The sequence below is a fragment of the Eschrichtius robustus genome, chromosome 2, assembly GCF_028021215.1.
Source record: "Eschrichtius robustus isolate mEscRob2 chromosome 2, mEscRob2.pri, whole genome shotgun sequence".
NCBI lineage: Eukaryota > Metazoa > Chordata > Mammalia > Artiodactyla > Eschrichtiidae > Eschrichtius > Eschrichtius robustus.
In genome coordinates this window covers 37,052,337-37,174,982 of record NC_090825.1, presented here as the reverse complement: position 1 = coordinate 37,174,982, position 122,646 = coordinate 37,052,337, and the positions used below count along the sequence as shown (strand labels likewise).

Below are 122,646 nucleotides of genomic sequence, written 5' to 3'. Positions count from 1 at the left end.
GAAAAATATAAGCAGAATTCTGACCTCTGAAAATATACTCAGCAAAAGTATATGATCTTGCTATAATTTTCAAATTATAAACAGTTTTCAACACAGTCAATTTGATTTTGTTTTTTTCAAGGGATGTGAACAAAAGGGCATCTCAAAGCTTTACAGTTATAATGAAAAAAGCAAAGTTAAATATGCATGCATTATTTGTGTTAGAAAAAAATCCAAAATGGAGTCAAGATCATTTTAGGCTGATCCTTTCGCAAATTTTTATTAACGTTTTTATTTTTTAAAGATTTATCACCTCCTAACATAAAGGGGGAAACAGCTATATATTCAATTACAAGTGCAGAAACCTATAATACCATTCAATCTTGAAAATGTAACAGCCATGAAAGCATCCAAGATTAGTGCTTTCTGAATGGCTTCTGAGAATTTCTTCATTTAACACATACAATTGTCCATGATCTCTTCTGACTTGGACCCAGAATTTTAACCAGTGTCAGTTTTAAATAAACAGATAATCCATTCAGATTCTGTTTCAGAATGTTGATAGATGACCTCAGTCAAGTTGTTTTGTACTAATCATGAACAATTCTGCACATTGGCCAAATCTTAGAGGACAGAGTGGAGCTGTCAATATTTTTATTTGGTAGACTCAGATACATATAAAATTTATAAATGGATGCATTTGTCCTGGTTTAGTATTTAGGATGCATTCTTTTTTCAATTTATCACAACTGATGTGAGTTAAAATGCCTACTTTGCACAGTATTCAATTCTTAAAAGCTGAAGACATAAGAAACAATTCTTAGATGGGTCAAAATACCTTCAATTTGAAGGCTGTTGCTTTAATACAAAATGCTGCTGCCAATAGATTCCTGTGCATCCAATAAATCTATATTATGAAAGTATATTTATGAATGTAGAAAGACCTTAATGAAATATTTATAAGTGAAAAATTCCTCAAAACATACATTTATTGAATGCTGTTGATATATTGGGTCTATATTTTTATAAAGAGAAATATAGAGATATACACACAAACATGGAACCAAATATCTGTTAAGATACACATCAAAATTGTAATAGTGGTTTATTATTAGGTTGTAGAATTATGGTTAACTGGCTTCGTTTCTCCATATGCTTTTTGAAATTTCAGGTATTAAGCATGATCTACTTTCTAACTGGAAAATGTTTTATATGTGTGTGTGTGTGTGTGTAACTTTTTTCTTCAAAGAAATTTTTCTCTGAAATCCACCTCCCTATAGAGATTTTGCAGCAAGCAAACATTTAGCCATAAATAATAACATTAACAACCTCATTTTGTATTGTATTGATAATGCAAACCTTTCTTCTAAAGGATGGACACCATTCTTTGATTCTAGTTAACAAAAATGCTTGAATTGAAGCTTACCAAAGACATCAAAGTTCAGAGAGAAAGGACCTTATTCTACGATTAAGGTTTTCTAGCACAATAAAATTGCCATGGATGAACCAATTTGCCTTTTAAATGCTTAAAGATGATTTAACGTCAGCCATAACCCATGCAAAGCATTGCTGAGAGAGGAGCTTTCTTCCGTAATGGGTGAGATGAAAGAGTTTTCCTGTTTGCTTATTTCTTCAAGGGAAACAAAATACCATTGAGAGAATGTATAAGGCAATTTAACAATTGACAGTTGGAAAATTAGGCAATTTAACAGTATGAATCACTAACTACCCCTTCTGGAGAACAATTTATCCTGCCCTATTTCGTGAAATACTGCGAGCTAGTTTAGGTTACAAAGTTGGTGATAATCATGACAAACTCTAGTAGTCAATTCAATTCAGCAAATACTCATGAACAACTACTTTGTTTTGCTAGGCCGTGAGTCTAGCCTCTGGAGCCAGCTCTGGAGACAGAATTCTAAAGTAAAATCTGGATCTAGCATTTCCTAACTCTGAGACATTGGACAAAGTTATACAACCTCTCTCTGCCTCTGTTTCCTCAGGTGTAAAAGGAGATTATAACTATCTCATAGGGTTAAATAGGCTAGATGCATGAGGGTCCAATCACATCTCACCAAGCAAAATCAGAAAACATCACCTTCTCAGATGCAAACAGTGTGTCTTCGGCATCACCCATATGAGAAGGTGATTAATAGATAAGCTTATGGAGTCTCTCAAGTTAGTCCCAAATTATTTTTTTGTAAAAAGCTCCCATATTTAATCAAGGAAGCTAGAGTGTTTATCAATTGTATTATAATATGCCTGAATCTTTGATAAAGATAATTAAAGAAGAAAAATTGTATCTGTAAACTGAAATGGACCAGTATTAAACTGAAAGGGTATAGACAAGAAATAATTTTATTTTTCTTCCATTATTACCTTTAAACATTTGCAGTTAAATCTTTCTTCACTGTCCTTTAAAGATTTATTGAGTAAATTCTATAATTCTCTGCCAGTTTTAGATTTTAAATTCCAATCCACTCTAATCCAATTTAAAACGTCAAGCTCGTATGCAATTTATGGCTCAGATTTGGAAGAGGCATGGTCAGCTCTCCCATATCCCCCTTCCTTCCCTTTTCTGGGTCCATTTCCTCCAGAATTTTAAAGACCACGATTAGTGTTTAGAGCAAAGGGGCAAAGACTTTTTACTTAACTGGGCTAATGTAGTTCTTGTCTGCCTTTTGTGGCTTCTCTGGCTGACATCAACTGACTGTGCCATTGAGGGGCAGTAATGCCAGCGACCCCCTCGTGGAGCACTCCTATGCGGGGTGGGGGCAGTCAGGTGGTACAACTTTCCAATTTTTGCAGTGCCAACTTGACCTTCAGCCTTAATACCCTGCAGATGTCCCAGTGTTTGACTACAGCTTATCTCTCTACTCCCTTATCTCCCTCTAATTCTAGTCTTGCCCCAGCTAGATCTTCCCAGATGGCAAAATGTCAATCTGCTGCATACAAAGAAGTCCATCCAGGAAATGAGTTGCCAATCTTACCTTCTCCTCTTGATTCTATTGATTCTTTTGGAGCTATTCCCCAGTTGGCTTGACAGGAGGAAAAGGAAAGGATGTCAAAACATCCTTCCTTGTACCATATGATATCACTTATATGTGGAATCTAAAATATGACATAAATGAACTTATCCACAAAACAGAAACAGACTCACAGGCATAGAAAACAGACTTGTGGTTGACAAGGGGGAAGGGGCGTGGGGGAGGGATGGATTGGGAGTTTGGGGTTAGCAGATGCAAACTATCATATTTAGAGTAGATAAACAACAAGGTCCTACTGTAACCATAATGGAAACCATAATGGAAAAGAATATGAAAAAGAATGTATATATATGTATAACTGAATCACTTTGCTGTACAGTAGAAATCAACACAACATTGTAAATCAGCTATACGTCAATAAAATAAATTTTAAAAAAATCCTTCCTCAGGTAGAAGACTCAGGATTTTCTGAATGCAATGAATTTTCTAAGGGTTGGGAAGGGAGAGAAGGATTCAGGAAGTGGTTGAGAGTAGCCAAGCTGATATAGATACTTTAAATAAACCCTGGACAAAGTTCTGGAGTCTACTGTTTTCAGTTCTATTTTGAATAGTCCAGTGGTAGATAGAATAATGGCCTCCCAAAGATGTCCATGTCCTACTCTCTTGGACCTATGAAAATGTTGTATCCCATGACAAAGAGAAATGAAGGAAGCAGATGAATTTAAGCTTACTAATCAGCTGGACTAAAGATAAAGACATTATCCCGATGGATTATCCAGGTGGACCCAATGCAATCACAAGGGTCATTAAATGTGGACAAGGGAAGCAGAAGAGTAAGTGTCAGAGTGATGCGATGTGAGGGAGTTGACCGGCCACTGCTGGCTTTGAAAATGGAAAGGGATCATGAGGCATGGAATATAGGCAGCCTCTAGAAACTGGAAAAGGCAAGGAAACAGATTCTCCCTTAGAGACTCCAGAAGGAATGTAGCCCTGCAGACACCATGATTTTAGTCCAATGATACCCATTTCAGATTTCTGACCTCTAGAACTGTAAAATAACAAATTTGTGTTGTTTAAGGACACCAAGTTTGTAGTAGTAATTTGTTTTAGCGGCAATAAGAAATTAATACAAGGTCCTAGTAATCAATTTTATTACAAAAATACAAATCCCTCTCTCTTTCCTGTTTTGTGACCAAAAGAGACCCACATCATAATTTGCTAATGTAAATGTTCTGCTTTACTTTGAAAATACAGCCTGCTTTTGTTATATGGTAAACAGAGCTGTTCACTCAGATTCAACACACTGCTCCACGTTTATAAAGCAGTGATTCCATTTAATTTTTTTTCCCGTAAGAGACATTAATATGTGTGAGAGAATACATTAATTCATGGTCAGAGAACTGTTCATCTCTTTTGCATTGAAATGGTAGGCTTCAACACACTAAGAAAGGTTTCACATACCAGGCCAGGAAGTTTGAAATAAATTCAGTAGCCAACCAGAAGTCATTGAATACTTTGGGGCAGAAAAGAGACACTCTGAGAATGAACGTATGAAAAATTCCTCTGGCAGTAATGTGTATAATTGTTAGGAGAAGGAGGATAGACAATAGAGAAACATATAGATATTTATTTCTTTAGTACAAGCAGGTGATAATAATGATCTGAAACTAGAACATGGTAATGACAACAAAAAGGGAGAGATTAATTGAAAATAATTGTCAATAAATTTTAGTGATTAACTTGATATGAAAGGACAGACATGAATGAGTCAAAGATAAATTCTAATTTTTGTATATGAATGACGAGGAGACTGAGGGTATAAAACTGCTGTGAAAGAAAAAATGTAGAAAGAAAGGTGATTATGGATAATGTTGAAATAAATTTGTAGACTCAAGATGGAACTGCTCCTCCTGGGGTGCCACTCAGCAAACCGAAATTTATACAGCGTTTGTGTCTCTGTAAATGCTCTGCTTGACCAGAAATGTAGTCTATCCAACCAGCCAATCCCCAAAAGCCAAGCCAACTCTGGGCCCTGTACTTATTTCCTTGTTCTTTATTTATTTTCTATTTCTCTCTTCCTTGTTCTTTATTCCTTATCTTATAAGAGCTCTCTGCCTTTCACTCCATTTTGCAGTTCTCTGCACCCTTGGGAATAGAAACTGCCCACTTTATGAAGGGTTAAAGTGTATTTGTATTGTCTTCTTTAATCATTTAAAATAATAATAAAACCACAAATACTTTGCTAGGCATTTTACAGCTAAAAAGCGCCAGAAATTTGTACTGGGAAAAATAAACTTCAGAGACTAATAATATATTTCCAGAGTAATAGTCATTCTTCTCATTTACCATTAATTAATTTCATTGAAACTTAAGCCTGATTCTCTTGAAAGAGAGTCTAAGAGAAATACAGATTAACTGCTTCTCTTAATTCATTCAGGCTACTAATAACAAAAATAGACTGGGCATCTCAATAAACATTTATTTCTGACTGTTCTGGAGCCTGGGAAGTCCATGATCAAGGTGCCAGCAGATTCTGTGTCTGGTCAAGGCCCACTGCCTGATCCATAGGTTGATATCATCTCTTTGTGTCCTCATGTAGAGGAAGGGACAAAGGAGCTCTCCTGGGTCTATTTTATAAGGGCACTAACCCTATTCATGAGTGTTCCACCCTAATGACCTAATCACCTCCCAGAGGCCACACTTCCAAATACTGTCACATTGGGGATTGTTTCACCATATGAATTTTGAGGGGACGAAAACCACTATGGTTGTTTTGCTGGGGAACAGATACACAGAGCTCTTTATGCTGTCATTTAGAAGGTGGATCTACTGAGTTGCATTTTTAAAAACTAGTCTTAAAACCACCTATTTGTCTCTCACTGAAGATAGCTCAGGCAGAAGTAAAAACACAGGGTAACTTTCTTACTTTCATTTTCTTAAACTTCAAAAACATCTGACTTAAGGAGCAGCATATCAGAGCTGCTTCTAGCAAATATTGCTGGTGGGTGAGGTGTCCAATTACAACTGCCATCGTGTCAGTAAGAACAGTGTATTGAGAAGCCTGTTCACTACCTCTTTAAAAAGTCAGTTATTAAATCATTCCTCGATTTTCTCCACGTTTATTGGTGCTTACTTTTATAATGTTTCTGCAGAACTATGTATCAATTTGGATTCTATTCAGTAAATAGAAACCCTCCAGGTATTTTGAGCAGAAAGAGTTTTAATATGGAAAAATGGCACCTGCAGAATGTTTAAAGGGCTGGAGCAAAGGGATCTCATTGAGACCTGTACCACAGAAGGCCAAAGAACAGACCACCAGAGTAGCTACTACCTCAACCGCACTCCAGAAGGGTTAGGAACCTGAAGGATGCCAAAGGAAGTTTTAGGTTCAAGAACCACACTTCTCGGTAGCACATTGACGATCAAGAAACCAGGATTGAGAAGCTGCTGCACCACCACTGTTAACTCCTTCTCAATACCAAAGCTGGTGACTAGACATGGAATTCTGCTGCAGAAAACAAAAACAAAACAATTATCTCTCCATCCCATTGGTTACAGCAGGAAACAGACAGCAGTAGAAGGAAGATGATGTTTGTCTCATTTCTATCTTCTAAATCTCACACAGTGCATTCAATAGGCAGAAAATGATTTATATCTAGAAAGCTAATGACAAGGAAATGGAGTATTTAGCTTTCCAGGCCACACAAAACAAGAAGGTCCCCAAGAAATGGGTAAAAAAATAAATATTGGGTGCTAATTAATCATATCCAACACAAAGTTTCATTTTAAAACCTTTATCTTATTTACTTCCCAAGTTGCTCTATTTCTCTTCAATTGCTGAATGTAAATGAGATATGATATCTTATTAAGGCATAGTCTTCGCTAATTAATTAATTATATAAAAATCACTTAATCTAACACTCAAAGTTCTCAAACTTTCTATTAACCAGAACCTTGGAGTTTCACCACAAAAATAATAACTCTTCCTCATTTTGATGACCTTAAAGCCCAGTACTCCTTTTAAACTACAGAACTGTCTGTATACCAATATGAAGAGTATACTTCTTAATGTTTCCCAAGGTTTTTCATTTCAGAGAAAGTATTTTATTTCAAATGTATTATCTTATAATACAAAAAAAGAAATTATGACACATTCTGTGTACGTAGACTATTCACTTATCTAGTCAGTGCAAGATGTTTTTTCACCTGATTTAGCTTTTCTAAAATCTTACATTTGAACTTCCAAATTATTTAAAAGTTAATACAGTGAAAAGGCATCTTAGGTCCATGGAGAAAAAAATGGCATCCTGGACTGGCAAGGCTTTTTGGACATCAACAAGCTGATTCTAAAATTTATATGGAAAGGTGCAGGCCCTATAATAGGTAAAACAACCTTAACACAGAAGAATAAATTGGGAGCAATCACTTAATCAATATTAAGGCTTACTATTAGTTACAGTAATCAAGGTAGTATGGTATTGGTTGAGGGACAGAGCCATAGATCAGTGAAACAGTACAGAGAAGTCAGACAGGCCCACACAAATATGCTCAACTGACTGTTGACCAAGGCATAAAAGCAATTTAATGGAGGAAGACTAGCATTTTCAATAAATGGTGCCAGAGCAACTGACCCTACATCAGCAAAATTATGAACCTCGAACTAAACCTCACACCTTATACAAAATAAATCAGAGACTTACATTATAAAATTATAAAACTTCTAGGAAATAAAACATTGGAAAAAATCTTTAACATATAGAATAAGACAGAATTTTTAGACTTGACACCAAAAGCATGATCCATAAAAGAAAAAGTTGACCTCATTAAATTAAAAATTTTATCTGCAAAAGATGCTGTTAAATGGATAAAAATACACACTACAGAGTGTATATATATATCTATATATACATATCTTAAAACTCAATAGTTTAAAAAAATCCAGTTATAAAATTGGCAAATTTTCACCAAAACATTTCACCAAAGAGGATATATACATGGCAAATAAGCACTTGAAAAGATGTTCTACATTATTACTCATCAGAGTAATGCAAATTAAAACTACTATGAGTTATCAGCAGATACTTATCTCGAAATTCAAAAAGAAAATAGCGTGAACACCAAATGCTGGCATGGATATGGAAAAACTAGGTAAATCGTACCTTGCTAGTAGGTATGTAAAACTGTACATTTACTCTTGAAAAAAAATTGGCATTTTCTTAAAAATCTAGGTATAAAGCTATCAAATTTCCCAACAATTACACTCCTGAGTATTTATCCCAGAGAAATGAAAACTTACATTCACACAAAATCCTATACATAGCTGTAATAGCCAAAAACTAGAACTAACTCAGATATTATTCAGTGGGTGAATGGATAAACTATGATACATCCATACCATGGATACTACCCTGTAATAAAAAAGAACAAACTATTGCTACACACAACAACCTGTGCATCACCAGAGAATTATGCTGAATGAAAAAAGCCAGTCCTAAAGGGCAAAATACTACATGGCTCCATTTATATAATATTTTTGAAATGACAAATTTTTAAAAATGAAAGGAGATGAGTGGGTTGCCAGGGCTGGGGATGGGAGAAGGTGAAGGTAGTGAGTATGGTTATAAAAGGGCAACATGAAGGAGCCTAATTAAGAGAATTATTACATGTTTTGACTGTGATTATGGATATGCAAACCTATACATGTGATAAAATGTGATAGAACTAAATACACACACACACATACATGCACACAAATGAATATAAGCAAAACTGAGAAAATCTGTGAAAATATGTGACTGCATTCAATGTCAAACCCAGGTTGTGATACTATATTATAATTTTGGCAGATATTACCACTGTGGTAAAGGGTATAGGGTATCTATCTGTGTTATTTCTTACAACTGCATATGAAGCTCCAATTATCTTGATACAAATTTCAATTAAAAAACTCAAAAAAACGTGAACAAATTGCTTTAAATTATACTCTATTATACCACTTGTGCATATCACTCAAAAGCTATAATTTCAAATCTATTTACTAAAATATTTCACTGGAATATACTAATCATGTTTACACACATTTGCTTAAAACAATGAAAAGCTAATAATACAATGAAGGGACCTGAGAAATTTAGTGGCAATTTACTAATTTCCTTTACTTAATATAATTTAATTTAGTTTTTAATATATGAATTATCTCATGTTGAACAAATTTGTATGACAAAATAGTCCCTAGTCTAAAGTGTGAAAAAAATGTTCAAGAGAAATTCCATGAGGAAAAAATAGAAAACTGTAAACATGAAATGTAGCCTCGATTCTTATGAAAACTAGATTTTTCTTTATAAAAATGCATCTTAGGGGAAAGACAGAGATCTAAGCCCCAAGTCTTATCCCCTCTGCACTTTGGACCAGATGCTGAGCTAAGACACATACCTGAATTCAACGTTTTTGTTTTTTGGTGTTCTTGGAAAACAGAGTCTATGCGATTATGCTTTTCATTCATCCAAAAGCTTTAAAAACCTTTTTTAACCACTTCCTTCGATACTTCCAATTGTGAGGTCAAAATCTGCGGAGTAAAATTATATTTCCTTGACTTCTGTGTTATAAATCTTCAGGTGAACTTTTTAAGCATCTCAAAGAAACATTGATTGAGTTTATTTCAGACTAAGGTAGCTTCCTCTAACAGTACTTCAAACTCAAAATAATTGTGAGGGAGTGCCCTTTGTAAGGACTCAAGTAATAAGATGTGAATCCCTTATGCTAAAGAATAATTTTGAAGGTAAAAAAAAAAATGCCAGAAAAATCTTGCTTTCTATTTTGGCACATTCCACACTTATTCTCATCATAGCTTCCACCTTGATTATACCAAAAAAAAAAAAAAAAAAGCCTAAAGTACGACCTTTAAAGTAAAAACAAAAGAAGTATATCATAACTTAAGGGAAAATTTTGTTCAAGAAACTTACACTAAATTTGTTGCAAATAAGTGCATAATTTGATTTTGAAGTTCCTTGCTATTAAAACCAAATATTAAGTATAGTGAATCACTTAAACATTTTATTTTAAAAAAGCATAATAATAGGTAAGCTTTTTTTCTATCATTAAGTTATAAAGGACTGTGTTGCACATGGCTTTATGAAAGATAACAAATAACAGAATGGTGGTATCTTGAGAGCAGTTTAGATAAAAGAGCAAATTATTTTTAAGAGGTGAATATTGATGTGTATTAACCATATATATATAAGTGAGATTCTGTGGATGGAATATAGATAAAGTTTAGTAAAAATAGATTATAGATAACATTGAAAAATGGATAGAAGCTAATCCTTTCCTCATTCTCATCTCCAACACTCACCTAATCTTCCAGTCTTTCTGATTTCATCTTATAAATTCCCCTCAAATCCATATAATTCAATCAGGAACCTGCCACCGCCCCCAAAACCTGGTTGCCATTTCAACCACTCACATGAGTAAGGTGGATGTCCAGTACCCAGCCAATTTTCCCAGGTGGCTCACTTATCAAATCAAGTTTTATAAGTGATTGGCTGAACATAAGTGACATGTCTGCACCTTAACTTAAGGGATATTAGAAATTGTAGCTTTTGAGTTATACCTTAAAAAAATAAAACTCAAAATGCACTAAAACACGAAGATGTGAGTGCTGAAGAACTTTTAAGTGTCCACTTCAAACGCTTTTCATGATAGAGATCCTTTCCTTATCTCCAGTCTCATTTCAAGCCATCAGTACTCTTGTTTATCTGATGAAGCCATTATAAATTTCTTTCATTTCCTTAAATGTACCAAACTCTATCCTGACTCATGCGTCTATTCACTCAGTTCTTTATTCTTAGAGTTCTCTTTCCCCAGCTCTTGGATAATTTCTACTCATTCTTGGAGTTTGAGACTAAAGATGATGTGACGGTTAGTTCTGTCAGCCTACCACAGCTATGGTGCTCAGTCGTTGGGGCAAACACCAGCGGAGATGTTGCTCTGAAGGTATTTATTTTTTAGATGTGACTAACATTTAAATAAGTAAACTTTAAATAAGCAGATTACCCTCTATAATGTGAGTGGGACTCATCCAATCAGCTGAAGGCCTTAAAAGACTGAGCTTCCCTGAAAAAGAAATAATTCTGCCTCAAAACAGCCTTCAAATTTGAGACTGTGATATCAGCTCTTGTGGGAACTCCCAGCCTGCCCTGCAGATTTCAAACTTGCAAACTCCCACAGGTGAGCAAGCAATTCCTTGCAAGCAAATCTCTCTCTCTCTGCACACACACACACACACACACACACACACACACACACACACTATTGCTTCTGTATCTCTGGAGAACCCAGACTAATACTGATGACTTATTCAAAGAAGCCTGCTCTCACATCTTAAAACAGGTTAAATCCATTTATTGCAATCTCTAAATACTTTATCCCCTTTGAGAATATGCACATGTATAATCACCTTAGCGTTCACCCCTTAAGACTATGATTCCAATGAAAAAGAGAAACATATTGCCTTGCGTGTTGCTAAGACTCTTGGTGTAGTAAGACACTGATTAAAATGTAGTAGGGACTCAAGAATTATATTTTGAATTTGATAAGGAACATAAACTCTAGGGTCAGGGTAGCTGCCTTCAAATACTGACCCCACTCTCAACAGCTGCATGTCCTGGGGAAAGTTACTTTATCTCTCTAAATCTTAGTTTCCTCCTTTATAGAGAGGATGTAATAATACTGTCCTCACAGGCTGATTTTGAAAGTAAAATGAGATGGTAAATGTAAATCATTTAGCACCACACTTGGCACACAGTAAGCCCTCAACAAATGCCAGCCGCTTGTATCATTATTTTCTTATTTTTATTTAACTATTCCTCTAAAATATCCATGACCTTAGTTGTAACTTTACAGCGATTACCAGTTATCAGGGATGACAGGAGATCTTCCATAGGTACCCTACAGTCACTCTTTTTCTAGTCTTATTCATTAGCAGAGTCTGCTTCCCATGACAGAGGGTGAAAGTGACAGACACTCCATCTCCTGCCCCCTTTGCAGTCAGTGTGGCCATGTGACCAAGTTCTGGCCAATGAAATGAAAGAAGTCCATAGGGGGATTCTGGGAAAATTATCTTGCTGACAAAAGTCAAAAAGAAGATCCGCTCCTTCCTCTCCGTTTTTGGACAATGCCCTATAAGATTGTAGTGCCTGGTGCAGCTAGAGAAGGCATCACCAACTTGCTGAGAATGGCAGAACAGAAGATGGAAACAGCCAGAGCCCATTCTGAAATCTTTACTTTGCTGGCCCAATCCTGGAACTTTCTACCTCTTACTTTCTGTTTAGTAACATGAATATTTTTATTTTTAAAATCACTCATGTATTTTAACAGCTGTAGCCAAATGTTCTCATATCTCAGTTTAAAATTGATCTATACACCACCAAATGTAAAATAGATAGCTAGTGGGAAGCAGCCGCATAGCACAGGGAGATCAGCTCAGTGCTTTGTGACCACCTAGAGGGGTGGGATGGGGAGGGTGGGAGGGAGATGCAAGAGGGAGGAGATATGGAGATATATGTATATGTATAGCTGATTCACTTTGTTATAAAACAGAAGCTAACACACCATTGTAAAGCAATTATACTCCAATAAAGAGGTTAAAAATAAATAAATAAAATTGATGTTTCCCAAAGCACAGGTTTGCATAAGGCAGACAGTGTATAATGAAATCCACTGGGTAGGGATCGCTTTTTATTATCCCATCCATTACAGGCTGTGACTGTTCTAGACTAGGGAATACACAAGCCACACACACAGCTGCTCCACTGGAGCCCTGTTGTGCTCTGTTATAAAGCTGTATGATAATGATGATAAAATGTGTGAAGCACTAGCGACTAATTTATGTGAGCAGAGAAATAAGGCCAATGTTCGTGGGCAAAAGCTAGTTGTAAACAGCCAACTCCTTAGGCTCAGAGACGGTTAGATTTATAAGCCTACAATTATGGCTACGAATGACAACTTAATTATTAAAATTACTGTAAGAAATGTAAATTTGTTTTTTTCAAGTTTGAAACTCTCTAAGCCATAACCTCCTTATTTCTCACTGAAATGATAGTACTCTGGAATAGCATATTTTTTGATCATAAAAGATGACTTAGAAATATAAGTATCAGCTCTTTTGTTAATTTTTAGAAAGGTAGAGCTTTTGAAACAGTGGTGATTTTGAGTCTTGTTGTAATTTCCTTTTCAGTGAATCAGAAATTGAATTTCCAAGTTGCAGACTCACTTTAGGAAATGAGACACTGCCCTGGAGTGTGACAGAGTCTACAGGAGGCCACATGGGGAAGAGGAAGCCAGCATTTGCTAAGTGCCTGCTCTGTGCCAGGAGCTGTTCACGCCCATATTTTTAATTCCCACCAAACTTCCCCAAGTTAGGTAGAATTTTCATTTGTTGCATGACAAGCAAATTGAGACACAGAATTTTAACAGTTAAACTAAATTTTTTTTTCTAATATTAGTCTCTCAGTTTACAAATTCTTGGTAAGAGAAATTATTTGTCACCCAATAAGCAAGAATACCTTGATGTTTATTTCTGTCTGGTTATAATTAGAAAAGTTATTGAACCTGAAATATTAATAGTGTCACCACTATCAAGTTTTAATATCTCCAAGTATAAAAGGTTCTTGTTCATCCAAACCAGGTTAAGACACTAGACCACGAAGTATGAAGACTGGTGAGAATAGAAACTCAAACACAGGGTTGCTGTGTTTGGTTTGACACAGACCTAAGCAATGCAAAGAAATCAACCAGATAATGATAAAAGTGAGTGGAAGCAGCTCCCCAATGCTTCACTGTTGCTAGTTACCTAGATGTTAGTTCCTCATAAAGTTCATTCAAATTTCAGAGGTCAGTGCAACCTGTGTAGGAGAATCATCCTGCTAGGTCAGAATTACTCACATCTCTGGGTTCCCTGTGTTTTATCTATTAGTTGGGCTGGAAGGACCACAGCAACATTCAAGAATTTGCCTACTAATACAAGTCACATTAAGTCCTTGCTCTATTCCTTACTGTATCATTGGGCCGTACCAGGCCTAGCCATGACAAAACTCGGAGCTACTTACTTCTCCTTCAGTACACAAAGGTGTGGCTATTTTAAATCATTCCTTCCTCCAAGTTCTTTGACATTCCTTCCAACAAGAGGTAGAGTCTATGTCCCCTCCCCTTATATCTCAGCAGGCATGGAACTGCTTCCTCAACTACAGACCAGCATAAGTGGGGATAGTTAGTAAAGGATGACGCAGCTTCTATCACGTTGATTGAAAACACATGTATTTGGAGCCCTGTGCCACTCTGTAAGATATATGAATAAGTACCTTGAGGCCACTATGCCATGAGGAAGACAAAACACAGGGAGAAGCCACGTATAAGTTATGCCAATTGGCAATGCTAGTCTTCTAGTCCTTATAGGACAACAGCAGACATACTTGTAAGGAGTGAACTTCGGATAATTCTAGCCCTTGACTCTTGAGTCACCCCAGCTTTCAGCTGATCTCATTTGAGGCCCAGACACCATAACATAGAGACTAGCAACTTTTCTATATCCTGTCCCAATTCTTGACTCCAGAATTCTTGCACATAATAAAATGGTGGTTTTCAGCCACTAAGTTTTGGGTGTTCTGTACTATAGCGATAGTAACCAGAACAGATGGTCAGACACCAATCACTTTTTTCAGTCCCACTGTGTGGATTGTATGGAACCCAAAGCTTAGTCAAAGGGAGTAGATCCCTGTCTTTAAATGTTATTATTTGTAGCCGTATGCCATACCAACTTCTCTGGCTCATACAGAATTTTTTTCTGTGTTATAAACATAATTCAAGTATTTCTGAGAAACTTGCATAAAAAGATAACCCTAACAAAAGTGCTATCAAAAATAATAAACCATAAGAATACATGAATAATATGTCAATTCTGCTTGTACTCCCAAATATATTTTGGGATAGTGTTAGTTAGGATTAGCTTTTGCTACTTGTGATAGAAAACTGAAATTAACAGTGACTAAAATGCATAAAATTTTTATCCTGGAATTTGACAGTCTAAGGCTCTGGGGTCAGACGACATACCTTAATTAGAACAATATTTCATTAGAGACACACACATTTTTCCTAGCTTCTAATGATCCATTCCTAGGGTGTGACCCTCTTCTGCATGACTCAAAATGGCTGCTGTTGCTCCAGTTATTACTTTTACATTCCAGTCAGCAAAAATTAGGAAAGGGAAGGAGTGGGCCAGGCTACCTATTTAGCACACTTTCAGGAAGTTGAACATTCTATTTTCACTTTCATATCTGTCAGAACTCAAATGGCCACACTTAGCTGCAAAGATATCTGGGAAATGAAGCATATCCGGGAAAGCAATGTGACCAGTGAACATTCAGAGGTTCTGTTCTAAGGACAAAGTGGAGAATGGATATGTGGTACTACTAGAACTCTCCTCTTACATAGGGTGTGCACAGAAAAACATTTCAACTGAATACTTGTTTCAAAGAGAAGAGGGAACACTAGCACATATGAAAGAAGCACCTACTATGTGTCAGAGACTACACTGTTAGCCCAACCTGTGAGGTAGCAATTATTGACCTTATTTTATAGAACAGAAATTGATTCACCAAACTTAAAAAAAAGCCCAAGTTTCCATTGCTAATAAGTAGCAGAAACATAGTTCAAATTAAGGAAGGCTTTCTGACCCCAACACCCATTCCTTACTCCCTGAAGAGAAGTATGGTCAACGACCTTTGAAGCAGGAATCTTGATAACAAGCAATCTATGTCTTGCTTGTTATCAGCTACCGACCACTTACAACAAGGACTGAAGATGACGATGAGGATGCTGACCTTTATTGAGCACTATATCCAGGCATCCCTCTAAGTGCCAAACAGGTTATAAATTCATTAATGTAGACTCTACGGATTTCTTTTTCCTAATAGTGCGTTTCACTTTCACTTAGAAAGAAGTAACAACCCTTAAAAGTTTTTTTCTTTAGTTATTTCTGAAGAATAGGGCCATAATTTTGTTCAAATGTTCAGTGATTGTTGAGTTCCCTTTTCAGTCATACAGTGATTTCTGTGGCCCTGCACACCAGTCCACTCTAAGTTAACTTGTCTTGATTTAACTGAAGAAAAAGTTTTTGTATTTTTAGTTGTTTTAGTTTATCTGAAGAACATAGAGTACCCTTTATTCAGCTTGCTAAACTGAAAAATAATTCAAATGTTAACTTTGTAAGAAGTCCTGTGACCTTTTAACCTTCTCTGATGTACTTTGGGAATCGCTATTTCCAATATTTTACAGTTAGCTGTACATCAGTTTGTTCTTCAGTAAAAATAAACCACTGTGCATGCCTGGGAAATTGTTGAAAACTGGTGTTATCCAACAACTTTGGAACTTATAAAATTATTGTCCTGTTAAAGCATTATAGTCCTTGAAATCCATGAAGACTACAATAATAGTTCTAAGAAAATCTGGAATCACCAGAATAACACCATTGTGAAGTAACAGCATAAACAGAATAAGGTCAATTAAGTACACCACTCCAAAAGTGGGAACCTGCTGTATATAGCACAGGGAGCTCAGCTTGCTGCTCTGTGATGACCTAGATGGGGGGGTAAGGGAGGGAGGGAGGCCCAAGAAGGAGGGGATATAAGTATACCTATAGCTGGTTCACTCCATTGTACAGCAGAAACTAACACAACATTGTAAAGCAATTTTACTCCAATAAAAAGAAAAAAAAAAAGTGGCCTGGGATGCAGGAAGAGGGAGGATCATAATGAGGATTCCATGAAATTTGGAAACTGTTTGCCTGAAGGAAGCATATTATTTGCTTTTGAAATGTAAAATATTCTCTAGATTTAATCATTTCTGTTGGTTTCTTTAATTTCCAACCTACTTTCTCAATTCTTCAAGTAAATACAAATTTAAGTAGCAGCATTATTTCATGGCAAGAAACAACTGATTTTTTACTGGTGTTGACACAAGTCTCAAGAGCAATAAAGCTAAGACTGTTACCTTTGTAAGATCTTTCTACAGAAAATCCCAGGCCATGGGTCTCTGGGTTTTGCAAGTAAAGACGTAAATTAAAAATTGAAAATAAAAAATCAATCAGGATGCTATTCAGTGATTATTAATAATCAATTTTTATTGTCCATAGAACTATGTAACCAAATATGATCCTATATTCCCAGCTGTTAAGTCTTTAAACACTAAAACTTTCTCAGTAGGTGGTGAAGAATTGTGTGTTGCTAAAATGCATACTGTAGGCTTTGAACTCAATTTTAGTGAGCCATAAAATCCTGAGTCTGAACTGTCATAAAAAATTGTAGTGAAGTAGCTATCTTCTAGCAATGTATCCGTATCTGCTATTTTCCTATTCTCGAAGTTGTGGTTATTTTTCAAATCAAAGAAGTCATAAGTCAATGAAGCAAAGAGAAATTTCCAATCTTGTAAATTAGAATGTATTTTAAATACCTAGCTGCTAGTGCCATACACATGGTTTTATTTATTTATTTTTAATTAATTAATTAATTAACTAATTAATTTATGGCTGTGTTGGGTCTTCGTTTCTGTGCGAGCGCTTTCTCTAGTTGCGGCAAGCGGAGGCGCCTCTTCATTGCGGTGCGCGGGCCTCTCACTATCGTGGCCTCTCTCGTTGCGGAGCACAGGCTCCAGACGCGCAGGCTCAGTAGTTGTGGCTCACGGGCCTAGTTGCTCCGCGGCATGTGGGATCTTCCCAGACCAGGGCTCGAACCCGTGTCCCCTGCATTGGCAGGCAGATTCCCAACAACTGCGCCACCAGGGAAGCCCCATGGTTTTATTTTTAACCTATGTTGGATAGTTCCGGAACTGAAAGAAGATTTTAGGCATTTCCACACCATATGTAAAGGTCTGACTTGAATTCCATAAACAATCAATCGCATTCTTTGTTCTAAAAATGTTAAACATCACCCTATATACCACTGTTTGTTGGATTGAGACTAACATATAACAAGTTGATGTGTTCTAAATTTTTTGACTACTTAATATTTATTTAAAGGAGAAGCTAATTCCCTGAGGTCCTAATATCACCCACATAAATTGCTTCAGGCTATGAAAAATAATTTAAAAATTAAATCATTTAAAATTATAATTTAATAGTCATGGAATGCGGCCCAATGACAAGGAATGTGCTTAAGGCTGGCATGCTGTATGCTAGGTCTCCACCCCTTTCATTTCATTATGCGGTCTTGAAGATTAGCTGGATGGCTGCCAATACTTCAAGGCTAAACACAATTTTCAGCCAGCTATTCAGAGTGAAAGACTGGAAATGGAATATGTATAAAGAATGTGAGGGTGATGGATTTAGCAAGAGAATTGCTGATGTCATTGTGTTTGAAATCTGGATGGTTGAATGTGTGACGCAGGCAATTTCCAAGCATGATAATTTCACTTCCATTTTAATTTGCCTGGACAGGATATTCAGTATATAAGCAATTAGTCCTCTAAAACACATTACAACCTAAAAATAAAAGAGATTATTTTACCTTTCTTTGAGTTTTTTTCACTTTAGACAGATTTATTTTTAGCAGACCTGGACATTTGTGACATTTCCTATTATTAACAATATTGATTTCTTTGATGAGGAAACTTTCTAAAAAAAAGAGAAGCTTATTTTTAAGCTTCATTTATTATTTATTTATTATTCTTTGGAAGAAGAGCTAATCGTAAATCATTTGGAAACTAATTATGGCATTGTTCAATAGTACTTTAAGTCAAGTAGATATTCTAAGATTTTTTTCATTGAAATATGGCTATTTTCTGATTTTTAAAAATCATGATATATTTATAGTTTATATACTATACCATACATTAGTTTATATACTATACCATATACCATAGATAGTTTATATACCATACCATACATGCCTCATCAGATGTTCATTCATGTTACGAAGCGAAAGCCCACAGATCTGCCACAGTTTGGTAAACTAGATATAAAACTAATGCCCATTAGAAGGCTGAAGAAGAAATAACATGTCTTGATGTAGTGATCATTTGCCTATCTTAGGAACTAGGTACCTTTAGGTTTGACGGAAAAGAGAAAGAGCAATTCTGTTTAAAAAAAAAAAGTGAATAGACATTTAAAGGGAATAGCAGTTTCAAATCTATATTTAAAATGTACATATAACCAAGATTAAAAATTGGCATCTAATCAATAATGATACACTTTACCAAAGAGCTTTGGTGGCATTTTAGAATTCACTGCAAGATTTTGAATCAGTCATCAACTTTTGTTTGTTCTGTGTGTTTTGCTCTATGTTGAAACTACTCTGGCCAGTTAAGGCACAGGTGGTAATAACATGCTTGGATTACATCACCAATAACTGCCTGTCAAGATGCAAAGGATTGATCCCCTACTGGAGCGCAGCTTGGAAACCTTCCATTGTTTGCCTTGCCCATGTACATACACATGTGAGTGTTACTTTTCTACTAAAAGAGAGTAGAAAAGTACCATTCAGATAGTCCTTCCCTTCTTGCTCTTATCATGCACATCTACTTTAAGTGGTTTGTTCAGTGACCTATATCTTGCATACATGTATACAGGAAATATAAGTAGATGAACAAACCAACTAATATGCAACAGGGAATGATGAAGACTGTGGGCCACTCAAGTGCATGTGTCCAGATCAAGGAGTCAATCACTTCTCAGCTCCAGCTAACATTATTATGAGCCCAGTATAGCAAAACCATCCTTTTTTCTCTCCTTCTTCTTCTTTCTCCCCTTCTCCTTTTCCTTCTTCTTTTTATCCAGAAGTTCAATTTTTATGTGTAGTCTCTCTATTTTGAAAATAACCTAAGCAAAATGTATAATAAATAAAACACATATAAAGATGGATATTGCCAACAGGCCACCAGTCCAATTTAACCTCATTTTACGAATGAGAAAAATGATTCCTCATAAGATTAAATACAAATACCAAAATGGTGAAACCAAGAGTAGAATCGTGGATTCCCTGGGTCCAGGCTGTTCCGTTCTCCATTGCTGCCTCTCTACTCCACGGTTTTAGTTGCCATGGGATTAAGTCTATCACATTTCTCAGTCGTCGAAAGTAACTTAAAACTATTCTAGTACATTGTTCTCCTTTTATAATCAATTTGTGTTTTTCATGAACTGTATCTTGTTACGGAAATATAATTAAAAGCCAAATCTCCTCTCAACCCAGAAAATCTGTCCACAAAGGTAGAAGAAAAAGAAAACTTCTTTTTCGTTATTGAATAAATATTAGGCATGCAAGCTGCTCAGAGATTGCAAGACAGAAAGAAATCTCACCCTCGTGTATAACCAAGCAGATACAACTCGTTACACACGTGTTCTCAAGATAAACAGTAAATAGTCCTCGAGTAAGAGGACTTGACAGAACCATTTGTCACACGTTCATCCTAAACTCATCTGGTTAATTGGAGTGACTGCCTGTGTTAGCTAATTGGCTTTAGCCAAAGGAAAAATAAACTCATCTTTTTGACAGGTGATAAGGAACCCACCGAAGTAAGGCTCCCACCCTTCCACGGACACTAGGAGATGGGGCCACCATCTTCCTGGATTGCATTTTAAAGAAATGACTCCTAGGCCCTTGAGAAAGACATTCCTGAGTCATAAAGTGCAAGAGGCTTATTTAGTTTTTAAAGAGTTTATGTATATTTCAAAGAGACAGAGATAGAACTTTGAAGTTTTCTAAAGGAAATGCTCTAAGAAAAGAGAGGAGGGTCTCTTTCCTTATTTTCAACAGGGAGTATTAAGCCTCTTATTTTTAATTTGTATCTGCCCTTACAGACCACATACAACGGTGTTATAATTCCAGGTTGAATTAGTTTGGCATCCCTAGTGATTTAGCTCTTTAAAAATATTTATGTTTGCAGATAATTTGCAGTTTTATGATTTTTATAACTGGAAAAAAATTTAATTCCCTCACCAAGAGGTGGATATATATTATTTTTATTTCTGCATCAGGGCTAGAAAAACAAGTACTGAGAAATCTAATTTTTATGTAAATTAAATATAGGACAGCCAATTTGTTTTTAAAATAACATTCCTATTTCCAATATGTAGATATTTTCCTCATAGTCTAAACACTCAGATTCATTTTGTAAGGTATCATCAAATTGCTCTCAACCATGAGTTTTAGCTCTTATAATTTGCTTGTCTCCTTGGCACCCTTTAACATTTTGCACTGGCTGTCTTTCTCTTAAATTATTGCTTCACTGAGCGGTCTAGACTTAACTTATTTTTCTTCAATCTAATGTGTCAAACTCTCAATACTTCTTGTTGTTAATATGGGTGTGTGTGTGTGTGTGTGTGTGTGTGTGTGTGTGTGTTAGTTTGTTGATCTCATTCCATTTTAGGATAGATACAAGGAAGTAGCTTGAAAAATATAATATTCACTACTTTATCCACATTCTAAACTCTGCTATAAGTTTTCAGAAATAAACATTTTCTTAGGTTTTCATGCTAGATCATCTGCTAAATGGCTGCCAACAATTCCTTTCGTCTCTGTACACTCCTGTCACTTGTTCCATTAAGAGCTGGAGTCAATCTCCTTCCTGTCAAATCTTGACTGGTCTGTGAGTAGATTTGACCAACAGAGGACAGTGGAATTGATTCAGGGCCAGCTCTGTGCCTCAGCATCAAGAGGGCCATCAGCTTCTCCTTTCCACTGTCTGAGAAGCCAGCTGCCTGGTAAAGTTGGATAACCTGATGGGAGAGATAAGCCTTGGTGGATGAAACTTCATGTAGACAGAGAGGTCACACAAGGAAAAATGACAATACATGTAACTGAGTCTGGAGACTCCATGAAAAGAGAGAGGTTCAGCCATCTCAGATAACGCCACCCAGGATGAGGCTCTGGACAAACAATAGAGGCCATCATAAACCATTAACTCCAGTGGAGTTGCCCTAGCTAATACCATGTGAAGCAGAGGAGCCATCCCCACTGAACCCTGCCTGAATTTCTGATCCACAGAATAAGAAGTAATAAAATAGTTAGGGGCTTTCCTGGTGGTGCAGTGGCTAAGAATCTGCCTGCCAATGCAGGGGACACAGGTTCGAGCCCTGGTCCCAGAAGATCCCACATGCCGCGGAGCAACTAAGCCAGTGCGCCACGACTAATGAGACTGCGCTCTAGAGCCCGCGAGCCACAACTACTGAGCCCATGTGCCACAACTACTGAAGCCCACGCACCTAGAGCCTGTGCTCTGCAACAAGAGAAGCCCCTGCAATGAGAAGCCCGCGCATCATGACGAAGAGTAGCCCCCGCTCACCACAACTAGAAAAAACCCACGCACAGCAACAAAGACCTAATGTGGCCAAAAATAAATAAAATAAAATAAATTTTAAAAAACAGTTATTTTTATCCACTGAGTTTTGAGGTAATTTATTATGCAGGAAGAATTCATTGAAACAGACATGCCCACAAAATATGAAATAGAGATGAGTTGGCAATCATCTAATGCACTGTGTCTGAATAAACTACCACTGGCAATTACATTTGTTGATATGGTAGAGAATTTCCTGTTTATAAGATGGTTTAATAAATATTTTCCATGTCTTATTCCAGAATTCCTTATAAACCCAAAGAAGAAATACTATTATTTTAGCCATTACATAGCTGAGAAAATTGAGGCATAAAGAGGTAAAATTATCTGCACAAAGACACATTAAGTCAGAGAACAGGATTTGAACACAGCAGTATTATCCCAAGCTTGAGAGCTTAATCACTATGTTCCTTCAAACAAAATTATTTCATTTTAAAAATCCAGGCACTGAATTATTTCTATTATGTAACCATACTGTCCATATTCACCAAATAAAGTATTTTTTTGCTCATTCAACAAATATTTGTGGACCAAGTTTATACCAGGCACCATTCTAAGTGCTAGAGATAGAAAACAAACGAGATCAAATCCCTGCCTCATGAAATTTTCATTTTAGTGAAGGTAAACAGACAATAAACAAACAAGTATGTACTAAGCCAGACAGTGTAAAGTGCTATGGAACTAGATAAAGCAAGATGATGGAGGCAGGAATATAGGGGATATAAATGGAAATGCTATTTTATATAAGATGGTCATGAAGGAAGGCCTCTCTACTACAGTTACCTTTACGACGAGACAGAAAGAAGTAGAAGGAAGGTATGTCCAAGGGGCTGGAGCAGAGTGAGTGATGGGAACATTTGGAGATCCGGTACGCAGAATTCTAAGATGGCTCCCCAAATCTCAGCACCCTGGTATTACACCAGTAAAGTTCCCTCCCTTCGAAGCCAAATCCAGCCTCTGTACCCTGACACTGAATTAAATCTCGGAGACAGAGTTTTGGGTGAAGTAGAAAAGGATAGCTTTATTGCTTTGCCAGGTAAAGGGGGCCACAGCAGGTTAATGCCCTCGAAACTGTGTGTCCCAGCTTGGAGAGGGTAGTGAGAAGTTTTATAGTAATAGTTCAAAGAAGGCGTGACCAGCTCATGGACACTCTTCTGATTGGTTGTGAGGTAAGTAGGAGTCAGCATCATCCACCTTCAGATTTCAACCCATCTGGGGTCTATGTGCTTCTGGGCAGCGTACCGTCATTACCATTAACTTCTCCCGCCTGATGGGGGTTTCAAAGATGTTGTGTGTATCCCTTGATGGGGAACTAGGACCTTGCCCCAAGGCTCCACTATTGTTTCCCATGACTGTTTCTCCCTTGTCTCATATCCCTTCCCTTCCCTAATTAACAACTGCTTGAATCTGCCATTGGAACTCAGGGAAAGTCATGGAGGCCGAATGAAGCCTATTTCCTGTAATCAAAGAAAAGGGGGACACAGAAGGGCTTTTGTGTCCAGGAACCCCACAGGGCCCTACTTGGTATCACATTTAATAAAAGAATATAGCAAAGGAGAAGGCACATCATTGCCTTGATTAGTTCACACTATGTGGCAAAGATGTTGAGCTGCCTCTCACATGATTAAGTGGCATTGTATGAGCTTCATCACAGTAGACTGGAGTGAGAGACTCCCCTCACTGGCTTTGAAAATGTAAGGTATCATGCTGTGAGAGGACCACATGGAAAGGAACCATGGCTGCTTCTTGGAGTTGGAGTGGCTCTCAGCTAACAGCCAGTAAGAAAGCAGGGAACTCAGTCCTATAAGCACAAGGAGGTGAATTCTGCCACTGACCCAAGGGAAGTTGGAAGTGGATTCTTCCCCAGACAAGCCTCCAGATGAGAATGCAACATGGCTGACACCCTGATTGCAGCCCTGTGGGACCCTGAGCAAAGGGCCCAGCTAAGTTGTACTCAGACGCCTTACCCACAAAAACTAAGATATTTCATGTGTGGTTTTAAGCTACTAATTGTGTGACAATTTGTTATGCAACAATAGAAAACTGATACAGGAGGAAAACAGATTGCTGTGGTCATGTGGTGGTGTGAGAGTAGGGGCCAGCCAGTTCACTTAGGACTTGTAAGTCACAGTAAGATCTTACTGTTGTTGTGTCTCGTTGTAGCACTGTACTATAATTATGCAATACGTCACCATTGGGGGAAAACAGGCGATGTATATAAAAACCTCTTGTAATATTTCTTACACCTGTGTGTGAACCTACAATTATCTCAAAACAAAAAATGTTTTTAAATGATGTGTTGTCAGGAGAGAAAAGGGGAGAATAAAGGAGATTTGATGGAGGAAACAGTCAGAGGGACTACTACCCTAAGTACAATGAGAAACCATAAAGTTTTTTAAGCAGGAGATTGACCTAGTCGATTATTTGTTTTATGAAATATCTTGGGTTTAATTAGTCTCCTCTCCATTATTAGTTTCTTCTATAATGATCCTGAAAAGTATTTTCCTTGACAAAAATTCTAATAGCTACCTAACAGTCAACAATTTCAACTTTTCTTAAATCATTCCATATTTTCCTTATTCTTCCAATTGCAATACGAATTTTAAATTCCCCTTTTTGTTGTATTTCTCACACCATAGTATCTTCCATTAATCTTTGGTGTTTCTGGGGTCCCTCAGGAATCTGATCAGGGCTGGCTTTGACGTTTTGCATGCCAGGAGAGTACACTGGAAAGTTTGAGATTTCCAGACCATCTTCAAAAGAGTCAAGCCAAAGAAAGCTCATCCCTCATTTCTGCCCCCAGTTTTCTCTCTCATTGACTATTTTAATAATAATCCTGGGGCTTCCCTGGTGGTGCAGTGGTTAAGAATCGCCTGCCAATGCAGGGAACACAGGTTCGAGCCCTGGCCCGGGAAGATCCCACATGCCGCGGAGCAACTAAGCCCGTGCACCACAACTACTGAGCCTGAGCTCTAGAGCCTGTGAGCTGCAACTACTGAAGCCCGCACACCTAGAGCCCGTGCTCCTCAACAAGAGAGGCCACTGCAATGAGAAACCCGCACACCTTAACAAAGAGTAGCCCCTGCTCGCCGCAACTAGAGAAAGCCCACGCACAGCAACGAAGACCCAATGCAGCCAAAAATAAATAAATTAATTAAATAAATTTAAAAAAATAATAATAATCCTATCACAATTTGCTAGAGAAATATCTCGAGAAGGCAGGAAAATACCCTCTTGTGAGTACTACCTTTGCCCTTCATTTAAGATGTGTATCCTGAGGTCTCCTTATATCTTCTACCTATGAGCTTGTGGCCTCAATACATTCAGCTTAACATCTTTGCCTTGGGCCCTTCCATTTCCTACATTGGTAGATTAGAAAATTAGTTTTTAAACTGTGAATCCTACATATTGGACTGAGAAAGGCTTAGGGAAAATACTGGAAAGTAAAGGAAATTTGTTTTAATATTAGATAATGTCTTTGTTTATTAATAGAGAAAGAAATAGCAAAGTGCAAGAGAGCAAGGGGGGAAATATATCAACCAGAACAGTCTTGACTTTTCACCCAAAATAGCCCTACTCATTTCCATTTGAGGCCAAACTCAATGGTCAGTAGCAAATTTTGCAAACCTCAGCTCATTATGGATGTTGACCTTCCTGCACTATTCTTGCCAATCCACGCTACATTCCTATATTTAAAATTATTTTTCTTCCTTTTGGTTATCCATCTTCCTTTTCCTCTTCTGTACCTGTCTTTTTATGATCTGTAGACATAATATATATAAGTTCTCTGCATAATTATGTCATTTTCTTCCACTATCAGCCTTATTTTCTTTCTCATTTAAATAATCTGAGATTTGCATTGTCAGAGTTATATCATTAGCACCTTTTGCTACCTTTCTGAGCTTTCTTCTAAGTTTTTCATATCTGAAATTTTTGAAGCCTTTCTTCTTAAAGTCTAGAGTACCCATCTAATGAATGTCCCTCCTAAGGTACTCCAAATTCTTAAAAATGACATGGCCAGTTTTTCCAGTCTTTTGTCACTGGCGTTTTATGAACTAAATTCTCCTTGCTGATCAAAATTGGGCCAGAAATGATAGCTCGTATAATCACTTCCTTTACCCTCCAGGGTATGAAAATGTCAATAAGACCAGGCAAGACTTCGTCAGTTGTTCTGCTCATGTGGAATAGACTTCCAGAAGATGAACAGATTGCTGAAGTTTCTGTGTCACTTCTGTAGATTCCATTATAACAGTTTTGTGATTGTGTAACATACACATCACCAACTGATTTCCTCTAACTGGACAGATAGCGGTAAGTTTTTGCCATACCGGAATTACCTTTCTTATTCTTTCCCTTAATCTCATTTAAATACACTAACTTCCATCTATATTAAGGTTTATAAATGTCTCTGCACAGTATACAGTTTTATACTATAAAGTGATGTTTACCTTCACTTCTGATTCCATGATTATGAAGTTTGAGGTAGTAAAATACATATAACTTAGAATAGTACCTGGCACATAGTAGGTACTCATCAAATATTTATTAAAGGAATATCACATTATGAAGATGATTATTTTCAGCATTCGAAATTCTCTTGCATCTCTGCAGCTTGTGACTGTGTTTCATGTCATCAATCAGCATTGATGTGCCTCTCTAACCATTCTTGAAAATTGGATTAATGTAGATGGGATGACTGAACATTGAAAGTCCCTGTAAAGAATGTTGCTGCTGTCCAGCCTCGAATTCATTATTTGCACAAAGCTTTTATAGTGGTTAGAGCAGAAAGGACTCACTCAATAGATGATACAAAAAAGCAGCAGTAGGATATGGCAATGGTTTGAACAAGGGATTATAAGAATGAGAGTCCTTAACCTCTCTGTGTGTTTAACTGGAAAGCAGACAGGATGATAATACTGCCAGATTTATGAGAAGGTTAGTGAAATGAACTGATGTAGAATGAAAAGACTAGAAATTTATTTATTTATTTATTTATTTACTTTATTTTATTATTTTTGGCTGTGTTGGGTCCTCGTTGCTGCGTGCGGGCTTTCTCTAGTTGCGGTGAGCGGGGGCTACTCTTCGTTGCGGTGCGTGGGCTTCTCATTGCGGTGGCTTCTCTTGTTGCACAGCACAGGCTCTAGGTGCGCAGGCTTCAGTAGTTGCAGCGTGTGGGCTCAGTAGTTGTGGCTCGCAGGCTCTAGAGCGCAGGCTCAGTAGTTGTGGCGCACGGGCTTAGCTGCTCCGCAGCATGCAGGATCTTCCCAGCCCAGGGATCAAACCCGTGTCCCCTGCACTGGCAGGTGGATTCTCAACCACTGTGCCACCAAGGAAGTCCCTAGAAATTTATTTTTTAAAATCATATTGCATTTTGGGTATCAGAAAGATATCTGACCAAAATAATAAAATCTGAAAATTATGATACACACAAATTCCACCATTAGTGAGTATGTTACCATGAACGGCAATAACAAAGAGTACCCGTGGGTTAAAAATAAAGAAATCTTCTGTAACAAGTTTTGGCACTTCTAAAACATTTGACAATGTTAGACTTTGGTTTTGTAGAAATGGAGAGACATGTTTCAAAGTAGCCCTCAAAATACTCTCTTTTGGCCATAGAAATAAAAAATAGAAGGGAAGATTTCCTTGTTACAGGAAAAAAAAAACCTGTACAATGATCAAAGACAGTTGTAATCAGAACTGCCTAGAACAAATTTCTATACATTTCAAGAGTCATGGCTAAGAAATTTGAAGATGCAGCTGGATGAAAACCTATGTCTCAACAAAGATCACTCATAGTAGGTACTTTTTCTGAAATTAATTATTACCTCTAATCAAATCAGCCATGGTGTTTGTTTCTATGTTGTCTACAATATCATTTGATGGCTTCTATAAAAATTCCATGTGAAAAATAAATGTCTGGAAAAGAATCCCTGTATTTATTAGACAAAATTAATTTTAAATAAACAAATGCTTTATCACTACTAGTTTCATAATTAGTTAGATGATATGTTTATTCAAATTTAAGTTATTGATAATTTTATATTTTGTATGGCATTTCTTTAAGAGAGCAGAGAACGAAGATGGAAAGAGAACCAGTATTTATTATCACTCTTCTATCCAGGCACTTTGCTAGAATCATGCATGTATCATCTCAGTTTTATGGAATATTTAGTCCCATCACTCTATCCTCATTGTGGCAGCAAGTATAATTATGAAGCAGAAGGAAGTATAATTAGCCTTTTCAAAGTGAAAGAAATGACTAAGTAGATGGCAGAATTTAAGATGCAGGTAGAAAGAAACCTGTATCTTCCTAACTCTATAGTCTTAGTTCTCTCTTAAAAGAAACCTCCTTTATCCCACAGAATTCTACCTATAGTTACCCAACCATTCTAGCTAACAGACAACTATATAACAAAGAGATGGAAATGGATAGAAAATAACACAGAAAATAATACAGTTGATCCTTGAAAAACAAGGGCTTGAACTGCACGGGTCCACTTATATGCAGATTTTTTTTGGCTAATTATGTCCTACAGTACTGCACAATCCACAGTTGTTGAATCTATGGACATGGAGGAACCATGCATATGGAGGGTCGACTAAAAGCTATACATGCATTTTCCACTGCATGGAGGATTGGTGTCCCTAACCAGGTTGATCAAGGGTCAACTGTGTATTATATCAAAAAATTGTAAAGAACTTTTTACAAATGTCAACCCGGCATATTAGTTTTCTATGGCTGTCATAGCAAAGTACCACAGACTGGAGAGCTTAAACACCAGACATTTATTTTCTCCACTTCTGGAGCCTGCAAGTCTGAGATCCACAGGTCATCAGGATTGTTTCCTTCTCAGGCCTCTCTCCTTGACCTGTAGATGGCCATCTTTTCTCTGTATTTCCACATCATTTTCCCTCTGTATGCATCTATGTTCAAATTTCCTCTTCTTCTAAAAGCACTTTGTCTTATTGGATTAGAGCCCATCCTGCTGACCTCCCTTTAACTTAATTACCACCATAAAAACTCTGTTTCCAAATGCTGTCACATTCTAAGGTACTGGGGTTAGAATTTCAAAATCTGAATTAGGGGCAGGGCATAAGTCAGCCCATAACACTCAGCCAAATACAAAAAGCCTGAAAAATTTGAAGTAAGAATTATTATTACAATTTCTCTATGTTATTTCTAGTTTTCCAACTAAAACCCAGTGGAACAAATATAATATTTAACAAAGTTGCCCAAAGACAATCTACCAAGTTTAATAAGATCTTTAGTCTCATTTGCTTAGGGGCAGGTCCTCCTTCCATAACAAAATTATACAAGTCTTTGAGAAAGTTGACCCACATTATGAAAAGCTATTGATAGTAACACAAACAAGGGTTTGCTTTCATTTTTTTGTTTTGTTTTGTTTTTGTTGCTTTGGTGGGTTTTGCTTTGTTTGTTTTGTTTTTGCTTTTTTTGCTAAAATTATTGTTTGATAGGGCGATTTCCTGCATCAGATTAATATGAGAGAGCTGATATATTTTTCTGGATGATGTCTAAAATTCATTTTTAAAATGCCAAGGTTAGTCATTGTGTTTTTCTAGGTATTTGATTTTTACCTCTTAGTATATGGTGAAACTCACTGTAATTGTATTGAAGGAGTAAGTGAATAACATAAAAGACAAGAAAACACCCAAGGAAATATGCCACTGGGTAGTAAATTACATACTATTTATACCTAGAAAATAATCACCCACCAGGAATGTTCTGTAGGAACAAAACAATTAGTTCATTCTTTCTATAAGATAATTTACTGATTGTTTTAAAACTGGGACCCAAGATTTCAGTCTTCTATAAGCTTTAAAAGTATAAATTTACTCAAAATTATGTTAAATGATGATATTTCTTATTTCAGAGAATAATCATTTCTTCCCAAATCATATCACTAAGTACAAAACTAAAAGATTATATATAATTTGTAACTTTCCAAGATATATCATTAAAGAAATTAGAAGTAATTACATCTATAGTGTGTCAGAACCAATAAAGTATGTAAAACTATCTTCAGAGATTTTTTAAATACATGAAAAAATTGCTAAAATTTAGCTTTGAAGAACAAATGACTTATTTTATTGCTTACTGTGGGAAACACCCATAGTGATGCCTCCCAGAATTGAATATTCTTACCAACACATTTTGGCTTGATTAAAATAACATAAATTCAGAGATATTTAAAAGGAGATGTTTAATTGAAAATAGGGTGAGTTACAATGTATACTTAAAAGGCTTAAAGTCAAACCTCTCTTACCCAGTATTTCTCTTTCAGCCCTTCCCATTCTCAATGCAATTCCATTGCCCCCTTAAGGAGATATTTTATACCTTTTTCTTTTTCTATTTGTTTCTACCCCAAGAAATTTTAATACCACAGATATATTGTAAATCAGTTAATGTAGTACTGTATCTATAGCTACATGTTGCACATAAAATATAGTAAGATTATTTTCACCTCTCAAGAACAAATTTTTATCCCCTTGAGGGTGATATTACCCCACGGGAAATGCACGCTACAGAGTGACAAATAGCACATTGCTTGGCATGTAGCCACACAACAAATGTTTGATGTCAAATATTTAGAAGAGAGTTTCTTAATATGATGTCCACAGAAACCTCATAGACTCCTGGGTAGGTCCACCAAAATCATATGGAAAAAATTGTTCATCAAGAACTATTCTGAGAAATAATGCCATCTGCAGCAACATGAATGGACCTAGAGATTGTCATACTGAGTGAAGTAAGTCAGACAGAGAAAGAGAAATAGCGTATGATATCACTTATATGTGGCATATAAAAAGAAATTATACAAATGAACGTATTTACAAAACAGAAACGGACTCACAGACTTAGAGAATGATCTTATGGTTACCAGGGGGAGAAGGGTGGAGGGAAGGGGTAGTTAGGGAGTTGGAGATTGACATGTACACACTGCTATATTTTAAAAGGATAACCAAAAAGGACCTACTGTATAGCACAGGAAACTCTGCTCAATGTTATGTGGCAGCCTGGATGAGAAGGGAGTCTGGGGGAGAATGGATACATGTATATGTATGGCTGAGTCGCTTTGCTGTGCACCTGAAACTATCACAACATTGTTAATCGGCTATACTCCAATATAAAATAAGTTAAAACAAACAAACAAAAAAAGAAAGCATTTCCAATACATTTGTTTAAAAGTTATTCAAATAATGCATTTATATTGTTTTTATCAAAAGTATATCAATTATTTTAATTTTAAACTTTAATACTTAGAGATCCAATTCATATATACAGAAATAAAACAAATTTAAAATTCATAAAAAAATTGTAGCCATTCATTAAAATATTTCAATCTAAATAAATGAATTATTTCAATACTCTGTAGCAACATAGCACAATGGCTAAGAGCTAGGATTTGGAAAATGAAGACTTGAGTTCAAATTTCAGACATAACATGTATAAGCCAGGTAATTTTATGTAAGTCAAATCAACTGTTTTGCCCTCAGTTTGCTTTTTGAAAGATGCCATCAAGAAAATGAAGGGACAATCCAGGGACTTGAGAGAAAATACTTGAAACATATATTTGAGAAAAAGGACTTACATGCAAAATACAAAAAGACCACTTAGAGCTTAACATAATATAAAGATAAACCAATTAAAAAAAAAAAAGAACTATCCTGAGAAGGTCCACAGATTTCACTATATTAAAGAAATTAAGAAGTACTGGTTTTAGAACAATAGGAAAAGGGACATTTGTATGCTGGATATAATTGTTTATTTTCTACAGGACTGGAAATGTTTTAGGCATTGATTGACAAAGAATTTTATATAATAGCTTCCATTTTCATTTGTTGAAATAACCAAATTCAATTTAGATCTTCAAAATTTGTTGAGCATTGACTCTGTGAAAATGGCTATAGTACATGTAAGGAAAGTGGAACATTGTCTTTTTTTTTTTTTTTTTGGATTTTTTTTTTTTTTAATTCAGACAGAAAGTCACAAAAATTATACTCATCCTCATCAGTTCACTCAGTCCCATGTAATTAAATTTTTTTTTTTCATCTTGATCTTTTGTTAGCACTTTTATGAGTTCATCAGTTTTTCATTAGAGTTCTGAAAATGCTTATTCATTCAGTTCAGCAGTACAGTCAGTTACCAGAAACCTGTACTTGTCAGAGTCTTTTCCATGAATTTCTTGAAGATGAAACCCTTTTATAGGAACATATTGGCAAAATCATCAGAGTACACACAGAACTGTCTGTAAATGACAAAAGACTTAAAAATGACCACAGTTAAAAATTTGATGAAAGTTCATAATAATGCAGTTGACAAGAAAATTAGTTATTTCTGAGATATACATTTTAAGGTAATAACTAGGATTATGACTTATAACATTATACCAGAACATATAAGATTTTTAGAAATTTCATGTAATGTCTGAAACATTTATATTAACATATTTCCATACAAATAACCCAATGAAAGTTTAGTATTAGTTGTTTTGTTTGTTTGTTTTTTTATACTGCAGGTTCTTATTAGGCATCAATTTTATACACATCAGTGTATACATGTCAATCCCAATCGCCCAATTCAGCACAACACCATCCCCACCCCACCGCAGTTTTCCCCCCTTGGTGTCCATATGTCCATTCTCTACATCTGTGTCTCAACCTCTGCCCTGCAAACTGGCTCATCTGTACCATTTTTCTAGGTTCCACATACATGCGTTAATATACGATATTTGTTTCTCTCTTTCTGACTTACTTCACTCTGTATGACAGTCTCTAGATCCATCCACGTCTCAACAAATGACTCAATTTCGTTCCTTTTTATGGCTAAGTAATATTCCATTGTATATATGTACCACTTCTTCTTTATCCATTCGTCTGTTGATGGGCATTTAGGTTGCTTCCATGACCTGGCTATTGTAAATAGTGCCGCAATGAACATTCGGGTGCATGTGTCTTTTTGAATTATGGTTTTCTCTGGGTATATGCCCAGTAGTGGGATTGCTGGGTCATATGGTAATTCTATTTTTAGTTTTTTAAGGAACCTCCATATTGTTCTCCATAGTGGCTGTATCAATTTACATTCCCACCAACAGTGCAAGAGGGTTCCCTTTTCTCCACACCCTCTCCAGCATTTGTTGTTTGTAGATTTTCTGATGATGCCCATTCTAACTGGTGTGAGGTGATACCTCATTGTAGTTTTGATTTGCATTTCTCTAATAATTAGTGATGTTGAGCATCTTTTCATGTGCTTCGTGGCCGTCTGTATGTCTTCTCTGGAGAAATGTCTATTTAGGTCTTCTGCCCATTTTTGGATTGGGGTGTTTGTTTCTTTGATATTGAGCTGCATGAGCTGTTTATATATTTTGGAGATTAATCCTTTGTCCGTTGATTCGTTTGCAAATATTTTCTCCCATTCTGAGGGTTGTCTTTTTGTCTTGTTTATGGTTTCCTTTGCTGTGCAAAAGCTTTGAAGTTTCATTAGGTCCCATTTGTTTATTTTTGTTTTTATTTCCATTACTCTAGGAGGTGGATCAAAAAAGACCTTGCTGTGATTTATGTCAAAGAATGTTCTTCCTATGCTTTCCTCTAAGAGTTTTATGGTGTCCAGTCTTACATTTAGGTCTCGAATCCATTTTGAGTTTATTTTTGTGTATGGTGTTAGGGAGTGTTCTACTTTCATTCTTTTACATGTAGCTGTCCAGTTTTCCCAGCACCACTTATTGAAGAGACTGTCTTTTCTCCATTGTATATCTTTGCCTCCTTTGTCATAGATTAGTTGACCATAGGTGCGTGGGTTTATCTCTGGGCTTTCTATCTTGTTCCATTGATCTATGTTTCTGTTTTTGTGCCAGTACCATATTGTCTTGATTACTGTAGCTTTGTAGTATAGTCTGAAGTCAGGGAGTCTGATTCCTCCAGCTCCGTTTTTTTCCCTCAAGACTGCTTTGGCTATTCGGGGTCTTTTGTGTCTCCATACAAATTTTAAGATGATTTGTTCTAGTTCCGTAAAAAATGCCATTGGTAATTTGATAGGGATTGCATTGAATCTGTAGATTGCTTTGGGTAGTATAGTCATTTTCACAATGTTGATTCTTCCAATCCAAGAACATGGTATATCTCTCCATCTGTTGGTATCATCTTTAATTTCTTTCATCAGTGTCTTATAGTTTTCCGCATACAGGTCTTCTGTCTCCCTAGGTAGGTTTATTCCTAGGTATTTTATTCTTTTTGTTGCAATGGTAAATGGGAGTGTTTCCATAATTTCTCTTTCAGATTTTTCATCATTAGTGTATAGGAATGCAAGAGATTTCTGTGCATTAATTTTGTATCCTGCAACTTTACCATATTCATTAATTAGCTCTAGCAGTTTTCTGGTGGCAGTTTTAGGATTCTCTATGTATAATATCATGTCATCCGCAAACAGTGACAGTTTTACTTCTTCTTTTCCAATTTATATTCCTTTTATTTCTTTTTCTTCTCTGATTGCCGTGGCTAAGACTTCCAGAACTATGTTGAATAATAGTGGTGAGAGTGGACATCCTTGTCTCGTTCCTGATCTTAGAGGAAATGCTTTCAGTTTTTCACCATTGAGAATGATGTTTGCTGTGGGTTTGTCATATATGGCCTTGATTATGTTGAGGTAGGTTCCCTCTATGCCCACTTTCTGGAGAGTTTTTATCATAAATGGGTGTTGAATTTTGTCAAAAGCTTTTTCTGCATCTATTGAGATGATCATATGGTTTTTATTCTTCAATTTGTTAATATGGTGGATCACATGGATTGATTTGCGTATATTGAAGAATCCTTACATCCCTGGGATAAATCCCACTTGATCGTGGTGTATCATTCTTTTAATGTGTTGCTGGATTCTGTTTGCCAGTATTTTGTTGAGGATTTTTGCATCTATATTCATCAGTGATATCGGTCTGTAATTTTCTTTCTTTGTAGTGTCTTTGTCTGGTTTTGGTATCAGGGTGATGGTGGCCTCATAGAATGAGTTTGGGAGTGTTCCTTCCTCTGCAATTTTTTGGAAGAGTTTGAGAAGGATAGGTGTTAGCTCTTCTCTAAATGTTTGATAGAATTCACCTGTGAAGCCATCTGGTCCTGGACTTTTGTTTGTTGGAAGATTTTTAATCACAGTTTCAATTTCATTGCTTGTAATTGGTCTGTTCATATTTTCTGTTTCTTCCTGGTTCAGTCTTGGAAGGTTATACCTTTCTAAGAATTTGTCCATTTCTTCCAGGTTGTCCATTTTATTGGCATAAAGTTGCTTGTAGTAGTCTCTTAGGATGCTTTGTATGTCTGCAGTGTCTGTTGTAACTTCTCCTTTTTCATTTCTGATTTTATTGATTTGAGTCCTCTCCCTCTTTTTCTTGATGAGTCTGGCTAATGGCTTATCGATTTTGTTTATCTTCTCAAAGCACCAACTTTTAGTTTTATTGATCTTTGCTATTGTTTTCTTTGTTTCTATTTCATTTATTTCTGCTCTGATATTTATGATTTCTTTCCTTCTGCTAACTTTGGGTTTTGTTTGTTCTTCTTTCTCTAGTTTCTTTAGGTGTAAGGTGAGATTGTTTACTTGAGATTTTTCTTGTTTCTTTAGGTAGGCTTGTATAGCTATAAACTTCCCTCTTAGAACTGCTTTTGCTGCATCCCATAGGTTTTGGGTTGTCGTGTTTTCATTGTCATTTGTCTCTAGGTATTTTTTGATTTCTTCTTTGATTTCTTCAGTGATCTCTTGGTTATTTAGTAATGTATTGTTTACCCTCCATGTGTTTGTCTTTTTTACGTTTTTTTCCCTGTAATTCATTTCTAATCTCATAGCATTGTGGTCAGAAAAGATGCTTGATATGATTTCAATTTTCTTAAATTTACTGAGGCTTGATTTGTGACCCAAGATGTGATCTATCCTGGAGAATGTTCCGTGCGCACTTGAGAAGAACGTGTAATCTGCTGTTTTTGGATGGAATGTCCTATAAGTATCAATGAAATCTATCTGGTCTATTGTGTCATTTAAAGCTTCTGTTTCCTTATTTATTTTCATTTTGGATGATCTGTCCATTGGTGTAAGTGAGGTGTTAAAGTCCCCCACTATTATTGTGTTACTGTCAGTTTCCTCTTTTATGGCTGTTAGCAGTTGCCTTATGTATTGAGGTGCTCCTATGTTGGGTGCATATATATTTATAATTGTTATATCTTCTTCTTGGATTGATCCCTTGATCATTATGTAGTGTCCTTCTTTGTCTCTTGTAACATTCTTTACTTTAAAGTCTATTTTATCTGATATGAGTATAGCTACTCCAGCTTTCTTTTGATTTCCATTTGCATGGAATATCTTTTTCCATCCCCTCACTTTCAGTCTGTATGTGTCCCTAGGACTAAAGTGGGTCTCTTGTAGACAGCATATATATGGGTCTTGTTTTTGTATCCATTCAGCAAGCCTGTGTCTTTTGGTTGGAGCATTTAATCCATTCACGTTTAAGGTAATTATCGATATGTATGTTCCTATGACCATTTTCTTAATTGATTTGGGTTTGTTTTTGTAGGTCCTTTTCTTCTCTTGTGTTTCCCACTTAGAGAAGTTCCTTTAGCATTTGTTGTAGAGCTGGTTTGGTGGTGCTGAATTCTCTTAGCTTTTGCTTGTCTGTAAAGCTTTTGATTTCTCCATCGAATCTAAATGAGATCCTTGCCGGGTAGAGTAATCTTGGTTGTAGGTTCTTCCCTTTCATCACTTTAAGTATATCATGCCACTCCCTTCTGGCTTGTAGAGTTTCTGCTGAGAAATCAACTGTTAACCTTATGGGAGTTCGCTTGTATGTTATTTGTCGTTTTTCCCTTGCTGCTTTCAATAATTTTTCTTTGTCTTTAATTTTTGCCATTTTGATTACTATGTGTCTCGGCGTGTTTCTCCTTGGGTTTATCCTGTATGGAACTCTCTGCGCTTCCTGGACTTGGGTGGCTATTTCCTTTCCCATGTTAGGGAAGTTTTCGACTATAATCTCTTCAAATATTTTCTCTGGCCCTTTCTCTCTCTCTTCTCCTTCTGGGACCCCTAGAATGCGAATGTTGTTGCGTTTAATGTTGTCCCAGAGGTCTCTTAGGCTGTCTTCATTTCTTTTCATTCTTTTTTCTTTAGTCTGTTCCGCAACAGTGAATTCCACCATTCTGTCTTCCAGGTCACTTATCCGTTCTTCTGCCTCAGTTATTCTGCTATTGATTCCTTCTAGTGTAGTTTTCATTTCAGTTATTGTATTGGTCATCTCTGTTTGTTTGTTCTTTAATTCTTCTAGGTCTTTGTTAATCATTTCTTGCATCTTCTCAATCTTTGCCTCCATTCTTATTCCGAGGTCCTGGATCATCTTCACTATCATTATTCTGAATTCTTTTTCTGGAAGGTTGCCTATCTCCACTTCATTTAGTTGTTTTTCTGGGGTTTTTTCTTGTTCCTTCATCTGATATATAGCCCTCTGCCTTTTAATCTTGTCTATCTTTCTGTAACTGTGGGTTTTGGTCCACAGGCTGCAGGATTGTAGTTTTTCTTGCTTCTGCTGTCTGCCCTCTGGTGGTTGAGGCTATCTAAGAGGCTTGATGGGAGGCTCTGTTGGTGGGTAGAGCTGACTGTTGCTGTGCGGAACATTGTCTTAAAGAGCTTTCTTAGAACAAGAGTTTTTGTGAGAGGGTTTATACTGTTAGTCCAAGTTTTAGCCTCAAAGTACCTGGCAGGATTACTAGAGATCTTTACATCCATATTGGTTGTATGTGGGAAACTTTGGATCACATGTAAATTTACAAAGACCTTTGAGGTCTCTGAATGGAATAGGTAATAAGAAACTCTTCTGTCTCTGAAGTGTTTTGGGAATGTTTAAAATTTTAGGACTTTAGTAAATAAGACAACTTATATAAAGCTAAATTTGAACAAAGATGGAGATTAATTTATATTAGTGTATTTGCTGGCAAATTCTTTTAAGAAGTCCTTCCAACTCCCAAGACCTTCTCCTGCAGCTAAAAAGATTTAACATAAGATGGAAGAGTAAAGGAGGAAATATGCTTTAATGATATTTCTCAATCCATATTTCCATTAGCAGCCGAATAAGTAAATAAAAAACGAAATATCTTGCAGCAATGATAATGATCTACAACGACACACAATAGCATGGATGGACCTCACAAATATAATATTGAACAAACAAAAAGTCAAATACAATTTTCATGCTTTATCATTCCATTTCTATAAATTCAAAAATAGGTGAAAGTAATCTTTGGTGATAAAAGTCAGGATAGTAGTAGTTGTATTGTGTATGGGGTGAGGGGTGACCAAGGAGAGTAAGAGAGGGGCTCCTGGATTATTGGAAATGGTCTATTTCTTTACTGAAGCAGTTTTTATACTTGTATATACACTATAAGAAAATTCATTGAGCTTTACATTTATGACATAGGCCCTTTTATGTGTATTATACTTCAAAAATTTACTTAAAAAAAGAAAAATTATTTCTTTAGCTTGTTGAAGTTTCCAGATAGACACTACACAGTGAATCAGGCTTGTTCATATTTTTTGTACTAATAAAATAATACGTTATATATAATGGATATGTATGAGAAGTATATATTCTATATTAAGGGTACTGTAAAAGTTACCAATTTAGACCACAGTTATAATAGAAAAATCAAGCTCACTGGTACTTTTTCTTACTTGAGAATCATTCCTCAGTTACTCAGTTTAATGCAGAATTTTCCATTTCAAATAGATTTTGCAACTCCTGGAATGGCACAGCAAAACATGCTAAAGCAGCTAACAGCTGAGAGTCTGGACCAGACCTTGGGCAAGTGTTTTCACACTTCTAAATTTTGTTTAGTTTATTTGTAAAATGAGGATAATAATAGTACTTATTTAATATGATTTCCATGAGTAACAAATCAGATAATGTATATAAAGTCAACAAGCCATTCTAGGACATTCTGGACATTCTGGCACATTCTAGGAACCTTGAAGAAGTCAGCTATTATGAGCAGCACCGGCAATAGATTATACCAAAATGATTTGAATCAAGAGATTAAAAAGGTTTTTTACTTATAATCTTCCTCAAATCTTCATGAAAAGTGCCTGTATTTATCTCATTTTGTTCCAAATGTATGTCACATTTTAATTATGTTTTACCTCCAAATCTTATTTAACACCCTAAAAGTGGACTACTTCCTGCTAATCCAAGAAACCCCCAGGAAAACTACCTGATTTATTTCTAGTGTCTGCCTGGATCATACAGTAATGTTCCACCAGAGAAACAGCCATTGTTCTTTTCCCAGTCAGCTCAGTAACTGGGTGTCCTTTTCCGGTAGGCATGATCACCTCAGTGATTAAATTATTTTCATGACCACCCTGAGTTTCTCTCCTTCTTTCCTCCTTGATCCGTTCATCCTAGCTCAAGAGTTGTTTCTATTTCCTTACATTGCTTTTCTTTATCACAGTGGCCATTGAGAGTTTCCAGGTCTACCAGAGTAAACCCGTAAATGTTTAGCTCCTGGAGTTGGGGGGAGGGGAGCAACGGATGATGCCCTTATTTGTAGCATTTGCTTATTTTTGCAGTGTAATACTTCCACTATGGTCTGTTTGAAGCAACCTATATGATATTACTGAGCACAGAGTTGGGAAGAGATGCCCACAATCTGCTCTGGGCCGGTACCAGCCAGCTCTAGCACGCCACTGTATTCACTCAAATCTGAGCTCAGATATTAAATGCAAAAATTCATTTAGATCTGTCTTCCCTCATCCCTTCCTGCCTTCCCCTTTCTCCTTCTCTTTCCCTTTCTTCCTCCTCCTCCCTTCTCCTTCTCTCTCAATAGTTGGATCTTCTCCTCCTACAGAAGTCACCTTGAACTTGCTCAGACTATGTGAACGCCCTTTCTCAGTGCACTGGATGGAAGCTGCCTATGGGCCACCATACGGCAAAGTTCTTTGGTTTGCTTCTCAACATCCAGGTCTACATTTGCAGGTCAGATCATTGGGAACACGATGGGCAATTGTCTTCCTTTCATTCAGGATGTAAGCTCTTATAGTAGATTGGTCAATTCACAAGAATTTAAAATGTTTTATATGACTAACCCTCATTCGAGATTAATGAAATAAATAGAAGTATACAATCTAACCTTTAAAAAATGTTAAATTTCTGACAACATATGGTGGCAAAATTACCCAGAACAATTTGACTGTTTCCACAGAGACAAATGCAAGAATTTTGTTAGGAAACCTCTAGAAAACAAAGTTTGATTTTGCTTTTTCTTTTCCCAGAATCTAGGGCATTGTCAGAAAAATCTCAAATGTTTCTCCAGTGTAAAAAACCATTTATTCTGTTGTTTGACACTTGAAGAGTTATTTTCAAAGTGAGACAAATTCCCTTTGTGAATTATATATCAAAAAGTTAAAAATCTAAATGAAATTTCCTTGCGGTACTAACTGAATGAAGTATTTATCTTAACCACTATGGTGAAGGCAAATCTGTCTTTGCTTGTCTTCATTTTCTCAGATCTTCAAAAATATCAGTCTATAGTCTTTAGATCTGTTGCCAGCAAAACAGATTAGTCAGGACACTTCTATTTTTAAAATTAGGTCCCACACCAGCCTACATTCACCAGAATTGGTCCTAGCTTTTTGACATCATTCTCTGTAGAAATAAAACTACAGCTTTGCTGAGTGGTGCTTCAGAGCATACAAGTTTGCCTGTCAGCATGCTATACATCATATATAATTTGAAAGCTTTCCTAATTTTTAAATGGTTTTAAAACTTTTTTTAGAAAATGTCTTGCTTAGCCACAATATAAGATAAGAGACTGGAGACTGGTCATTGTATACGTACTACCATTGTTAAGGGGAAAAATATTCTCATAAAATAAATCAGCGTTAGGCTCCCAAGTGCAATGATTGTGCTGTCATCATCTTTGGTTGTCTACTTACTCTTAGGGAAGGACCTCAATCAACGTGTAAGGAAGTTAATCGAGTAGAAATTGTAATAACTGACATTTGTCTGGGATGTAGAATTCACATTTATTGTCATTTTCCACTAAAAGCAATTACCTAAGGTGAGTATTGTTAGCTTTACCATTTTGCATATTTGCTTGTTAAGAAGCTTCATCAGTGGATATGGGAGACAGTGAAATACATATTTTTAACCTGAGATTCTCTAGTTATTATCAGTTAATGGTTATCAAGCAAGGCCAGAACTAGCGTGAAGCAGGAAAAGTACCTAGAGTACAAAAGTTAAGGAGGCAATTACATTCAGGGTCTTGCAGCACAGGGCCCTGGTCCTGGCTCTGTAATTAAGTCACATTAGCAGAAAAATTCAAATGATATTGGTTATTATCTCCAACACCTGTCAGTACAGGTTGTAGCCACATGACAAATGTCCATCAATTACTGTTGATAATCCCAGGAGATGTGCTATAAGTGGTCAAGGATAAACTCACTGCTACAGGGACAGCTCTCAAAATTTCACCATGCTTTGTTGTAATGTGGGGAAGAAGGGTTCACTCAGTGTTTCTGAGCATTGTTACTTGTGTTTCAAGTCTTACTGAGGTTTAATGAAACCACTTTTATAGACATCATTCACAGCACTCCTGATAGCCTCTGGACTTGGACATGAAGTCAGTGCAATCAATCAGGACAGGAAACAAATACCAGGGACGGATCATCTGCTAATTAGAGTGATCCACCTTCTGATAATCCAGAAATTGATTTCTTAGTCATCTCTATTCGCTCTGTCATTTATGATAAGCTTTCCCTCTGTTTTATCCACCCATCCATCTATCCTTCCATTAACCTATGTATTCAACAAATATTTATTGAGAAAATTCTATGAGCCAGGCACAGTGCAATGGAGTCTCAGTGTTAGACAAGGATTTTATCACCTTCTTGGGACGCTATTAGACTTCCACACCCATCCCACCAATCATCCAGACCTGTCTGAGTCTTTGTATTCAATTTGGGATCCCTGCTTTAGTTCTACAAAAGTTAAAGAAAATGGTTATGTAAAAAATAATGATGATAGCAGTCCTGCAAGCTTCAATTATGTAGGATCACCTCTCAATAATCCCTGGGAAAATATATTACTTTTATTTTAAAGATTTCCAATCAGTTTAAGACTGGAGGATATGAAAAGGCCCAGTTAGCTGTATAGTGTCTATAGTGTCTAACTTCAACAAGCCAAAGAAAGACTTTTTCTTTTTTTTAAGTAAAATTTTTAAAGTATAATACACATTAAAGGGCATACAGCAGCAACTAACACAACTTTGTAAAGCAATTATACTCCAATAAAAATGTTAAAAGAGAAGGGGGGGGCATATGTCATAAGTGTTAAAGCTCAATGAGTTTTCACATAGTGCACACACTAGTGTGAAAACTGCCTAGATAAAGACACAGACCATTTCCAACAACTCAGGATCCCCTCTCACGCCCCCTTTGCTCACTCCCCACTTAGTGAAGGCTTCTCCCTAGATTTGAGCAAGAGGATCAATTATTTCCTTCCCTGCCCTTGAGTGGGAGATGTGACTAGAGTGTAGATTTTTTTCAAACTGGTTCTCACCAAATCCTGCTGAATCTCCAGCAACCTGACCATTTTAGATCCTTACTGAAGATGACTCATCCAGCAGGTTCCCAGACACTTTCTTTGAAATTTCAGCCTGTCAGTCTGACTCATAACACATTGTAACTTGGAGTTCAGTCAAAGCCTCCAACTTAACATCCTGTTACTCTAGCATAAAAAGAAAGTTTTGACTTTCTGTAGCCAGCCATCTTAATAAATTTTTTTTTTCTGTTCAAAAAGATTGTTGGTTGAATTTCGTGATATTCTTAGGTATTCAATTATATCATCTGAAAACAAAACTTTTTCTTACTACATTTATTCCACACTGGGTCTTTTTGCATTACCTAAAATTACCAAAAGAGTATTGAATAACCGCAGTGGCCATTAGAATGCTTGCTGTGTTCTTAATTTTAATAGAAAGTCTTTAATATTTCACCACATATATTTGCTGTTACTTCCTGAAACAAACTGTTAAGGGTATTTAAGACTTTGGCAGGCACTAATATAATAATTTTTTTTTCTTTTTTCCGTGAAGTAAATTAAATTTCCTAATACTGAACCAACTTTATGTAACTAGGATGTGGAAATTTCCTTTTTGGGTCTGCAACCACTTGTTTCCTTGCTTAAAACCGCTATGTTGTTCATCCCTCTTCTCAACATAACTCAAAACTGTTCCTTCAAAGATCTCTGAAATTCTCTGTGTTTTCAAATTCCTTTCTTAGCCCTCTTTTTCTTCCAACCTGTGGAATTCTTTGTGTGTCTGTACCACTGAGTAGATTGACTTCTTTAAAACAGGGACTGACACATATTTTTGCTATCTCCAGAAATTATCATAACACCTGGCATGTAACAGATGTTCAGTAAATACCACAATGACTTATAGGACACTGCTCTCTGAACTTGACAATATTAAATAAACATAAGATGTAACTACAATTATTTAGGTATATTTTATTATCACCCCACATCTTTTGTATATGGCTATCTAGTTTTCCCAACACGATTTACTGAAGTGATTATCCTTTCCTCATTGTCTGTTTTTGGTAACTTTGTAAAAGAGTAGTTGACCATATATGTGTAGTCTTACCTCTGGGCTTTCTATTCTCTTCCATTTAGTCTATGTGGCTGTTTTTATGCCAGTACCATACTGTTTTGATTACTGTAGCTTAGTAATATAGGTTGAAATCAGAAAATGTGATGTCTCCAGCTTTGTTCTTCTTGCTCAAGATTGCTTAGGCTATCTGAAGCATTTTGTGATTCCATACAAATTTTAGGATTGTTTTTTCTATTTCTGTGAAAAACGCCATTGGAGTTTTGACAGGGATTACCTTGAATCTATATAGAGGTTTGAGTAGTATGGAGATTTAAAAAATGTTAATTATTTTAATTAATGTAGATTGGATATTTTTCCATATACCTGTACCTTCTTCAATTTCTTTCATCAATATTTTACAGTTTTCAGTAACAGATCTTTCTTCTCCTTGGTTAAATTTATTCCTAAGTATTTTACTCTTTTTGATGCTATTGTAGAGGAGATTGTTTTTGTACTGTCTTTTTTGGATAGTTTACTGTCAGTGTGTAGAAACACAACATGTTGACTTTGTGTCCTGAAGCTTTACTGAATTTATTAGTTCTAACAATTTTTTTCTGGAGTCTTCAGGATTTTCTATATACAAGATTGTGTCACCTGTAAACAGAGACAAAGAAAAGGCCAGAACCAGATGGCTTCACTGATGAATTCTAGCAAACATTTAAAGAATTCATACAAATTCTTTTCAAACTCTTCTAAAACATAGAAGAAGAGGGAACACTCCCAAACTCATTTTATAAGGCCAGCACATAGACAAGGATGCTACAAGGAAAGCAAATACAGGCCAGTATTCCTGATGAACATAGATGTAAAAATCCTCAACAAAATACTAGCAAACTGAACTCAACAGCACATTAAAAGGATCATATACTATGATCAAGTGAGACATTTCTGGGATGCAAAGATGATTCAACATTTGCAAATCAATAAATATGATATATAATATTAACAGAATAAAGGATAAAATCATATGATCATGTCAGTAGAGAAGAAGCAATTAAAAATTCAATATCCTTTCATGATAAGAAATCTCAACAAATTAGGTGTAGAAGGAGTGTACCTGAACATAATAAAGGCCATATATGACAAGCTCACAGTTAACATATACTCAATGGTGAAAAGCTGAAAGCTTCTCCTTTAAGATAAGGAACAAGACAGTGATGCTCACTCTCACCATATTTATTCAACACAGTACTGGAAGTCTTAGCCAGAGCAAATAGGCCAAAAAAAAAAAAAAATCGGTATCCATGTTAGAAAGGAAGAAGTAGAATTAAGTCTACATATTTCTGATAAAACTATTCCTTGCCTCTTTTGATTAGTATTTATATAGAACAACAACATTTTTTAAAGTTTTTAATCCAATTTGACAGTCTTGGTCTTTTAATAGGATGATTAATTTATTATACTTCTGATTACTAATATATTTGGATTTATTTCTACATCTTTTTCTGAATTTTTAAATTTACTATGCTTTTGTTAGTATCTTGTGGTTTTTTTTCTTCTTTTATCTTCTATTGACTTGATAGAAATTTCCTTCCTTGTTGGGAAATTAAACATTCTATTTCTATTGTTGCAGTAATTCTATTTCCTTTAAAACTTTTACATACATATTTAACTTTATTTCTTCCTAATAAAATCTAAAGTAAATCAATACCACTATTTTCTTTCAAATATATGTAACAAAGTATATTCCTTTGGGACTCCTCTTTAGTCATTTAAATTACTATTTGGTATTTAAGTTCCACCTTGTTTTTAAACCCTCCAAAAGTAGTTATTGTTAGTCATCTTAGTATTTCGGTATTTTTAAATTTGTTAAGTCAATTGGTCTGGTCACTATTTTTTCTTGCTTTACAAACTTTTCTTATGAATTAAATTTTTTTCTTGCTGAAGTATATCCTCTAGTATGTCTTTCAGTGAGGGTCTATGGACACCATTTTAATTTTGTTTTTATGTTTATGAATGTCTATGTCTCCCCAGCAATTTGAAAATATTTCATTGTATTCACACATCTATTTTTCCTAATGAGAAATATTATAGCAATTGAATTATGTCTCTTTATAAATAATCTGTCATTTCTCTCCAGTTTCTTCACATCTTTTTTTTATCTTTGATACCTTATAGTTTCAGAGCACAGTGTCTGGTTATAGGGACTTGAGATGTTTTCTTCCAATCTGAAAATTTACATTTCTCTTCAACCTGGAACATTTTGCATCAATATTAGAATAGTGTCTCTTTTCAATTCTCTCTTGTCTGAGTTTGAATTTGATGAATGATGGATAATACAGTATAATTCCTTTCTTCTGAGTGATTTCATTAAATCTGGCTTGTATTTGACTAGTATTTTCTGCAGGTATGTATTGTTTAACCCACATGAGGTTTTTATTTCCTTATGTGTACGTATGTATAGTCTCTAGAATTTTTGTCTTTTACTTTTTTGTACACTTCTCTTTTTTAGAATTCAAAGTTGTCAGTCCTGTGGGCCTGAATGATCAATGCTCACTGACATTTAAACACCAACCATCTCTTAAGAATACATGCTTCAAATATCCCCATGGGCTGAAACAGTTTGTCTACAACTCATTTTTTCAGCTATAAGCACCCTCAACATTTCTGCCACTTGGTAACTTTGAGTTTAACTTTTTTAATGCTCTGATATTTTATTCACCTTTTCTATGTGTTTTGTGGGTGGAGGAAGGGGGACATATCTCAATGTCTTTGTCAGCTAAATTTAACAAAATTTTACCCACATAGGCTTTAAGATATTTTTCTTTCTCTATCAATCATCCATATTTTTTCATAAGAATGTATCTTTATCTATCTATCATCTATCTATCTATCTATCTATCTATCTATCTATCTATCTATCTATCTATCTATCTATCTATCTATCTATCTATAGTTACCTGATTCCTATTCTGAGTATAGGGGTATAATATATGGCCTAGGAACCATTTTTCTCTAGGAAAACATAAAGCAGATGAAATTTTATATCCTGAGCTTAAATAATAAGTTAACCTAAACATGTTAGTACAAAATTCTATGAGGGCAGTGTCCACTGATAATCAAAACTTTAAGTTGAGTATGATTATTTTGCCATTTCTCTTTATCCAATGTCTTATTTAGCTGGGTCTTTTACTATATAAAATTGATGTTTACTTTATAGAAGTATTCATTTTGTTAGGGTCATCATTTTGATGGACAAAGAAATAGTATTAATAGAGACCAAGATCAGATGGATTATTCCATTAAGCAAACAAACCATGAGAATGAGTTAATTATATGGTTAAAACAATACTGGCATTCTAAGTTGGTGAATATCCTAACTTATTTAGTGCAATTTATGTAAAGAATTAACTATAATTACATTTGGTAAACCTTGAAGCTTAGGAAACAGTCCTAAATATTTTTATTCAAATAATTGTTCAGCACCATGAGTATATCTGTCAATTACTTGTTAATTGACTGAAATAGGACTATGTAACTACACCATCTGTCACCAACACTCATTCCAAATACCAGTTGATCCCTTAGTGTTAAATGGAAATTGACCTGTTCATTCAACTAGCAAATTTTATGTACTTGATTCAATTATGCCACTTTGCCACTCCTTTATAATCACCACACATCTGGATTTATTTTTGCTATGGCAATAATTGTGTCAATACATATCAAAATTTACATCATTTAGCTTCTATCATCCTTTTCACTCTAAACATAGCTTCAAAATTGATCTTTTTAACCCTCAGAATTTAACCATAGTATTTTATTTAGTAGTCAGAGTAATTCTTTACTTATAATTTTTAACCCTGATTAATAGAACTATTTTAAAACACCCATATCTGGTACTAATACAGTTGAAAATCTATTAGAAATAAAGCAACAAAAATGTGAAAATTTTCAATGTCATTTTGATAAAACCTCTGAAAACAAAACAACTCTGTATTCAGTTAAAGGCTAAAATAAACAAAGGGATATTCAAAGCTTCACATGCAGAGATGTTTTTATCTTTGTCTAACACAGGGGATTCTGTACAAATTATTCTCATTAAAGCTAATGATAATCTTGACTATAACTTCCCTAGGGTCTCAGTAGGAAATTAGAGGCTGGCATTTCTAAAGTTATCTAAAGATAACCATGCTATAGAATAATTTGGATGTTATCCACTGCTTACAACCCATAGTTTACTTAAATGGTTTTAATGTTCTATACAACACGCAAGTTAATCATCACTCACAACTGGCATTACAAATGTGGTACCAAAGTTAGGCATCTCATTATAGTGGATACTGTGGTGTGTTGCCCAGACTCCTCCTTGGGACTGAAACACTCATTTCATCCATTGCTGGGAATGTTGGTGGCCAACAGCTCTCTGATTAATCTCTCTCCAGGAATCAGCCTCAGCCAAAAAGAGCAGGTTGGCTCAAAATCAACCCCCTCCCCAAAGGTGGCCTGCATTCAATGGCTGATGGATACAGCAGCATAAAATCTGGCTCCTTGCCTCAAAACACAAAACTCTGAAGGGCCATCCCAGGTGGAGGGCTTTCTGTAAGATGGTCCGAAGCCAATGTTGCAACTGCATCATAGCTCATGTTCTTAACCTGCTCAACATCTCTTCAATCATTTTTCCTATTTATTCCCCAGAGCAATCCCCTGCACATAAATCTCAGAGGCTCAGGGTCTGTTCCTTGGGGAACCTACCCTATGGCACTAGTTTCCCTTGACTTATATGATGTTTCAGTGAAAGCAGCATAACATCTCATTTTCTACAGGAAAAAATTTCACAGTGAATAGAAGTAGCTAGAAAGAAAGAACTGAATGACCTAGGTACCCTAGTCTGGCAAGGTGGGGACATTTAGAAACACATTTTCAGTTATCAGCAGGAACCTGTTTCAGGCACTCACAGAAACTTTTCTCAAAACAGAGGATAAAATTTCTACTAAAAGACTGTAACAATTCCTTGAATTAACTGGAAGATGATGCATTTTGTAGTAGCATTTAATTAACTAAAGGGTATGCATTTCCCCTGAATAAAAGTGATGATTTGTCAGAGAACTACTTCATCATTAAGAAAAAGAGGAAAGAAATACAGTGTTAATATTAGTATATTAATCAAAACATTTAGGTAGGATACCTCTAACTTAGCTATATGTAATGCACAAATACATAACAATCTGGGTGCTGGCAGTGAAGTAGGGTGAAGATAAGGAGAGTTAAATTAAACCTAAAAGTCCACAATCTGGTTTCCACTAGGGCTATTGAAATGGTAGATCATATTTGTACTCACTGAAATGGCAAAGAAAAATAGCAGGTCTATTAGATATTTCATTTAAAGAATCCTGAATTCTGGGACACTTGAGCACCTGCCTCTTGCACAATTTGAGAATCTCTAAGGAAGTAGCTCATTTATACCACCTAAGCATTGTTTCACTCATAGATTATGCAACTATAATTTGACAGATGTTTCACTGATTTCAATTGTTGGGAAAGCAAAAGCTCCCCATTAATGAACTGGAAACTGATAAATCAGCATTACATTTGTTCAAAATTTGTTTACTTAGATCACACACACACACACAAAAATTGCATTTTTTCTTTTCTAAGGAGTACAGAATGAACTCACTAGCCATTACAAACTGTGATTAATCACCAACAGCTGTGTATTATGTAACGCTATATATGAACCAGAAGACACCATCTTCAGGAGCCCAGTGTCTTGTTAATCATGCTTAGGGTTGCGGGGGTATATTGATGAATGCATTTGTGCTAATAAACAAATATAATCTATTGAATTAATGTCCTACAGCTGAAGTTTAGCTTTCTTTCATTCTTATTGATATTGAAGAGAAAAACATATCTTTCTGCAAATCATTTGTATGTGAATTTATTCTATAAATATGAGCAGTTAGGGCTTCCCTGGTGGCGCAGTGGATGAGAATCTGCCTGGAAATGCAGGGGACACGGGTTCGAGCCCTGGTCTGGGAAGATCCCACATGCCGCGGAGCAACTAGGCCCATGAGCCACAACTACTGAGCCTGCGCGACTGGAGCCTGTGCTCCGCAACAAGAGAGGCCGCGATAGTGAGAGGCCCGCGCACCGCGATGAAGAGTGGCCCCCGCTTGCTGCAACTAGAGAAAGCCCTCATACAGAAACAAAGACCCAACACAGCCAAAAATAAATAAATTAATTAAAAAAAATATGAGCAGTTACATTTTATTTATAATAGATTTGTTCTATGTATGTGTGTAATATATTAAACCTCAGTTCTACCAAAATTGAAGTGATGTGAAGGCCTGTAACTTATGCTTGTCATTGACTTAATTTCTTATATCAAATTAGAAGGAGCGGTCAGAAGCTTATTCTTGAGTCAACAGATGGCTAAATTAATGTCATTAGCAATAATGACAACCAGGCAAGAAATTATGATTGGGGACATATAAATCTCTATTACTAAAAAAAGGAACCGAAAACACAGACCACTGAAAATAAAGCAATAGCTTCAAACCTTGTGACTAGACAGAATTCAACTTGTAAGAATGACAGCAAAATTTGTGATAATTATCAGATCAAGTGACCTCACGTACAGCCCTAACTTTTAGACTTTTACTTTTTCTTTTAGGGTATTGTTTTTGAAAGACCATGATTTGCAAGTAATTCATTCAAGAGAAATGTATTTGCAGCTCCCACTGTGTGTCTAGCATTATGTTGTTATGGGGATACTAAGGTGATTAGAACAAAATCTTGCCCTCAAGGAGCTTCCAGCCTGGAGGAGGGAAGATAAGTGAAGAAATAATGGCAATAAAATAAGGATAAATACTACAATAAAGGCACAAACTGATATGATAGCACAGACAAGTAAAAAATTAATTCTGCCAAGGTCAAGGGAAGATGTGGCTAACGTTAAGGTATGCAAAAGGAAAAATAAGTAGAATTTCTCCAGGCAGTCAAGATATGGAAGGGAATTCCAGATGCAGGAGCACAAGGGGCTAAATCATGGAGGCATGAAGTATATGACAAATTCTAGAATAAACCAGGGGAAAATGGGTGAAAGGTGAGGCTGGAAAGGCAGCTTAAAGCCTATATTGAAGTATAATAATATCTACTTTCCTACATTATATGCCATCTTTCAATTTTCCATGGCCTTTAGATTAAAAATAGCATTTCAAACAATGAATTAGTAATGATGCCTTTAAATCAACCTGGTCAATAAATACCAAAAAAAAAAAGGGTCGATCAACTTCAAAATTATTTGATTTCTGAGCATCTCATTAAGATGCAGTGTGTCACAGAATTCCACTAAGTTGAGAATCAGGAGACCTGGATCCCTCTTGTAGACTAGATAAATCATTTCACTTCACTGACTGTCAGCTTTTTACTCATCAGTAAAATGATGGTTGAGGTTCAATTTTGCCTTAAGGTCTCTTGCAGCTCTGAGAGTCTGATTCCCATTGAACTGAGTTTCAACCCTAAAAGAAAATCCATTAGAGGGAAATTGTTTTTCTAAAAAGGAGAAAGGCAAGTTAAGCGAAAATACAACAGGCAAGGATTCAGAGGTCAGATGGAGAACACACTGAATATGAGTTGAAAATGCCATACTCTTTTAAAAGTCAACAATTTCTGTTAAATGGTAGATCCTGCTTTTTCCAAAGGCTGCATGTAGAAAGTTTATTGACGGTAATTTGAAGTATATTTGCAAATTTCCTTTTCACCTACTTATGTATATGTAGAGAATATATGTATCTGCTCTAAACTCTCTGGGGGGATTTTTATAAGCAAGATTTCTAGATATTGATAACACGTTCTTGTAAAAGGCAACACAGGACAGAAGAGGCATTGGCTTTGAAATCAGATGCACCTGCCTTTCTGTCCTGGCTTCATGATTTCTCAGTTGCATGACCTTGGGCAAACACTACACCCTCTTCCTAGGCCTCGGTTCCTTGATAGGCAGCAATGGGATAAAAATGTTGAACCACCTCATGGAGTTAATTATCTGAACACCTGGAAGGGGGTGGACACAATATGTGCTAATTGATATCTGCATACCACGCTTTCCAACGTGCTGCATTAGGCTCCAGTCTAAATTAATGGTAACTCTTCAGATGAGGCCTAACTTGAGTTCTTCAAAAATAATTCAAGAAATTAAATTTCAAAACACTGATAAGTTTAGAGCTAAACCAAAAAAATTTTTCTACTGCCCTCCCTTTTATTACTCAAAACAATATCATACAACATCCAGGTATTTATTACTACATTGATTTTAATCCTCTGATTTTGAGACATAGATATATTGATCTGGATATTTCCCCATCTTTTCTAGATACAAACAGGATTTTTCTCACAATTGGGTATTGTTTCAAAGGAGGAATATATTCCTATATATTCTATATATAACATCTAAAACCAAGGCAGCCGATTAATTAGAACTTCAGGAATTCTCAACAAAGAAACCTGTCTAAAGGAACTTGGGTCAGTGCCATGCATTTGTGACAACTCAAACATACTGACGTGTAATTTAAACTACACATTTAACACATAGAAATCATAAGATTTAAAATAGAATTTTCCATCATGCATTGGAAAATCCTATTTGAGTTTCTACTCAATGGCTTGCGGGGAGAAAAAAGAAATGGTTTCTGATTATGGAAAGGAGCAGAAACATTAGATCATCTAAGGGACATAAGCAGTATGTATTAAGATCTTTCCACACAACTTTAAGTAAGTGAGTAAATGGGCATTTGATACTCTGCCTTCTCATCCCAAAAACATATGAGTATATTGTTTTGAAACTTTCTCATCTTTCCTCTTTCTTCCTTAAATTTTTCCTAACTACCACTCTTTAGGCAGGTATTGCTATGGAATACATTAACTAGAGAGTTTTCAGAGGAATGTGATTTCTTTGTCAACCTAAAAACAAAAGTTTACAGATAAATATGGACTTCAAAGAAACTCTTTTAAAATCTTCTCTTAAATAACAGAATCTCTTTCTTTTTAACTTTCTGTCGGGTTGACATCAAAAGCATAAGATTGTTTTTCCTGTTTCGAACAACTCAGCTGGCAGTCACTAATACAGTTTGTTTGAAAGACTTATGAGACAAATAAAAGAGATCTATTTAGGCTGATTTTCTTGTCCAAGGACAATCTGAGGGAGTCTTGCCGAGGGACAATAGGCAGTGCCTACACAAGACAATGTCCATCTAACCTGAGGGCAAGAAAATGAGTGTGCCCATGCCAAAATAACCCATCTGTAACCTGCTGTTTTAATTACTGGGAACTGCAGTACAAATGACACAAATAACAATGTTAGAGCTTAAGAAGGGGAAATTATCTTAATTGACCTTGGTAGAATTTCTCTGCCCTAAAATAGATGAAGTATATCAATTTTCACAGGTAGTATTAACTCTGTTCTAATTAGAAACTTTAGTTCCTGAGAAATGGATAGTAAACAATGTCAGAGTAAGAAAGCTTCTTAAAAACAGGTTATTTGACAGATAGATATTTGTAATGATATTTATATTCATTCTGCTCATAATTTCTTTATTTCATCTCTTTTATCAATTTTGCCTTTACCTTATAAAAATTCCTATATATATTTTAACCTATTTTTTATTCAATGCACACAAATTTATATCTCCACTTTTTAATGTATGTTGTAAAGTTTTAATGTATAACATAAATCTTGCTACAGCATTACCCAGGAAGAACAAGTGGTAAAAAATAACATCGTACTGACCAAGAAAATTGTACTAAGTATCATAAACTACGATCAGGGGTCAGTAAACTTTTTCTGGATAAAGTAAGACAATAAATATTTTAGACTCTATCGCTACTACCCAATTCTGTTATAGCACAAAAGCAGCCATAGACAGTAAATGAGAGTGGCTGTATTCTAATAAAGGGTATTGACAAAAACAAGGGACAGTCTGGATTCGGTGGTGCCAGTAGTAGTTTGCAAATTCCAGACATATATAACTAAAAATCAGCTTGTAGCAAATTTTTCAAAAATTAAATCATGGTATAAACAGTAGGAAAGAAGTTCAAATTTAAAGTTTTGCTTTAGTAACAATGAAGCGCAACATGGTACTGGTTCATTTGCTTGCAGTTCTTCCTGCTATGTTTTTCCTGGTATGTTTTCCCAAGTTTAAATGCTTCTGCAACATGTTTAAATGTGTCCTTATCAAATGCCAGGTTAGGTGTAAAGGAAGAACTAGAAGAGGCTGATACCACACCAACTTACTGTTTGGCTAATATAAAGGTTTCAGCCTCCTTATTCAAAAGCAACATTCCAAATGCATAAAGTCTACAAGTGAGATTCTTCACAAATACTGGTTAATAAGTAAAGTGATACTAAAAAGAAAGCATGTCTCTATAACAAAGTCCAGAAGTGAAAATTAGCATCACAGAGGTCTTTAACTTCTCTGTGGAATGTTTAGTCCAAGTATTCACCCATTGCTGTTCCCCAAGAACAAAATGAGTAGAGGTGGCTTCCCGGGAAAGAAGCATTGACAGTTGAGATCAAACGTGTAAAGCCTGTATTAATGCATTTTCATTGTTTGAAGCATATTAGGAAAAAAATGGATCTTTTCCTTTGTTTCCTGTCCCAAGCATTAACAAGACTCAAGAGCTTGCCAGAGATATCCATTACTCTCCGTTCAACAGGTGCTTAATCTAGTAATAAATAACAAAATATATTTCCCTTTGAAAAAGTGAGTGCACGAAGATGAAACAAACAGGCTTAAGTAAATCGTAGGGAAGATTTGTATTCAAATGCCATAACAGACTACCTTGGAAAAGTGTGAGAAATCTATTTCTTTGGTATTTAAAAATTAAAACATAAGGTAATAGTAACCAAATGATACACAGATTATTTATATTGAAACACTATGGTTTGAAATTAACCTGTTATCAAGTTTTAAAAAATTGATCCAAATAGTTCCATAATTTATGTCATTATTTCAGTATCCATTTATCTCCCTACAGCTCTTCCTTCATTCATTTATTCAACACAAATATACTCACCAAGGCAGGTGATATCATGGTGAAAACATAAGAGCCTTGCCCTTCATAGTTTAGGAAGAATTTGATGTGCGAAGAGACAACTACTATAAAAGAAAGGAGTCTTTTTGTTATACTGTAGTTTCTTCAGTTCATCATTGTCTTATTGTATAGACAGACAGGATGGGTGAAAAGAAAGATGATGTCCAAGCTGTGGAACAACTTGTGCAAAAGCCCAGAAGCTTCCCTAAAATGTTAACATGTGAAAATGACAGAAATTTGGTACAACTGGAGCAGAGTGGAGCCAGGAAAGGAAAGGGAGATAGATGGCAAACCATCATGAGAGGTCTCCTGGAGATCCTGCACAGGAGTGAAACAAACAGGAGTCCACAAAACAAACGAATTGGGCAGAGGAAGATTAAATGCAAGGCAAGGAGACTGGTTAGGAGTTTCCGGTCTGTTTTGTTTCCTATTCAAATGTAAATAGAGAGATTTGTATTGAATCCTGCAAAGGGCAGGAATCTAAACCCTCAAACTCTAGAATCCAGCCTTTTCTTTAACAGTTGTACTCTATCAAAACCAAAGACAACAGCAGCTATGTTACTACAAGACTAACCAATGTCTGTGAACATGATGGTTGAATTAAGTCCCTTTGGGGCAGTACTGTTATGACCATAAATTATAATTAAAATGTATTGCTTTCTTTCTATTTTGAATGGTTTTATTATGCTTCCTGTTTCCTCCCTCACAAAAACATTAAACACACAAACATTTCCTTGAACACACACCCACGTTATCTAGTGTTCCCTCTCCTCCAAGTCAGACATGCCTCATTCTCCACTGCCCCCGTCTCACTAGATTTAAAAAAAGAAAAAAAAATGAAGCATGCCAACCTGTGGCAAGGGGGAAGGGGGAGATGAAAACGCTCATGAGAAAACAAAAATCAGGAGACACGGGGCTAGAATATAAAAAGAAAAACAACTTTTAAATTGTTTTTCAGATCATTGTGTGAGTTTATGTTTTAAATTTTGTTTGGACACTGATTGGGGAACCTCTATTTATTTTTATATGGTTAATGATTAAAATTGCAGACAAGAATTAAGAATGTTTTCACCTTAGCCCTTGCTTTACCCTCAAAATAAAACAATCGAGGATGTATTTCTTGATTTCATTTGACGTGTAGGAAGCAAAAAGCTTAGCCTGGGTTACAGATCGAGGCATATTTCTTCATCCACTTCCCATCATTCCTTAATATGTTATATTCTCTTCTGCCTTCACTTTGCTTTGCTCATATTTTTTCTCTTCCATGAAGCACTGCTCTCCTTCCCCCCACTTTAGACAACATGACTGCCTTTCATCTTTCAATACCTAGTTCGTGTATCTGCTTTTTGTTGAAATCTTCTGATTCTCCCTGAGTTAGGTGCCCACCTTTTGGTTCTCATTGCCCTTATGATCATCTTTCTAATGTGGCATTTAGAAAGTTGAATTGTAATTCTTTGCCTATTTTCCTGCACTAAGCTGTGAATTTCTTGAGAACAAGATCATGTGTGATTGCAATTTTTATATATGCCATCACTAGTAAAATGGCAGCCACGTAATAAGCTCTCAATAAATATTGAATTAAATAGTAATCACCATAAGAAATACAAAGTACCAATGAAATTAGACAACTGTTACTCAAATTATTATGCATATTACAGGATCCATTAGTTCATCTGAAGTCATTTTCTTTCTTTTAAAATCCAAACAGGGAGCTGTTTTTCTAAGTTGATACAAAAATCTTTGCCTAGCTTTGCTTCCCAGTGGTTTAGGATAAGTCAAAGGAATTAAGCCACATTGTCCCTTAACCTTTAAATTGAAAAGCAAAGTTAGGATGTTTTCACATTTGTAATATATAATACATTCTTAAACATATGTAAATAATAGTGGGTTTCCACTTTCATGTAATATTGATAATCATGTAATATTGTTTTTAATCATTGCAATTAGCATCAGAAGTTCCCCAACAGGAACTGAGATGATTAAGCAATAAATCAAACTAAAATATAAAATAATACATTTTAATTGTTCTGCATTTGAGGGTTTGGTTATTAGTTTTTGTTTTCTTGGACTGAATTCTACCTAGAGGAAATGTTTAGCCTTAAGGCTAGAGAACACTAATCATTACTTAAGTTCTTGAGTATATTATTTGCTAAGACTCTGTCAGCTTCGTCATTAGAGATTCTTCTTCCTCAGTCGGAGGAAATGCAGCTATTATAGATCTTTTGAAGACCTCTGGTGGTAAAAAGGAAGCATTGTTCACCTCCTACTTCACAATTCACGAAGTTAAATTTCCCTTGGTGCACTTTCTGTTATTTAATTTTTGTTTTGCACAGGAATAATTCAAAAACTAATAAAGTTTCCCAAGATATGTACTTCTGTTCTATTACTTGAGTCTTAACTTTTTCAACTATAAATTGAGTGAACAAAAACACCAACAAGAACAACAAAAACCCAAACAGTTAATCATAGTGAAGATACTTATTTTACTTATTTACTTTTGGCTGCATTGGGTCTTTGTTGCTGCACTCAGGCTTTCTCTAGTTGCAGCGAGCAGGGGTTACTCTTCGTTGCAGTGCGCAGGCTTCTCATTGCCATGGCTTCTCTTGTTGCGGAGCACGGGCTCTAGGTGTGTGGGCTTCAGTAGTTGTGGCACGTGGGCTCAGTAGTTGTGGCTCACGGGCTTAGTTGCTCCGTGGCATGTGGGATCTTTCTGGACCAGGGCTTGAACCCATGTCCCCTGCATTGGCAGGCAGATTCTTAACCACTGCGCCACCAGGGAAGCCCGCTAATTTATTCTTTATTGTTTCTAAGTATAGAAGTTGGACCAGAAAATAAGACAGTTTTTCAGTTCAGTATAACAATGCTCTCTGTCAAACATGAAAAGGAATATTCACAAAGTTGAGTTTTTAAGCTCTAGCTGAATAACCATTTGTCAAGCAAGCTATAGAAGGGAGCTTTACATGGGACACATGACCTCTGCAGGTCTTCTCGCTTCTATATTTGAGAATTTTCCATCTATAATTCAGCCCATCTTTGCAAACAAATTCATATTAATAACTTGCCATTTATACGAGCCATACCCAAATATAAACTTTGTTTACATGTAAATTTAGGCAAGTTCTCACCTCAATCTGGGACTCAGTTATCTCCTATGCAAAAATGAAGGGATGGTGGTTGACTAAAATTCTGAGCATCAGAAACTGGACGCAATGCCATACTCATTGGACTTCAAATAGACCTAGTTTTAAGTTCCATCTCTGACATAATTATTAGGTCATACAAATTAAGTTCCTGGAGGTTCAATGTATTGTCTACAATATGGGAGCCATCTTCCAACACCCATTTAGTGCTTTAATTCCTTCTACAATATCATCTTCAAATATGGAAAACACTCAATGATTGCTATAAAATTATTTTCAATATATCACTGAAATCTGTCTTTCTGCAATTTTTATCCATTAGCATAGGTAACTCTTAAAAGACAAGAGTCCTCTCCTTCTCTCTTTCACATCTGTTCAAATGCTTAAGAAATTGCTTATGCTGCTAGTTAGCTAAAAATTCCTCCAACTCTCCTCGTTTGATATAGTTTCAAGTTTTCTTACTGTTCTCATAATTCGCCTATGAGCTGTCACCAGTAGGGCTGATATAAGTTTAAAATAGAGCATAGAGCAAGATAAAAGTTTACTAGAGTTAGTAAAAGGCTGTGAGCTTCCTTCTCTGATAGCCTTAAAACTTTATGCACCTGGAAAGATCCAGCCAAAATGAGAAGAAAAGGGAATAGGAATAGATAATCTTTTAAAATTCATTTCAGCCTCACATTACAGTTGCATGAATCTTCCATGTAGACGCCCCATTACTACAATCTGAGTTCAAAGGAACAACTTGGGTCATACATTCAAAATGAATGTGCAAGTGCACCTTACACATTGTCAGTGGCCCGGAAAACTTGTAAAATCATTTTTATAGGAAACTAAATTTCCCAAGGTTTTACTGATTTAGTAGTTTCCAGTAAATGAAACAAATAGGTCATATTTCTTATCTCTGCATATATTGCAACATTTTACTATAGATATCTATGTTTAGTTTGTATTTTCCTTTATTCCACTATTATTTACACATAAATAATAATTAGCTCCCTGTCAAGCTAAAGCTTAGATGTTAACTTCATAATTATAATTTTATGATACAGACATCATTAGTGAATGGACAATTACAGAACACAGGCTAAAACTGGATTATAAAATGAGATTCTACAGCAAATGTGTCATAGTTCAGAAAAGGCTACAGGTTACTTTAACAGAGAATATTTAGGCCTTCTGGGAAGGATTCAGTGTCCATAGGTTGTTTCCAAAAAATAGTTACTTGGTGTCACATTAACAAAGAGTATAAAATAGGTTTCCAAAAGGGCTAATAAAAAATTTAGTCAATGTAAACATTAGAAACCTTCATTGTGGGGTAAGAACCAGATAACCAATATTATAATTAGGACTCTGTTTTTGGCCTCATTACAAGAAAGACAACAGATACAGAGTAGAGCTTGAATTGAAAACCCAGTTTCAGAAAAGTAAACTTTCTGCATTTCAGTCACCTCATTTGTTATAAACACTTACCTTGAAGAGTTTCTGTGACGGTTAAAATAGGCTACAAATGATGAATATTAGAACATGCATGTCTCAATTTCATATATGAGAAATAAATATTGTTTAATTTAGACCAAACAATTATAAGAATAGACATATTTTCTTTGAGGTAGAAAAAATAGAACAGTTAAAAAATTGCCGTTATTTAACTACTTATATCCCCTCAACATTAGTGTTTTATTATACAATTAGAGATTGCCTTTCCTACAAGTAAGTGAAATGATTCAGGAATTAATAGAAATTTTACAACTATTATATAGATCTCAAAATTGAAAATCTGTTATATTAAAACTTAAGGGTCTTGATAAAAATGTTTCTCTTAAGATGTTCTACCAAAAAAAAAAAAAAAACTGACTAAACTGCACACATATGAAGATTACTTTTTGATTATGGAGATAGATACAAGTATTAGAGTCAAATCTTATTTATGGTTTCAGCACTCAGCTTCATGGTTTGCCTGATTATGTCTAATAAAAGTGAGTCACATTGTGTAATAGGTGCTAAAATTGCTATAACACTACAGATTGAAATTTATTACATTAAGGTTCAGAAATATATATACCTCATTCACTAGGCCTGAAGTGGAAGATTCTTCAGTAGAATGCCGTCATTAGCACTCTCTAATCCATAGGTGTACCTGTTTGGGAAGGAAGTTATTATACTTTTCTCATTACTCAAAATCGTCTCTATTAATATAATTAGACATGGATACTTCTAATATAAAAATAAAATCAGAATAAACATTATGTTACTTGAGAAGAAACAACAAAAAGCAAGATTTAAAGAAATGCAAAATTTTAAATATAAAAAGGTCACTTATTAATTAATTCTGAGATACACCTTAATATAACATACTACAAAAATCACACAGAGTTGGCAAAATAACTATTATCCTAATTTTCAAATGAGAAAATGGAAGTTCAGAGAAGTTAGGTGTATAATCATAGATCACATTCTTAGCAAGGGGCAGGACTGGAACTTGCACCCAGGTCTTCAGGTTCCAAAATCATAAGATTATACTTCAGAGAAAAATTCATAGTGGGCAACTACAGACATGTTGTTGACAATAAAGCACACGGTCTCAGAATCCTATTACTGAAGAGTCTACGTATGTCTTGTTGCAATAATTTAGTAAGCTTCAGGGCTTCCAACAACCTCATAACAGGTTAAATATCTGCAGCCTTTTTTGTCTTCTTTTCAATATTTAGCTTCATACTGTAGACAGAGCACCCAAGAGAACTGTCTACAATGATGGAAATAGTCTACATCTGCACTATCCAAAATGGTAGCCAATACCCCCATGGGACTATTGAGAACTTGAAATGTGGCTAATATGATGGAGGAACTGAATTTTTTGTTTTATTTAATTTTAATTTAACATGCCACATGTGGTTGATGGCCACTATATTGTACAGTGCAGCTATAGACAATATAGTGTTATAGCTCTATGTTTTGAGAGCTGTTTCTTCTAATGTACAGCAATGGAAGATACCAATTTAAAAAAAAAAGAAAATTAAAAGAAACAGTTGAGATCTGAAATAAGACAACCATCTCTGTAGCATAGGTATGGAGTCAAAACACAACCATGGGCCAGCCAAGTTTAGCATCTGTAAGAAGGCAGGGCCAGATGGGAATTCCCAACTCGGCAAGTATGAGAAACTTAAAGTGATCCACTCCAGCTTAGGCAATAAAACAAATTTCATCCTACTCAAGGTATGGTCAATTGACCCAGTCTGTGACCAAACTCAGCCAGAGGTTAAAACTTAGATTAAGCAAGGAAAGTAGAAGCAAGCAAATGCAGCCTAGAGGTCAGGACATGGGCCATATTTACATCTAGCTTAGTGACTAGTTTCCAGGTCTCCTGAATCTCTGAGGAACAGGGGCCCTGAGTCACAAATACAAGACCTAGTTCAGGTCTGAGAGTTCTGGTGAGTTTGGATGGAGAAAATTATAAAACTGCCAATAAGAAGGGGGTAAAAGCAGGTGAGGTAGAAATAAAATCTTCCACTCATTATAAGCCTCTAAATAATGAATAGGGAGATAACCTACAACCTTAAAAAATATCTGATAAATTTACTCTAGATAAAATGAAAACAAGGCAATCTGAAAATATTTTTAGAAATATGAATGTTTAGCATCCTTACCGAGCACAAAGAAGAGATAGCACTCATCAAAACGAACAAGAAATTATGAAACCAGCATGAAGAAATTATGCAAGAATGGGTGAATTTAAAGAACAAAATGGAAATCCTAAGAAATGATCAAATAAATTCATTGAAACTGAAAACTTAAAATAAGGTAAACTCCAATCTGAAGTATTGTAAAAAGAAAATTAGTAAATTCAAAGATGATGTAGAAAACTTCATCCAAAATGTAGACTAAAAAGATAACAAAATAGAAACTTTAAAAACAAGGTTAAAAATTATAGCTTGGGAGACTCCAGCATACACATAACCATAATTCCAGAAAATGAAGAATAAAGTAAAAATGTAAAATGACATATATAAGTTAAAAAAATCAGTAAACACAAACAAAATCTAGCTAGATGCTTGCTCCAATATACTCCTTAAATATGAAGTGGGAAATTTAACAGTGAAGATTGATAAATAGTCTCCAAGAATATAATAACCAATAAACAAATGATAGTAAATAACATAATAAAAATGGAAAAGATAATCATTTATATGTAAACACATAAATGCATTGCCTTAAAATATGTAAAGTAAACATTATGGAATTATAAGATATTGATAAAAGTCACAAATATAATTGGAGATTTAAATCTATTTCTTTTATACATGGATAGAGTCAATTACTGACAACAGAGAGGATTTAAAGAACACAATAAACTCAATTACACAGATATATAATTGAGAATCCTACACCCAACAAATAATAATCTTTTCAAGCTTGCCTGAAACATTTTCAATATTTAGCCGTACTATTAAAAGATGACTTATATTTACTTATAAATTACCAAAAGAAAGACTCTAGCTTGATCTTTTCTTTGCTCAGCCTATAAATAAAACAAAAGCTCTTCAGACAAATAATACTGCTCTTTTCTGCAGACACTGGCAATTTTTATTTTCCTCCACTAGAAAATATTAACTGACTCTTGAACATTAACAAGGAACTGCTTCTATTTTAAAGGTGCAGAGGGGGAAGAAAGACTATCTTGCAGAGGAAAATTCTTATTACAAACTAAGCTCTATTCCAACAAAATTCGTAGTCCGAAGTATCAGTAACATTTCATTTATAGTCACATTTCTATCTAAAAAATAAAGGACATAGGTAAATTCTGATGGTAGGAAATATCCAGCCTTTTCTAACCATCCACAAACTTTCCCCAGTTCTCCCCAAGCATACTTAGATTCTTTCACATAGTCAGTATTTGATTGAATAAAAGAAAATATGTTGTCAAAGTAACCAAGAGTTTTCATTATCACTCAGACCTGTGTTAGCAATTACCAATGCCCATATTCTTTAGGAAGTGATTCCTTGCAATGAAAGTACCATTGCCTTGATTCTGGCAAGTTGGTGCTCGGTTGGTTGGTGGATCATTTCACAAAAACAATAACTCATGTTGGGGACATAATTTATCTACAGTTACACATTAGACTGGTATGAAAATAAAACTTCAGTGCACCATTCAACTATCGTACCTTCCATAATTGATTTTTGTATAACCAAAAGATGCGTAACTACACTTAATTTAATCACCCTCTAATGTTTATTGCCATTTGCAGATATAATCGCATTTTGAAATTGGTTGACACTGTAATGGTATAATAGAGTCTATCTAAAGCTTGCTAACTTTTTAACTTACCTTTTTTATTACTCTTGTACAGAAGGACACACATATAACTTAAACTGTGACTTGTTTATTACATTTATACTAAAATAAATATTTTGCCAAATCAGTGTGCACACATTTATTTCTAATTAGATTTTCATTTTAATCATATTGAGGACCCAATCACTTTAAAATCTGCTAAAAATTCTAAATAGGTAGCAGAACTTTATGCAATTATAGCACAATTTGCATAACAATATTGGGCACTAAACACATCCATAAGTGTATATTTCTCTAAGGATTTTCTCTAGACTTGGACTTGCCTTGCTCTATTTCCCTGTATGCAGGAGTCTTTTGGCTGCACCGCAGTTCCGGTGAGTCGGCTTCCTCTACTTGCTCTTAAATTCCCTTCCTACCTGTGTCTTGTAACATGTCAAAACCAGTGGCCTATCATATGTGACATCTTTAGACCATGACAAGCACTCAGGTACTGTTGCCTGAATCACCTGCTGCATTTACTGAACAGGCAGATCCTCCTCGACAACCTGCAATGTCTACCTGCCCCTCACTGGCTACTGTTAAAGTCTGTCCTGGATCCTTCATCTGCCGTGGTAGTGCTGTCTACTCGCCAGGCCTTAGCAACTCCAATACCACCTGAGACCCAGTGCTGACATTCAGAAGTCGATTCAATCTGCATTGTCAGGGAAGACAGCACACGGGAGAGGGTTGGGTTTGTTTTTTGGGGTTTTTTTTTTTTTCCTTTTAAAAACTGATTTTTATTCTCAGAAATGTCTCCTTGTATTCCTCCAAAGAAAGCAGTGTTCAATGAAGAATAAAGAAGAAGGAGAATGAAGCAGAAAAGGAGGAGGAGGGGATGGAAGGGGAAGAAAAGAAACAAGAGGAGGAGAAATGAAAAGGAAGAGTTATATTAAAGGCTGCTTGTCATGAGAGGTGAACTCATAGACAGAGAATTTTCTCTGAAGAAGATGTTAGAAGTCAACTTGTAATTGAAACTTCTCTTTTGCCTATTTAGTGAATGATCCTGCTCTACTTGAGGAGGCAAACAGGAAATGAGATATAATTTTCCCCTAGCAGCTCAAGGAGATTGCATTGTTTACTCGTGATTTATTGATGAAAGGATCAATAGCACTTTCTCTGTTTCCAGCTATTATTTCAACAAATAACAGTGTAACCTTGCTTGGATTCAGTGCCCCAGACACAAAAGGAAATGCAGTTCATCAGTCTACCTTTCATCGACATCGTGTCCCAGACTGGTCCTTTCGTGGAGAGATTGCAGAGCGGGTGAGGGACAGAATTGGTTTCCAGTATTCTTTTTGCTGGAATTTACTTTATTCCTCACATGACAATATTCAACATCAGGCATCTAGCAAAAATATAATCACATATATTTTTTAAGTTAGGAAATGTACTGTTTTCATGTAATGTTTGTCATTAGTTAAAGTTACATTGCTTTATATATAACTTTCCAGATAATGATTTTGAAATTGGGTATTGATAAACATTGAGATCTTAGTTCTCCAGCCAGGGATCGAACCCAGGCCCCCCTAACCACTGGACCACAAGGGAATTCCTGAAAAATATCAACTCTTAAAGTACTAAATCAATTATATCTAATATGATTTCTCTAAACCATATAGCTCCACATTCAATAATAAGAATTTTTGTCAATTTCCATTGCCATCTCTGGAAAACTCCACTGAACTTCATTTGAGAAAAATTTGTTTACAAGTTTATTGATAGGGTTTATTTTCCTAAGGATAGATAGAATCATAGAGAAATGCAACATGTCAATGATAGAAATACAAAGCTGTACAAAAAATAACAAAAGATTAGAGGTTCTTTAACTGTCTAACCATAGAGGAATAATGGAATGAATTATGGGATATCAAACCAATGAAATATTCTGCAGATATTCATAACTGTATCTCTGAGAAATTTATAATAATACAGGAAAATATGATGTGTACTGGTAAAAAGAAAACTAAATAGAAGTTGATATTGCTTATATACACCTATGAAAATCCCTAAAGGTGAACATAGATAAAACATTAGAAGAAAATATACTAAAGGTTAAAAGACACAACCTTTGAATGATAATATTTAAAGTGGGTTTTTTTCTCTTATTTCTCCTTTTTGTATTTTCTAAATTTTCTCTAATAAGAAAGGAAAACATTTTTAAAATCAGGAACTGTACAGTTTTTTTCTCCTTTCTTTCAGTTGGATCGCCCCAGTATGGCTTTATTACTTTATAACAGTGACATTTTCTGATCTGGGAAATAACCTCACAAAATGGGAAAGCAAATTCAAAAATCAATGTTCATTTGTTTTAAATTATGTATGATTCTGAATTCTTCATTCTTCACCAATAATCTAAAGGTAACACACAAAAAAGGTAAAACTTGGAAGTCCTGTCATTTTTTATTTAAATCCAACATGGTAGATAGCATGTGTGTAGCATGAAGTGTTACTTTGAAATCATTTTTTTTCCAAAGTGACAAACTACCAAATGAAAAAGAAGACATGTTTGTGAAAAAAGTAATTTCCAATATTGTTAGATGGAAATATAACAGGTTTAGCTAAGCAAGGACTAAACAAGGGATCATTTATATATTTAATGAATCACATAGGGAATAAGTTATTTATAGAACTGTAATTTGGTGTATTTGTTAAATTTCACTGGTATTAAAAAAATAAAAGCATTATCATAGCACAGTTATTGCTTTTTGAAATTTATTATTTCTTTAATAATCACTATTTGAGAAACTACCCTTTAAAATACGTCTTAGGGTCTTCTTCCATGTAGAACATATGATACCTAATATCATGTGAGCTCTTAATTTAACCATCTGAGAAATAATATAGTATAATTACCTACCATTTTTAATCTATCTTAGCCATTTCCAATACTCACGACCATAACTTACAACTAAAAAAAAAATAACAATAATAAAAGGACTGACAAACCATATATCAATTCTTAATAGCATACAAAGATTTTCTGGGATAACAAAGATTCGAGTGAACTTTCCAAATAGTTTACTCAGTTGATGGCCTATTCCAAAGTACGAGACAAATTCAATGCAAATCGTTATTTCATACGGGAAAGCTAGAGTAGCACTTTCAGAATAAAGCAAATTTCCCATGAACTGAATGTGGCACATCTTGGCCTATTTTGTGATAGAGATTGCTAAAAGAGGAGGAAATGTATATCTTATTCTTATTTGAGGACTTAGAGTTCATATTTATTTAAGTATATGTTTGATTTATTTAAAGTAATAGATCTAAAATAAGGAGTGTGCTGCAAAATACATAGTATGTAGCCTAGGACAATTCATCTTTTGATACTCTTGATGACATCTCAAAGCAAAATATTATTTATCATAATTATTTTTGGAGAGAATACTAGTTAGTACATAATTTAATTTCTTATAATGACCTAAAGTCACATTTTCTAATCAAAGTTTCAATTCTCCTCCTCCATGTCCTAGATTTTCTGATCAAATGCAGTCTCAGAAATATATACAAACTTAATCAGAAAAACACTGATGCACTCCAAGGGAAAATACACTGCTGTGTGTGTGTGTGTGTGTGTGTGTGTGTGTGTGTGTGTGTGTGTGTGTGTGTGTATGTTGGGGTGTGGGTCAGGGTAGGGGGACAGAAAGAAAAATGGGAGAGAAAACTAGATATCTAGATAGATTTAAACTATATGAAAAATACATACAGAAAAATTAAAGACTGCACGGAAATATTTCAATAATCTTTGAAAATGTTTTAGCAATATCTGGATCAGAGTAATCAGCTAAATTCTGTATGGTGAGGCTTGCTTTTATGGTTAAGAGCTTCACAATCTAGGAATCTTCATGTTGAACATAAATAACCATTTTTCCTTTTGAGTAGAGAAATTGAAGGAGATTGAGCTCGTGGATTTCTAACTACAAGATGGGATCCAGAAGTTGTTTTACCACACACGCACATTCTCGACATACCTCATTTTCAGATGACTTGCTTCTTACCCTCAAAGAGGAATACAGAAAATAAAATCAGTTATTGAAATAGTTTTTTTGAACTAATGTGATAACACATACAGAGCTAGACCTAAACATCTTACCAACTGGCATATATTAGGTATTCCAAAATGCAAATTCTGTGTCAGAACAACTCAGATGCCTTTAGAATGAGAAATTGAGATACTGCATAAGGAAAAGTTAGGAAGTAATGAAGTGACAATAAATTCATGAAGTGACAACTGTCATAGTTGGCTCTGTAGTAAAACTGAGTCTCTCCAACGAAGGATCATCCCACATTCTCTTGGGGGTTTATGAGTTCTCTGAGAATTTAAAAATTTTACTTTTTCATTTAAAGGTAAGCCTTAAAACTAATTTTGACAAGATTAAAGGTTAACCACTCTTTTTCAGTGGTAATTACCATGTGAGAGACATTTTAAAAGTATAAGCCTTTAGTTTTCCAAGTTAGTGTTTCTCAAACTGGTGAACCTTGGAATTTTCAGGGACTAATAAGAAAATGTCTAATTAGTCACATGAGACCTGTGAGTCCCAAATTTTCCTGATCATCTGAGGCATTATATATGTCTTTCCCATCGCTTCTCGGCCTTTTGGCTAAGATCAAGTGTAGTATCTGTTCTTATCAGTTTAATATATGTCTTTCCCAGCTCCTCCCTTAAGAGAGTCAGCAGTCAGTAGGGACTATGGAACGTAAAATGATAGGATTACCTGAGGTAATTTTTACCGCCAGGCAAGTTTGGCATGTACTGCATTAAAGGAAATTGGCTCTCAATTATAAAGCTCAGAGGATTCCATGTTCTTCCCAAAGGTCAGAGGCAAGAAGAGAGATTTGTTTGGTTCCAAAGCCCCTAATATTTTACTACATCAGATAGAACCCCATTACCACCCACTTCCAAATTCCATCCAGTGCCATAACCAACTAATCAAATTCAGTTCAGTATACCATGCAGCTTGGTACTGGTTATTTACATTATTGTGAAATGCAACACTCTTGTATGTGGAATTACAATTTGAAATTCTGTCCTCGTTATCCTGACTTTTCTTCAATAGAACTGTCTTGCCTCTGCATATAAGAAGGAGTTGAAGATGCAGTTAGTAAACTGAACTATTTGAATTTTAGACACTTCTGGAAATTTATGCAGACAACAGAAAGCATATTTGAATTTGATAGTGCTTTAAAAAAGAATCAGAGGACTTCCTGCTCTGATGTGAAGGCAGGCCCATTAGCATGAATCAAAACAAAGGAATAATTTCCACTTTTTCTTGATGCTAATTCACTCTGGAGTCATCCTTCTGAGTCTCCACTTAAGGCTTTTAAAAGACTTGGGGAAAATATGTCACGAAATGGATCCGTTTTAAATATTACAGGGACTTGCGGGCTTATTCATCGTTGGCACTTGCATGTCCTCAATCAGCAGTCTAAAGGCCAACAGAGCTCACTAATCCCCACTGACTACTTTTAAACAGATTGCAGGTTTCAGTATCCAATGGAAATGTAAAGGCAATAGCATGGAAAGATTGCAAAGCAACTCTTCTAGTGTCTGGCCAAGTCAAAGAATAAAGAAGCTCCCCACCTACTTCTTTATATTCACTCAGACAGTGAAGGAAAGTGTACTGACCACTTCTGTCTTCTGGCTCTTTCCCAGCTGGGCAATCTTACCTCGCTGCAATTTCCCTTTAGCCTACCGTGCTCCAGATATACAGTCACCTTTTTGTTTCTCAAGGCTGAATCCTTCTCACCCTTAAAGATTCCAAGGCCCCTTAGAGAGGCCTTCTCTGAGAACTCTATATAAAATATCCACTTCTGTCTACTTCCTATCATAGCACACCACTTTTTTTTGCATAGAACAGAAACTTTAGCTGTCTTGTTTACCTTTGTATACCCAGTACATGTACCAGTCCCTGGATCACAGAAGGTTTTAAATACCTTCACTTCCTTTAAAGTGAAGGAATGAATAAGAGAATGAATTAGTAAATATCCTGTATCTAGTATTCACCTAAACAGTAGATATGCAAAGTTGAATCAGACGTGGTAAACTCACGAAACTTACCGAGCCAGAAGAATGTTAGACAAGTTTAATATCCAAGGTTTGTGTTTTAGAAAGATCACTGTGGATGGGTAAAGTATGAAAATGGATTGGAAAAGAGCTGGACTGAATGTAGGCTAAGTACTTTGGAGACTATCACAGTAAAGCAAACAAAAAATTATGAGGCTCCAAAGTAAGGTGGTGATATAAGGAAAGAAAAAGAAACTGATCCTAAAGATATTAAGGAGGGTGAATTAATTGTCTGTAAGAAACGAGGAAGATGTTGAGTTTTGATCTTAGATTACAGTCTTAGGTAGCTATATAAATAAAGGTGACTTTCACTGAAATAAGGATATAGTAAAAGGACCATGTTGTTGTGAAAATGTATAAGAAGGAGAGAAAATATTATGTGTTAAGATTCTAACATAGTGACTTTGAACTGTCCAATATGTGTGTTCTTTCCACACCACCAGGCAAGTAACTCAGTTCTCTGTGGACACTGACCAGGCATTTCACAAATTTAGCTCAATTCTGACACTATCTATCTGGAGTTAACCATCAAATCCCACAGGTTAAGGGCTCAGTCCCACGAGACTGCCCCTCTCCCCACCTCCCAATTCAGCACCAATCCCAAATCCAGGTTGTCACCTGTGCTTCTAATTCACAGGCTATAGATCAGAGGTTCCAACACCCGCCTCCTGCGGTTCCATTAATTTACTACAGCAGCTCACAGAATTTAGAGAAACATTTACTTAATACATCACCAGTTCATTATAAAGGGTATTATAAAGGATAGAGATGAACAGCCAGATGGCAGAGATGTATAGGGTTTGGTCTAGGGAAAGGGGTGGGGAGCTTCCATCCTCTCCCAGTGTACCACTCTCTCCAGATCTCCATGTGTTCACCAGTCTGGAAACTCTCTGAAGCTCGTCCTTTTGGGTTTTTCTTGGAGGCTTCATTTCTTAGGCGTGACTGATTAAATCATTGGCCATTAGTGATTGGACTCAATCTCCAGCCCCTCTCCCCTCCCCAGACTTGGGGCCGGGGTAGGAGTAGGCACGAGTACTGAAAGTTCCAACCCTCTAATCACGTGGTTGGCTCCACTAGAAACCAGCCCTCAGCCTTAGGTTACCTAGGGGTTTTTCAAAAGTCACTTCATGAGCATAACAGAAGACACCCATTGTTCTCATCACTTAGGAAATCCCAAGGACTCAGGAGTTCTGTGCCACGAATGGGGACAAAGACCAAATATATATTTCTCTTTATAAACCACACTATGACAGCTGTCTGTTGGATCCAGAAGTTGAGATGTTCAGGGGGCATTTAGATATATGTATCTGAATATTCCAGACAGAGATATAGGTTGGAAGTTTAAATGGGGCATCTTTGGTATATACAGAGATTGTACTAAAAACCATAGAAAGAAAGGAAATAAGCCAAAGAGCTTTAATAGAAATAAAAGACACGAAGGTCAAGGACAAAACCTGAAGGTGTACATGCAAATAGGCACTCATAGAAACACATGCAACCTCATGCATCAAGGGGTGGCTGGCTTAGCATTCATGAAAGGGATAAAAATTTCCACTGCACCTGGCTAAAACGATTGCCCATAACAGCATAATTATAAAGTAGAACAGTCCCCTTGGGAAGGCCATGTGCTGAATGAAAGAGTTGGAATAAAGCCAGAAACTACTATCTTCCTAATATACTAGGTACCAATGTATCATAGCCTTTGGTAACTGTTACCCTTTAAGGAAAAACAAAAAACAAAAACAAAAAACACCTGACATTTACCAAAAATGTAAAATTCTTCCCATAGAAAAGTCGGAATTGTTGACATAATTTTGTGAGCCAAAAAAATAGAAGATAAGATGATACAAGTTTTAATTCAGTCTGCTATCTGACCCTCCTCCTCCCAAAGGAGTCGCTCTCTCTATAAATGCGTACACCTGAGCTATGAAACTTATAAGGGTAATGCTTACCGAGTATGTGCAAATTTAAAAGTCCCGTAATTAAAGCATCATAGTTTTTAATATCCACTAAATGCTTTTGTCTCACCCCACCACCCTGCTCTGTTCTAAATCATCACATGAGGGATATGGATATTCCTACTGACGGTTTGAAATGAAAGCTGGAATTACTTCTTAAAAGGGAATTGGTGAATGAGAACAAAAATTAACATTTTTAATTAAAAATTTAAAAGCAGCAGGCTGTTTTACTGCATAGAAAACTACACATTTAATGACGTTTTACTTCAGTGAATGTGCCTTAATAGACTCTTGAACCTCTGTACAACTTAGCTTGTATACTCTCCTTCTTTCTTCCATCTGTCTTTTCTAATCAAATAACCAAGTCAGTTAACGAACACCTAAATAACCCTGTGTTAGATTGTGAGAGTCTAGCAATGCTCCTGCTTTTATATGTACTTTATACAGTACCGCTCCAGCTGGATTTCTGTGCTACTTCAGTCCCTTCTGATTTACTTTGGCAGACCCTTGATTAGGGCTCTCACCTAGTCTACTTCTAATAAAAGAGCCCTATCCTAATCCAGGACACTAAACCACCTGCCCTATCCACCCTCAAAAGCAGGCAAACCTACATGTCTACTGGCCTGTTCTGGTTCTAGAACTAGTTCTGCTTAGCATTTAGCTCCTTCTTCACCATTTGAGTTTTTCTTCATTAATTCTGGCTCCAATGAGGAAAAAGCCTTTCTAGAGAAAGTAGCATTTGAGCTGGAACTTGAAAGAAAAAAAAAGTATATGGATTCATTTCCAGCTGAGAAAAGAGAATGAAGAAAGGTATGGAAGTCTGTCCTGATGAGGCAGAGCAGAATTACATAGATAATTTTTAAATACTAACAATGTCTGGGGCCCCAAAAGGAATGGGATACAATAAAGATAGTATAAATACAGTGAGAGCATGGATTTTTGTAGGCTTTATTGTAATGGGAGAAACAATGTCTCCATTCTTGAGCAATATTTGCTTGGAAGCATGCACTGCACTTAATAATCTACCACATCATTTAATCCACATAGACACAATGAAGTGAATCTTATAATTAGCACCATTTTATAGAGAAGGAAACTATCACTTAGAGAGGTGGAATTTGAATCCAGCTCTTTCTTACCCTGGAGCACTTGCTTTTACGTTAAATTGCTTGGACAAGTCATGACACCTTCTGGCACCTTGAGAATCTAAGTCCTATTTCTCACATTGCTTCCTCAGGAAAATAGGTTATAACTTCTAAAAAATTAACTTTCAAATGAACTTCTAGAACACAATCTATTTATAACTAGATGGAATTGTTTATGTAGTTTAAAATGCCCTCTCTCCTCATGCAAGATGATGTTTCCGACAGAAATAGCAAAATCACTAGATAGATACGTGAAGACTTAAGGGAGAATATATGTCCTTATATAACATATTTTCTAATTCTAACCTGTTTTGAAAATGTTTACTTATCATTTTTTTTCTGTTCCACTAATTCATATTTATCCAAGACATATCTTGAGATAACAGTCAATGCCTCTAAAATAAAGTATAGAAAAAGAGGACAGTAAAAGATAGCTACACTGCATGAACTTACCATTCACACCCAAGTTTGGATTCTGAATTTTTAATAAACTTTTACTTTCAAAGCCTTTGCCATTAAAACCTTTGCTTTACAAACTTTTTTCTACTTGTTATGCAGGAATGAATTAATCTCTCCCATCTAAAAACCACCCCTCCCCCCAACACACACACACAAAATCACATTTCTAGTGTTTCCATTAATCAGTCAGAATTTACCCATCCAACAAATATTAAGATCCACCTATGTGCTCGACACTGGGTCCAGGGGCTGGGTCCAGGAGGCAAGATGTATGTAATACACACACATTTCAATAGATTCACATGCTGTCTTTAAATTAAGGTAGTCCTCTGAACGAGACAATTGTCTTTTAAGGCACAGACCTTCCTGGGATACAGCTACACTACTTAAAATGTGAAAGACTTCATGTTTCTCCTGTTTTCCTATGGGTGCTTTACAGTTATTGATTTAAATACATACCCCAAAACAGTAACTGTTGGTATGTATATTTAAATACTGGTAATGAGAATTAAAAAATGTGAACACCAACTACTTCAAGAAAAATTGCCAGGGATGTTGTCCAAAGAATCAGTCAAGCATAAGTCTACAGCCTTTAAAGGGAAAAATACACACATCCAATATTGTCCTCTAAATTATTATCAGTATAACACCTTGTTTTTAATTATCTACAATTTATATAAGAGCTTTACTGAAATTTAAATTGCAGAGTTTTTTTAATATATACTATCTATTTTACTAAATTCTAAAGTACTAAAGTACTAAATTTTGAGATCTGTATATTAATAAAATCAGAGGGATTCTGATTGTTTCATTCAAAACAATCCTAATTTTGTGAAATTTTCCACCAGATCAAGAGTCCTTATTGCAGCCATGAAGGGAAAAGAGTAATTGACCTCTATACTGTTAAGTAATAAATGTTTAACATTTATATCCAGAATATTTCAAATTGCGTTTATTGATACCTGACAGAGCTTTTATTATTGATAACATAAACATAATTCTAATTTAAATTTGGAACTCTCAGTGATTTCAATATTAATGTGACATCTCTCCTTGTTGATTTATTGTAGAAGGACTTCACTCAAGTTAACTCAAAGGACCTAAGCTTTTGCTACATCTGGAAATCCTGCTGAAAAATATGGCAGAGCTGCACTTGCTGCACATCGAGGAAAAATAAGAGCAAGTTACAGGTGTCCAGACTGAGAAGTACCATGGCTAAGAATTGGGAAACTAGAATAAGACTACCTAGGGTCAAATATTGCCATTAGCATTTACTGGCTCTGCGACCATGGACCCCATCTTCCAAGCAAGAGTGATAAGATAAAAAGACATAACTCACCAAAGGCACTTAGGCAAGTGCCTGGCAAAAATAAGAGTTCAGTATGAACAACTTATCACAAAATAAACTGACATTGTTGGGAACGTGCTAAGCACCTTGTATGGATTGTTTCATTTAATCCTCACAACACCACCAAAAAGTATGTACTATTATTATCCTCATCTTATATGTAGCTGATATTATGTTAAAGAAAGAGAGAAAGAGAAGGGTGGGGAGAGAAAGAAAGGAAGATTAAACTTCCTAAAATGAAAAGATTAGATAACAGAGAACTTGTTTATGGATGGTGTTTAACAATTCTGGATGTTATAAATTTATAACTAATTAGCTGAATATTTATAAGCAACTACATTTAACTACAGACATTTATCAATTACTCAGTGCCTAATTATAAAGTCTACTTATTACCTGGGATTTTTATTGCTTCTCTTTTCCATCCATTTCATGGCGTATATAGTTGCTGTCAGGAAAACAAAGCTAAGTCAGACTTTAGATCAATCACGCATACTTCGTCGGTATCTCTTACATGCATAGCACTGTGAATATCCCTGTTTGGGGAGGAGGGGAGACGTGAACCAGGGAATGATGTTGTTAAGGATTAGGGAGAGACTGAACAAACAAAACCTGGTGGGGGAAATTAAAGACACCTATCATTATGAATAATCAAGATAGGTTTTTAAAAACTTAGTTAAAGCTTCAAAGTAAAAGAAAATTTCCATTTAAATAACCATTCACAGATTAAATACATTTGTTCTATTAACATTTCCTTGGGCATTTTTCTTCCCTAGCACTCATCTGACCTCCTTAAAATTTGTCTACATCTTTTGTTTCTCAAAATTGCTCCTCAGGCAAATTTCCTGTGCTACATCTCCAAAGACAAATAAAGGTGAAGAATGTTTCATAGTAAAATAATAATTTCCCCAGCATTATTAGTTAATCTCTGCTCACACTGGCTGTACTTAACATTGTAGATTGCTTTGTCACCTGCATGCACTTGATTTATCAATATAGATGTAGAAAATAATTTGTATATTTACATGGTGTATACTTCATTCTTTTGTCATTCCAATGGACCTCGTTTTGTGTCCTCCTCATAAAGCTGACTTTATATGTTTTATTAAAGTATATCTGGGATTCATTGTAAGGTTTAAGAAAAATCAGTAGCCTTAGAACTGGAAATATCTAGGTTTGCACCCTAGGGTTCCCCTCCCTAACTATGTGGCCTTAAGCAAATCATTTAACCTCTTAGATTCAGTTTCCTCTTTTCTAAAATTACAATAATTATCCTTGCCATAATTATCCCATAAAATGTCTGGAGAACCCAGATGTAATATATGTGAATTAAAAAAAAAATTTGGTATTACTAGAGTATCTCTGGTCCTGATGTAGTTTATTTTGTCTCTGACTTTAGTCCTAGAAATAGAAGATCTTTTCAAATTAATTAAATGAAATGTGTTGCTGGTCATACTGTTGATAGAAGTCTCAGATGTTTGAACACTTATCCCTCTAAATGCTTAGCCAATGACCCTGACAACTGGGAGAGAAGTCTTCAGTAGAATAAGTACCATCATACTCTTATTTATTTATTCCTTCTTCTCTTGATTGGGTTGAACCATAATCTTAAAGGCATACTTACCTTATTTGCAAAGGCACAGAGCGCCCACTGGTGCCAGCTCACTTTACCAGTGTTTGGACAAATGGACCCAGAGACTCAGACCACCCTCCAACCCCCTCTCCAGTCCATCCTCCAGGACCACTTCTCTGCAGGATCTTAGCTTCCAAGATCAGCTAACGTTATTTTTTGTGGTTAAATCCTCATTGCCAACCAACCATGAGCTGTCAGATCTGCCAGAATTATTCCACCAAAGTGAAAACCACCATCAACTGTCTGGTCCACCTGCAATTGCAGGCATCCTACACCTACGTCTCTGTGTTTCCATTTCCACCATGAAGATGTGGTCCTGGAGGGTGTAAACCACCTCTGGGCAACCACCTGATCAACCTCCAGAGGCCTGCCAGCCCCAGAACGGACTGGGCAAAAGGCTCACCTTCAAGCCCGACAAGGAGCCTTCCAAGCCCAGTGGCCTTCCTCATTCCAGAGTCCCCTCCCAGGTGTGGACTAAATGGAAACAATAAACAATAAACTTTCCTTTTACATAAAAAAAAACACCCTTTGGAGGTGATTCATTTAGTTATTCATTCATTTATTTTTATCTCTCCAGTGGGAAGAAGAATTTATTCCAACTTAAAAAATTGTAGAATGCTTCCCACAATTAGTTGGATTGAATTCTTCATTGCTTCCAGGATGAATTCCAAACTCCTTGCAGTGGCATTTAGAGAATTCATCACTTTTACCAAAATATATTTCCAATCTTCATTTCTCATTTTTCTAAACTCTTATGCCACAACAATATCAAGCCACTGGATTTTCTGCAAACACAATATATATTTCAATCCCTTTCTCATTTCATCATGCAATTCCTCTACCTAGGGATGTCCTTCCTTCCCTTCTCCATCTGCTGCCTTCTTACCCCACTTCTAAGACATAATTCTCAAATACTTTCTTCATGGGGAATCCTCTCCTAGACGGCCCACCTTAACCCATCCTCCAGATTGACCCTGAGGAAGGTCAATGGCTGTTTATCAAGCACTTTATGGAAGAGATTTCTTCACTGGGCTAAAAATTGAACTAGATCATTTCAAAAGTCCTTTGTGATAACTCAGTAAAATGTTTCCAAGCTTGGGAGGAGCAAATTGTCAGCATACAACTGACTTTTATACTGATACAAAGGCACAACACAACTAGAGTCTAGTCTATTTTGAATTTAGTATATTTCCAAAGTTGACAACCACTTTTCAGGCAAGGACCAAAAGTTTTCATTTCAGGATTTCGTAAGACAAATTGTTCTAAAAAGTTATCTAGAATTCTCTTTTTTGTTTATTTGTTTGATTTTAATATCCATTCCATTTTAGCAGCAAAATGTTTCTTTTCATAATTTTAAGTGTCTAGGTCTAGAGAGTTTAATAATCATGGTTCCATTTTGTTTTGTGTAAACTGGAAAGTGTTCATTTGTTCCTAAAATTCCCACCTCTGTAAGGAAGGTATGATGGGTTGTCATAATTTCTTATTGTGATGGGGAAAAAATGTTAATGCATGAATGGTCACATCTTCTTTCACTCTCCTATCCTTGCTGGGCTTCTGAGCTATTTATTATACTGATTCTTGTGTTGGCCAGATTATGGTGTAGGAATCAAGTGGTAGAGTCAAAAAAACCAAAAAACAAACAAACAAACCCAACTAAATTACTTACTTTAAGGTAGGCAAAGTCTATTCTTGAAAGAAAAGAGTGGATTTGAAACAAAGGAGGGAAAGGAGAAAGAAATAGAGAAGACCAAGAGTGGTGTGAATTTTTAGAGAGAGAATTTGAAGAAGGAGAGACAATGAAAGAGGAAGCGGGGAAAGAGCAAATAAACTAAAAGTTGGGGAAGGGGTGAAGAGAAAATTGAGGGCAGCAGCCTTACTGTGTTTATCAGCTGGGGGGATGGTTGGGAACGCAGATTTTTAGGATATTTTGCTGTGTTTCATGGGACAACCACTCTTGGCATTTTTCAAGAATACACACAAAAATAATTTAATTTTCAATCTTTAGATTGAGTTTCTCATGCATGTCATACCCCGTAGGACACCATGCTGTTGAAATGGGCTACATGGTAGTTCAGCTGTATTCAGGTTACCTACTATAATACTTATCATTATTGCAATTGTCTCTTTAGTGGCTTGTTTTTCTTACTATACTACAATCTCTATGAGGATAGGGATTCTGTCTTAATCATTTTTGTAACCCTATCCTCTAGGACAATATCTGGCAAGTACTAGGTTCTCAATAAACATTCACTGAATGAATGAATGAATGAATGAATGAACATGACGCCAGAAGCCTTGACCAACTGCAGTCACAATAACATGGAAGAAAAGTCTTAAGATAGAAAATTTCTTCAAAGTTTGGGATGAGTTATGAAACAATATTTTTTCCCCAAAGGTAAGAACAGACACCGCCTACAGTTTTCTCCAGCAGTGATTTTCCTTTTTGCATGGGCAAATTACACATCAGAGCACCCACACACAGTGTCTTGCAAAAGAGAACAAATATGATATACAAAGCAATCCGCTGATCATAAGGAGGAAAAGACACAAAGTAGACAGTAGAGATAATAAATGTGCTGGTGTCTATAATTTACAGCACTTATGTGAGAATCCACTGTAGCTGCAAACTATATTTTCCCCAAAAGGTCAACATATTCAAATCAGATAGTTATATTCTTAAAATATTCTGATTGATTATGAGTGAAGCCAGTAGAAGATTCAATGTATTTGTAACTCCAAAATTTGTAAGTCAAATTTTGTTGCATAGTAAATTATATTTTGATTGCTTTTGTTGAGGGTTCTAATCAGGGGGATGCATTCATTCATTAGCCAGATATTTACTGAGAATTATAATGTACCAGGCACTGTGCAATGTACTAGAGCCTGAACAAAGAACAGACACAGTCCATGCTCTCAAGGAACCTAGGAACAATAAACGCAATACAATGGGGATATAATGGAAGTCTGTGTGGAGTAAATGGGCGGTGAGCCTCAGTCTGTGTGGAGGGGCCAAGAAGCGGTTCACATATAAAGGTAAATCTGGAGCTTTGTCACGTAAGGACAAGGAGCTCAGGATCAATTCAGTGCATTTAGTGAAAGGCAACTTGTTCAGTATTGCTAACACTGAAAAAGTGAAGAATGACAGGACTTCAGGCCAGAAAGGTGACCAGGGGTCTTGTAGGTCTTGCTATGAAGCATGGATTTCATTCTGGGGGAAATCTTTGTATCCTTCTGATTGCATTGTGAAGGCTAAGTAGAGAGCAGTGAGACTGGAGGCAAGGAGCTTTAGAAGACCCTTGGAATTGTCCAGATGAGGAGTGATGAGGGTCTGAAATAAGACAGAATTGGTAGGGGAAGAAATGAATGGCGAGAAGGAAACATCTTTAGGAATTTTCAACACCTGGTAACTGACTGGATATGGGAAGGAAAGTATGGATGTAAAAAATGACTCCCAGCTTTCCACATGGGAGACTGTGTAAACAGTTGTGCCAATCCATGGATTTGGGGACACGGAAAAGGACAGGAGGCTAATGAGTCCAGTTTGGGGCATGTGGAGTTTGAGCATATTTGGGACATCCAGGTGGTGATCAGGAGCAAACTCCTGGCTGTAGAAAGAAACCTGAGAGTTTTTTAGGTACACATGGCCACTGAACATGTGAAGAACATGAGAAGTGTTTGGAATATCTTAAAGCTGTTACCTCCAATTTGTCTATTGTCTAAATCTAGATTTTCACATATGAAGGTCTGTTGAAACAGCAGTTTACAAACTTCAGTTTCCTTCTCACACTTGGAAAATGTGAAACACACTAACAGGTACCAAAAGCTTAATACAGCAGGATTTTCAACCTAGCTGACAAGTTCAGTGATGGTGTAGTCTCAAAACTTTGGGGAGATACAAGGTATGAAAGGCCCTCCAGATAACTGACTTCTTAATCCATGGCTTATCACTGATTAAAAGTAAGGCATATCCTTGTATACATAACTATCAAAATGTATATTTTAGCAACAGAGAATTCTGTGATTCCCTACTGATGTACTGTTTCATTTTTTTTTTCATTCAAATGTAAGAAATTGAGAAACTATGGACCACTTTGCTTTGTTCTTCTTCTGGGGTTTATCTTATTCCTTCATTTGGAACATATTTCTCTGTTGCCTCATTTTGCCTAATTCTCTGTTTTTATTTCTATGTATTAGGTGAGCTGGTTACATTTCCTGATCTTGGAGAAGAGGCCTGATGTAGGAGATTCCCTATGGGGCGCAGCAGTGCATTCCTCTCTGATCACCAGAACTGTATTCTCCTGCGATGCCTCCTATGTCAACTTCATTGGCCCTTCTGTTATGGTGGGACTGACAACTGTGGGCTTGCTGGTAGATGGGGCTAGCCCGTGGCGCAGTTGACTGCCAGGCCCTGTCTCCCGCAGAGGCTGCCAGCCACTGGTGGAAGGGGCCATGTCCTGGCTCAGCTGGATGCCTGGCCCGGGGATCCCAGGGCTGGTGCCAGCCCACTGGTAGCTGGGGCTGGGTCCAATTGTGACTAGCTACTTGGACTGGGGCATCCCAGGACTGGTGCAGACCAGTTGCAGGGGGGTAAGTCTCCGGCATTAATAAGCAGAGGGAGGACTCCAAAATGGTGCTTGTCAGCACTGGTGTCCTCATTGTAGAACAAGCTCCCCAAAATTGCTACTGCCAATAGCTGTGTCCCCAGGGGATGTTCCAGTTGCTTCCTGCCGCCCTGGGTGGCTCTCTAATATCAGCACGTGAGTCTGACCCAGGTTCCTTTCAAATTACTGCCTCTGTGCTGGGCCTCAGAGTATGTGAGATTTTGTATGTGCCTTTTGAGAGTGGGCTCTTTGCTTCCTAAAGCCCTCCAGCTCTCCCGTATGCAAGCCCTGCTGGTCTTCAAAGCCAGATGTTCTGAGGGCGCGTCTTTACAGTGCAGGACCCACAGGCTGGAGAGCTCAATGCGGGGCTCAGACCCCACACTCCTTGGGGAGAACCTCTGCAATTGTGATTATCCTGCCTTTTCTGGGTCGCCTACCCAGGGGTGTGGGTCTTGAATATACTACATCTCTGCCCCTGCTACCCATTTCGTTGTGGTTCCTTCTTTATATCTATAGTCATGGAAAATCTTTTCAGCTAGTCTTCAAGTCATTCTCATGGATAGCTGCTCTGTAAATAGCTGTAATTTTGGTGTGCTTGAGGGAGGAGCTGAGCTCAGCGTTTTCCTGCTTCGCCATCTTGGCCACTACTTTTACCCCTTTAAAACTTATCTTTTGGGCTTCCCTGGTGGCACGGTGGTTGAAAATCCGCCTGCCAATGCAGGGGACGCGGGTTCGAGCCCTGGTTTGGGAAGATCCCACATACTACAGAGCAACTGGGCCTGTGAGCCACAACTACTGAGCCTACGAGTCTGGAGCCTGTGCTCCGCAACAAGAGAGGCCGAGATAGTGAGAGGTCCACGCACCGCGATGAAGAGCGGCCCCCGCTCGCCACAACTAGAGAAAGCCCTCGCACAGAAACGAAGACCCAACACAGCCATAACTAAATAAATAAATTAATAAATTAAAATAAAAAAAAAACTTATCTTTTTAAGACTATTTTTTAAAAACCCTGAGAGGTTGAATTAGAACTAAAAGTATCTGTATGAACTCGGACTTTTAAAAATAAACAGAGGCAGATTTAGAAATAGTCATAAAGAGTCAGCTCTACCCACCACCAGAGCCTCCCATCAAGCCTCTTAGATAGCCTCAACCACTAGAGGGCAGACAACAGAAGCAAGAAAAACTACAATCCTGCAGCCTGTGGACCAAAAACCACAGTTACAGAAAGATAGGGAAGATGAAAAGGCAGAGGACTATGTACCAGATGAAGGAACAAGAAAAAACCCCAGAAAAACAACTAAATGAAGTGGAGATAGGCAACCTTCCAGAAAAAGAATTCAGAATAATGATAGTGAAGATGATCCAGGACCTCGGAATAAGAATGGAGGCAAAGATTGAGAAGATGCAAGAAATGATTAACAAAGACCTAGAAGAATTAAAGAACAAACAAACAGAGATGACCAATACAATAACTGAAATGAAAACTACACTAGAAGGAATCAATAGCAGAATAACTGAGGCAGAAGAACGGATAAGTGACCTGGAAGACAGAATGGTGGAATTCACTGTTGCGGAACAGACTAAAGAAAAAAGAATGAAAAGAAATGAAGACAGCCTAAGAGACCTCTGGGACAACATGAAACGCAACAACATTCGCATTCTAGGGGTCCCAGAAGGAGAAGAGAGAGAGAAAGGACCAGAGAAAATATTTGAAGAGATTATAGTCGAAAACTTCCCTAACATGGGAAAGGAAATAGCCACCCAAGTCCAGGAAGCGCAGAGAGTCCCATACAGAATAAACCCAAGGAGAAACACGCCGAGACACATAGTAATCAAAGTGGCAAAAATTAAAGACAAAGAAAAATTATTGAAAGCAGCAAGGGAAAAGCGACAAATAACATACAAGGGAACTCCCATAAGGTTAACAGCTGATTTCTCAGCAGAAAATCTGCAAGCCAGAAGGGAGTGGCATGATATACTTAAAGTGATGAAAGGGAAGAACCTACAACCAAGATTACTCTACCCGGCAAGGATCTCATTTAGATTTGATGGAGAAATCAAAAGCTTTACAGACAAGCAAAAGCTAAGAGAATTCAGCACCACTAAACCAGCCCTACAACAAATGCTAAAGGAACTTCTCTAAGTGGGAAACACAAGAGAAGAAAAGGACCTACAAAAACAAACCCAAAACAATTAAGAAAATGGTCATAGGAACATACATATCGATAATTACCTTAAACGTGAATGGATTAAATGCCCCAACCAAAAGACATAGACTGGCTGAATGGATACGAAAACAAGACCCATATATATGCTGTCTACAAGAGACCCACTTTAGACCTAGGGACACATACAGACTGAAAGTGAGGGGATGGAGAAAGATATTCCATGCAAATGGAAATCAAAAGAAAGCTGGAGTAGCTATACTCATATCAGATAAAATAGACTTTAAAATAAAGAATGTTACAAGAGACAAGGAAGGACACTACATAATGATCCAGGGATCAATCCAAGAAGAAGATATAACAATTATAAATATATATGCACCCAACATAGGAGCACCTCAATACATAAGGCAACTGCTAACAGCTATAAAAGAGGAAATCGACAGTAACACAATAATAGTGGGGGACTTTAACACCTCACTTACACCAATGGACAGATCATCCAAAATGAAAATAAATAAGGAAACAGAAGCTTTAAATGACACAATAGACCAGATAGATTTCATTGATATATATAGGACATTCCATCCAAAAACAGCAGATTACACGTTCTTCTCAAGTGCGCACGGAACATTCTCCAGGATAGATCACATCTTGGGTCACAAATCAAGCCTCAGTAAATTTAAGAAAATTGAAATCATATCAAGCATCTTTTCTGACCACAACGTTATGAGATTAGAAATGAATTACAGGGAAAAAAACGTAAAAAAGACAAACACATGGAGGCTAAACAATACGTTACTAAATAACCAAGAGATCACTGAAGAAATCAAAGAGGAAATAAAAAAATACCTAGAGACAAATGACAATGAAAACACGACGACCCAAAACCTATGGGATGCAGCAAAAGCGGTTCTAAGAGGGAAGTTTATAGCTATACAAGCCTACCTAAAGAAACAAGAAAATTCTCAAGTAAACAATCTAACCTTACACCTAAAGAAACTAGAAAGAACAAACAAAACCCAAAGTCAGCAGAAGGAAAGAAATCATAAAGATCAGAGCAGAAATAAATGAAATAGAAACAAAGAAAACAATACCAAAGATCAATAAAACTAAAAGTTGGTTCTTTGAGAAGATAAACAAAATTGATAAGCCATTAGCCAGACTCATCAAGAAAAAGAGGGAGAGGACTCAAATCAATAAAATCAGAAATGAAAAAGGAGAAGTTACAACAGACACCGCAGAAATACAAAGCATCCTAAGAGACTACTACAAGCAACTTTATGCCAATAAAATGGACAACCTGGAAGAAATGGACAAATTCTTAGAAAGGTATAACCTTCCAAGACTGAATCAGGAAGAAACAGAAAATATGAACAGACCAATCACAAGTAATGAAATTGAAACTGTGATTAAAAATCTTCCAACAAACAAAAGTCCAGGACCAGATGGCTTCACAGGTGAATTCTATCAAACATTTAGAGAAGAGCTAACACCCATCCTTCTCAAACTCTTCCAAAAAATTGCAGAGGAAGGAACACTCCCAAACTCATTCTATGAGGCCACTATCACCCTGATACCAAAACCAGACAAAGACACTAAAAAAAAAGAAAATTACAGACCAATATCACTGATGAATATAGATGCAAAAATCCTCAACAAAATACTAGCAAACAGAATCCAACAACACATTAAAAGGATCATACACCACGATCAAGTGGGATTTATCCCAGGGATGCAAGGATTCTTCAATATACGCAAATCAATCAATGTGATACACCATATTAACAAATTGAAGAATAAAAACCATATGATCATCTCAATAGATGCAGAAAAAGCTTTTGACAAAATTCAACACCCATTTCTGATAAAAACTCTCCAGAAAGTGGGCATAGAGGGAACCTACCTCAACATAATCAAGGCCATATATGACAAACCCACAGCAAACATCATTCTCAATGGTGAAAAACTGAAAGCATTTCCTCTAAGATCAGGAACGAGACAAGGATGTCCACTCTCACCACTATTATTCAACATAGTTCTGGAAGTCCTAGCCACGGCAATCAGAGAAGAAAAAGAAATAAAAGGAATACAAATTGGAAAAGAAGAAGTAAAACTGTCACTGTTTGCGGATGACATGATACTATACATAGAGAATCCTCAAACTGCCACCAGAAAACTGCTAGAGCTAATCAATGAATATGGTAAAGTTGCAGGATACAAAATTAATGCACAGAAATCTCTTGCATTCCTATACACTAATGATGAAAAATCTGAAAGAGAAATTATGGAAACACTCCCATTTACCATTGCAACAAAAAGAATAAAATACCTAGGAATAAACCTACCTAGGGAGACAGAAGACCTGTATGCAGAAAACTATAAGACACTGATGAAAGAAATTAAAGATGATACCAACAGATGGAGAGATATACCATTTTCTTGGATTGGAAGAATCAACATTGTGAAAATGAGTATACTACCCAAAGCAATCTACAGATTCAATGCAATCCCTATCAAATTACCAATGGCATCTTTTACGGAGCGAGAACAAATCATCTTAAAATTTGTATGGAGACACAAAAGACCCCGAATAGCCAAAGCAGTCTTGAGGCAAAAAAATGGAGCTGGAGGAATCAGACTCCCTGACTTCAGACTATAGTACAAAGCTACAGTAATCAAGACAATATGGTACTGGCACAAAAACAGAAACATAGATCAATGGAACAAGATAGAAAGCCCAGAGATTAACCCACGCACCTATGGTCAACTAATCTATGACAAAGGAGGCAAAGATATACAATGGAGAAAAGACAGTCTCTTCAATAAGTGGTGCTGGGAAAACTGGACAGCTACATGTAAAAGAATGAAATTAGAATACTCCCTAACACCATACACAAAAATAAACTCAATATGGATTAGAGACCTAAATATAAGACTGGACACTATAAAACTCTTAGAGGAAAACATAGGAAGAACACTCTTTGACATAAATCACAGCAAGATCTTTTTTGATCCACCTCCTAGAGTAATGGAAATAAAAACAAAAATAAACAAGTGGGACCTAATGAAACTTCAAAGCTTTTGCACAGCAAAGGAAACCATAAACAAGACGAAAAGACAACCCTCAGAATGGGAGAAAATATTTGCAAATGAATCAATGGACAAAGGATTACTCTCCAAAATATATAAACAGCTCATGCAGCTCAATATCAAAGAAACAAACACCCCAATCCAAAAATGGGCAGAAGACCTAAATAGACATTTCTCCAAAGAAGACATCCAGACGGCCACGAAGCACATGAAAAGATGCTCAACATCACTAATTATTAGAGAAATGCAAATCAAAACTACAATGAGGTATCACCTCACTCCTGTTAGAATGGGCATCATCAGAAAATCTACAAACAACAAATGCTGGAGAGGGTGTGGAGAAAAGGGAAACCTCTTGCACTGTTGGTGGGAATGTAAATTGATACAGCCACTATGGAGAACAATATGGAGGTTCCTTAAAAAACTAAAAATAGAATTACCATATGACCCAGCAATCCCACTACTGGGCATATACCCAGAGAAAACCGTAATTCAAAAAGACACATGCACCCGAATGCTCATTGCGGCACTATTTACAATAGCCAGGTCATGGAAGCAACCTAAATGCCCATCAACAGACGAATGGATAAAGAAGTTGTGGTACATATATACAATGGAATATTACTCAGCCATAAAAAGGAACGAAATTGAGTCATTTGTTGAGACGTGGATGGATCTAGAGACTGTCATACAGAGTGAAGTAAGTCAGAAAGAGAAAAACAAATATCGTATATTAATGCATGTATGTGGAACCTAGAAAAATGGTACAGATGAGCCAGTTTGCAGGGCAGAAGTTGAGACACAGATGTAGAGAATGGACATATGGACACCAAGGGGGGAAAACTGCGGTGAGGTGGGGATGGTGGTGTGCTGAATTGGGCGATTGGGATTGACATGTATACACTGATGTGTATAAAATTGATGCCTAAAAAAAACAAAAAAAGAAATAGTCATAAAGGTATGTACTTACATCTCTGTCTCTTACTCTCCCTCTCTCCACACACACACACATGCACACACACACACACACACACACACATATTTCCTAGCTTTGTCCATGAAAGCAGCTTAGAAGCAATAAAATTCCAGCAGCACTAAGCACTCTGAGAATACATCTCTTGGTTTCCAAATACCACTCTCCACCAAAAGGAACCCAGGCTTCCTGGGGACATGCTGGCTCAAGGGAGAAACAGGGAAAAAAGAAAATAAGCCTGGACATAAATTAAGCAATAAAATAAGGAGATGCTCACAGGCCAAAACTTATCTAATTTGAGCATTAATATATATGAGTATATAGAATTACAACCTATTGAATAAAACAGTGACCTATGATTCCATATTGATATAGATAGATAGATAAGTAGGTAGGAGAAACATTTCTAGGATTCTACTATTCTATACTGATATAAAAATAAATAAATAAATAAGACTTTAAACATTTTTAATAAGTAAGTAAGGAATGATACAAATGGGTAATCAGTATTTGACATCCGTTACAGTGGTAGTTGACAAGGATGGAAGGTACCTGTATTCTTTATGACTGTCAAGGGAATAGGAGACAGGGGAAGTGAGGGATTGTTTCAGACTGGAGGAGAACGACGGCACCTAACAACAAAATGCAACATGTGTTTCAGAATTAGATCCTGACCCAGGAAGGAAAAAGACTTTGCTTGATGTTTGGTAAAATCCAAATGGGATTTATAGATTGTATGATAGTGTCGTATTGTTAAATCGTTAATTGGAAAGATTTTATGGTGATAATGTAAGAAAAGTGTTTACATTTGGGGGCAATACATCCTGGAATTTAAATATAAACTACATACTAAAGAAAAGCCTCACATAAATGCATGAAAGTAACAAGAAGGCTATGTTCTATGTCTGGTGTACATTCCAACCATCAGTTAATCAGGGTCTAGGAAGAAAAAGATGCACACTTGAATTGGGCAACTAATGATAGTTTAATAAAGGAACTATTTTATAAAATGTGGGGATTATGTGAAAAATCACAAGTGATGGTGCAATACCCTCAGACTAAGAACAGCAGAATACCCCGTGGAAAGGTTCATTAGTGATTCAGGAGATATGAAGGAAATGAATACATTTTTACTTCTATTATTTGACTCCAGTGATTTCAACCACATCCCACATTTCTCTGGAGCTAAATAACTCCAAAATCTTAATTCCAGCATTTACTCTGGAGTTACAACGACAATGATAGAATGTTCCTTTTAGAACCTGAATCCTTGCTTTATTTTGGTTGACCAAGTGACCAGACGTTAAGATATTTTTCTTCCCTTTTCCTTGAGGCTAAGTGGATATGCTATACTTGATTCGCCACTCAGCTTAGCCTGCCACAAATTGAACTGGTCACTAACATTGTTTCTGGCATTAAACAACTCAGTTGACAAAAGATTATTGGAGTGGCCATGCAGAGTCTTAAGAGATTCCAACTGTTGGCATCATTAACTTGTAATGCAGGAGCTAACAACTGTTCTGATAATCTACGCAAAACTGCTGAACTTTTCTGGAAGTGCTCAGTGATTGTGCAACTAACCTCATCCGATGTTATTGCTACAGCAATCAACATAAACATGGGGATTTTTACCTTTGGATTCGTGGACAATAATGTAAATGGTGTCTTTTTAGAACATAATTGATTTTGAATAGACTGGCCATTGGAATCAACACAATTGTTACTTATGGCTGTTGTCCAAACAACCCTCCAAGCCAGGGATGTTGCTAAGGGATCAGCCTTCCTTTATTCTTATCACTTACCGCTCTTTGTTACTTGTTAGGATTTGCCTCTAATTTTGACTAACATCAAAATTCAAAAGCAGAGAACATGGCAAAGTTATTGTAAATACAATCAACATTTTGCTATGGTTTCCAACACTTTGTTTCCAACCCCAAGTTCTTGAAGAAGCACATGCTTCAAAGCAGGATTTTGGAACTCATTATAAGTAAATAATTATCTTGGTTTAGATGAATCACCAAGGCATTTTGGCTCTCTGCACCGATACTGCCTCATTTTTATTTCTGCACATGCATGTATGTGCGTGTGAGAGAGAGAGAGATAAGGGGGGAGGAGAAGAAAGGGATGGGGAAGGGAGGAAGAGAGGAGAGGGGAAGAATAATGTTTTGATATATAGTATAAATACATATGCCCAAACGTCACTGGGAGGAATGTGGCGTCATCAAAAAAATTAAGAGCAGCAAGACTATCCACATTTTTACAGGCCATTCCTCACTACATTAGTTTCTTGTGGATACTGTAACAAATTATCACAAACTTTCTGGCTTAAAATAACAGAAATCTATTCCATCACAGTTCTGGAGGCCAAGAGGTCAAAATCAATTTCACTGGACTCAAATCAAGGTGTCAGCAAAGAGCCTTTTTTCCGAATAAGGGAACATCCACAGGCTCTAGGGATTAGAATGTGGGTACCTACTGGAGGGCTATTTCTAGCCTACCACCCCCACTAACACACTATTACAACCACTCCACTCCCACCAGCTCTTAAAAGTCGTGAAACTGTTTTTTGGACACAACTAGGTCAGCCTGGAGAAAAAGTTGAGCCTGAAATGATGAGACAACAAGTCTTTATTATTTTGTGGTAGATGAGCCATACATGGAAATACAGTCTTTCCTTTTGACTCCACTCTGATTGATTGCTCCTTGAAAGTGGAGTCTGACTTCTTATCTTTGGTTCCCCCATGATCAGCTCAGTGCTTCCCACACCATCATATGCAATACGTGTTTGTGGAATAAACAAACATGCAAGTTATTGTCATGAATCCTCTCATAGTATTTGTGCTTCATTCCACATTGACAAAGTCAATGATGGGGATCATGGTTATAGCAAAGTTAACCAAATGGTTCTTTAGTCTGTGGCTTTGCACCTCTCACCCTAGGGTCTGTCTTGCTCCCTTTGCCTGTACAGCATTATCTGGCCCTTTATTCATTCTGTCTCTTCCTTCCTCTCACAACCACAGCAGCCAGTGATTGACTCTTCCCAGTGCTGTCGCCTCAAGACATATAGCTCTTGAGCAGAGACCCAGCATGTGGCAATCCTGCAAGGGTGGACCATGAAAGGACCCTGCCAGCCAAGACGTACCATCTAAGCCCATGACCTGCCTTTATCTGTGTCGTGGTTTCTTTCTGTTACATCCTTTTCTAAAACTAGGAAACACTCCTCTTTTCTTCTATAAATCAGCAAGTCACACTGAGTATATTTGGTCAGGGAAGTTTTTTCACTTTCTTCCCCCGCACCCCCGAAATGAAAGCTTTTGCTCTGCTTTGAATGTTATGTTAAGAGAAGCCCTCTGATTTCTGCCACCACTCCACCCACTCACCATGACGCCCACACTCACCACAACCCTACACCCACCTCCACACTCAGTCCCATCATTCTTTCTCATACCTTATTTTTTATTCCTTTACTCTGAGGACTTCATCTTCAGACACTGATTTTTGGTTCCTTTTTCTTTATCTACCACCCGAAGGAAAAAATTATATTCAGCTAAGGAAACGTGGGGAAAGATATAACCAAAGTGGAATCATGTCACATTTGGGTCACACGTTTGCTCAAAAGAAAAGTTTATCTTAGGCTTCCTTTCCGTAGCACTGTCAAACTATAAGTGTCTTCAGATTTCCTGTAGAATTTGGGATGCCAGTTGAGCAGCTACAGTCTCCTTATCTAGATTCGGATTTCAACCAGTGAAACCATTCCAAACAGCTAACATGTTTCCTTCTACAATGGCCAAAAAAAAGCTTTTTCTGGTAAACATTGCCAGATAGACAAAACAGAGTCACCTAAATTGTCACTTAGAATATACAGGCATCTTTTATGCAAGAAGAGATCATCTCCCAAAGATGATCTGTTTCATCGGCACAGAAAGGACAGGTAAGGTCAGTATCGTTAATGAAAAATATGAAGAACTATTTTATGGGGAAAAGAATGGTAGAAGAAGAAACAAGTAAATGGAGAAAGGAAAGTGAGGCAAAAGGAAGCGCTAAATAATAAGGGCAGTTGATTTGACCAAGAGCATAAGACTACTCACATGGTAAAGACAGGCTTGGAATTTAGATTTTTAGACCCCTAGTCCAGAGTGATTTTCTCTCCCCACAGTTTCCTAATCAGCCTGGCAAGAGTGGGCTACAGGTATACAAATATTGATTCCTTTTACACAGGCACGTGGAGAAACGGATGGGAGGAATACATAAGCCAGTTGCCGCTGATTAAACATTGACCCTTCCTATTTAAAAGAGGATGCTGAGTAAATATAAATTTCTCTGGGCTCTGTGATATAAAAAAATGTTTGGAAGCACTGTGGAGTCCGCACCACAGTGAGACTTGGACAGCCAGTTTTTGACTGGGATAATCAGCTCCTTCTCAAAAATGTCTTGTCTCATGAGTCTGAGAAGACATGGGGTCTGTGTCGGGAATCGTGAAACCAAGTCCTGCCAAGGTTCTGTGGTAGGTGTAAGGGCAGGTAGTACTCCTGAGAGACAATAGTATATTGAGGAGCTCTACATTAAGGAAGGAGATTCCTTGAAATTGTACTAAAAATAGTGTTGAAACCTGAAAAACCTTTTCACACATCTGTGAGTGAGTAATCTAACACTGAATACTTTAAGTAGGCTGACATGATGAAGCGGCCGTTGTTTGCTACTCCCTCCTGGTGGGTAAGAGAGACCAATTAATGTGGCTGAGGCTAGGGGTCCTTACTGTCCATGCTAATCCAGTGTTAGTGTGGAGGGCTTCCTGAAAGAAGACGTGTGAGAACCTCAGAGTAATCACTAAAGCAACACTTGGAGAGCTGGCAGCAGCCACAGCTTAATTAGAGCTGAACCTTCCACAGGCAGCCTGATCTGGGCAAAGAGGGCAGAGTTTCTCACCTTTTGTTGTCCTCTTTTTTTGATTTTAGAGGCCTTTAAGTCATGTAGCCTATGTCAGTTTTGTTTTTTTTTTTTTTTTAATTTTTATTGGAGTATAGCTGCTTTACAATGTTGTGTTAGTTTCTGCTGTATAACAAAGTGAATCAGCTGTACGTATATATATATATTCCCCTCTTTTTTGGATTTCCTTCCCATTTAGGTGCCTATGTCAGTTTTAAAACATGCTTCCAAATTAGTTTTATATTCCTGTCATTAGGAAGAGGGGTGTCTGCCTCCTTCTCTTGATTCTTGGTAGGTTTATAACTGGTCACAGTGGAAGTGATGCTATGGGACTTCTGAGACTAAGTCAGAAAAGGCCATGCAGCCTCCAATAGTTCTTTTTAGACACTCCCTTATAGAGCCCTGAGCCGTCACATAAAAAGTCCAACCACTCTAAGTCCTCTATGCTGTGAGGAGGCCCAGGTCACACAGAAAGGCCAAGTGCATGTAGTTTAGTCAGCTAGCTCCAGCTGAGATCCCAGCCAACAGCTGGCATCAACTGCCAGACATGTGAGTAAAGGTGGCTCCAGATGATCCCAGAATGTAGGTGTTGAGTCACTCCCAGCACTTGAGTTTTACCAGGTGAAACCCCGGGCCTCGTGGAGCAGAAACAAACCACTCTTGCAACAGGCCTTTGTAACCTCCAAAGCATATCATGTAAGCTGTCATACTGCTCACTGCAGAAGGTCCAAATTAAATGTTTTGTTACTTTCCCCCATGTCCAATGCCTCTCTGCTGCAGATGTTTTAACATTTTCAAACAGTCAAACATTAATACTGAAGCCCTGTAAATGGCTATATTTAATAAGAATTAATTAATACCTTCTCACACTGTATCTCTGGATTATTTAGCATTAAAATCCATTTCCAGATGGAGAAATGACATGTGGCAAATAACTGATAAAGGTGGACTTATCAGAATAGCAAGAATCCAGTTCCTGATACCCAGCTCTTTGCTCCCTCCCCAGGGAATGCTTAGTGACTATAAACATAGGACAAAGAAGATAGGTACAATAAATGACCTCCATTCCCTGTCACTTGTTTTAATGCTCCCATGTTCAGTATTTTTCCCCAAGGAAACAATTCCTTTGCTAAAAATATAACCCCTTCTCCACAAAATCTATGTAGTTCTACAAAATATTTGACAACACTAAAAATGGTGTCGTCACAGTCTATTTATCTAGATTGTCAAGAAAAGATAAGACAATCTGGACTCTAATATAATCATTGAACACTTTCTTTTTTTTACTAACTAGAGTTGAAAATAAACAATATATTTTTCTTTTAATCCAAAAGATTGCTAGTTAATACACATACCAGCAGAACTCTCAGACAACTGATCTTTTGGTGTGACAGCAGCACACCTGTACTACTACTTTAAGCCTGGCTTGGCAAACAGAGATAGGTCAATAAGTCATTGATTCTGTATTGCAAAAAAATCCTAAAAGCTAATTATTACTTGAGTCTCAAGTTTGATGCCAACTGGAAGATTCTCACATGGAAGCAAATTGTATCATCTCAGAGTTACTCTGGGCTTCCTACTATTAATACATCAAAATGCCTTTCACTATAGAAAGAACTAGGAGAATATAAAATAAAGGGAATCTATGAAATACAGCTCACAACATGATCTACCTTATGAAGCCAAAGTACAAATCATGAGTTGTACACTAATGACGGATTTGTGGCAGTTTAGGAAGAACACGGGACAGGACTCAGAACACTTGGATTCTAGACCCAGCTTTACACCAATATACATGTGACCTTGGGCAAATCTCTAAACTTCTCTGGCTTACAGGTATACCTCATTTTATTGAGGTTTGACTTTTTTGCACTTCACAGTGCTTTTTTTTTTTTTTTTTGCACATTGAAGGTTTGTGACAACGCTGTGTTGAGCAAGTCTATTGGTGCAATTTTTCCAACAGCGTTTGTTCACTTTCTGTCTCTATATCACATTTTGGTAATTATTGCAATATTTCAAATTTTTCATTGTTATTGTATTTGTTATGGAGATCTGTGATCAGTGATCTTTGATGTTACTATTGTAATTGTTTTGGGGTGCCACAAACTGCGCTCATTTAAGACAGTGGTTCTCTCTCCCTCTCCTCTGGCCTCTCTATTCCCTAAGACACAACAATCTTGAAATTAGGCCAATTAATAACCATACGATGACCTCTAACTGTCCGAGTAAAAGAAAAGCCACATGTCTCTCACTTTAAATCAAAAGCTAGAAATGATTAAGCTTAGTGAGGAAAGCATGTTGAAAGCCAAGATAGGTCTTGCACAAAACAGTTAGCCAAGCTGTGAATGCAAAGGAAAAGTTCTCGAAGGAAATGAAAAGTGCTACCCAATGAACACACAAATGACAGGAAAGCAAAACAGCCTTATTGCTGACATGGAGAAAGCTTTAGTGATCTGGATAGAAGATCAAACCAACCAGGAAATTTCTTTAAGCCAAAGCCTAATCCACAGATAGGCTCTAACTCTCTGCAATTCTGTGAAGGCTGAGAGGTGAGGAAGCTGCAGAAGAAAAGTCTGAAGCTAGCAGAGGTTGTTTCATGAGGTTGAAGGAAAGAAGCCATCTCCATAACATAGAAGTGCAGGGTGAAGCAGCAAGCGCTGATGCAGAAGCTGCAGCAAGATATCCAGAAGATCTAGCTCAGATCATTAACGAAGGTGGCTACACTAAACAAGAGATTTTCAGTGTAGACGAAACAGCCTTATATCGGAAGAAGATGCCATCTAGGACTTTCATAGCTAGAGAGGAGAAGTCAATGCCTGCCTTCAAAGCTTCAAAGGACAGGCTGACTCTCTTGTTAGGGGCTAATGCAGCTGGTGACTTTAAGTTGAAGTCAATGCTCATTTACTATTCCAAAAATCCTAGGGCCCTTAAGAATTATGCTCAATCTACTCTGCACTCTAGAAATGGAACAACAAAGACTGGATGATTATATTTACAACATTGCTTACTGGATATTTTAAGCCCACTGTTGAGACATACTGCTCAGAAAAAAAACACTTTTTTGCTAAAAAAATGCTAAACTATTTTTTAACTAAGGTGTGTACATTACCTTTTAGACATAATGCTATTGTACAGACTACAGGATAGTATAAACATAACTTTTACATGCACTGAGAAACCAAGAAATTCATGTGACTCACATTATTGCGATATTCACTTCATTGCGATGGTCTGGAACCAAACCCGCAATATATCTGAGGTATGCCTGTACTTTAAAACCAGAAAATTGTACTAGATTGTCATGTGGGAATGTGGATTCTCAAATAAGTTTGTGCATTTAAGCCAGTTTCTCATTCCTAGGATTCTCCATGCTTATACTACTCAGAAGTTTGTCCTGCCTTTCCTTTGCCTATGTTTTTCACACACACACACACACACACACACACACACACACACAGCTTTTGTTATATACAACATGCTATATTTATTTTTATAAATGTAGTATAAGCCCTGAACGGGTTTTTTTTTTTCTCTTTTGTAATGCAAGTGCCTGACTTAAGCTTTGATTGCTGAGTCATCGACTACAAAGCGTCATCCCCCTCAAAGAAAGCTATCTCAAATAAGCACATTGCCAGCCACAGAAATAGAGCCAGGACACCACTGCCACCCCGCTTTAGTCTCCTTTGTTTTAGAGATCTTTGTTGATTTCTATAACTGACCACTTGGGCTGCTTTTTTTTCTCTTTCTGTGCTTAAAATTTCCACTTACATTTAAATTCACCAATAAAGAGTGAGCCCGTGAAACCCTAGGCCCCCACCCTCGATCCCCAAAAAAACAGAACCCCAGCCTCGTGCTCTCTCTCTTCTCTACCGGCAACCTTGTTGTGTGGCCCCAGGTGTGCCATGTAATTTCCAGGACCTTTAAGTAATAAACCTTTTTTTTTTTTCCAAGTTTGGTGATGGTTATTGCTGAGGGCATCTTGCAGTCATAATAAGAACCATAAGGGCTGGTCCAGCCACAACACCGGTTATCAATAGACTGAGACCGGCACAAAACAATACATTTACATAAATTTTATAACATACGCATATTTCAAGCATTCAGAAAACTTAGAAAATATTGAATGAAAACCAATATATCCATCATTCAATCTTAACAAATACTATTATTTTACCATACTTATTCCTGATCCTCCTTCTTTTCTAAAATAAATAAAATGTTGCAAACATAATTAAAATAACCAAAGGGAACCACCAAACATAACCACCACCCCACTCCAATGCTATTCCACTTCCTCCCTCATCATACTGTAATATCCAGAAGTATGTACAAAGCTTCCAGTTTATATTTTTATATTTTACTACACCTGTATAGCATTACCAATGTAATAGTCTCTGGATTTTTAAAACTTACATAGATGGGATGATACTGACCATATCTTTCGACAACTTGCTTTTTTCCCCCAACTTTATGTTTTCCAGATTCGTTCATGTTCATTCATTTAAACACTAGTATGTTCATATGAACATATAACAACTAATATATGTATTCCTTTATTGCTAGACATTCAGAAGTTCTCCATTTTGCCCCTATTACAAACAGTGCCACAAGGAATAATCTCTTACAACATCTTCTTATGCACCTGAGCGAGAGTACATTCAGGGTATTGATCTAGAAGTGCAATTGGTATGTCTCAGGGCATGTTCGTCTTCCACTGCACAAAGTACTACAAAGCAGCTTCCAAAGTGGTTCCACCAATTTAAATGCCTGCCTGCAGTGTACAAGAGCTCCCATTTCCCCACACCAAGATTATATGTGGTATTTAGACATTCTTTTTCCAATACAATGAGAATAATAGAGTGACTCATTGTTTCATTTGCATTCCCCACATTGATACTGAGGCTAAGGATATTTGAGCTTCATTTTCTGTGGATTGCCTTTCTTCTAGTCCCTTTCATAGGAGGACTGGGGCTGTTTTCCGATCTCTAAGCTCAACAGTCTTTTAGCTATGTCCATGCCTCCTTTCCCCAAGCAAACGTGAATATGCTCAAACTCCACAGCCCATATCCAGGCATGATATCACCCAGGCTGCAGAAGCACCACTCAGAGCTCACTGTTCTGGCTTTGAGTGTACTAATGGGTTCCCACTTATGGATCCATCCTTCCTCCCTCCCTCCCTCCTTCCCTTCCTCTCTTCCTTCCTTCCTTTCAGCTCAGTCATACTTTAGTGTACCTTCTTATGGTACATTTCTTTATAAAGAATCTGTAATAGAGGGAGAAAGTAGTTGATGCCCTAGTCTACCATGTTGCTTGAACTAGAAATCTCTGCTACTTTTATTTCATTTTAAGCCATTATCTCTAATTATTGCTCTGCCTGGTTCCCTTTTTCTCTCCAAGATAGCTATGGAAAAGCACATTTTGAAATTTCTCTACCTTGGTTTCCTGGACATTTTAGAAAACTGTCTATCAACATACTATCAACTATGTAGGAACAGCAATTTTAACAAAATGAAAAGAAGGTGGAAGAGACTGAGAGAGAAACAGAGAAAGAGAGCTTGGTCTTTAAATCTTACCTGTACTGAAGTTCGGAGCCCTTTCCCGGCACAGAGTTAAGACTGATTCTATTAGACTATAACCCACTGATTGCTCTTAGTGTAAGGTTTAGTTTTCTTGATTAAGTTACTGAAATTTCAGATCAGGGAAAATTCTAGTTGATACTGGGCTCAATCTAGGAAAATCTCAGTCCTCCACAAAGCTGCTCTCTTGATCATGGAATTCCAAGACATTCTACTCTAGCTTTAGGCAAACTTCAGTTTGAAGCCATAGCATTTCTAGGCTGAAAGTTATCTCATGTGTCAAGAAAACAGTGCATATGATGAAAGCAGTAATGAAGGCTTCAAAAAACTTATTATTGGTGGAGGCTTTTAGAGTTCAGAAATCCTGTTCCCGGAGCTCAGAGTTTCTTTTGTTTTTGTTTTGTTTTGTTTTTTTAAACTACAGTGGACCCTGGAACAATGCAGGTTTGAACTGCATACATCCACGTATATGCCGATTTTTTTCACTAAATACATACTACAGTACTACTGGATCCACAGTTGGTTGAATCCACAGATGCAGAACCATGTATACAAAGGGCCAACTGTAGAGTTATACTCAGATTTTGGACTGTGCAGAAGGCTGGCACCCCTAAGCCCCCCATCTTGTTCAAGGGTCAACTGTACCCGTGTTGGTTTACTAGGGCCGCCAAAACAAACTACCACAAACTAGGTGATTTAAAACAACAGAAGTTGATTATCTCACAGTTCTGGAGGCTAGGGGTCCAAAATCAGGGTGTTGGCGGGGAGGGCAGATGTTCCTCTGAAACCTGTAGGAGGGAATCCTTCTTTGCTTCTTCCTAGTTTCTGGTGGTTTACTGGCACTCTTTGGCATTCTTTGGCTTGCAGCTGCAACACTTCAATCTGCCTTTGTTGTCACATGGTTTCTCCCTCCTGTGTCTGTGTGTCTTTTTCTTGTAAGGACACCAGTCATATCAGATAAAGAGCCCACCCTACCCCAGTCTGACCTCCTAACAGATTATATCTGTAGTGACTCTTTCCAAATAAGCTCACACACTGAGGTACTAGGAGTTAGGACTTCAGTATAATTTGGGGCGGGGGGGCACAATTCAACACATAACACTACATATGTTGATAATTTGTTAAAAAGCTTGATGATGATAGACTTATTAAAATAGGATGTTCCCAAAAGATCAATGAGAACTTGTGCCTGGTCCTACAAGATAGTGTATGACCAGTTGAGTACTTATCCATTTCATCATTTTAAGTAGTTTTATAGTATTTGTCATGGGTTGAATAGTATCCCCCCCAAATTCATGTCCACCTGGAAGCTGAGAATGTGAACTTACTTGGAAATACGGTCTTTTTTTTTTTTTTTTTTTTTTTTTATTTATTTATTTTTGGCTGTGTTGGGTCTTAGTTTCTGTGCGAGGGCTTTCTCTAGTTGTGGCAAGTGGGGGCCACTCTTCATCGCGGTGCGCGGACCTCTCACCGTCACGGCCTCTCTTGTTGTGGAGCACAGGCTCCAGACGCGCAGGCTCAGCAATCGTGGCTCACGGGCCCAGTTGCTCCGTGGCATGTGGGATCTTCCCAGACCAGGGCTCGAACCCGTGTGCCCTGCACTGGCAGGCAGATTCTCAACCACTGCGCCACCAGGGAAGCCCGGAAATACGGTCTTTGAAGATGTAATTAGTTAAGGATCTTGAGATGAAATCATCCTGGATTTAGTGTTCACCTTAAATCCAATCACTGGCATCCTCGTGAGAAAAGGAGAGAACACACACAGACACTGGGAAGAAGACCATGTGAAGACAAAGCAGAAATTGGAGTTATGCTGCCATAAACCAAGGAATGCCAGGAGCCACCACAAGCTTGAAGAGATAAGGAAAGATTCTCCCCTAAAGCTTTCGGAAGGAGCATGATTCTGCCAAACCTTGATCTTGGACTTCTGGCCTCCAGAAGTGTGAAAGAATAAATTTCTGTCATTTTAAGCCACCAAATATGTGGTTATTTGTTATGGCAACTCTAGGAAACTAATGCAGTATTCCTTTTATACAGATTGGGAAAAATTTATTTCACCAATCCCTTATTGTTGAACAGTTAGGTTGTTTCCAATTAAAAGAACATAGTAAGACAGGGACTTCCCTGGTGGTGCAGTGGTTGAGACTCTGCGCTCCCAATGCAGGGGGCCCGGCTGGGTTCAATCCCTGGTTGGGGACCTGGATCCCACACGCATGCCACAACTAAGACTTCACATGCCACAACTAGGACCTGGTGCAACCAAATAAATAAAATAAATATTTTTTTAAAAAAGAGAACATAGTAAGATGCTAAAAAATGTACTTGATGAAAAGAAATGGAGAAGATATCCAAATAACCTTGAGATAGGCAATTATAAATGGGAAGAAGCTACCAGAAAAGAGATTTCAACTCAAAATAAACTTTGTCTAGTAATCAGTACAGTACAAACTGGAAAAATGGCAGCCTTGGGAGGTAATAAATCTTCAACCTTCAGGCACAGAGGGGAGTATTTGGTGCAAATGTTTTAGCGGATATTTGAGCACTGAATAGTGGGTTGAACTTGATGACCATTAAATTTCCTTTTATTCTAAAAGTTTATGAGTCTATCCCTCAGGGGATAGTGCCATGGGGGAAAATGTATGAAAGAAAAATATCACAATTGAAGAAATTTAGTGAAAGGGCAAGCTGAACCCCACACAACTCTCCAGCTCTCAAGAACATTACCATTTTGTCATTTGGAAACAGGAGGTTTAAAAAAGAAATTTAAAAAAATAATGTTAATGGCAAATCACATCTGCTGTGACAGGCTTAGAAGGAATGATTCATCGCACATTAGAGTTAGGAGGGATTTTGAAGATCTTCTTGTTCAATCCCCTCAATTTATTATATGAAGGAATTGAATTCAAGAAAAACTGAGTGGTCCTAAATCACTTAGCTAGTTAATGATATAAGCAAGACTTCAATCTAGATTTTCAGGTCCAACTGTCAAACCGATTTTAAAACTTGTTTACATTTTCAGGTAACATGAGAACTAGAATTCTCTGGCATTGTTCTTTTAAATGACATTTAAAATCCTAGTTCTGAAGGTTGCAACAAATTACACTTTACCAGAGGATAATTGTATAGATATTTTTTCTTCCTTTAGGGCTTTCCAAATACACAGATCCTTTATTTTTCCAATTATGAATCACACCCAGGTGGTGAGATATGGAAATCTTACAAATATACTGAAAGGATATAATCATCTGCGTACTTGTGAACTAGTCCAACATTAAATATATTTACGCCCACATTAGCTAATCTTAAAGAATTATCATGTTCAAGCTTTTTACAACTGAAAAAATTATGATTCTTTTTCCCCTGTAAATGAATCTGAATATTGTGGAAATTTCATGTTTAAGTATTTCTCCTTCAGTGTATAATACTGTTACTATTCAATCGCCTTTCAAAATACCCCCAAAAGACTATTCATAGAATATAGAAACTTATAGTAATTTGATAAGATGATTATGAAATAAAAACATAAAACATTGTCAACAAAAATGCATAGATATAAGGCAACAGTCCAAAATGTTAACAGTATGAGATTATTTTTCCCACTTCTCTGAGTTTTTCAAATTTTCTATAATGATTACATATTTCATATCGACAACAAAAATAATCTTATATTCTACAGATTAAAATGAAGCTAAAAAACAAAACAATATGAAAATCTGATTTTCTAAACTAAATAAAAAGCCTATCCATTCTCTACCTAAGTGGATAAAATTAATACATAGGATATGATTTGATATAAACAAAGTCATAAACCTTACTGGATGCTTCTACATCGGGATGTTAAAATATTTATCTATATGTCCCTTGGGTAGTGCATGATAAGTAACTAAACAATGTCATCGAGTTTCAAATGAATATGGGTGTTGAAGGTTGACTGATTTCATGTTAATATAGTACCTGGAATTAAGAAGTTTATTCGCCATGTTTTCCTTTTTCTTCCTAGCTTCCTGTGCATCAAGTCAAATTATGAAGAAAGTTTCTGGATTTTATTCAGTATGAATCTAGCTCGAGATCATTTTCAAACTAACATGCAACTGATAGGACCATTAAATTTATGAATTCTTAAAAAGGAGAAATACTATAATGACTTACATTATAGAGGCCTTTGCTTATCAAAGGTTACAGTAATTTGGTTTTCCAAATTACTATTTCCTCTCCAATTTTGCCAGGTGAAATTGGTCTTTCAGACATATTAATGGTTTATTCTAAAGAAAGTCTGTCAACATTAAAGAGTTTTTCCATTATAACTAAGCTGAACAAAGATAGAACACCTATGAGATAAACTAAAACTGGTTCTTAACCTCCAGTTGTCATGTTGGGTTTTTTTGGCCAACATTTAAAGAATTTACTTACTGAAATGCATGCTAATTTGAAATATATTTACAAATATCACCTCCCATGAGGTAATGGCCAATTAAAAAATAAACACCTATTTATTTAAGAAAATTGTATACTTCTCAGAAATATGATGTTTTCACCTTGAAAAATCCTGTGCAGAAAGAAAATGAGCAAGATAAAATATGTGCTATGGATAGTAGTTTATACACACACGTTTCTACTGATTATCCACTGGCATGTTATTAATCAACATCAAAAATACCAACTCAGCCACAAATTATGTATAGCTCATTACAGAGTACTACAGATGGAGTATCCACTGGCATCCAGAACAAGAAAAAGTGGGATTCCTAAATACCTAGTTTGATCCTTCATTTCCTTCCCTAACAGTCTCCTTATTTCTAAGCTCCTGTATTCAATTAACATATATCCTTATTTATCCTCTCTCCACACTACTTCCATTCTTCTGGGCATGGGTAAATATCAACCCTTCTTTATTGGTAATGGCGGAGTAAAAAAGTTTATGAAGACAACATTCATTATGGATATTTTATTCTGACTTTCCAATTCAGGAATTCTCTCTTCAGTGGTATTTATAATCTTTGGTGGGCAGACTCTAAGAATCATTGGTCCCCAATGATTCACACCTCCTATTCATGACCTTGTGCAATCCCCTCCCCTTGGTCATGGACTGGACACAGTGACTTGGCCTTCTGACCAACAGTCTTGTTAGCAAACTCTCTCTATATGCTCTTTCTATTGTAAGCTGCTCTAGTGGAGAGGCCCATATGGCAAGGAACTGAAGGATGTCCCTATCCAATGGCCAGTAAGGAACTGAGGACTTCAGTCCAACAACCTGCTTGCAACCACACAAATCTGAAGCAGATCTTTCCCTAGCTGAGCCTTCAGATGACACCCTTCCCCTGACCGATACTTTGATTGCAGCCTTGTGAGACTCTGAATCAGAGAACCCAATTAAGCCATGGCTGAACTCCAGACCCACAGAAACTGTGATAATAAATGTATGTTGTTTTAAGAAGCTAAGTCTGCAGTTATATGGTATGCAGAATAGATAACTAATACAATGTTTTGTGTTCTTAATTTTGTTTACTGTTTTGTTTTTCTAGTTCTTGAGTATTTGGCTCTTTTACAAATCTGCAATGACATTTTTTATAGTTTCCAGTTCTAAACTGAAATTTTCAATCTTTTATTCTATCTCCTTGAACATAGTAAACATTAATTTTAAAGTCTATTTCACAATCCAAATATTTGATGCCCCTTTGGGTCTGTTTCTATTGTCTATTGTTTCTGCTGATTTTCACTCTGACTGTCTTTCTCCTCTTGTGCCCAATTATTATATGGATATATTGTATTTGAAAAAGTTTTGTAGAAATAATTTGAGACCTAGGAACATGTTCTCTTTCTCCAAACTTGCATCTTTCAGATTCCCAGGGCACCAGAAATCTCAGATCATGTTAATCTACTTTCAAAACTTCAGATTTTTCTAAGCTATCTAGTTGGCTCAATTCTAAGCTATATTCTATGTGAATGGTTTACTTCCAGTTCACCTTTATACCTTGAATGTGATCCTTCAGGGTCTCAAACCAAGGAATTCTACCCAAGTCCCAAACTTGGAGATGCCGTGCTATAACTTCTGTCCTTCTAATCTCACAAGACTATTAAAATTCTACTCAAACTTTCAGTCTCCTCTTCTTGGTTAACAAATTCCCCCTCCAGAGCAAAGGCAGACCCAAGACTAGGTTCACCTTTCTGGATTTCCGTTTTCTTCCTGATATCAGTCTGGCAATTACTCACTACCTTGTTACCTCTCTAATTGCCTTCAAGTGGATATTTGTTATATTTAGTCAGATATTATAGCAGGAAGATTGAACCAAATAATCTAGTCCACCATTTTGGGACACAGAAGTCAAAGGTTTCTTTTGTTTCTGTTTTTGTTTTTTAATGGGTTACTTCACAGCTTTCTAACGAGTCTGTGTTTGACCACCTTTTGGGCATCTTCTCTAGTCTGATAAGGGCTCAACTCTGTAAGAGCATCCTAACTATTCTTCCACAACTGGGGAGGGTGATACTGTAGACAACCCAACATAGACTATAAAGGGAAACAAAATACTCCATATAGTGTCCAAATATTCTCTGGTTGCCAACTTTGGTTCTGTGAAAACAGACAAAATTTCTCCCAACCTCATGATCAATAAACTGTCAAAACAAAACAAATCAGGTTTCACTTTGCCTTTCATTCAGCAAAAGAGGTAGGGAACAGAAGTTCATGTATTTTGCCAGGTAACTAATATATCTTCTTTCACTCAAAGACCAGGTTTCACTTAATTATCTCAAACGAAATTGAACGCCTCATTTGGATTCAATTTATCATTAATGTACATTGATAGAAAACTGAGATCCTAAAACCTGAAAAGTAAATATAAAGGTTGAATTTTACCACTAGTAATACAAGTTCTTAACGGTAATCTGGACCTCAGGGGTCATAAACTCAATGCCTTAGAGACAAAACATTTAACAGAAATTAGTGAAGCATGACCGATGATGTTGGTCAAGAGAGTAAAAATGAGGAGTGGGTGGTGGGGGGACTGGGACAAACTGGAGAGAGTATGTCCCCTCTAAAGGGACCCAGAGCAGACAAGTTCCAGAGCCTGTCTATTGTTAACACAAAAGAATGTAAACCTAGAGTCATCAGATTTTACTATTTTTCAAAAGAACTTGAAACCTGGATGTTTTAAAACCTCTCTCCCTTTTAATGTTGCCAATTAAGACAAAAAACCTGCACCATCTGTGGTAAAGATGAATGACATAAACAGAACTCAGCTGCTAAACTAAATTATCCCTGATGTACATTCTGGCTTTAAATCCTGCCCACCTTCTTTATTAATGATTAATGATTAATTACTGATTAAGAGAGAAAACTTATTGGAATGCTTCAGAAGATCCTAATAAAGTGCTTATAACAAAAGTACTGTTAGTTTGCAAATAAAAGTCAAGTTTTACATGAACTGAAGACCCAGAGAAATACTTTCCAAGTGGCTAAACATCATGTAAGCTTTCATTTTCCTAAGATCATGACAGATTTTAGTAATTCAAACCTAGAATTAAAATGATAAAAAGTACAGGTAGCTAATTTATAATGTTATTTGGTTACATATTCCTGCAGTATAGACCTCTACAAGATGAATAAGGCCATAAGGCCATAGCAAAAATGAATATGGCAATTCCCATTTTATATATATATGTACCACATCTAACAAATGCTAAAGGTGTGAATATCTTTATATCAATACACAACTTTTATAAAAACATTCTGAGGGTGTTTGTTTGAATTAAAATATTAAAGCATCAAGTTTATAATCATTTACACAGTTATCTATTCAAAAATAAAAGATGGGGGCTTCCCTGGTGGCACAGTGGTTAAGAATCCGCCTGCCAAGGCAGGGGACACAGGTTCGAGCCCTGGTCCAGGAAGATCCCACATGCCACGGAGCAACTGAGCCCGCGAGCCACAACTACTTAAGTCCACGTGCCACAACTACTGAAGCCCACATGCCACAACTACTGAAGCCCACGCATCTAAAACCCATGCTCCACAACAAGAGAAGCCACCGCAGTGAGAAGCCTGTGCACCGCAAAGAAGAGTAGCCCCCGCTCGCCGCAACTAGAGAAAGCCCGTGCGCAGCAACAAAGACCCAACATAGCCAAAAATAAATAAATAAATAAATAAAAATTTAAAAGAATAAACAAAAATAAAAGATGGCTACTTTCTTCTGTCTTCAGCTTTTCTAAACTGGTTAATATATAAGTTTTTGCTATATGTCACCGATTTAAAACTTCATTTATTTTGTCCAAAAACTAAAAAGGTAAAAAAAAGTGATATCCCATTTGCATGTATCAACTTGGACTTCCCATCAATTCAATTCATTTCTAGAGAACACTACTTGAGTTTTAAATCCAATGGCAGTTCCTTTACATAATTTTAAAAACAAATCATCTCATAACCATAACTTTCTTTTAAAGATGCAAAAAGCCAAAAATACAACCTACACGTTAAACCCCAAACTTATGTCCAAACTACTATAAAAGTTTCAAAAGCCAATTTCAAGCATCAAAAGTTAATTACAGAAATTTCCAAAGTGAAATGCAGAATTCTATAGGATGACAAAGAACACAAAATGTAATCAAGACCGGAGGCAGAATTCCGTATTTTTACATAGAGGGAAAGAAACAAAGAAATGTGATTGAGAAATGGAGCTTAATTTTGTTCTAAGGATGACATCCAGAACATTATTTAAAGCAGGCTAATTATGAGAATACTCTTAAAGTTACATAGTCTTATAAGCTATATTTAATGAAGAGATAAGCTTATTTGGATAGTAACTATTGCTGAATTTTAGTCTACAGTGTGCTTATTACACACCAAGACAGTGATCACGTCTGTACATTTGGAATATCATTACCTATAATTCTCACCCTTTGTGGAGTCTTATTAGTCCCTGCTTTTTATTTTGTACTGTTATTGTTGTTTGTCTTACAAAATTTTTTTTACCAAACTTTGGAATACTAAGGCCTTTCATGAGAAATTCAACCTTGTCCAATCAAATACTGGCCAATGTCAATGTTGTTCACCTGTGGATCTTTGCTTTCTATTCTCAATATTCTCTGTAGCAATTTTTTCCCTTTTATTTTCTTTTTCTTTTTTCCTGCCTCTGTCCAAAGCAACGATTTTTTTTCTGATTTCTGTAATAGTAAATGATTCTGTAATAGTAAATAGTAAATAGTAAATCATTAAAAAATGATTGTGCCTAACATATTTTATGTGAATTAACCGTACCTCACATTTAATTTAAGCATTATCCAAAATGTGCTAGAATTTAATATAAAATGCAATATGCATAGCAATTAACTTGACTGGTCTATTAAAATATCTCAAGAAAAAAATCTAAGGTCTTTGTACCTAATAAATAAGTTTTCAGTTTATAGGGATCAACTATTTAGAATAAGTTAAATATACGTATGATGAAACTTATGTGAATTTTATTGAACGAACTTTTCTTAAATAACAAATGTACTCAAGAAATGCTTTTCCAAATACAATTTCACAATAAAGTTGTTTATGATGGAGTACAATTTGACATAAGACGGTGGTTTCATATTAGAGTCCGTTCAGGAAAGAGAACTAGTTTCTCTAATTTAAGTGAATTTTTTTATTATAAAAATAATATGTATTTTCTGGGAAATTTATGAAACTGAAAAATCACCCTAATTTTAATCACTCAGACCCATTCAGTTACAATGGTGATGTTAACAGTTCAGATATGAAACACAAAATTGAAATAGAATTGCAATTTTGAATGTGCTTATAAATATATTTAAATCCATGAAACTTGGTAAGGTCATCTAAGGAAAGATGGTGGATAAAAAAAGATGGAGTCTAGAGCAGAAGCCTGAGGTATACCAATATTTAAAGAAAGATCAGAGGAAGAACAGCAAAGGGGAATGTGAAAGAATGGTCAAAGAGATAGGAGGAAAATGGAGTATGTTTCATTGAAGGCAATAAATGACACCACTTCAAGAATGAAGGGGTGGTCATCCACGCCAAATGTGACAAATGTACTGAGTGAAGTAGTCAGAGACTGTCCAGTGATTTTACTACGTGGAGGTTGATGATTATCTGTGCTGAAAAGCAGTTTCAGAGGAACCCAAGACAGACTGGAGCTATATACCTCATGAGACTCAACTAAAAAATTCCTGATTTAATGAGCTAATTAAACAGGGCTTTTACCAAATAAATATATAGCAGTCAACAACAGCTATTACAAAGCCTTTTTTGAAGCTATAAAAAATAACTGAAATTAAAAAAATTCATTCACAGTTACAGAAACATCTAGGCATGGAAATCTTCATAAAGAAAACTGTAACTTTGCTGAGATACGAAAAGTGCAAATAAATGAGGAGATATACCTGATTCCAAACTAGAAAGACTGACTACCTTAAGTTCATTAATTCACATCTATTCAACAAACTTTGGAGTGCTTGCTTGTACGATTCTAGGCACCTGGAATGAATCAGCAAACCACACATAAAGGTCAAAGCTGGCAGTCTTACCTGAGTTCAGTGGGAACATCAGTTATTGTTCACCATTAAACATAAACTGGGGGTTGACTAACATAAAACTCTTATTAAAATATCCTTCTATTAATACCCATTTTTCTTTGCTTTTTTAACCAAGAGTAAGAAGTTTATCAAAAGCCTTATTTTTTTCCTTTGAACTACTGATGTTAGCTATTAGCATATTTCCAAACATCAATCTGGTACTGAAGTTCCATGATTAACTCTACCCTATTAGGGTAGATTTTTTAATTACTGTTGAAGTTGGTATGTGGCATTTCATTTGGAGTTTCTGCATTCATATACAAATGTGCATTTAACCTGTATGTTTTTAGAGATTTTTTAAAAAATTGGGATGAGTTAATAAGATGAATTGGGTAGCACTCCAAACTTTAGTTTTGTTTCATGGAAATTTTAAAGAATTCACAGATAAACTGTACTGCTCTGGATCCTTGTCGGAAGGTATCTTAGAAATATTTTCAGTTTCTTCCATGGTCCATTTAAGCTTTCTATCTTTATCATTTTGTTTATATTTCTCAGCAGAAAATGTCCAAATTTGTTATACATAGCATTTTCCTATCTATCTAGAGCCTCCACCAAGTATATTACTTCCCCTTTTCCAATTCTCAATGTTTTCTTTTCTCCTCTTGATTAGATTTACTAGAATATTAACTCACTGACATGGGAGGGGCTAGGATAAAGAACCAGTTAGTGCATCTACTTGTCAAGTCTGCTTTCTCTTCCAATTCAGTCTTCTACATTTATATTTTCTTCTTCTGATTTTCTTTAGTTTGTTTTTTTAAACTCTTCTAGCAAATACAGATTTTATTTTCTTACTTTACATAAACACGTAACTTTATAAATTTGCCACTAAGTATACTAGTAAACAGGCATCAAATCAAATGTAAGACAGCAAAAAGCAAGATATGATGCTCTCCCAGAGTTCTGAGATTAGTGAAAATTTCTCTGAACTTCATGTTTTATCTTTTAAAATATATGTGGCTTTTCCCATTCTACTCCATGTGTTTTAATACAAAAACAAAAAGTATTAAAGCAAAGTTACTTGACAACTGCAAAAGGAAGAGATATGTTTATTCAGTGATTCTCTCCTACAGCACCTTCCTGCATCCTTAGGAGTAAATGTATTCAGAATAACTTTGGCTATATCCCACTAGCTTTTATAAGCAGGATTTGTATTTTAGTCTAACGTTTTACTTACACTAATACAATGCTTTCCTGCTCAAAGCATAGGAAAGGAAGAACTGTCCAGATCATATAAAAATACATCTGACAAAAATGAAAAGGCAAGTAAGATAACTAGCTCTCACTTTTAGATTGTGATATAGCTCTGGGAGTGTTTGATTTTTATATTGAAAATTCTGTCCAGGCAATAACCATTGAGGAATATACTTTTATTTTCAAATGATTAGGTGTTCCTGGTTTAAAACTATACTAACGATTTCTGGGTATACCGCAGCGTGGATAGAGTTTACGACCTATATGATTCCCGCTTTTAAGAATTTCCTAACACTTTCTGTGGTCTAATAAATGACTTTGTATACATGTGCTACCACATTTTAAACGATCTATTCTGTTTGTAAGATACCAAATTATATTAAGTCACCTTTACTCATTATTCCTCATTTTTAGTTACTCCAACTTCTCAAGACTAAGACTAACATTTCGTACACTGATTACAGTTTATGACATAAAATGACCTTTTAACACTAGATTTCTTTTCTTGCCTTGAATTGTTTGAAATTATAGGTACTAACCCTGATTTATGCTTACTTTTGCCTGATACGACTTTGTGTACTCATTACATTTATTCATTTTGATTCCTCCATTCATTGGTTCCTCTATTAAATCATGTGCTAATCAACTGCAATATATTTTTGATGAATTTATAAGAGACTTGGGTGTTCTAACATTTTTTTCAATTGTCCTAACCTATCTTTATCTTGACTAATTTAGATTTCTTCTGATGTAATGTTTCCCCCAGAAGTCTAAACACTGCTACACTGTTTCCAAACGTTCAGTGTTATATGTAGATGGGACACCAATTAGATTTTGTTTCTTAGTAAATAATTTTTTTCTCGAAATGCTTTCAGACTACACCCTACTTGGGTAAAGCAAGTTACCACCTACTTCCCAGGTAAATCTTGAACTTTTCACCTTCATTCACAGATCTATCCACTTACTGTCCTGTTTTTGGAAAATGTCATCTATCAAGGACCAATTCAAATGCTACTTGCTCCAAGGCACATTCCTATGATTCATATCAGTCAGTATTAACATTTCCTTTATCTAAATTTATACCACTGATACACTGCTGTAGCACTGACTACATCTATAGTGTATTACTGGGGAATATCTACCACAGGCTCTGGAGTCAGACCACCTGGGCTCAAATTCTAATCCTGCCACTTTCTAGCTGTGTGACCTGCAATAAGCTGTTGGGCTCTCTATGCCTGTTAACTCACCAGCAAAATGAGAATAACAGTCCCTAGCTCACAAAATGGTTGTGATGATTAAGTGAGCTAATATCGGTAAAATATCTAGACCATGCTCTAGAATATAGTAAGTGCTCTATGAAGTCCTGACATGTACGTACAGGTGTGTATGTGTGATGTGTGTGTTGTCCACTATTGGTAATGAGAAAAATTGTTGTGAAACAATGAAACAGGTGCTACCATAGAGGAAGAAGTATTCAAAGGATGGGACAATCAATTACAATCTGTTTAGGAAAAGAAAAGTATTTCAACTGAACCCTCGATATTTTAATTACATAATATTTTAAAAGCACTTTCATATACACTAGCTCATTTCATCCTTAGACAACTTTGTGAAATTATTTTGTTTTATGGAAGCAAAAATCAAGGATGGTAACTCAAATTGCCCAAGGTTCAATTAGTTAGAAGGTGAGAGCAAAGATTAAGAGATATATTTTATTTGGAGCTTGATATGGTTGTTCCCTCTATACCTGCATTTTTCTATGAAGGATGAATGAGAATGCAACAGACAGGTTGGAATAAACAGGACCAAGGGTAGAAAACAGTATTCCAAGCTTTGGAAACAGCTTAAATAAAAGAATGGTGGAGTGAAATTACATGGCATTCTGCAAAAAGTGAAAGTAAAGATGGAACACTTAGCACAATGCCTTGCAAAGGTGGCACTTGCCTGAACTGAATTACAACTTTCAAATAATATTCCTTCAGTTTAGCAATCATTTGTAGTAAACGATCCCTTCTAGCTGAGGCATCTATTCCATGTAACTGTGACCTCTGTTTTGAAAGAGCGGGAGGAAGGGAGGGAAGGAAGAAGGAAGAAAGAAAAAACAGCATTTGTCATTAACTACAGTAAATAATGGATTATTTTTAGATATTTACAGCAGGAGTTTATATCAAATCGTAAGTGTTAGCATGGTTATACAAAGGTAATTAGGGGAATTGCCTGGTGGTCCGGTGCTTCCACTGCAGGGGGCACAGGTTCAATCCCTGGTCAGGGAACTAAAATCCCTCATGCCACACAGCACGGCCAAAAAACAACAACAACAACAACAAAGGTAATCATCTTTTCTCACTAAAAATAGTTTGAACGAACCTTAATCCTCAACAAGATTAACAATTTTACCGACAATAGATTTTGAAACATAACAAACCTAGTTTTCCAATCTTTGGGATAGAACAAATGAAACTAGCAGAAATATACTAATGTTACTTCTAAGCTCTAAGGAACCTAAGTTGCATATAATTCATCAGTTATATTATTAATCATCTGTGAAAACTTATTAAAGTCACTTTAACTCCTCTGTGCCAGTTTCCTATATGTGCAAAATACTGTTCATGTTTTGAAGGGGTTTGTGTAGGGTTTTCAAACTCTATATGATATTATTATAAAAAATTAAAAAGAAAAAATATAACAAAACATCTAAATATTCTCAAGCACTGAACTGTCTTTAGATTACTTTTAAAACCACAGAAAACTGAGCAGGACCTGCAGGGCCTTCCAGGGTACAGAACCCCCATATCCCCTGCCTCTTGTTTGTAGAAAAGCTTTAGCCTCCAAGGCCTTCCCTGAGTTCCAAACAGCAAATTTAGTCAGAGAAATGAGACAATGCAGAAACAAAGGAAAATAGTCAAGCAAGACAGAATACCAGTTTAGCCATAAAACAAAGTCAAAAGACCTTTAGTTCCTCCTTGAGGGCTATAGATAATATTCTGAGCCATATCCTTCAGTTGTTTATTATAGATACTAAAATTCTCACCACGTAGAAAAAGTTAACTACATGCTGACCACAAGCACGTACACCCCAGCCAGGTTGGAACCGGAAGGTTGATTAATGTTGACTCCCGAAATACCACCTGGTTATCTCATTACCAACAAGTCAGAAGACTGTCCACAAGCTTATCAGGCACCCTGCTTCCCCCTTCCCTAGCATAAAAGAAGCTAGAGTTCTACCCTGAATTAAAATAATTCTTTAGGATGTTAGTCCGCCATCTTGGCTCACTGGCTTTCCAAATAACGTCGTTTTTCCTTGCGCCAACACCTTGTCTCTCAAATTACTGGCCTGTCATGCAGTGAGTGGTATGCAGCAAGTAGTACGAGCTTACACACACAATTAATACCAGGTATTGATGACTGCTCAATTAGTCTCATCAGTTTGTCACATATAAGTAAAATTATTTTTAATCGACATACTGTATCTAAAATTAAATCCTTTAGTGATGTATTTTGAGCCAAATGAAAGGTCTAATCAGAGGTTAACATAAGAAATATTTGTCTCAAAATCAGTACATTTAATATTTGACAGAAGTCTCATTATCAAAATTCCTTGCATTGTTCCTTCAGTGAAATTTAAGTATTCCCAAAGTCTCGAATCAAATGTTCTTTCTTAGTTTACCAACAGCTGTGATTTGTCTTCTTTTGGTCCATTCAGTAGGAAGTGAACTATCTGAAGTAAAACATCATCATTAAAACCTTTCACATCATTATCTTCGATTGTTTCATAAAGAGGCTTACTTTGTGTCCCCCAACATATATTTTTACGAGGGTTATTTTGATCAGCTTGTGCAGTCAGCGCCAAAGTGTTTAACTGGTAGCAGAAAAAGGAGAAGTATTTTCCATCTGTGATCACACCCTGGGAGACAAAAGGTCGAGTAACGTCTGCTTCACTCCAGAATCCTGTAGAAGAAAGCTATGCTGAAACTTACATACAGAATATATTTTACCAAAACAAAACACATTAGAGGGTATAAAATACCTCCTAAAACCTATATATTTTACCTACCAAATTCCTAAAGATCTCAAAGTTTTCCCTATCTTCTCCATTCTAATCCTATATTCCATTTCTGCATCAAGAACTATTTCCTTCCTTCTACTATCCCCAAAGTTCATGATACACCTTTTCAACAACTTTGGACTTCATCAGCTTTCAACCTTAACTCACTTCATCTAAGAAGAGCAGCAAGCTCTATCTATGCAGATCTCTCCTACATCTGGTACTAACCACATGATTACTCACAACCTCAAATATGTTCAAATTTTCCTTATACCAGCAGCATCTAACACCCAATAACCATTACTGCCATTTACTTCACCAAATCTAACAAAAAAACGCCCTTCAGAAAAAAACTTGACTTTCTAAGAACTTAAACCATGTAGTTATTAGATGAATTCTGTGTCTTAATTTATAATTCAAAATTGATTTTATGAGTTGCTTTCATTTTGCCTAGTGTATTTTACGTCATCATAAGGTTCCAGGATATCTTAATACCTTTACTACTCAAGTTTTCTGGCTGCTTCTTGTTCCAGACTGACTGGCTTTAATACTTTTAAATCCAACTGCCAGGGCCAAGGAGTAACTTATGAATTTTGCCACTCATATTTTATATCAGCTTTAATGAAAATAGCCAATAAACAGTATTGTTAAAATATAGAATTATACTGTGAAAAGAAGTACTTTATCTTTTATGAATAAACAATGCCATTCTAGTATCTTCAAGAAAGTTTCCTTCTACTTTTTCTGATTCTGTCTACTCCTATTCCTACTTTATCCATTTATTTCTATTACAAAAACCTAAGTCAACAATTGTGGGGCTTCCCCTGTGGCTCAGTGGTTAAGAATCCGCCTGCCACTGCAGGGGACATGGGTTCGAGCCCTGGTCCGGGAGGATCCCGCATGCTACGGAACAGCTAGGTCCGTGCGCCACAACTACTGAAGCCCGCATTCCTAGAACTCCACAACAAGAGAAGCCACCACAATAAGAAGCCGGCACACCGCAACGAAGAGTAGCCCCCGCTCGACGCAACTAGAGAAAGCCGGCGCGCAGCAACGAAGACCCAATGCAGCCAAAAAACAAACAAAACAAATAAATAAATTTAAAAAAAAAAACAAAACAATTGTGAGTGTAAGGTTAAAATATATATAAAGGAAAAAGGTGAGCCTGGCAGCAATTAAATCTGTATTAAAATTCCTCACGGATGCTTATATAGGAGTAATCTAGGTATGTATTGTATTTTAACAAAATCCAAATGCTTCACAATGGGCTGGCTCTACAAGTCCTCCATGGCATGCCTCCAGCTTCCTCTCTCTCACTCCCTATCGCTTTCCATTCTCCCCCTCCCTTTCTTCATCAGCCTTCATGTTGTTCCTTCAACACTTCAAGCCCGTTCCTAGCTCAGAGTTACTTGCCATTCCTTTTGCCTAGAAGTGTCCTTCCCCCAGGTTTGTGCAAAGGCAGCTCCTCACCATTCAGGTCTCTGTTCAGATGTAATTTTTTTAGAGACCTCCCCTGAATTAACTCTGTTTAAATAGATTCTGCCCCATGCCTCATTTATACCTGCAACCTATGAATCATTCTACCCCTCATCTAGTATAGCCTCTCCAGAGTAACATCACTAGCTAAAAATGCTACATGTTTATTATCTTTTACTCTCCTTACTATAACATAAGCTCCAGGAGAGCAGGATCTGTCTCTCTCACTCAACACTATATCTCCAAGGCCAAAAACACCTGGTATGTAAAAACCATAAGCCAGGAACTGAATAAACAGTCTCCTCACTCACACCCTAGATATGGCCTTCAAAGAAGTTATACATCATAACTGTGATTTAATCTAAAATTTAATCCATGAAAGCATTTCATTTTCTAGTTTCAGAAAGCTGCTGTCATCTACAGAGCTGACTCAGTTAGGTAGTCTTTGAAATGCTTGAGAACATCATCAGAAAGAAATACATTCACACAAAAATGGTCAAAGTAAAAGATCAGAGTAACTACCAAAGTGCCACTTACCAACTACAAATGTAAAATATTTAATTATGGACTTTAAAACAACTGCATTTTTGTGCCAATGCAAAAGTTTTCAGAATGTGAAGATTCAGCCTACATTTTAACCCAAGGAAAACAATTTGATCTATTAAATTCTTAAAATGTCTTCCAATAACTATAATGCCATAAAACTAGTTTTACCTTGATACATAGCCTGTGCTCCGGTCCAAGCAAAAAGGCTTGCAATAGCATTAGCTCTAAAAACAACTTCTATCTGATTGGCACAGTTTTGTTTCAAGAGCCTTTCCCTTTTTAATTTGTCAGGTAGCAGATGAAACTGGGTATGTCCATAACAGTGTGGATCTGCTGTCTTTGTCCCTGAAGAGCAAAATAAAAACACTTCAGATGAAATACGCAAGTAGAATATCTGGAGCACATGTCCTCAGTATTTGCTTCAAGGCTATCTGTCTCCTCTACTCATTATGTGATCAGCATTCAAAATACACAAATGGAAAGCTTGGTTTACTTATTTATTTTATTGATTATAATAAATTTCACCTGAAAGTACAATCTGCTAGCTATCATCAGCTCACTATGACATAGGATAAGTCAAAAGAATATATGTAAAATTTATTTTAAATTCCCTATTATTTCAGTTTTCTCAAACTCCTCGGTCATCGTTAGGAGTTTTGTCATTCTGCTGGTCATAATCACCAAAGGATACAAATGCTTCATAACTTTAAAAACTTCCTTTATAATGCTGACATTCTTGGTTTTAGTGGTTAAGTCTTTTCAACCAAAAGTTCCCCATAATTCACTGTCTAAGACCACAGCAACTGAGAATGTACTGATAAAACAGTTCTGGAGGACCAGCAGAAAGCTGCTTTCTTAAAAATCTTCCTCAATCAGCTAGGAATTAATAAACAAAGAAAAAATAGCCAAAGTATAAGCTGCATGAGCACAGAGATCAGGCCTTATTAATTTTTATATTCCTGATGGTTATCAGTGTGTGGCACAAATGGGAGGCTTTTGTTAAAAAAAAGCCAATCACTACCTCAAATCCAGTTCTTACCTGTTTACTTTTGAAAAAACACAAATTACTTTTCTATATAAATAATAAATCAACAAAGCCTAATAAACATAACTATTTGTTAGAGTTAAATACTGTTAATTCAGTAGAAACAAGTAAAATTTTAAATGGCAAGCTGAAAGAATATTTTCTATCCTATTTTCATGCATACTGCAACCTGAGATGAATTACATTGCTTACAGACTATCTGAACCTCTTGGTCATCAAGAACTAATTATGCAAATTTGCACAGGACACTTTGAACTCATTTATTAAAAGAGGAAACTTACCAATAAATATGGTATTTTCATACTGCCGTTTGAATAATGGAAGTTTGTCTGGCTTACAATTCATAACAGGGACTTCTACAGGTACAGAATAATCCAGCGGCACAAACTTAAAGAAAAAGTCATAAGTGAATTCACAGCAACACTAGCATATGTTTTAGTCACATTCTTAATAGATTTAAAAATCTTAAAAATGAGATGATTTTACAAAATGATTTAACACTACCATCTAGTGATGGGTCAAATCCAGCCAGCCACCTGTTTTTCCAAATAAAGTTTTATTGGAACACAGTCATGCAAATTCATTTACCTATGGTACACAGCTGCAGTTACATGATAAGAACTGAGAATGCAACAGAGACTTATGGCCCCCAAAGCCTAAAATATTTATTATCCGGACCTCTGCAGAAGAAATGTGCCAACCTCTGACATGGACACACAGATGACACTCAAAACACACTTGTTTTCTCCAAAAGAAGTGTATACACGTAAGATGACCAGCTTATAGCTGTAAAAATGCCTTGATTTATAATTAGGTAGGGTAGTTTACCGTAAATTACAATCATAAACTATTATCAGTATTTTCATATTAAAAAAAAGATTTGTATGGTCCTAAAAACTGAGGACTTAATCCCACTTAAAACAATTATTTGACCTCTGCAAAATATACATACTATAGCAAGTTAAAAAGCTGAAAAAGAATTTCAGCTGAGATATATTCCAAATACACTTGAAAGAAAAGGGTTCTATCCAAAACTTTGTATCCTACGTAGGCCATTACCTAGCCTGCTATGACAGTTCCTCCTCAACTGTCAACAGAAACATATGCAATAAATCCTTACCTCGGGTAGTTGTTTGGATATTCGAATCTGGTTGTGTGGTTTATCATTTATTTGGTATCTCAAAGCATCAACTCGACCTTTCCGATGACCACGAGGAATAATTTCTTCACCACGCAACCAGTAAAAGTGAACTGGGCGTTTACAATCTATCAAAAGATATTCAAAAAATTTTTATCTGATAATTTAGATGAATTTAGTTATTGTCAGAACACCAAACTCAGCAATACAGAACTCAAGAATGACTGTGCTAACTGAAAATACATCAAAAATTACTCTTTGATGTAAGATATAGAGTCTGCATTATGTAATAACTTAACTTAAACAGTCACAACTTTAATATAACGCTCAAACCTTTATTGTCTACTTGTGCCACGCTACACTAAGCACTGTAACCAAAGAGGTTTCTCAGTTAAGAATAAACATAAAATAAGACCAACAGCAGCATCACTCACCAGAAATAAAAAGTTTACTAAGAGTCAGAGGTGTCTTATGAATTACTAATTCAATCTTCACAATAACTCTCAAAGGTATGTATAACTGTTATCATCTCCATTATATAGAAGAGGAACCTGGGTTTTGACGAGATTGTCAACTTTCCCAGGCCATCAATCATGAGCAAAGTCTGTGACGCTTCTCTCAAGACCACTTCATTCCCAACTGGGAGGGAAGAAACAAGAACACTACAAGACTCCGTTGAGCACACACCTACAGTCACAGTAACGTTAATTCAATAGATATTTATTAAGATACCTACTGGGTGGCAGATATAAAATGATGAACACTTCAGAAACACCCATTTTTAAAACTGCCTATCCATTCATTATTTTTCATGCCTGCATGTAACAGTAAAACAGAAGTTGCTGATTGTTTCCTGGGAACCCAGAATGGCTGGGTTTGAAGCCCGTCCTCCAAATCTACCAGCTGTAAGCTCTTTAACTAGATACATTTTACGTTTCTGTGCCTTGGATGGATCTGTTTGTTTTTTTCATTTATAAAACAACGCTGCCTACTGTAAAGTTACTGTGAGGATTAAATTTGGCACATACAAAATTCAGAGCAGGGCCAGGCACATAGAGAGTACCGAATATACGTTAGGTATTTTAATCAATATCGCCTTTAATCTTAACAGTTCTATCTATGACCAAGTAGTACTATTATCGTATTCTCATCTTGAAAATGAGAAAAACTAGGCCAAAATCGGTTTATAAACTAACATAAGGTCAGTAACTTTTTGGTGGAAGAGCTAAAAGGCAACCCCAGGCCTGTCCCGCTCTCCAGGAGCCCCTTCTCTTTAACCAACACTTGTCTGGACCTTCACAAAGCAGAGTCCTGGAGGCCTTAGGCTACTTAGCCTAGGGCTGTACAGTGAGTAGGTGGCAGCACAGGCACGAGAACCCAGTCTCCGGACGCTGTGGCCAGCCAGGAGCGAAAGAACTAGGAAAAAAACCTAACCAAGCAGAAGAAAGGAAGAGGGGGCAAATCTGGCGCAGAGAGGTCCCCTACCATCCCCACCTCCCCCGCCGGCAATGGCGGGCCCGAGGCTCACCGAGGGCGGCGGCAGCCAGGGCTGGATTGCGAGCGCTGAGCAGGCCCGTGAGGGAGGCAACCAGCTGGTCCAAGAAAGGCGAAGCGATGGCCTCACGTTCCAGGTAGAGCGGCACACGCTTCTTGCGCCGCAGAAAGAAGTGCTCCTGCAGGAGGCAGTCACAGGCGGCGGCGCGCAGGGCCGCTACGTCCAGAGCCGGCGCGGGCTCGGTATCGGGCTTGGCAGGCGGCGGCGGCGGCGGTAGGCCCGACAGGAACACGGTCTTGGTAAAGCTCTGGTACCAGCGGTCGGCGTTCAGGGCGAAGGTCTGCGGGTAAACTACGTACTTCATGAACTGCATCTTGGTGAGGATTCGCAGCTTCTCGTCCACCGACTTGGCCGCGTGCACCGTGGCCTGCCATCGCTCCACTCGCCGCTGCCGTGCCGCCTTGCTGTCGGCAGTCAGAGAGGCTACGAGCGGCGGGTAGCGCGCGACTGGGGCCGCCGCGACATCTGGGCCGGTCACTTCGGGAGCCGTGACGGCGGCCCCGGCCGCGGTGTGCAGTGACAGCCCTGGACCACGGAGCACAAGCCTCCAGCACCTGGCCGCCGCCATGTTTGCTGGGGTTCCCGACCCAGAGGTCAACTTCAGCAATTGTCCCCGCCTTCTTGCAGTAAGAACCAATCGGAAAGCCGAATCTGAGCCAGGCTTGGGGAGGACGATTCTCAGTGGGCTTGAGAAATCTTACGTCATTATCTCCTAGCCAATCAGATAGCTTCTTCAACTTACTTTATCGTGAACCGAAGAGTTTGTTGCTGAAAGGAAGAACTCGTGCGCCAATAGGTTTTCCGCGGATGTGGCGGGGAGGAGTGAAACTTTTGAATAGAAGATGCTGCCTGTTTAGGACCAGGGCAAACTTTTTGCCAGAAAGCCTTTAGGAGTACTCTGCACCGAAACCTCTGGCCCTTGGCTAAATTTACTGGTTTCATTTATGGATATCACATCACTTTTCTATTTTAGTTCTTGGGGTCGAGTCCTGTTATTGAAAATACTGTTCTAACATGTTTTTTGATACATGCTTATTTTTTAAATGATGCAAGCATCATTCATAGATGACTAGTGCTAATTTTGGGGGAAATAATTACATATATATCTCTATGCTAGTTGATACATAGTTTGTTTAATGATAACAATTTACAAAAAGAGGAATATACTTTTACTTGGATCTAATTTAAAAAGGGAAATAAATTAAAAACTACCAAAGAATTGTATTTAAATTTTGCTTTGTGTTAAAACCAATTATTATTTTTAACATGAATTGGTTCCTACTAATCTGTGAGCTGCTCGAGGTAGGGACTGTTTTATTTTTGATCCTCAGTGGCCAATCAGCCTTGCATAGTGGGTACTTACCAAATATCTGCTGAAAAAGCTCATCTAAATCACTAAAAATATAAGCTCATTTCAGGTGATCTAATTTATTGACTCTCATTCCTATTATAATCAGGAACTGGAATATTATTTGGATTTATTGCAATAGTTCTTGAGGGTATTGAAAACCAAACATTTTGTTGGTAAAAGGAAGTTATAACTTAAGTATTCCTTTAAGCTATAATGGATGATACAATCTAACTATAAAGTTGCAAGTATATTAAACTGACATTTAGAAATAGATGCCCCAAATGCATTATTTTTTTCATTAAGTCATTAATTTTTGAGCAAAGGCTCAAAAGAAGTGAGGGGTGAATCATGACAGTACTGAGAAAAGAGGATTCTGGCAGAAGGAACAGCTGGTGCAGAGGTCCTGAAATGGGAACACGCCTGGTGGGTTCAAGCACAAGAGAGGAGGCCAGTGTGGTTGAAGGAAGTGATGGATGGGGAGAGTAGTAGGAAATGAGATTAGGAAGGAAAGAAAAGCCAGAATTTATAGGTTCCTAAAGGCAATTTCTAGGATTTTTAGAACTCTTAACTAATATTCAGAGGAGTAAAAAGCCAATGGAGGGTTCCACACAGAGGGATGGCATGGTGTAACTTAGCTTTTAAAAGAATTACTCTATGTATTAGGCAGTTTAGGCTTACTAATACCATAGACTGGGTGGCTTTAACAACAGAAATTTATTTTCTCTTAGTTCTAAAGGCTGGAAGTCCAAGATGAGGGTGCCAGCGTGGTTGGGTTCTGGTGAGAGCTCTCTTGCTGGCCTGAAGTCGGCTCCCTACTTGCTGTGTCCTCACATGGTGGAGACTGAGTTCTCCCCTGTTGCTTATTATAAGGAGAGAGGCCTATCAGATTAGTGCCCTAACCTTATGACCGTATTTACATAATGTTAACTACTTCTAAAAAGGCTCTGTCTCTGACTGTCTCAAAGGCTGTGTCTACAGTCCCACTGGAGGTTAGAGCTTAAACATATGAATTTTAGAGAGACACAGTTCAGTCCATAACACTCTGGCTGATTTGGAAGTAGATTGTGGAGTGTCAAATTTGGAAGTAGAGAAACCAACTAGAAGACAATTTGCTGTATTTCAGGCAAAAGCCCATTGTGGCTTCCAGAGACAATAGCAGTGAAGATCGTGAGAGGACTCATAGATCCTGAATTGACTGTAGGTATGAGAAAGTATCCAAGATTTTGGGCCTGAGCAGTGGAATGAGAGGAGAAGGCCAATGGGCAAGAAATGCATTTTTCGTTTAATCTGTCATCTTTTTTTGGAAGGGGAGAGGGCAGCAGGAGAGTGGGTTAAGATTTGGGAAAGGAAATAGGAGAATCTGTGAAACATGTATTTATCTATTATATATGTTTATTTAGTTGACATTCTCCTAGAAGAAATGGATTTTAAGATCTCCCCTATTAAGGTTGCCACTGATCTTAGATTTAAAGTATTATAGTTAAAAGCCATGACATTCTCCACTGGCCTTTTGAAACCTCTCTACTTGATTCATTCAACAAATATTTATCAAGTGACTACTACATAGAAGCACCTTTCTAGGTACATAGTATACAACAGTGAAATAAAGGCCTTCATAGAGCTTACAAGTTAGTACATGAAATCTAACCAAATTTGTCAAATATACGTGTTCTATGCTAGATGGTGATAGGAGCCAAGAAGAAAAATAAAGCCAGGAAGAAGACTTTTTTTTGGGTTTAGGGGTTGTGTAGAGTGATTTCAATAGGCTGAGCAGAGAAGACCTCCGTGAGAAAGTGACACTTGAATAACATCTGAAGGAGATGAAAGATAGAGCCATGTGGATATCTGGGGGAAAAACATTCCAACCAGGGCAAAGGTCACAATGTATCTGGAAAGTGGGAGGAACAGCAAGGAGGCCAGTGGGCTAAAGTGGAATAGGACATTACTCTTTTGCCAGCAATAGTCAATATTCCAATTCAGAAACAGGTTCTGATGAGTTAGGCAATATTTATACTCACTTTTTATTTTCCTGTTGGGAGCCTATCTCACTGTCTCCTGGCTGGGCATGAGTTCCGTTGATGTTTGGATGAGACCATAACTTCCCAGTTGATTGAGGTCCTTATCAGAGCTTATATCTCAAACTGAAGGTATGGGAAGGAAATGGAGACTGGATAGTTCCTATTTACAGATGTGGATGAGAGTAACAGCTAGTCCTTTTGAGTTGTTTCCTTCACATGTATTTCTTACCAAAGGCATATT

At 36.6% G+C, this 122,646-nt stretch overlaps 1 protein-coding gene and 1 pseudogene across 8 annotated transcripts; one reads left to right on the top strand and one right to left on the bottom strand.

Annotated features, from left to right (window-relative positions):
- Positions 1 to 6,388: 6,388 nt before the first annotated feature.
- MRPS30 (mitochondrial ribosomal protein S30) lies at positions 6,389 to 119,622 on the bottom strand. 8 transcript variants are annotated; one of them, XM_068535319.1, is made up of 10 exons: positions 119,010 to 119,622; positions 117,464 to 117,609; positions 116,625 to 116,730; positions 115,467 to 115,643; positions 113,018 to 113,179; positions 74,898 to 74,949; positions 67,499 to 67,526; positions 64,739 to 64,875; positions 60,261 to 60,335; positions 6,389 to 6,471 (listed from the first exon to the last, which is right to left on the bottom strand). In XM_068535319.1, the coding sequence occupies exons 1-9, from the start codon at positions 119,602 to 119,604 to the stop codon at positions 60,269 to 60,271; spliced, it is 1,470 nt and encodes a 489-aa protein (XP_068391420.1). In that variant the 5' UTR covers positions 119,605 to 119,622; the 3' UTR covers positions 6,389 to 6,471; positions 60,261 to 60,268. The 8 variants fall into 8 exon arrangements, with proteins under 8 accessions (XP_068391420.1, XP_068391419.1, XP_068391425.1 ...); XM_068535318.1 differs by lacking the exon at positions 6,389 to 6,471 and adding an exon at positions 27,359 to 27,681; XM_068535321.1 differs by lacking the exon at positions 6,389 to 6,471 and adding an exon at positions 38,353 to 38,369.
- LOC137760379 (U2 spliceosomal RNA) lies at positions 68,109 to 68,263 on the top strand (annotated as a pseudogene).
- Positions 119,623 to 122,646: the final 3,024 nt, after the last annotated feature.

What these genes read in the sequence shown, in the direction of transcription:
- MRPS30 (XM_068535319.1), bottom strand. Translation starts at nt 119,604, where the DNA reads ATGGCGGCGGCCAGGTGCTGGAGGCTTGTGCTCCGTGGTCCAGGGCTG. An exon ending in TGAAAATACCATATTTATTG is followed by an intron (nt 115,644 to 116,624) that starts GTAAGTTTCCTC and finishes TTTGCTCTTCAG; the next exon opens with GGACAAAGACAGCAGATCCA. An exon ending in GGACACGATGTCGATGAAAG is followed by an intron (nt 60,336 to 64,738) that starts GTAGACTGATGA and finishes CTTCCCAAACAG; the next exon opens with GTACACCTATGGATTAGAGA.